At 41.2% G+C, this 144,179-nt stretch overlaps 1 protein-coding gene across 1 annotated transcript; it reads right to left on the bottom strand.

Moving 5' to 3' along the window:
* Positions 1-44,168: 44,168 nt before the first annotated feature.
* On the bottom strand, positions 44,169-138,355 carry LOC124722468 (feline leukemia virus subgroup C receptor-related protein 1-like). Its single transcript, XM_047247624.1, has 7 exons — positions 138,053-138,355; positions 122,709-122,939; positions 119,080-119,221; positions 103,462-103,664; positions 101,242-101,345; positions 73,043-73,153; positions 44,169-44,457 (listed from the first exon to the last, which is right to left on the bottom strand). Exons 1-7 carry the CDS (start codon positions 138,353-138,355, stop codon positions 44,169-44,171), a joined length of 1,383 nt encoding a protein of 460 aa, XP_047103580.1.
* Positions 138,356-144,179: the final 5,824 nt, after the last annotated feature.

Genomic DNA, 144,179 nt, shown 5'->3' with positions numbered 1-144,179 from the left:
AAAACTAGGATATTTTAACATAATCTACTTGAAAACTTAAAAATTAATGAATATTGCTCATTTATAGCCTAAAATCACACAACTACAATTGTAATAATCAATAGATTATAAACATGAGTGTTAAGCTGATGAATAAACCATCAAAAAGAGATATTTTTCATTATCTTTAAATTTTATAGCACATTTACTAACGTTTGACCCTAAAATGCAATTTAGAATGTTGTTCATAAACCAATAAATGAGAATACAATATCTGAAATATTAACAGAAATGTTGCGTATTAACATATCCTATTTAAAAACTCAAAAATTAAGAAATAATGATCATTTTAAACATAAAAATAGCATGAGTGCAATATTATAAATCATAATCTTATCATCAAAATTAGTGTTACATTAAAGAATAAATTATCAAATGTAGATGTTTGTCATTTTCTTTAGATTTCATCATGCATCAGCTAATGTTCAAAATAAAAATGATAATTACAATGAGATTTTTACATTAGTAGCATAAGTGAAGATATCTAATTAACCAAAATGGTTAAATTCGTGTATATAAGCCTGAAGATACCTTTCAAAATTATCTTCGAAAATTCTCACAATTTTGTTTATTTTTGACACCAAAATGCCAATTACGATGATACTAAAAATTATTAAATCAGTTTAAATATTACATTCTCAAAAATTAACAATTAATGTTCATTTATTATCTAAAATCAGATAGCAACAATTTTAATAATCAGTAAGAGAATGTAGTAACATGCATTTTATCTCCATTTTCTTAGTTATGTTAACCCTTTATGTGTTTCATCATATGGTGTATGTCTATCATTACTGAATAATTCTTCTCTATTTTTAACATATCTATCAGTAAGTGAATTTTACACTTATCATCCAAAATGCGCTTTCTTGCTACCACAGTTGTTGTCAACTAATTTGAAGTGAGTATCATTATATATTCTATTTTTCTCTTGCTCTGAGATTAAAATTGAATATCATTTTCAAATTGAATGAAACTAATTTTCAATTTCTGTTGCTTTTATTAGACTTAAGGAATTCAAAATCAAATATAAACATGAAGAAAACATATCAAGTGTTTCCTTTACAATTTTTATTTATTTAAAGAATTTCCTTCACAATTATATGTGCAGCCAATATGCAACATTATTTTAACATATATAATTATGTACACAAACGTTTTTGAGGCATTTCATCATTAAAGTTGGCACACACTTTCATACTATTTTGTATAGCTGTTACATTTCTTCTATAATATGTACTGACACCACAATTAGGACAATTATGTATAGTATTATATGGATTAACATAAACATTTACATTTTTATTGCATGACTATTGTGGATATATCTTCTTAAGATAGGTATTATATAGTTTTGCACAATAAAATAGTGATATCTGTATATGTTACTGGCCTTGTAACAAAATTTTCAATTACTTTAAGATTATTTTACCTTCATTTGCTATAAAATTTGTTCAGTCTGTTTGCGCAACAAAAATTTCATTTATAATTGAGCATGACTGAGATGAACCCACCCACCATGACCTTAATATTAATTCCTGCATCATTGTTAGGAATATTTAAATCGTTCTTGGTCCTCTCATTGAAACAGAGTGAATGAAATTCGTAACTTTCAATTGTGTTCATTTCTACATAAATTTAAAAAAAGGAAAATTCTGTCATGTCTAAAATTACTGTTCAATAGCACCATTAAAAGCAAACAATTTATCATTAAAATGAGTTATGGTTGTTCCTATATACTGAATTTTATCACAAACTGGAGGAAATAAAGGATTATTAATCTCATAAATGGTCGAATATCCAAATTACAATTCAGCATAGAGGGTGCAATATTGTTAGATGTAGCTTTTATATTTGGTTCTGCATTTCGATTATTAAAGCCTAAAAACTATCTATACTATTATCTTCATCGATGTAGACTTTTATATGAGTTTGTTAGTATTCCACATAACAGTTTATCTTCTCTGTCATTTATACCTGTATTCTTTGTGCTTGTATATTTCTTTTCTTTATTTTTTCACAAATATTACCCCTCTGGTGTAAGGTATCTTCTGTTTTACAATACAATTTGATACTTTTGAATTTTACATTAGGTGTGAAATCCATTAATGCTGTATGGTTTCTGACTGCCATATTTAATTTCCTTTTCTAGAACTGATGAATGTACAACTAACTGAAATACACTGAAGAGCCAAAGAAAGTGGCACATCTGCCTAATACTGTGCAGGGTCCCCATGAAACCACAGAAGTGCTGCAACACAATATTGCATGGACTCAACTAATGTCTGAAGTAGTTCTGGAGGGAATTAACACCATGAATCCTTCAGGGATGTCCTTATATCCATAAGAGTATGACAAGGTGGAGATCTCTTCCATATGGCGCATTGCAAGGCATCCCAGATATGCTCAATAATGTTCATGTCTGGGGAGTCCGGATGCCAGCAGAAGTGTTTAAACTCAGAAGTGTGTTCCTGGAGCCACTCAGCAGCAATTTTGGATGGGTGGTGTCACACTGTCCTACAGGAATTGCCCAAGTCCGTCGGAATGCACAATGGACATGAATGGATGGAGGTGATCAGGCAGGATGCTTCCATATGTGTCACCTGTCAGAGTCATATCTAGACATACACTATGTTATCAGAAGTATCTGGAGTCATGGCTGAAAATAACTTACAAGTTCGTGGCGCCCTCGCCTTGATGACAGCTTATACTTTCGCAGGCATATGTTCATTCAGATGCTGGAAGGTTTCTAGAGGAATGGCAGCCAATTCTTCACGGTATGCTGCACTCAGGAGAGATATCGATGTCGGTCAGTGAGGCCTGGCACGAAGTCGGTGTTCCAAAGCATCCCATAGGTGTTCTATAGGATTTAGGTCAGGACTCTGTGCAGGCCAGTCCATTACAGGGATGTTATTGTCGTGTAACCACTCCACCACAGGCCATGCATTATGAACAAGTGCTCGATTGTGTTGAAAGATGCAATCGCCGTCCTCGAATTGCTCTTCAACAGTGTGAAGCAATAAGGTGCTTAAAACATCAATGTAGGCCTGTGCTGTGATAGTGCCACACAAAACAACAAAGGATGCAAAACACGACCACACCATAACAGCATCTATTGGCACTACACACACTGGCAGATGACGTCCACCAAGCATTCGCAATACCCACACAATGCAATCGGATCACCACATTGTGTACCTTGATTCTTCACTCCACATAATGTTTTTTCACTGTTCAATCGTCCAATGTATACACTCCTTTCACCGAGTAAGGCGGCGTTTGGCGCTTAATGGTGTGATGTGTGGCAGTTTTCTCACGTCCCACCTAACTTTCATAGTACTTGCAGTGGATCCTCATGATGTTTGGAATTCCTGTGTGATGGTCTGGATAGATGACTACCTATTACACGTTATGACCCTCTTGAATTGTCGGCAGTCTCTGTCAGTCAACAGATGAGGTCAGCCTGTACGGTTTTGTGCTATAAGTGTCCCTTCATGTTTCCACTTCACTATCACATCGGAAACTGTGGACATAGGGATCTTTAGGAGTGTGGAATCTCGAGTACAGACGAATGACACAAGTGACACCCAATCACCTGAACATGTTCAAAGTGTGTGGGTTCTGCAGGGTGCCCCATTCTGCTCTCTCACGATGTCTAATTACTACCGAGGTTGCTGATATGGGGTACCTGGCAGTAGGTGGCAGCACAATGCACCTAATATAAAAAACGTATGCTTACGGGGTTGTCCGGATACTTTTGATCACATAGTGTATCAGGGGTCCCATATCACTCCAACTGCAGAGCCTCCACCAGCTTGAAAAGTCTGGTGTTGACATGTGGGTTCCCTGGATACATGAGGTTGTTTCCATACCTGCACACGTCCATCTGCTCAATACAATTTGAAAAAAAGATTTGTCTGACCAGGTAACAAGTTTTCAGTCATGAACAGTCCAATACCAATGTGATGGGCCCAGTCAAGTCAAGGGTACACGAGTGGGCCTTTGGCTCTGAAAACCCATATCGATTGAATGGTTCACAAGCTGACACTTTTTGATTGCACAGCATGGAACTGCGCAGGAATTTGCAGAAATGTTGCACTTCTGTCACATAGAACGATTCTCTGCAGTCAATGTTGGTCCCGTTCCTGCAGGATATTTTTCCAGTTGCACTGCTGTTGGAGAGTTGGTTGTATACTGGAATTATGATATTCACAGTACACTTGTGAAATGCTCATAGGGTAAAATCCCCACATTATCGCTTACCTTGGAGATGCTGTGTCTCATCACTCATGTGCCAATATAGGACTACTTTTAAACTCACTTAAATCTTGATAACCTGCCATTGTAGCAGTAGTAACTCATCTGACAACTGCGATAGATGCTTGTTGTCTTACAAAGGCATCGCCAACCATAGCACCGTATTCTGACTGTTCACATACTGCTGTATTTGAATACACCTGCCTATACCAGTTTCTTTCATTCTTCAGTGTAATATACAAAATCTAATATAAATCAATAGATAATGTTGACTGGGAACTGAATATAACAATGAGAGATGAACATGTACATAATAAACATTCAGATAATAAACATTGTAATTATTGCATGATTCTGTTTCATCAGCTATTTTTGGATTTAGTAGATGTGTTGGAATAACAGTAATGATAGACGATTTTTCATCAACAACAGGATGGATAAACTGGGATAAAATTAGTTATTTATATGTACATTCTAAAAGTTTAGGTCGTTATAAATACTTACAAAATACAAATACATCAATATGACAAACACCCAGAGCTGAAAAATAGCTCTTTTTATTATTTGGTGACAGTTTTAGGTTTTTCATTCACAACCTCAACCTCAAACCATCAATCGAATCAGAATAAATATTACTCCTCATAGGAAAAAGAATCATGACAATCCTAATGCAAAAGAGTATAACACAATTGAAAACAAATCCGTTTATATCCAGTTTCATAATCACTTCCGTTATATACCTTTGCAGAAGGTCTGTCATGATTATTTTGCTATGAGGAGTAATGCATATTCTGATTGGACGGATGATTTGAAAATGGATTATGAATAAAAGTTCGAACTAATCATTGCCAGGCAATAAAAAGAGCTATTTTGCAACTCTGGCTTGGCTGTAAGTTATATTGGAACAGTATCAGAAGTTGCTAGCCCTTCAACATCCCATCATGCCAGAAATCCATTAAAAATAAATTTTCAAAATTGAAGATAAATTTGCTGTCAGGAAAGTTACATTCGTTGAAAATAATGGATATATTATTCCAGTACATGAAATCAAAGTTTAAGTAAGAATAGTATTTTATGATTTTATATTGAAATATGAAAACATTGTTATAGAACATTTTACTGGACATAAGCATAATAATATTGATTGCTTTTGCTTAATTCAGAAGGATACAATATTATCCAAACAATTATTAAGTAATAATTTAAAGTTTTAAACCATTTTTAGACAAGATAAGCTAAATTTAAATCACATTTACCTGGAATATTTTGGTGATGATTTGAAATATGAATAACAAAAATACGATCAACAAAATCTCATGAATTTAGTATCAGTAATGGAAAAGGTATGCATTATTTCATTAGATTTTTTATCTTTTAATACATACTTGTTCTAAGATTGAGATACAAGAAAGAATGGTTTTTTAACATATTATTTAGTAAACCGCCATTTATATCCATTCATTTGGTTATGATGACTGTGGGCCACACAGTAATTTACAAGACAGGTTACCTTGTGGTGGTAATGGAATAAATACCTTGTATAAAGGATGTAAGCAACATGATATTGCATAACAGAGATCATAAAGATACACAGAATAGACATATGACTGATAAACAATTACAAAACATAGCAAATTAGGAAATGAATAGCCTAGGTGTATCACATGGTGAAAAGTTTGCCTGCTATACCAATTACAGATAAAATATAGAGTAAAAGAAAATTAAAATTAGGAGCGAGATAAAATATAGATAATAATACTTAAGGATTATAAATTTGTAATTAATTTCTTTCATTACTTTGTTTAAGTTTCTTGTGTACTTTTACATAATTTAAATCTATACTTTTACTATTGAAAGTAATACCACACTGTGTGGTAAAACTAAACCAAAATCTGTAAAGGCTATTATTTCTGAAAATGATTTAAAATTGCATTAATTTATTGATACATATGTAACTCAAACACAAGGAAAACGAAGCAATCATTTGAAATTAATAGGTGGTGATGTTACTTTAATATTTTCTGTTCTATTAAGAAAAGTATTTATGAATATCTAAATACTAACAAGGCACAATCGGGATGAAATAAACATGAGGGTGGATTTGTGTTATTAACATGAGTAGTATTAAGTGCAACAACACTGCATTTAGATGATGTTGGTGCAGTTGATTCACTGGATGTTGCACATATAGCAGTTGCAAAGACAGTTATTAACATAAACAAAATTGAAAGAAAATTAACTAATTTAATGAGAAAACAGTAAAAAATGAAACATGAAGTTTCAGCAGTTAAAAAATGATGTACATTATCCAACAAATGGTACTGAAATATAACAAAGTATTAAGTAACAGTCTGTAAAAAAATTGTTAATTTATGTAAACTTCAATTTTTGAGATTTGAATAAAATTAACGAATTACCTAATATTACAAGAACACTGATTATGAAAAAGTAAATTTAAACACATTTAACCACCCTTGTACTTCCTGGATTTGTTGTTACAAAAATAATAACCATACATATAACTTTTATTTATTTCATGACAATATAACATATTGGTGATTCTAATAATTTATTCTAGAATGAGGGGAAATTTTAAAGTAATAGAAAATACACTGATGTTCATTATGATTATTTGTCTTAAAATTGTTTGCAGAGTGATATACATTTCGAAATTTCAAAACTTTTATGTAGATAAGTTTCAGAACCAACATCTTAATAAACATATGGTATCCCAGCTACAGAAAAATTAAATCAAGCTTGGACTCAAAAGTTTAATATAAAATAGATACTATAATAACTGACACAGACTCTAAATGTAATTAAGAAATATACAATAAAAATAAATATTAATTAGTTCCAAATCAAGAAAACAAATTAAATTACTGCATAGTTACTGAAGTAATTTATTCAAAAACACTAAACTGATATGAACAGCAACAAATTAACAGTTGTAAATCATCTACCTGATAAACTAAATGGAAGTAACAAAAATTTTAGCAAATAAATTAAATAAACGTGTTACAAAACTCCATATAACAAACATCGAACACAGTTCATAACTACATTAGTATATCACAATTTAATGAAGAGGAGAAAATCTAAATCTATCATATGGTAATGCTAGTAATTAATCAGAATGAATAATGCATGACACACAAGTAATTTAATTTACATTTATGATAGGAAATGAACAATGAGTGTACAATTTTGAGTATGAATTTGTACTGAGAAAAGCATTTTTATTAGTTAAAATATAAACAAATATTAAACATTTAATTATTTTAATTTTGGACTAAGTATATGTGATAAACTATATTTAACAGACAATTAAAAATAAATCACTAACTGTACATTTATGTGATTTTCTAATTGTAAAAATAAAAAGTATCACTACTGTTGTAATAGTTGATGTAAATTAATAACATTTAAACTATAATTGTCAGGTAAAGATAATTTTATGGTAAAAGTAGAGACTTAGAACTGTATAATGTGAGATACTTTTTATGTCAGTAAATGGATAACTGTGGTTGATGCACAAAATATAAAAAACTGTGTTGATTTACACAAAAATATTAAAAGGAATTTTGTAAAAAGGAAGCCAATTCTGTGTTCATAAATTATTATAAATTATATAATGCAATGGTTCATCATTTCACTGTTGATACATACTGATACATACCGAAACATAGATTAACAATTAATGTTTTTTGTATGAATGCATTTGCTGATACAATTAACAATTAATGAGTTTAAAGTGAGACACAAGCATTAGATAATATGTTTCAAAGTAGATCAGCAAAAAATTTAGAAGGTGATAAGGAAAAAGATTTTTGAGATAATAATTGTAAACAACTGATGAAAAATGTAGTAATTATCAATATTCAACATACACTACAATAAAAGCACATGTTTATTAAAAACAATTAGTTGATAAATGTTGCACACTGAGGGAGACACTACGAGAGTAGAACGTAGAGAACATTGAAACACTGGTATTGATTAATGTGTAGAACACACACATTTATTGATCAGTACTCACCTTGGTACAAATAGGCTCAGGCAACAGATCCTGAAGTTCAGCCCCTATTCCAGAAGCTAAGGCTCAACAGTTCTTGTCTCACTAGAATGTTCACTGAAGATGGGCTGGTGTGTACTCGCTAAATGCAGACAATGCACTGGTACACAAGTAGAACATGGTCCTCTTGGTAGCTGAGCTAATTTGGAACAGCAAACTCCGCTGTGATTGGAGTGCATATCACTTCTCTGGCAGCACGTCCACTGCGACTTCTTAGTGCAGCAATTACTGGGTTACACACCATCTCTGGAGTGGATAGCCGACCTATCGACGCCTTTTGTGCTGCCTGGTGGTGCTTGCTGTGCTTACAACACCACACTCCTCCCTCCCAAATCTCCTGGCTTTGGTTGCATATGTTTGCGGTGTGAACTGATGACAAGGGCGAGGTCTAGGTGCAGGTAGAGCAGGTGGGATGGGAACTACGACTGAAGTCGGCGACTCCGCTCGGAAAGGAAGGCCGCAGGGCACAGAGAAATTGCCCAAGGTGACACGGGCAGCTGTGATGATGGCATTGTGGATGAGGGTGCGTCCACCTCCATGGGCAGCTCCTTGGGCTAAGAAGCCATCTGGTTTGTGCTGGGTGTCCGTGACTCTGGATCCTGGCTACATCATGAATCTGTAAGATAGAATGCAGCAGCAAGGACATGGAGTCTCTGAGTGTAAATCTGGTCCTGGGGTCTATCGAGCAACGACCCTGCAGGATGCATTGGATGATAGCCTAGCCCTAGCCATTCTCAATGTGTAAAAGTAAAACACCATACTGCACTGACAGGCTTGATGGTGAGTGAAGTATCGACGTTCTTCTGGACAAACAAGGTTTTATATATTCTTATAAAATTAATAATGAGAAACATTGATAGAAATCTAATTAAATTGGTGTAATGTCATAAGATATGTCAAATATTCTACATAACATTTGTAATTAAGGGACATACTGTTTGTAGTAAATACAAAATTGTATTTCAATTACATTTCAGTTCTCTGATATAAATTGATAGATTTTGTAGTAGTCCTTATGATCAACTGTTCACGGTAAGCATTTGATACAGCATTTTTGCAGTTAAGGAATATAAAATCATAATCATCATCAAATTTTTCCACTACTTTTAGAAACGAAATACTGATGTTAGATTCTTTTTTTGAAAGTGTAGCATAATTAATCATTTTTCCATTAAAATATTATCTGTAATACTAAGCATCATCTAAAATTGTAACATCTCTCTGATTTCACTTACATCTTACAAATGGTTATTTTCTATTTTTCATGGGCCTAATTTGTTTTATATTATTTTATCCATTACGTCTAACTGACTGTATTACATCTTCAGAATTTTTATCACTAACTTAATTTCATTTTATGATTAAATTACACAAATAATATATACATGTAATAATTTGTAAATTTGTTTTACATATAATTTAACAGAATTTTTGATTACAGTTACCAAAGAAATTACAGGTTCTTTTTTATATAAATTAGAATAAATATGAGTGTACTACTATAAGACTGTTTGTTATTAATATTACCTATCACTGAGACCTTAAAAAGAAATTATCTTTATATGAATAATCGATGCCAAATCAAATAATGAGTACATTATTTTAGTTCTAATATAATCACAAAGTCAATAAAATAACAATGAATGATTAGAATATGTGTTAACCTCTAATTATATTAATAAAAAGATTAATACACACAGTACAGAGTACATGTATTCATTTAAATATTTCATAAATACATAAAATAATTTTTGTCAGTCAAATAAGTGATGGACAATGTACACAATATATTTTTGATTTGTGTATTGCAACATTTTAAAAATATGATTTGATCTGTAATTAAATAAATAATCAATGTTTGTACAAAGAGTAATTATTTTTAATTCAGTGAAAAGAGTTACCGCAATACGCAGTATGATATATTTTCTACATCAACTTCATAACACAATTTTAAATCTTTGTGTTATCAACCATTTATAATGTGAATATGGTGTTGTATTAGTTTTGTGATTTAATGTCACTCTACTGTTCTCATGTGGGCATAACGAGTTTTTACTAGCTTCAACAATATGAACTTCATTGTAGATACTTTTAGTTATGTATATAGTGCCATATTGGGATTTATTATTAAATAAACAATATTTTATTTAGCTTCTGTTATATTATTTTAAACACCACTTTTTAATTTCATTTTATTTTTAATTTATTTGTTTCTTCTCTGTGTATATAAATCTTTGATCATAATCTGATCATATATCTATCATTATTATTATAATCTGATCATTTCAGACACTACTGTGTCAGTACATCTGTCAATCGATTTATCTAATATTTTTTATTTAATTATGGTTTATTACATACATTGGTGGAGTAAATATAATTATGTGTCATATATATATATATATATATATATATATATATATATATATATATCAGCAATTTTGAAATAATATTATATTATATATTAAAGTCGACAGTCTAATAATTTAGGCATTCACAGTTACTTTATGGTGAATGCATCAAATAGTCCATCCATGTAAATAATTTGATTCAACATACACTATATATTTTCATTCAGCATTTATATCATAATCCTTTGTATATATGTTATTTGCTTTAATGTCTCTCTTACTACTCTGTGATACCTCACAACTAACACCAGTTTCAGTTATTGTAATGCATTACAGTCATTTACTAAGTCTACTGATTAATTAGTAAACATAATATCGCAGCCAATGACAATTTTTACAAAGTATTTCTAATTTTATGAATTTACACACATATCTCTAAAATGTTCGAACACATTTGCTAGGATTATTACTTCTGATTGTGATCAGCACAAAGTTCTTTTAGATAGAATTTTTTGTTATTAAACTCCACGTTGATACATTTCAACACTTATATGTTATCAAATTTGTTATAAATGTCATTTTAATGTGAAAATTTATTTTAATGTTATCCATTGAAAAATCTAAGTAATAGTACTGGTAAATGCGTATTCTGTAACTAAATCTTTGTTTTCATCTCAGTAATGTATTGTAGCATTAGGCCTTTGACAGTTCTTATAGATCTGATACTAAACTGTCTAAGGAAGATGACATGCAATGAATGTGTCAAACAATCTAATATGCAATTTATTAGCTACTTTACAAAAGCTACATATTTGGTATTAAATTAACACCCCTTATCTCACCATAAGTCTTTTACAGAGAAATCTTAACCACATAAATCATGGGAAAATATGGGTATAAAGCTGGGTTACTGATGAGTGACTACAATGGCTCTTGGCAATATCTCCCAATTATCCAGTTAAATGAGCATGGTCTCACACTTTTATGGTGATTTCTTTTTCACTGTTATTTAGGCTTTCTAATTTCGTAAAATAATTTTTTTGTAATTTTTAGAGTTTCCATTTCCTTTTTATTTTATTTATACTTGCTTGTTCCTACACACACTCTTATTTCCTTTTGTATTTAATTTTTTGTTCTAAATTACATTCTACACTCATCATATACATGGCATGTGGCACATTTAATTTCCTCAATGATTAGAAAACGCTCAGTTTTCCTCTATTTTTTACCTAAAATATCTACCTCATTCAGAATTAATTCTTTAAATTATTTGTGTCTGTGACCATCTATATAGATAATTAGTGGTTTATTGTTTCATTATATATTTTATATAATACGAAAATCCAAATATCTTATGTTTCTGACACTTCATATTGTGAAACACATAATTTAATTTTAACTTAATAAGATTTGTTAGTTCATTGTTTGGTTTATATTTATCTTTTAATACATCCTTGTGTAAAACATTAATGAAACCATCCTCAGTCATTATTGGATACATTTCAATAAATTTAGCAATTTATTCACTGTTGGATCAGGTTCATCTACGTCCACATCTACATCTGCATGGGTATTTTGCAAATGACTCTTAACTGCATGGCAGAGGATCCATCAAACCACCTTCACAATAATTCTGTATTATCCCACTCTCAAATAGAGCATGGAAAAAGTAAACACCTTTATGTTGCCTTGCATGCTCTGATTTATCTTATTTTATTAAGATGATCAAATTTCCCTATGGAGGATGGTGACAACAAAATATTTTCGCACTTGGAGGAGAAAGTTGGTGACTGAAGTTTTGTAGGAATATCCCTCCACAATAAGAAACGCCTTTGTTTTAATGATGTCCACCACAAACCTATATCATGTCTGTGACACTCTCTCCCTTATTGCTTGATAATATAAAATGTGCTGCCCTCCTTTGAACTTTCTCAGTGTATTCTGTTAATACTATCTGCTAAGGATTCCACACCATACAATACTACTCCAAAAGAGGATGGATAACGAAGGTGTAGGCACTCTTTTTAGTAAATCTGCTGCATCTTCTAAGTGTTCTACAAATAAATCCCAGTCTTTGGTTCCCATTCCTCACAACATTTTCTATGTCTTTTTTACAATTAAAACTGTTCATAATTATAATTCCTAGGTGTTAGGTTGAATTTACAGCCTTTACATTCGATTGATTTATTACATAGCCAAAGTTTAAAGGATTTCTCTTAGTCCTCAAGTGTATGACCTCACACGTTTCCTTTTTTAATTTGGCTGTATCTTTTTAAGAACTTTTCCAAAATCACCATAACTCTCAAATTCTGCGATTTAGAAAATAAATGAGATTTCATTTTGTGGGTAAAGAAATTGTAACTGGTCCATTTTTGTACAATTTTTTCGTGAATAATTAGTTTTGTTCTAAGTTGAAATGTATTAAACATCTCTCTCAAATTTTTTTCCATCTATTGGTTCAGTTAAAAGTATATCCAATAGCAAAGTGCACAATAATGTGGTTAGCTTGTTTATTTTCTGTTAAGTCTATTGCATATAAGACATAATGATAGTAATATGAATAGATGTTAGTAGATACATCTTTTTATTGTTCTGTCTTATAACTATGTTAAATTTAATGGGATATGAAAAACATTTTTGATTATTATTTTTACAATGATACAAGATGTTTTTTAATATTTTCTAGTAAATTAATGAATTATGAATGCCTTTATTGACTGCATTAATGCAGTGCCAAGTAATCCAGTTATCTTGTCCAATGAGCGCTTCTATCCTTTCTTTTGACAATTTATCTAACATATTTATTTGCGTTTTTACATTTTTATGTGTATTAATAGCTTCATTAATAGTTACAACACAATTATTTCATTGTAAGTAAGTAATTGAATTTGATTATTAGATTGTAGGTTAGCGTTATAGTATAAATTAAATTAAGTTATAATCCAAGCTGAGCTCTCAGATTTTGCATTATTATGCTAGTTACTACATTTTAGATGAGTTTCTTAAAAGTTATAGATATATTACATTATTATTGTATTCTGTATTAATTGTATGTAATATAATTTGTAATTCCTTTTAAATAAATCCTCTCCTGTGAGGTCCTTTGAGACCACATATTGCTTATACTTTTTAACATCGTTACTAACTAATCCTGCAATGCTCATGGTCTCTGACAAGTTCCTCGTGGTTATGATCTAAAGGACTACTATAAAAAAATACCAATAATTATCTGTTTCTTTTATTTATGGTGACTTAGTTAAGGAATCAACAAAACTGGGCGCTTGAGGTCTTCAAATACTGCAGCCTGACTCACTGTTGTCAGCAAATGGCTGACGTTGGCAGAACTCAATTAAAATGTGTCTTACTCACTTGATGAGCTTCAGGCAGCGTTGTTAGTGTGAAGGAAACATATGATGGCTGGCTTTGTTAGGCGAGTTTAGTGTTTGTTTCAAATCTTTCAGTTTGTGTTTGCATGATACTACTCATAAAAAGGAAGATATGTCTGCTTATTATGACAAAAGTGACTCATGAATTATGAAAATTGTGAGAATTGTTAGGAAAAGTAGTGTCTGATAACTTAAGATAGAATATAAATATATAATTAATTTTTTATTCAGGGTTGATGGAAAACTTGTTCAGGCTTTTCCTCTTCAGATGTGAGATTATGCTGATGTTGATGAATGTGATGAATATTTGTTATTAGATAGTGAAAAGCAGGAAGACAGTAACATAAAGGAAAAGGAACAGAATGAAGATGATGTAAGTCATTGTGATGATGATGCAATAATAAGTAATGATAACCCTATGAAAGATTGTTTCACTGGAAAAAATAGAATGATTTGGTACGGAGGACCTCCACCTAAGTGCCAAACTTCATCTCATAATATAATCCAGAATAAACCTAGCTCTAAACTGACATCTTCCAATTGAACAAAAGGAGCCCTAAAGCTCCTAATTACACCAAAAATAATCTATTGTGGTAAAGGAAGCTAACAGAGGGGCTAGGCGTGAAACCATCTAGTAGAATGAAGATTAATAGTTTACCTAATTATTTGAAGGAACTAGATAGGGAACAATTAGGAGCCTACATTGGTTTGGCTACATCTTCTGGATCCAAGAGATCAGGGAGGGAAGATCATAGTGAACACTGGAATGAAGAATACAGTAGGCCCATTTTCAGGGCAATAATGCACCTGAAAAGATTTCAAGACATCACACATTTTCTCCGACTTTACAGTACAGAAACAAGTGCAGATCGTAGGATCCGTGATAAATTAGCTGCATTTAGAGATATTTGAGAAATGTTCATTTCATAGCTTTCTTCCATATACAGTCAAGGGTTTGACAAGACTGTTGATGAACAGCTTGTTGCGTTTAGAGGGAAATGTCCATTTCGATAATACGTTAAAAGTAAGCCTACTAAACATGGTATAAACATATGGCGCGATTGTGATTCTAGAAATGCATTTTCTGTGAATGGACAGCTTTACTTGGGAAAACAGTCCAGCCATTGTCATAAAAGTCCTATTTCAAAACGGTTCCAATAAAGGCTGCAGTGTTTCACTTGACAATTTTTTCAATATCATACCATTAGCAAGGGAATTTAAATTCCTATGGAGATGCAGCCACATCGCTCAAGGGATATAAATTCGTTAATTTTTTTAATTTTCTGAATCCATCTCACTAGTATTATGTGTAAAAAAGAAATCAGCAGCAACTATATTTGTCTCCTCCCTTCACCTATTAAGAACTGTAGTGCGAGATGAAAAAAAGGAGTAATAGAGAATTGCAACAAACTCAAGGGAGGTGTTAACACTGTGGATCAACTTGTGGGCACCTATAATGTGAAATGCAACAACAGGCATTGGTTTCTTGTACTATTCTACAATATGATAGACATTTCTGGAATCGCTGTAATGATTATATGCTTGTTTCTCACCCACCAAACCTGTCTTCAGAACAGAACAAGTGGCAGTTTATGTTGCAGTTAGGATGACAGCTTCTGCTTCCTTACATCAAAAGAAGACTACTTCATAAGAGGTACCTTCAAAAGGGAGCAAAATATGGTCTCCTTGTCCTTAGATGTGCCTATGAGCCTGAAGAACACAGTGTGCCTGTGAATCGCCAACGCAGTAACAAATGACAAATATGTTCTCAGTGTCCAAGAAACATAGACAAAAAAATGAAAGTAATTTCTGACATCTGTGGAAAATGTGTATGCAGTTCCCACTCCAGCCTGATTGTCATGTGCTTAGAAGTTGAAAAAAGTGAGTAAGTGTTTTTTGTTACCATGACCGTTTCTAAACATAGTAAAACTAGACAAGTATTTCATTGTATTGAAAATTTAAATTTTACCATTTTTGTTGTGGTCACTATAGATATAACAAAAACTGAGAAATAGAAAAAAGTTCAGTTACCTTCAAAAATGTAAAATGAAACAGTGTGTCCTGAAAATAGTTAATATGTAAGAATAACAATAGTATGTAAATTGTACGAAAGTAAACAAAGTTATTGTAACAAAAGGTTACATAAAACAAAATGTTGCCAAACATATAAGTAGAATTTTCTTCCACACAACATAAAAAACAAATTTTCATTGCCATATACGATCCACTAATCATAAAAACTATGTGAAATACAATAATTTGATGTTGCAATGAGGAAATGATAACCAAATACAACAATAAACAAACTGCTCCAGTAAAATGAACTTTTTCAGTGTGCCCATGGGAGGGCAAATCTTACCAATTATCTGATTTTTTTCTAGACAATTTACATACACTATCAGTGAAAGAAAATATATTTTGTTGCTCAGCTGTTTCTAACTGAGATAGTTCTGATCCCAAGGTTTCATTTAAGTAAGCATTATTAATTGGCAGTTCTGTAACTGTTAGCTTTTCGTTATATAAATATCTGTTTATATTATTAACTAACTTCATTTGTAATAACCTTTTGAGTTAGGTGATTTAATTAAAGTTCTTAATTCATTACCTTTAATAGCATTTGTGTTAGTCATTTGTGATGCTATTTATAAGGAATAATTATATTCAGAAACTGAACTTCATCTGCTGAATGTATAATGAAAAATTTATTATGTTATTAATTGTAAACTTTTTTATTTTCACAAAAAAATTTTTCTTATAAAATTTTATTTAAGATTTTTAAGTAATATTTGCTCTATACAAATTTTACACCATGGTCAATTGTTATATATTATTTGCTTTTGCTTATTAAATTCATCAATGTTTTTTTCTTTGTTCTACTTTGTATGTATCTTATATATTTTACAATAATGTCTATTTAGCTATAAAAGTTTTTACATCTAAATAGATTCTTAGTATTAAATATCTCACATGTGTTTAAGAAATAATGTGAATTGGAAATTAATAAACAGTACAATGCTACACACTTGAAATTAGTCAGCACCATATTTGATAAAAAATTTAACTGCACATAGGTAGTTAATATAATATTAACTTATCTGACATATATGTTCAAAAACATTTAAAAGCAATTTCAAAGTTATGAATATTTAACCTATTTACATAACATATATAGGATTAAGAGAAATGAACAATGGAAATAAAATGCTTGATTTGTCCTTCACTTAATTATATCACTCATATCATTAGTATAATTATTATTCTCACACTTATGTACATGAAGTTAAATATGAATATGCATGATTTGTTCATTTTTTAATACAAGTAGGTATCTTAAAACATTATATTATTCACTTGTAAAGATATTCACGTGTAAAGATATTTTCCACTGATATCACTGATCTATGAATATCATTTGAATTGGTATTTTATTGTTGAAAATGAGCAAGTGCATGATGAAATCCTGAGAAAATGAGAAAAGTCTGTTTTTGAGGGTTTATGCATTAACTTAAAATTTATTTTTATTATAATTTATTGATTACTAAAATTGTATTTATTTGATTTTAGGCTATAAGTGAGCATTTTCCGATAATTTTTTGTATGAAGTAAGTTGTGTTATAAATGTTACATTTTAGCTAGTATTATATATATTCGCTACTAATTTAATGAGTTATGAATAGCATTCTGTCATTTTTGCATCAAAAATAAGCAAATGTGTGACGAAATTTAAAGAAAATGCGAAATGTCTATTTTTGATGATTTATACATTGTTATTTTCTTTATTTTTGTGATACCTTCCTAGTTATTAAAATTATCCCAGAACGCTCATATACCACTAGTCAACATCAGATATTATACCCTACAGCTCCACTCAGTATTCATGGTGAAGGGTCAGATCCTAGGTGTGGAGGTGGTGCTACTGAAAGCTATTGTGTGCAGCTGGCTATAAATTGTTCCCCACTTCCTTAACACAGCAGACAAACACAAGATGCAGCAACAGCTATCAATGTAGCAGAATAGGTGTGGCAACCACCTTTAGGTTTTTATGGATAGGTGACACCCTCCACAGTTCCAATAAATATGTATGTACTGATTTAGTAGAGGGAGATTATCAGCCTCATCCATCACAGAAGGTAGCATTTGTATTTGCAGACCAGGAAAGAAAATTTTACTACAGGTTTAGTCAACTGCAGGTGCATCCATGGAAATGTCCCTTTTTTTCTGGAGGACTAATTAGTCGTCGTAACTGCCGTCTGCTTCACGTCTGCTGTGCAGCGAGCTACCTTAATTTAAGTATTAACTGTATTTTTCTTACTTGTCACTTCTTCCGTGTGTTTTTGCTTTTAGGAAGCTTTAATTGTCGAGTGCTAGTAATAGTGTTCCATAGATTTCGTGTTTGTTTTGAACATAGTCAGAGAGAGTCCCTTTAGTCAACTATAGTGCCAGTAGTGCTAGTGTTTGTTTTCAGTACAGTCCAGAGACAGGTAGTGCTATTTTCATTGTTTTTTTACAAGAAGTGGCTAGCAACCACAGTTTAGTCAACAATCAGCCGCCTTTAGTGAATTAGCAGTCTAGTTAAAAGTTGATTAACTCTCTACAGTAAATTGATGTCTTATGATGGATAGGATGTGTGACTGCTGTGTATGGACGCAGGAGAAGCTGGCCACTGTTCGCGAACAGCTGAACGTGTTGATGGCTGCGGTCAGCCGTCTTCATGCTGCTGCCTCGGAGTGTAGCGGCAGTAGGGAGTCTGGTGCGTCGCATGGTACACCCCAGGTGTTACATGCTTCACCCACTGTCCCTGCTGTTGAGACATCTTCGCGGGTACCGGGTGCGGTTGGGCCACCCTCTCCCCAAGGGGAGTGGCGGGTTCAGCGGCGTTCACGGCGCACGAGGCGGAGGGTCAATGTGGAGGCTGGCCGTGTGGCATCGCCCGCTCTGCCTGTGAGAGGACATGTGGCCGCTCCTTCAGCAAAGTCCGAGCAGGCACACGGGGGGAGGGGTTAATTAGTTATTGGGAACTCCAACGTTAGGCGGGTGATGGAGCCCCTTAGGGAAATAGCGGAAAGGTCGGGGAAGAAGGCCAGTTTTCACTCTGTCTGCTTGCCGGGGGGTCTCATCCGAGATGTGGAGGAGGCCCTGCCGGCGGCGATAGAGAGCACTGGGTGCACCCGACTGCAAATTGTTGCTCATGTCGGCACCAATGACTCCTGCCGTCTGGGTTCAGAGGTCATCCTCAGTTCGTACGGGCGGTTGGCGGAATGGTGAAGGCGGAAAGCCTCGCTCGCGGGGTGGAATCAGAGCTAACTATTTGTAGTATCGTTCCCAGAACCGATCGCGGTCCTCTGGTTTGGAGCCGAGTGGAAGGCTTAAACCAGAGGCTCAGACGATTCTGCGGAGATCTGGGGTGCAAATTTCTCGACCTCCGCTATCGGGTGGAGAAATGTAGGGTCCCCCTGAATAGGTCAGGCATGCACTACACACCGGAAGCGGCTACAAGGGTAGCGGAGTACGTGTGGAGTGCACATGTGGGTTTTTTAGGTTAGAGAATTCCCTCCCTAGGCCCGACAAGACGCCTCCTGAGACGCGGCAAGGTAGGTTTAGGCAAAATGCAACAGGGAATAACAATATTAATGTGCTAATAGCAAACTGCAGGAGCGTCTATAGAAAGGTCCCAGAACTGCTCTCATTAATAAACGGTCACAATGCCCATATAATACTAGGGACAGAAAGTTGGCTGAAAACAGACGTAAACAGTAATGAAATCCTAAACTCAGATTGGAATGTATACCGCAGAGACAGGCTGGACAGTGAAGGGGGAGACGTGTTTATAGCGATAAGAAGTGCAATAGTATCGAAGGAAATTGACGGAGATCCGAAATGTGAAACAATTTGGGTGAAGGTCACGGTTAAAGCAGGCTCAGACATGGTAATTGGATGTCTCTATAGGCCCCCTGGCTCAGCAGCTGTTGTGGCTGAGCATCTGAAGGATAATTTGGATAATATTTCGAGTAGATTTCCCCACCATGTTATAGTTCTGGGGGGAGATTTTAATTTGCCGGATATAGACTGGGAGACTCAAACGTTCATAACGGGTGGCAGGGACAAAGAATCTAGTGAAATTTTTTAAAGTGCTTTATCTGAAAACTACCTTGAGCAGTTAAACAGAGAACCGACTCGTGGCGATAACATATTAGACCTTCTAGTGACAAACAGACCCGAACTATTTGAAACAGTTAACGCAGAACAGGGAATCAGCGATCATAATGCGGTTACTGCATCGATGATTTCAGCCGTAAATATAAATATTAAAAAAGGTAGGAAGATTTTTCTGTTTAGCAAAAGTGACAAAAAGCAGATTACAGAGTACCTGACGGCTCAACACAAAAGTTTTGTCTCAAGTACAGATAGTGTTGAGGATCAGTGGACAAAGTTCAAAACCATCGTACAATATGCGTTAGATGAGTGTGTGCCAAGCAAGATCGTAAGAGATGGAAAAGAGCCACCGTGGTACAACAATCGAGTTAGGAATGGTTCAAATGGCTCTGAGCACTGTGCGACTTAATTTCTGAGGTCATCAGTCGCCTAGAACTTAGAACTAATTAAACCTAACTAACCTAAGGACATCACACACATCCATGCCCGAGGCAGGATTCGAACCTGCGACCGTAGCAGTCCCGCGGTTCCGGACTGAGCGCCTAGAACCGCTAGACCACCGCGGCCGGCCGAGTTAGGAAACTGCTGCGGAAGCAAAGGGAACTTCACAGCAAACATAAACATAGTCAAAGCCTTTCAAACAAACAAAAATTAAGCGAAGCGAAATGTAGTGTGAGGAGGGCTATGCGAGAGGCGTTCAATGAATTCGAAAGTAAAGTTCTAGGTACTGACTTGGCAGAAAATCCTAAGAAATTTTGGTCTTATGTCAAAGCGGTAGGTGGATCAAAACAAAATGTCCAGACACTCTGTGACCAAAATGGTACTGGAACAGAGGATGACAGGCTAAAGGCCGAAATACTAAATGTCTTTTTCCAAAACTGTTTCACAGAGGAAGACTGCACTGCAGTTCCTTCTCTAGATTGTCACACAGATGACAAAATGGTAGATATCGAAATAGACGACAGAGGGATAGAGAAACAATTAAAATCGCTCAAAAGAGGAAAGGCCGCTGGACCTGATAGGATACCAGTTCGATTTTACACAGAGTACGCGAAGGAACTTGCCCCCCCCATCTTGCAGAGGTGTACCGTAGGTCTCTAGAAGAGCGTAGCGTTCCAAAGGATTGGAAAAGGCCGCAGGTCATCCCCGTTTTCAAGAAGGGACGTCAAACAGATGTGCGAACTATAGACCTATATCTCTAACGTCGATCAGTTGTAGAATTTTGGAACACGTATTATGTTCGAGTATAATGACTTTTCTGGAGACTAGAAATCTACTCTGTAGGAATCAGCATGGGTTTCGAAAAAGACGGTCGTGTGAAACCCAGCTCGCGCTATTCGTCCACGAGACTCAGACAGCCATAGACACGGGTTCCCAGGTAGATGCCGTGTTTCTTGACTTCCGCAAGGCGTTCGATACAGTTCCCTAGAGTCGCTTAATGAACAAAGTAAGAGCATATGGACTATCAGACCAATTTTGTGATTGGATTGAAGAGTTCCTAGGTAACAGAACGCAGCATGTCATTCTCAATGGAGAGAAGTCTTCCGAAGTAAGAGTGATTTCAAGTGTGCCGCAGGGGAGTGTCATCGGACCGTTGCTACTCACAATATACATAAATGACCTTGTGGATGACATCGGAAGTTCACTGAGGCTTTTTGCAGATGATGCTGTGGTGTATCGAGAGGTTGTAACAATGGAAAATTGTACTGAAATGCAGGAGGATCTGCAGCGAATTGACGCATGGTGCAGGGAATGGCAATTGAATCTCAATGTAAACAAATGTAATGTGCTGTGAATACATAGAAAGATAGTTCCCTTATCATTTAGCTACAAAATAGCAGGTCAACAGCTGGAAACAGTTAATTCCATAAATTATCTGGGAGTACGCATTAGGAGTGATTTAAAATGGAATGATCATATAAAGTTGATCGTCGGTAAAGCAGATGCCAGACTGAGATTCATTGGAAGAATTCTGAGGAAATGCAATCCGAAAACAAAGGAAGTGGGTTACAGTACGCTTGTTCGCCCACTGCTTAAATACTGCTCAACAGTGTGGGATCCGTACCAGATAGGGTTGATAGAAGAGATAGAGAAGATCCAACGGAGAGCAGCGCGCTTCGTTACAGGATCATTTATTAATCGCGAAAGCGTTACGGAGATGATAGAGAAACTCCAGTGGAAGACTCTGCAGGAGAGACGCTCAGTAGCTCGGTACGAGCTTTTGTTAAAGTTTCGAGAACATACCTTCACCGAAGAGTCAAGGAGTATATTGCTCCCTCCTACATATATCTCGCGAAGAGACCATGAGGATAAAATTAGAGAAATTAGAGCCCACACAAAAGCATACCGACAATCCTTCTTTCCACGAACAATACGAGAGTGGAATAGAAGGGAGAACCGATAGAGGTGCTCGGGGTACCCTCCGCCACACACCGTCAGGTGGCTTGCGGAGTGTGGATGTAGATGTAGATGTAGATGATAGTGGTGACATGTAGTGGCAAGGAGCAGTGTACCATGTGCCATTCCATCCAGTACCATTGTTTTGTCATGACTTGAGCAAGCACTTTGTGGTATGTGTAGAACATTTAGCATTAATTTTCGTGTTAGTTTAGATGTGGTGAGGTTATTTAAATACTAGAATGTTCATTATGCATGCCATAAAGCAAACACGACGAGTACTGCCATGATAAGCAACAGAGGTAGTTTTCTGAGCTAAGAAGAGTCCAAAGCAGAAACAGTGGCCCAAAATAGCATTTATACAACTGATGCCAGTTACCAGGTTAGGCTGTGGCCTGAGCATGTGGTGTGGGACAAAGAGAATTTACTAGGAACAAGACAAAGGTTTCTTCTCGTCTCTCCACCCTCTTATTTTCACACAACTATGGTCTTTACTTATAACCAATAACAAAGCCCACACATCACTACAAACAAAATGCTGGCTGAAACCAGAGGTGAACAGCTAAGAAACTTTAAATTCCGCTTGAAATGTGTGTTTATCACAAAGACTGTCTACACATCTGTGGCGGATGCCCTTTTCTAGCTATACATAATATGATGATATTTGGTGAAGTTGGTATAGATTCTAAATGCGAAATCATTTTTGTGAAATAAAGTGTTCAAAGTCAAATGTTCTGCCTCAAAAGTTGTAGCGGTGGAATATTTCAAGGAAAACTTGAAGAATGTCATTTGTGAATTTTCTGATCATATTAGAGTACTGCGGGAGATTTCAGTGTAATAGCTATAGATTCGAAGACTCAGCTGAATAGGGCAAGTTGTAGAGATAAGAATTCGTGGTATATCGTCATAGATTTACAAAATTTTCTTTCAGATCAAGGGGTTAACTATTCACCAGCTTTCAAATAAGTACTCCTTGGCAATTGTCAAATAGTGACTGTCATGTGATTGCTGTCTCCATCTTGCCATAGCTGTGGTATTACCTGAGGCGTTGCTGGTGCACAGTCGAGCATTAGTAAAGCTGCTGTTGTCATTATGTGCCCACTGTGCCCACTCCAGCCTTCCAATGGGTGACTCCCAAGCTGTGCTTACTAACAAACCACCTGTAGCATTTTCCTTCTTAAAATGAGAGTTTCTCCCATGACACATTGCTGTCTCAGACAAACTTACTGCGCAAGTTGTAGTTTTAGGTTACATATGGGTGCCCTATGAGGAAATTCTAGCAATCTGCACTGATTCTTTCCTAGCTAATCAAGTACAGCCTAGCTTACCTCATCTCTCCTAAAGCTGTCTTGATATCCTCACCGAATTTCTTCTCCTTAGGCCATGGCTCCTAAAATGCGATAAAAGATAATGAATTTTGGAGTGGCTTTAATGGATACTATTAGAACACTACAAGGAAGTCTTGATACATGGGTTGTCATCTTATCTATTAATTTAAACCAAAATGAGTAAATACATTTTCACAGTTAACCCTAAATGTGAGCCAGATTCAACCCATTAACCACAGAAGCGATTGTGTAATCTTATTACAAGCCTTCGAGCACATTAATATTCGACTGTCACAATTTCATCAGTAAACTGTCGAAGTACTTGTAATAAAGTTCCCGAATTTTCGGCCTTCCAGGAGAGTTCTCGCGTTCAAATTATTCTTGGGACCGAGAGCTGACTGAAACCCGAAGTGCAAAGCTCTGAGATATCTAGCGAGTCTTGGGATGTATATTGGAAACACAGATTAGAGGCCATAAGAGGGGGAGTTTTCATTGCAGTTGACAAAAATATTGTGTCTATTGAGGTCATAGTTGACTGTGACAGTGAAATCATCTGGTCGCTTATAACAGGTGTAGGTGAAAACAAGTTAAGTTTTTACTGGCCACCCGATTCTGCTGTGACAGTTCTGGAGTCATTCAAAGAAAGTCTACAGATCATGCGATGCTCGTTGGAGGCGACTTTAACCTGTCGAGTATAGACTGGTATGTCTATGGATTCATTGCGGGGATAGAGACAGACAGTCATGCGAAATACTTTGAGAGATTGCAGGGCACTCTCACTACAGATTCGGTGTTATGCCACTTCATGTTCCTAGGGAAGATGATCTTTATTACTCTTTGACTTCATATATCATGATGAAATGGTGGGCAGTAGTTAATGTTCTTGCTTGTGTGCTCTATGGAAGGAATAACAGTAAGCTTTACCTGTGTTCAAATGGATAGGGTGCCGATTTAAACGACTGCAGTAAAAGCATGGCGACGGTGGGGCGAGGGAATCGTGTTTCCTCTGCGGACGCTGGGTGGAAACATTTCCGGACAGCTGAGTTCCGCGGTCTCATTGTGTAGACACGTTGGTTGGCGCTGGTCGGTCAGCATCCGCCTCCAGGTAGACTGACTAGTGCCGAGAAGTCGTAGCTGCAATGGCCAGTGTATTGTAGACTGGCAGTAAAGCAGAGGATGGGCCCTTGTTGGGCAGGAAGCCGACAAGGCAACTGTGAGCGTTCTGCGAATTTCCGTGGGACAGGTCACTGGCGCCCAATCATACAGACTCTGTTACAAAACATATTTGTGAAAGCATGAGGTTTTTAGCGAGTTTCTGGCCATTCTTTGGAAACTTCGAAATGGACGCAACAGGGGAGATAACAAGCTTTTTATCGAGGGGTGTGGTTCCATCCTGGTCATGTTGTTAGCAAAAGATATGGTGTAAACGCGTGGGAAAGAGGCCGCGAAGCTGAATCTTTTTTCCTTTTCTCTCAATTAACTTTAAAGTCTCTGATTGGTCAAATCGGTGTATGCAGAGCAAGGGCGCTCTCCCAGCTTCGAATGCCATGCTCCAGCTTGTGATTGGCTTGTGCTAAAGTGGGGGAAGTCTAAGATGTAAATGGGCTTTTGCTACTGAGCTGAGGAGGAAAGTGGATAGAAAGAGAAGATCACTCTTGTACTGGTGCTTCGCTAGTAAAGAACTTCAGGTCTCTACCTACACAGTGAGACTGGTGTCCTTTGCTAGTGTGCCACTTGGAGCCTGTGCCAATCACCTCCTGAACCGTCAGAGGTACTGATTCCAGCATCACGCACACAACGAGTGATGTGTGGGTGTCCTTATTTGTCTTGATTCGGCCGTCTAAACATTTGACATATTTCGTCACGCATAATCGTGGCACGGAGTCGAATTGGTATCGAACGCGAGACCGTGTACTTGCATTTTTCGGACGCTGGCCATTATTAATAGATTGCGACCGTCCATGACTTCAATCGCCGAATGCATCGTGTTGTGCTGTCTTGACCAGTAGGAAGGTAAAGTATTCGCTGCTACGGCGTATGGCTCCAATATATGTTTCTCAGCACCCTGTTCTTACGAACCATATTTTCCTTTTTTTAATAGCAGAGTACAGATGCTTGATGGTGCCGTAGTTTTTGTGCCAAAACCTGGATTCACGTGTATGAAGTCAGATAAAGCGATCAGTGTTCTGGTTAGTGTCGTCTGTCGATCCCCAGTTAATCACTTTGTCCTCCATAGACCCCATGTTAGTGAAAGCGTTTGTCAAATGAAAATGTTTGTGTGACGTTTCTTTAGTCATTTTTTTTTTGCCTTAAAGTCCAGATTATAAAAGAAAGTAGTAAGCTTGCAACTTTTGAACACGTTTTCTGAAAATTGTCTTGAGCAGCTAGTTCGGCAGCCCACACGCAATGGAAATATCTTGGACCTTGTAGCTAGAAATAGGCCGGACCTTATCGATAGTGTCGGTATAGAAACGAGGATTCGCGATCGCGATGTCATTATACCATCTACGGTTGCAAAGGCTACTAAATCAGTCAAAGAGGCAAGGAGAGTGTTTCTGCTAGATAGAGCATATAAGCAGACATTAACATCTCACTTAGGAAGTGAACTGGCATCACCTAGTTACAGTAAGATGGATGTAGAAAAATTATGGACAAAATTTAAGCAGATTGCAATTGTGGTTACTAAGTGGATAAATGATGGAAAAGATCCACCACGGTTTAATAACGAAATTCGGCAGATGCTGAGAAAGCAGAGGCTGTTGCACTCTCGGTTCAAAAGCGAAAATTCGCGCGCCTGTGAGATCTATGTGCGAAGCATGCAGCTACCACCGTCACACCTTAGCAAAAGATCTGGCAGCGAACCTGAGAAAATTCTGGTCTATGTAAAATGGCTAAGCGGGACTAAGGCTTCCATTCACTCTCTTGTTGACCAGTCTGGCGTGGCAGTTGAAAATAGCAGAACGAAATCCGAAGTTTTCAATTTCACTTTCAACAAATCTTTCACACATGAGAACTGTACAAACATACCGTCATTTGACCATCGGACAGACTCACGTATGGACGACATAGTAATAAGCATACCTGGCGTAGAGAAACAACTGAAGGATTGGAATACAAATAAATCACCAGGTGCGGATGGAATCCCAGTTCGAATTTAAAAAGTGTGCTGTACGGTATTGACCCCTTACCTAGCTTTAATTTATCGTGAATCTCCCGACCACTCAAAGACGCAAGCTGGAAAAAAACGCAGGTGACTCCAATATATACGAAAGGTAAAAGAACAGAACCGCAAAATTACAGACCAATATCCTTAACTTCTGTTTGCTCCAGAATCCTTGAACACATTCTCAGTTCGAATATAAAAAACTTTCTTGAGACTGAGAAGCTTATGTTCACGAATCAGCATGGTTTTAGAAATCATCGCTCGTGCGAAACTCAGCTTGCCCGTTTCTCACATGATATACTGAGAACGATGGGTGACGGGCAACAGGCAGATTCCATATTTCTAGATTTCTGGAAAGCATTTGACACGGTGACCCACTGCAGGCTGTTAACGAAGGTGTGAGCATATTGTATAAGTTCACAGGTATGTAAGTGGCTCGAAGACTTCTTAAGTAATAGAAACCATTATGTTGTGCTCGACGGCGAGTGTTCATCAGAGGCAAGGGAATCGTCATGAGTATCCCAGGGAAGTGTGATAGGACGGCTGTTGTTCTCTATAAATGATTTGGAGGACATGGTGGGCAGCTATCTGCGGTTGTTTGCTGATAATGCCGTGGTGTACGGTAAGGTGTCGAAGTTGAGGGACTGTAGGAAGATATAAGACGACTTAGACAAAAGTCCAGTCGGTATGATGAATGGCAGCTAGCCCTAAATGTGGAAAAGCGGATGAGTAGGAAGATCAAACCTAAAATGTTTGGATACAGTATTACTAGTGTCCTGCTTGACACAATCTAGCCCATTAAATATCTGGGCATAACGTTGCAAAGCGATATGAGGAGGAACGAGCACTATTGAACTGTACTAGGGAAGACGAATGGTCGACTTAGGTTTATTGGGAGAATTTTAGGAAAGAATGGTTCACCTGTAAAGGAGACCGCATATAGGACGCTAGTGCGACTTATTCTTGAGTACTGCTCGAGTATTTGGGATCCGTGCAGCTCGGTCCGAAGGAAGACATCGAAGCAATACAACGGTGGGCTGCTAGATTTGTTACTGATAGGTTCAAACAACACGTGTGACGGCGGTGCTTCGGAAACTCAAATGGGAATCCCTGGAGGGAAAGCGACGTTCTTTTCGAGAAACACTACTGATAAAATTTAGAGAATCGGCATTTGAAGCTGATTGCCGGACGATTCTACTGCCGCCAACGTATGTTGTGCGTAAGGACCATGAAGATAAGGTACGAGAAATTAGGGCTCATACGATGGGATACAGATAATCGTTTTTTGCTCTCCATCTCCATGTGGAACAGGAAAGGAAATGAGAAGTAGTGGTACAGGACACCCTCCGCCGTGCACCGTGTGGTGGCTTGCGGAATATGTATGTACATGTAGATGTACGTGCTATTCTGGCATCCTGAGGATGACAAAGATAACAACAGTAATATGTCTCGAATCCTGTGGTCTGAAATCGCTACTTTACTGGAAACTACAAGTTTAGAAAAACTTAAAAAATAATTGTTATTAATTAAGCATTACCTTATAATATGAGGGAGTGCTGAAGAGTATAGCTTCTGAATTTTTTATGTAAAAACTATTAAACCTTTTTAAATAACACAAAAGTTACTAATATTCTACATCTTTATTCTCACGTCTACATATCTGCATACCGAGCGAGGTGGCTCAGTGGTTAGCACACTGGACTCGCATTCGGGAGGACGACTATTCAAACTCACGTCCGGCTATCCTGAATTAGGTTTTCCGTGATTTCCCTAAAGCGCTTCAGGCAAATGGCGAGATGGTTGCTTTGAAAGGACATGGCCGATTTCCTCCCCCACCCTTCCCTCTTCCTATGGGAGCGATGACCTCGCTGTTTGGATCCTCTCACAAAGCAACCAACCAACCTACATATTTGCAGACTTCTACCGCTAGAGGTCTCCAAATTATAGTGCGTAACATGGCACTCTGTAACATAACCATGTCGGCACGAGAGAAATAGCGTGCTGAAATCGAGTTTCAAATTCGAAGAGTTCGTCCGTACGTGGGGCACCCTTCCCTTCATCATGACAATACCAGACCACACATGTGAGCTGCGACAATTGCAACAGTATGACGCCTTGCGTTCACTGTCATCGATCATCCTCCATAAACTCCCGACTTGGCCCCATGCGATGTTCATCTTTTCCAAAACTTAAAAAATACCTTCGAAGACGTCACTTTCATAGTTTTGAAGCAGTGGAAGCAGAGGTTGTAGCTTCGTCAACAAAGTCAAACATTCTACAGCGACGGCACCAACAAACTGGTTTCTCGTTGAAAGAAATGTGTTCGTCGCCAGGGTGACTATGTTGAGAAAGAAGTATGTAGCAATGAAGAATAAAGACGTAGAATATTAATAACGTTGTTTTATTTAAAACTCTTCCAGAGTCTTCACAAAAAGAATTCGGAAGCATTACTTTTCAGCTCGCTTCGTATATTATGCATGTTCTATGACTGTCGAGATATTTCATCCCCATGTTTATATTTATTGTAGCATAGCATCTGCAGTGTAGGTAAAATCTGCATCAGAAATTTTGCGCCTACATTATATCCTGAAAATCTTGTGCGTGGCATATTTTAATTTTGATGCTTAAAGTTACTGTGTGGATCTCTTTTGGGTTGTGTTAGGTAGGTATTAGCGGTATACTATTTATTTACTAGTGTTTCTATGTCATTACAGTGGTGGTTCTGTTATAAGAGGTGATTTGCAAATGTGGCAGACGTGTTTCTCTTCAGTTTTTTAGGTGTTCAGAGTATCTTATTCTAAAATTTATGTTTGTCTTTCATTATTATGCAGACTGACAGCCATTGAAGGTTAAATGACATTTGTTTTCCTGAATTTATGTGAAGATGTGCAGATTTTTTCTAATCTTGCTTTCCCATGTCATCACGAATCATCTCCGGTACGTAATACCACTTTTCTTTCTCCATCTTATGCAGTGGTAAAACTTGTCTCGTTATTCTAATAACTGGAGAAAGAGTGTACAGTACTACCTACGTTATTTTCGAGATGGGTATAGGTTAGAATAAATTCTAACCTCCTTGATAGTGCCAAAAACTGACAAAGTAGCCGGAGCCACTGTGAGCAAACCGGCAGCCGATATTATCGGGCGACCTCTGCGACGGTGTCTGCGACTGTTGTCGATGCCACTGTGGACACAACTTTAGATGTCTAGTGGTAGCGGAACTGCGGGCATTGACATAAGGTACAGTGTTTCACAATTACAAACACTACCTTTCTGTCGTACTTCAAGCTGTTTATGACACCCACCGCTGCTTCACTGTTGTAGAAAATGTATGGCTCTGGATTCTCGCTTCATAAACTTGGCTTTCGGGAAAAAATTCTAAACGCAACAAAAAATGACCTGAGCACTATGGGACTTAACATCTATGGTCATCAGTCCCCAAGAACTTAGAACTACTTAAACCTAACTAACCTATGGACAACACACAACACCCAGTCATCACGAGGCAGAGAAAATCCCTGACCCCGCCGGGAATCTGAACCCGGGAACCCGGACGCGGGAAGCGAGAACGCTACCCCACGACCACGAGCGGCGGACTTAAACGCAACATTTTATGTATCTAGCCCATGCTGTTTTCCATAGACCAAAAAGCCAGACATGTCATCTGTTTTTGTTGTTGATGAGGCAGTCGCTTTGCGCAAGAATTAGATGCGTGCTTTCGCTGAAAGAACTTTGGTTTTGGGAAACAGAGTGTTTAAAATGTATAATTACCACCTGTCTAGAAGAAGACATTTTACTGAATGTATATTTGGAGCATTTTCCAATAAGTGCCATGCCGGCCGCGGTGGTCTCGCGGTTCTAGGCGCGCAGTCCAGAACCGTGCGACTGCTACGGTCGCAGGTTCGAATCCTGCCTCGGGCATGGCTGTGTGTGATGTCCTTAGGTTAGTTAGGTTTAAGTAGTTCTAAGTTCTAGGGGACTAATGACCACAGCAGTTGAGTCCCATAGTGCTCAGAGCCATTTGAACCATTTGAATAAGTGCCATATTTTTCAATGACCCTTCATTCTCCCTGTTGCGTTTTCATATTCCCAGTGCTTTAGTATACTTTTTTGTAACTATACTAGAGAATGCGAATAGCTGTATTCTTATATTTAATCCTTAAAAATTGTACAGATCAATAACGACAATTTGTAACTTTTGTCTTAAATTAGCATGGGAAGATCTGCAGTTGTACATGTATGAACGGTAAACATCTTTCTACAATTAATAAAATACTTTCTTATAATTTTCTACCCATGTGGTGACAATGTATGAAATTTTCTGTTTTATGTTTAACATATTTAAAACATTTTTAGTTTATTTAATTAATCAGATATGTAATTGTCCCACAGTACTGGCCTACTCGGTGTTTCTACAAAGAGCCTCACTACGTAGAATACAGTGATAATACGGGTAGCTGCTGGCAGACACTGCGTGCGAAGGACGCTAAGCAGTGACGCAACCGACTGGTGGCAAGCGACTCACTGCATTCCGTATGGAGGCTCGTATTTGAATAGATGGAAAGCGAGTAGGGGCGATTCTCTTTTCAAGCTAGACACCTACAGCTGTACTCTACAAACTACCATCAAGTGCATGGCAGAGAGCAGTTCACATTATACCAGTTATCAGGGCTAGTTGCCGTTGCATGAATGACTGTGTAAATTCCTCTGTATGAGCTGTAAGAAAAAAAATCTCGCCCTCACTATCCCTACCGGAGCGATGCGTAGGTAGCTGTTGTATATTCCTAGACTCATCTTGGTACTTGAGAAAGTTTGTAAGCAGGCTTCCACAATATAGTTTGCGTCCATCTTCAATGGTCTGGCACATCAGGTTTTTCAGCTTCCCTGTGACACTCTGCCACGGGTAAAAAAAAAACTGTTTCCATTCATGCTGCCCTTGTTTGTATAAGTTTAATATCCCTTGTCAGACTATTTGGCAACATTCTAGAATGAATCACATGAGTGTTTTGTAAGGAATCTGCTTTGTAAACTAATCGCATTTTCCTAGCATCTTACCAGAGAATCGAAGACTTCATCCCTCTTTATCATCAGAGCTTACTTGATTGTTGAATTTACAATCAGGTGTTTGTATGAGTTACTCCATCTGTGAAACACTGACTTTGTACTCAAAAGAGATTATGTCTTTTTCGTTTCGTAAGCTCACGAGTTTATATTTCCGAACAATTAAAGCAAGGGTCCCAGCAAATGTCATGAGGAATTCTGAAGATACTTCTACATTTATCTCCAGCCAAGAGAACACGCTATCTCCTCCCTACCACAAAATCATGAATCCAGTCACAATTTTCTCTTTAAACCACATATGATCACACTTTCGATAATATGTTGCTTGGCATGGTAGAAATTATGATCCAGAGGTACACGTTCGAACTAACAGTATGTTCAAAGTTTCTGCAACAGGCGGATGTCAAAGATACTGGACGGTAGTTTTGTGGATAATTTCCACAACTTCTGGTAACGTCTTTTAGATGGGTGTGACTTGTGTTTTCTTCCAACTGCTGGGCACAGTTCTTTATTCGTGGGATCTACGGTATAATTAAAATAGGAGCAAATTCTGCACAAATTATTATAGGGTTCAGACTCTGTAGCTTTGTTCAGTTTTAGCGACATCAACTGTTTCCCAACGCCATTCGAATATCTCTCTCAGTCATCCTTGAAGTGGTGCGAGAATTATAATGGGGCAGTACCCCGAAGACAGTACCCCTGGATTTTACTTCGTAGAGGAACATTTAAAATGGCGTTCAACATTTCTGATTTTGGTTTGTTATCTTCAGTTTCAATTCCTGTGTCAGTCATGAATGTCTTGACACTAATTTGGTGTCACTGACAGCCTTTATATATGATCAGAATTTCTTTGGATTTTGTAAGAGGTCTTTCAATAGGATTCAGCTAGGGCAGTCATTGAAGGCTTCGCGCATAGTGCTTTTGACAGCCAAGCGCGTTTCATGTTACGTTTCTCTATCTACAGCCAAATGCTGTATTTTACCATATTTTTCAGCAGCCACTACGTCTTTGGAAATTTCTATACAGAAACTGTATACCATGGAGAGCCTCTCCCACAATGAACTATTCTGCTAGGTACACATACACTATGTGATCAAAAGTATCCGGACACCTGGCTTAAAATGACTTACAAGTTCGTGGTGCCCTCTATCGGTAATGCTGGAATTCAATGAGGTGTCGGCCCACCCTTAGCCTTGATGACAGCTTCCACTCTCGCAAGCATACGTTCAGTCAGGTGCAGGGAGGTTTCTTGGAGAATGGCAGCTCATTTTTCACGGAATGCTGCACTCAGGAGAGATATCGGTGTCGGTCGGTGAGGCCTGGCACGAAGTCGGTCTTCCAAAACATCCCAAAGGTGTTCTATAGGATTCACGTCAGGACTCCGTGCGGGCCAGTTTATTAAAGGGATGTTATTGTCGTGTAACCACTCCACCACAAGCCGTGCATTATGAACAAGTACTCGATCGTGTTGAAAGATGCAATCGCCATCCCCGAATTGCTCTTCAACAGTGGGAAGCAAGAAGGTGCTCAAAACATCAATGTAGGCCTGCGCTGTGATAGTGCCACGCAAAACAACAAGGGGTGCAAGCCCCCTCCATGAAAAACACGACCACGCTATAACACCATCGCCTCCGAATTTTACTGTTGGCACTACACACGCTGGCAGATGACGTTCACCGGGCGTTCGCCATACCCACACCCTGCCATCGGATCGCCACACTGTTTACCTTGAGTCGTCAGTCCACACAAAGTTTTTCCACTGTTCAATCGTCCAATGTTTACGCTCCTTACACCAAGCAGGGCGTCGTTTGGCATTTACCGGTGTGATATGTGGCTTATCAACAGCCGCTCGACCATGAAATCCAAGTTTTCTCACCTCACTCCTAACTGTCATAATACTTGCAGTGGATCCTGATGCAGTTTGGAATTACTGTGTGATGATCTGGATAGATGTCTGCCTACTACACATTACGACTCTCTTCAACAGTCGGCTGTCTCTGCCAGTCAACAGACGCGGTCGGCCTTTACGCATTTGTGCTGTACGTGTCCCTTCACGTTTCCACTTCGCTATCACATCGGAAACAGTGGACCGAGGGATGCTTGGGAGTGTGAAAATCTCGCGTACAGACGTATGACACAAGTGACACCCAATCACCTGAGCACGTTCGAAGTCCGTGAGTTCCGCTGAACACCCCATTTTGCTCTCTCACGATGTCTAATGACTACTGAGATCACTGATATGGAGTACCTGGCAGTAGGTGGCAGCACAATTCACCTAATATGAAAAATGTATGTCTTGGGGGTGTCCGGATACTTTTGATTACACAGTGTAAAAACTTCGAAACAGTTCCTCTACATTCTCCTGCCCAGATCTGAACGTCAATGAATGTCACTGTAGGACCTCTTCATTTCCCATGTGACGGCCAAACGCGTTTTATGTAGCATCTCTGTATCCATAAAATCATTCTTTGTTTTACATTTATTGAGCAATAGCCACTGTTTCTTTAGCAGTTTCCTTACAGACACTGTATACCAAAGAGGGTCACTCCCATCATGAACTAGCCGGCTGGTGTGGTTGTGCGGCTTTAGGCGCTTCAGTCTGGAACCGCGTGACCGCTACGGTCGCAGGTTCGAATCCTGCCTCGGGCATGGATGTGTGTGATGTCCTTAGGTTAGTTAGGTTTAAGTAGTTCTAAGTTCTAGGGGACTGATGACCACAGATGTTAAGTCCCATAGTGCTCAGAGCCATTTGAACCATTTTTGAACCCATCATGAACTGTTCCTCTAAACTGTCATACCAGAGGTTCCTCAATGAGATATGATCCTACTGTCTCTTTATATAGTTTACTCAGTATATAAATCTTTCTGCTTGTTTTAGTTGTCCTTTGTACATTAACAATCATTGTTGCTACAACCGCCCCATGGGCACTGATACCATATTCAGCGTACATTTTGTCAAACAGGTAAGCACTATTTTTTGCGGTTGGATCCAGTATATTTCAATGATGAATCTGCTTCCGAATCATTTGTTCTAAGCGGTTTTCGGAGAAATCGTTCGCGGGATGTCTTCTCTTCCACTTACAAAACTGTAATAATCCCAATCGATTTTCAGTTGACTGAAGTCTCCTTTAAGGATGATAGCATGACTGGGAACATAGGTAGGCCCACTAGCGGTCTGAAATGTTCTCTAAAGTTGCCGTTTAGAACTTGGGGTGAGGGAGGTGGACGACAGAAATATACCATTATAAATTTATTCCCAACATCGATATTGAGTCCTGCCCACTCTTTTATGTAGCTCCTATTTCTATCTCCGTAGATCGGAGTTTCTTGTCTACTGCGACAAACACACCACCTTCATTTTCTCCTAGGCTATCCCTCCTATATAAAGTTACACAGAAAACGCACTGCTGTCAATTTCGGGTTTTAACCACTATTTGTACATCTTATTGTGTGAGCGCAGCTGTTTTTAGGAGTGCTTCAAACTCGATACTTGGCGTGTTATTCCGTATGCTATTGCAGTTGATTTTAATGATTTTAGTACTATCGTCTGTGGGAAATGATACTAATACTTTGGGGTCTCCTACAGCTATCATTATCTGTAATGGATAGAGTCGCCTAATATAAAAAATCCTAGCGTTCACCCCGCACACAGTCAACCACTTGAGTAGCAGCCTCTGATGTACAGTGCACGTCTGACCCATTTAATGGATAATCCAAACTATCATTTGCTGCCATTTCTCTAAGGGTATAATTATTTGCCTTATGGCTGGGCTTCCAATGATCAATATACTCCTACACTTTTTGCACTCGTTTCACCCTGATATGGGTCACAGCTAGCTTCGCAACAGGTGAAATGTGTGTCACTCCTCAACGTCAGTTTCAGAAAAAAGCCAACACCTCAAATTAGTTTGTTACGGGGTGGATATAATACCTTGAGTTCTGCCTTGTACCTGTTTCCCCTGCGTCCGCAGCTCGTGGTCGTGCAGGTAGCGTTCTCGCTTCCCACGCTCGGGTTCCCACGCTCGGGTTCCCGGGTTCGATTCCCGGCGGGGTCAGGGATTTTCTCTGCCTCGTGTTGACTGGGTGTTGTGTGATGCCCTTAGGTTAGTTAAGTTTAAGTAGTTCTAAGTTCTAGGGGACTGATGACCATAGATGTTAAGTCCCATAGTGCTCAGAGCCATTTGAACCATTTTTTTTTTTTGTTTCCCCTGCATACCACTGACAAGCCACACACTGTCAGATGGATGCGTGGTGATCGATTCTGTACTTCCTGTTGAGGAGGTAGTGCCTAGAGGGAAGAGAAGACCAAGCTCTGTGCCTCTCGTGTGAAATAATACAAAAAGTCAATGTAGAATGAATTCCTACAGCTCTCTGCATTAAGATTGAGGTACGCCATTACTTTTTGACGGAAGTTATTGCGGTACCCTCCTCGTATGCTCTAACAGTCACCGCTGTTATAAAACAGTGAGTCATTAGTAACACGCACTAACAGATATATATGAAGACCTGTGTCAGAGAGACGGAAATATTGCATTTATGCCTATAAAGGCAATTCCTTAACGGGACCTAAAGTGAGCGTGTTCAGTTTCCAGATTTACAAAAGTTAGGTGAGAAATGGACACCCTCGGTGCTCAGAGAAATTTTCATCCCAATGAAACAGTCCGTAGTAAGTATGAATTAATATTTTTTCTTTCTGTGGCCTAAAATTTCTACTAATGAAGCAACTGTGATAATAATATTTATTGTGTGATATTCAGAGCCACAACACAAATTGTCGCACAGTCCAGTACACATTCACGTTTAGAAATCTAATTCTGACCCTTTCGTTACGTTTGCAGGTGTATAAACTAAATTTTCCGTCACATGCTGTAGATAATTTCCATGTTTCACTTGAGCGAAACTGGAGAAGTTTACGATGCTCCCTTAGATCGTCAATGTGTAAATAAAAGTTAGTTTCTTAACGAATGAGGTGATGTGAGCTTGTGATTTGCTTGTTCAAACTGGCTCTGAGCACTATGGGACTTAACTTCTAAGGTCATCAATCCCCTAGAACATAGAACTACTTAAACCTAACTAACCTAAGGACATCACACACATCCATGCCCGAGGCAGGATTCGAACCTGCGACCGTAGCGGTCACGCGGTTCCAGACTGTAGCGCCTAGAACCGCACGGCCATCCCGGCCGGAGATTTGCTTGTGTTACGACTTCCCTATCCGCCCCCCCCCCCCGCCCCCACCCCCACCCCCCCCACCAACTCACCCTCTATCAACAGCTTTCATTCGTGGAAAGATTCGCAGTTGTATACCGAAAAAAAAAAAAAATAGCAGCCTTGGTCCTATGCCAATGCATACATCATCGACGGATATGTGGCCTGGTATCGTGTATAAAGTGCGTGAATAACGTCAAATGTTATGTGATCACTGTGAAGGTCATAGAGATGTCATGTACTTGTATGAGACAGCGTTATAAGTTCCTGACACAGTTGGAAAGGAGGCTCGTTGTGAGTGGCAGGCTGGTAGAATCGTGAAATAGAGTTGGAAAGGAGGCTCGTTGTGAGTGGCTGGCTGGTAGAATCGTGAAATATATCCAAATTTTTGAGACATTCGGATGTGACAGTGGCCCGATATTGGACTACAGACAATTGGGGGCGGGCATACCCGTCGTCAGCATTGCAGTCGACAAAGCCTGGCCACCAGGGGAGGTTTGCTATGTCGTGCACCAAGCACACAGTAACCTCTTCACATCTGCGCCTGCCATCCGAGAATAAGAAACGGACTGTCTGCAACATTCTGTATCATTCCGCACCATTGGTCGGATGCTATCAGAAACCAGTCTAGGAAATTTGCAATCGCATGCGTAGGATCCCGTTAACATCACAACAGAAACAGCTGTGTTTGGAATGGTACCGTAACCAGGAAGCAAGGACTGATAATAAATGACGTTGCATTTTCGTTAATGATATTGAATGATAACCATCCTCGGCGTGTATGGCGGCCACCTGGGACATATCCCATTCCTCCAATGTTTTGGAGAGAGACAGCGGTGTTGAGAGGCATCGGGCATGACTTCAGGTCACGGCTGGTTGTGACTGAGGAAACTCTGATGGCACCACGGGTACGTCACGAACATCCTGCGTCTTCAAGTTTCATGCTACAGTATCGTAGTGGCATTTTTCAGCACAACAATGTTCGTCCACACGTATAACGTGTCTCTATGAACTGTCTGCTTGATGTTGAGGAACTTCCGTGGCCAGCAATATCCCAAAATATGACCCCGATACAACATGTGTGGGACCAGCCCTGACGCAAATTCAGTCCCAGTGCCAGTACTAAGGTTATCAAGAAACAGTTATAACAGTTGGCCAGTTTGGCTCAGGAGACAATACAACGGCTTTACAACACCCTTCCCAACCCAGTCAATGCATGCACGCAGGCCAAATGGGATTCAATATCATTATGATAAGTAGTGATAAGTAGGTTTATACTGCCATGTTCTTTGTAAACCTGACTAAATTTTGTAATCATTGAAATAACATCAAATGTCTTCTAAACCTCATGAAGTTTCATTTCGTTTTCTCATCCACATCTGGGTGTCTAACATTCCTTGTCAGGTAGCGTAGTTTTAACGTCAGTACTTCACGAAACACGCAAAACGTTTATCTGTGTACATGGTTGTAGCACTGAAGAAAATATCTGTCTTGTGAAACGATAATGTTGTGTTTGTTGATTCATCAAGGTTCAACTGATGAAAACCGCAACAGCTGCATCAAAATGATGGGCTACTATCATGACATTATAGTCACCTTCAGGTGGCAAACTGTTGGTCTTCCAATACATAATGTTATTACGGTCCCGTAAGGGTAAGCAGTAGAAATTCGCTATCTTCCTGCACAAAATTGGCGTCATGAAGTTCGCAACTGTTGTGAATAACACAACCAGAAAAAGAAGAGCAGAACCCAACCCGGACATAGGCAGTACGTCTTCTCAGGAACAGCGATCAGCCAACTAGTGCAAGACATTCATCTAAGCCATGTGTCCGAGGCCATCACTCAGTGTTTACCTTTGTGTGGAATATATGTTACCTGTGTTTCTTTTGAAGTTAGATGATTGCGGAAACTTCCTGATAACAAAAGATGACAACTGTAGTGGATGAAATAGTTAGTAATTGTCCTCAAAATTTAACTATATTAGTGAAAGATGTTCTTGTTGTTGATGATAATGATAACGATATTGAGAGTCGGGGTCAGTGGTCGTCAAACTTTCTTGATAAAGAGCCAATACTGACATTGTAAGGAGGCACCTCGTGCCGCCTATGTACCGATTTTGTTATTAGTTGGTAGCTTAGGTAAATTAGTGTGTTACGAGCGCCCTATAGAGTAGTTATATTAAGGGCACGATAAGTCCTTCCACCTCCCCTTCCACCCCCCTCCCCCCTAGTACAGATCGTTTAAAGTCGATACTATTCGGATCGCTTCGTGTCATCTGTTCTCCATTTGAGATTGCTGCGACCCTCCGCGACCAGAGAGTTGTCACACTGTAATTACCTGTTTTGTTGTCGTTGTTGTTTTTGTTGCTGCTACTGTGCTGTCTTTGGCTGAAAGATTAATTGGTTAATAATAGTAATTGTACTTATATTTGAATGCAATGTGAGACCCAATCGCAGATTCTTCATTTGTGTGGCCATAGAATCCTTAGTTGCTTTACAATTCTTGAAGATATTTTTGTTCTGTCACTGCAATTTCAAAAAAGGGTGTTTTTTTTCACCAGACGCGTTTTGCATTATTGAGGTAAAGCATCATTAGTGGTCTGTAATTAAATTATTTACATTGTGATTTGCTTTTAGATCGAAAAACAGTTCGTTAAAAATATGTTGATTCATACTTACGGTGATTTTTGCTTGATTTTCTCGCTTATATAGGGAAATGCCGTCTGCTAGCACATCGTTGCTTTTCTGCGTTAGACGTTGATAATTTTGGTCTAATATTTAGTTGTTCTGTAGCACTCTGCATTTCTTATGTTTTTCACAACACACTTTTATGCACACCACTGCATAAAAGTGATCACAGAAACTAAATTGACAGAAAGAAACAGTGTTATACATCAAGTGATGGAGTTAATTTATGTTATCTAACTGTTGATGCTGTAGGCTATGTGTGGCTTACATTTAGGTTGTTTAGAATAAAATATTTGCACAAGCAGAAAAATTATTTCTGCGGCAAAGAATCATTTTGCTGTTGAAGAGCGTGACAAATGATTTGTTTGTGGGTCATCAGTTTATAAATAACCGTAGTATAATATTTACGCTGAAGCAGAGTATATATTGCTCTGTCAACATAATACTTAACAATTATATGAGCTGAATGAATGATGGTTTGAAAAATAAAAATGTCATGTATGTAATATATTAAAAATGTGATTTTCTGTAATATACAAACTGAAAGAAATAAAGTATCATTTGGATTACTGTTGTCAGTAACATACCATGCTTTCTGAATACCTTTCTTTCGAACAAAGGTATTCGTAGAACAAATTTTTTTATTTATAAAACAACAAACTTTCTTTCCCAGTTTGTATGTGTAATGGGTTAATGAGTGCTAATAGTTTCATGAAATAATCTTTTCTTGAAAACTCGGGCCGGCCGGAGCGGCCGTGCGGTTCTGGGGGCTACAGCCTGTAACCGAGCGACCGCTACGGTCGCAGGTTCGAATCCGGCCTCGGGCATGGATGTGTGTGATGTCCTTAGGTTAGTTAGGTTTAATTAGTTCTAAGTTCTAGGCGACTGATGACCTCAGCAGTTAAGTCGCATAGTGCTCAGAGCCATTTGAACCATTTGAAAACTCGGGTAAGTGCTACGTCACCTAGTTTGGAGTTTTCGTTTTAGCACTTAAACATTGATAGCCGAAAGTACGAGACAGAGGCTATAGATACAGTTTTTATGTGGTCAACAGCCGTTTGCAGCATGAATTCCAAAGTTTTTGTAAGTATTAATTTACAATAACAGGTGGTACGTAGCGTTAACTCTTATGTAGCTGCTATCTAGACGCCGCGCGGAGTATCCTCGCTGTCTGAGGCGTCCTGTCACGGTTCGCGCGGCTCCCCCGTCGGAGGTTCGAGTCCTCCCTCGGGCATGGTTGTGTGTGTTGTCCTTAGCGAAAGTTAGTTGAAGTGTGTAAGCTTAGGGACCGATGACCTCAGCAGTTTGGTCCCGTAAGATCTTACCACAAATTTCCAAAATTGTTATCTAGACACAACTGTATAAATAACATTATAACAGTCGGAATATTATTTTTATAGTCACGATTACGTTTTAACATTCGAAATAACGTGCTGTTTCTATGGTAGTACGAATGACGTATTGTCAGTGTTTTCATTTATAGGATCATTACCGCGAGACTGAAGTATGCATTTACACCAGCGGATGGCACGTAGTGTTAATTGATATTTTACCAGTTATACCGAGACAATCATAACTGTCTGAACAACATTATAACAGTCGAAATAAAATGTTATTTCAATGATAGAACTCTAGGTACGCATATTGATAAACAGATGACGCACAGCTTTGGCTAGTATTGAAATAATGCGTATATCGTGTTGTTAAGAAACTGTGAATTCTCAGATACTTGTTATTTACATGATATGACAAAAGTCATAGGATACCTCCTAATAACGTGTCGGACCTCCTTTTGCCCAGCGTAGTTCAGCAACTTGAGATAGCATTGACTCAACAATTGTTGGAAATCCTGTGCAGAAATATTGAGCCACGCTGTCTCTATAGCCGTCCATAATGGCGGAAGTGGTACCGGTGCAGTATTGACGTGTCCATCATATCCCATAAATGTTTGACGGGACTCAGGTCGAGCGATCTTGGTGGCCAAATCATTCGCTCGAATTGTGCAGAAAGTTCTTCAAACCAGTCGCGAGCAGCTGTGGATCGTTGACATGACATAGTTGTCTGGGAACATGATGTCCAATGAATGGCTACAAATGGTCTCCAAGTGGCCGAACGTAACCATTTCCAGTTAATGATCGGTTCATTTGGACAAGAGGACCAAGTCCATTCCATGTAAGCACAGCCCACACCATTATGGAGCCACTATCAGAGTGGTTTCGTGGATTCTACGCCACTCTCGAACCCTACCACCAGTTCTTACCAAGTGAAATTGAGACTTACCTGACCAGGCCACATTTTTCCAGTCGTCTAGGGTCCAAACGATATAGTCACGAACCCAGCAGAGACCAGACAGCGTGGTCATCGGTCTCATCGGAACTGGGAAGGAAGTCGGCCGTGCCCTTTCAGAGGAACCATCCCGGCATTTGCCTGGAATGATTTAGGGAAATCACGGAAAACCTAAATCAGGATGGCCGGACGCGGGATTCAACCGTCGTCCTCCCGAATGCGAGTCCAGTGTCTAACCACTGCGCCACCTCGCTCGGTGCCGTGATGGAACCCTACGGCCTCGTATCACTAGCAGTCGAGATGACAGGCATCTTATCCGCATGGCTGTAACGGATCGTGCAGCCACGTCTCGATCCCTGAATCAAAAAATGGTTTAAATGACTCTGAGCACTATGGGACTTAACTTCTGAGGTCATCAATCCCCTAGAACTTAGAACTACTTAAACCTAACTAACCTAAGGACATCACACACATCCATACTCGAGGCAGGATTCGAACCTGCGACCGTAGCGGTGTCGCGGATCCAGACTGTAGCCCCTACAACCGCTCGGCCACCCCGGCCGGCTCCCTGAGTCAACAGATGGGGACGTTTGCAAGACAACAACCATCTGCACAAACAGTTCGACGACGTTTGCAGCAGCATGGACTATCAGCTCGGAGACCATGGCTGCGGTTACCCTTGACGCTGCATCACAGACAGGAGCGCCTGCGATGGTGTACTCAACGACGAACCTGGGTGCACGAATGGCAAAACGTCATTTTTTCGGATGAATCCAGGTTCTGTTTACAGCGTCATGATGGTCGCATCCGTGTTTGGCGACATCGCGGTGAACGCACATTGGAACCGTGTATTCGTCATCGCCATACTAGCGTATCACCCGGCGTGATGGTATGGGGTGCCATTGGTTACACGTCTCGGTCACCTCTTGTTCGTATTGACGGCACTTTGAACAGTGGACGTTACGTTTCAGATGTGTTACGACCCGTGGCTCTACCCTTCATTCGATCCCTGCGAAACCCTATATTTCAGCAGGATAATGCACGACCGCATGGTGCAGGTCCTGTACGGGCCTTTCTGGATACAGAAAATGTTCGACTGCTGACCTTCCAGCACATTCTCCAGATCTCCCACCAATTGAAAACGTCTGGTCAATGGTGTCTGAGTAACTGGCTCGTCATAATACGGCAGTCACTACTCTTGATGAACTGTGGTATCGTGTTGAAGCTGCATGGGCATCTGTACCTGTACACGCCATCCAAGCTCTGTTTGACTCAATGCCCAGGAGTATCAAGGCCGTTATTACGGCCAGAGGTGGTTGTTCTGGATACTGATTTCTCAGGATCTATGGACCAAAATTGCGTGAAAATGTAATCACATGTCAGTTCTAGTATAATATATTTTTCCAATGAATATCCGTTTATCATCTGCATTTCTTCTTGGTGTAGCAATTTTAATGGCCAGTAGTGTGCCATTCCGCGTCCAAAGTCTGTCAGTTACCGTCTTGCGGCCATAATCACGTCAGAAACCTTTTCACATGAATCACCTGAGAACAAAAGCCCCGCCCATGCACTGCCCTTTTGTACCTCGTGTACGTGATACTACATCAATCTATACATATGTGCTCATCACTGTCCCACGATTTTTGTCACCTCTGTGCACAGCAGATAGGATATTGTTGCCAATTACTGCTCTGCATTCAGATGCACCACTGCCACGAGGGTACGAGAGGTATTTATAGCGCGAAGGAGGAGACAGTACGCTGTAGGGTGGGAGCATTTATTGAACGAGCGCGGTCGTCGGCCGGCGCTGGTAGGCGCGCGTGCGGCGCAGGTCCGGGCGGACGCAGGCGGTGAGCAGCAGCCCGGCGGCGAGCTGCGCGCAGAGGGCCGCGTGCGCCCAGCCATGGCCAGCCGCCTCCAGCAGCCAGCCGTGCAGCAGCGTGACGGGCACGCCCGCGCTCTGACCCGCCGCCGTCAGGAACGCCGCCGACACGCTCTCCGGCTCGGGGTACGTCAGCTCCGCTGCGAACTCCATCGCCACCGGGATGAACCCTCCGGACGCCAACCTGCGCACACACTCGTCTTACATCAACGAGTTTCTATACGTACAGATTCTACACCTACATCTACACTGTTACTCTGCAATTCACACTTACTCATCGAAATAAGTGTCCAAGGAATAGAGAAGTAGCTGGAATCGCTCAACAGAGGAAAGTCCACTGCACCTGACGGGATACCAATTCGATGCTACACAGACCACGGGAAAGAACTTGCCCCCCTTCTAACAGCCTTGTACCGCAAGTCTCTAGAGGAACGGAAGGTTCCAAATGATTGGAAAAGAGCGCAGGCAGTTCCAGTCTTCAAGAAGGGTCGTCGAGCAGATGCGCAAAACTATAGACCTATATCTCTGACGTCGATCTGTTGTAGAACTTTAGAACGTGTTTTTTGCTCGCGTATCATGTCGTTTCTGGAAACCCAGAATCTACAATGTAGGAATGAACATGGATTCCGGAAACAGCGATCGTGTGAGACCCAACTCGCTTTATTTGTTCGTGAGACCCAGAAAATATTAGATACAGGCTCCCAGGTAGATGCTATTTTCCTTGACTTCCGGAAGGCGTTCGATACACTTCCGCACTGTCGCCTGATAAACAAAGGAAGAGCCTATGGAATATCAGACCAGCTGTGTGGCTGGATTGAAGAGTTTTTAGCAAACAGAACACAGCATGTTGTTCTCAATGGAGAGACGTCTACAGACGTTAAAGTAACCTCTGGCGTGCGACAGGGGAGTGTTATGGGACCATTGCTTTTCACAATATATATATAAATGACCTAGTAGATAGTGTTGAAGTTCCATGTGGCTTTTCGCGGATGATGCTGTAGTATACAGAGAAGTTGCAGCATTAGAAAATTGTAGCGAAATGCAGGAAGATCTGCAACGTATAGGCACTTGGTGCAGGGAGTGGCAACTGACCTTTAACATAGACAAATGTAATGTATTGCGAATACATAGAAAGAAGGATCCTTTATTGTATGATTATATGATAGTGGCACAAACACTGGTAGCAGTTATTTCTGTAAAATATCTGGGAGTATGCGTGCGGAACGATTTGAAGTGGAATGATCAAATAAAATTAATTGTTCGTAAGGCGGGTACCAGGTTGAGATTCATTGGGAGAGTCCTTAGAAAATGTAGTCCATCAACAGAGGAGGTGGCTTACAAAACACTCGTTCGACCTATACTTGAGTATTGCTCATCAGTGTGGGATCCGTACCGGGTTGACGGAGGAGATAGAGAAGATCCAAAGAAGAGCGGCGCGTTTCGTCACAGGGTTATTTGTTAAGGGTGATAGCGTTACGGAGACGTTTAGCAAACTCAAGTGGCAGACTCTGCAAGAGAGGCGCTCTGCATCGCGGTGTAGCTTGCTGTCCAGGTTTCGAGAGGGTGCGTTTCTGGATGAGGTATCGAATATATTGCTTCCCCCTACTTATACCTCCCGAGGAGATCACGAATGTAAAATCAGAGAGATTCGAGCGCACACGGAGGCTTTCCGGCAGTCGTTCTTCCCGCGAACCATACGTGACTGGAACAGAAAAGGGAGGTAATGACAGTGGCACGTAAAGTGCCCTCCGCCATACACAGTTGGGTGGCTTGCGGAGTATAAATGTAGATGTAGATGTAGACGTGCCTGGCAAAGGGTTCATCGAACCATTTTCATACTACTCCTCTACGATTCCACTCTCGAATGGCTCGTGGGAAAAAGGAACACCTAAATCTTTCCGTTCGAGATCTGATTTCTCTTATTTTATTATGATGAACATTTCTCCCTACGTAGGTGCGTATCAACAAAATATTTAAGCATTCGGAAGAGAAAGTTGGTGATGGAAATTTCCTAAATAGATCTCACCGCAAAGAAAACTGCCTTTGTTACAGTGACTGCCACCCCAACTCCCGTATCGTGTCAGTGACACACTCACCCCTATTGCGCCATAACACGAAACTATCTGCCCTTCTTTGCACTTTTTCGACGTCCTCCTTCAATCCTACCTGGTAAGGATCCTATACCGTGCAGCAATATTCCAGCGGAGGACGGACAAGTGTAATGTAGGCTGTCTCTTTAGTGGGTTTGTCGCATCTCATAAGCGTTCTACCAAGAAAGCGCAGTCTTTGTTTCGCCTTCCCCACAATATTATCTATGTGGTCTTTCCAATTTGAGTTGCTCGTAATTGTAGTTCCTAGGTATTTAGTCGAATTGACAGACCTTAGATTTGTGCGATTTATCGTATACCCAAAATTTATCGGATTTCTTTTAGTACTCATGTAGATGACCTCGCACTTTTCTTTGTTTAGTGCCAATTGCCACTTTTCGCACCACACAGAAATTCTCTCTAGATCATTTTGTAATTGGAATTGATCGTCTGATGATTTTACTAGACGGTAAATTACAGCGGCATCTGCAAACAATCTAAGGGGGCTGCTCAGATTATCACCTAGATCATTTATATAAATCAGGAACAGCAGAGGGCCTATGACACTACCTTGCAGAACGCCAGATATCACTTCTGTTCTACTCGACGATTTATCGTCTATCATTACCAACTGTGACCTCTGTGAGAGAAAATCACAAATCCAGTCACACAACTGAGACGATACTCCATATGCACGCAATTTGATTAGTAGTCGCTTGTGAGGAATGGTATCTTCTGGAAATCTAGGAATATGGAATCGATCTGAGATCCCTTGTCGACAGCACTCATTATTTCATGGGAATAAAGAGCTATCTGTGTTGCACAAGAACGATATTTTCTGAATTCGTGTTGGTTATGTATCAGTAAGTCATTTTCTTTAAGGCGATTCATAATGTTCGAATACCGTATATTCTCCAAAATCCTACTGCAAATTGAGGTCAGTGATATGGGTCTGTAATTCAATGGGTTACTCCTATTTCCTTTCTTGAATATTGGTGTAACCTGTGCTACTTTCCAGTCTTTAGGAACAGACCTTTCGTCAAGTGCTAAGAAAGGCGCTTTTGTGTCTGCATACTCTGAGAGGAACCTGATTGGTATACCATCTGGACCGGAAGACTTGCCTTTCTTATGTGATTTGAGTTGTTTTGCAACACCTAAGATATCTACTTTTATGTCACTCATGATAACAGCTGTTCTGGTTTCGAATTCTAGAATATTTACTTCGTCTTCTTTGGCAAAGGAATTACGGAGAACTGTATTTAGTAACTCCGCTTTAGTGGCACCATCATCGGTAACATTTCCATCGCTATCGCGCAGTGACGGTATTGACTGTTTTTTGCCACTGGTGTAGTCTACTTATGACCGGAATCTCTTTGGGTTTTCTACCATATTTGAGACAATATTTCATTGTGGAAACTATTAAAAACATCTCTCATTGACGTTCGCACTAAATTTCGAGCTTCCGTAAAACTTAGCCAGTCTCAGGGATTTTGCATTCTTCTGAATTTGGCATGCTTTATTCGTTTCTTCTGCAACAATGTTCTGACGTGTTTTGTGTACCATGGTGGATCAGTCCCGTCTCTTATTGTCTTATGCGGTATGAATCTATCTATTGCTGTCTACATCTACATGGATACTCTGCAAATCACATTCAAGTGCCTGGCAGAGGGTTCATCGAACCACCTTCACAATTCTCTATTATTCCAATCTCGTATAGCGCGCGGAATTGATTCAGAAAGAACATAAACAATAAGTTTACTATTATCAATCACAATTTATTTATAACGATAAACCGTTTCGAAGGTTTAAACCTCCATCATCAGGTGAACTTACATATGTTAGTATGACATATGTATGTGTTGTGTTACGATTTTGCAATAACTGTTTAGTATAGAAACAGGAACACTATTTCAGAACATGGTTTTGGGGAAATTTTTGACTAAAATGTAAGCTTATATCGAAAGTTGAAAATAAAACAAGCAAAATAGAGTACTTCCAGCGGTCACAGACTCTTTTCTCTGCCGTAACACATCACATGTAAACTGTCAAATTTTGTTTACAAATTATTTTGCTAACAAAATATGACACTTCACATGTGATGTGTTACGTCAGAGAAACGAGTCTGTGACCACTGGAGGTATTCTATTTTCGTCTTTAGATATAAGCTTAGAGTTTAGTCAAAAACCTCTCCAAAACCATGTTGTGAAATACTGATTCTGTTTCTTCACTAGACAGTGCCACAAGTTACCCCAAAATCGTAACAACACACTCAGATATCATATTAACACAGGAAAATCCACCTAATGATGGAGGTTTAAACCTTCGAAACGCGTTGCGGATATAAATAAACAGTGACTGGTAATGGTGAAATAGTTGTTTCATTCGATGTCAGTAACAGTCACGGTAAAGCCTAACCTAAAATGTTCCCATTTAAAGAAAGAACAGATTTCAATTGTTTATTGCAGACAAACTGTGAAAGATAGAAACACATTGCGCATGTCGCTGGATACTGGAAGGTTCAAAGTTTTATGTTCTTGCAGACACTATACCATACACTCAACGTGATCGCCGTGAGTTGCTCGAGAAACATCGAAACGGCAGTCCATTTCATTCCACACCCAAATCAACAGGTCCTGTTAATTGAATCGACAGCTTCAACAATTCGATTTCTCAGATCTTGAAGAGTAGCTGCCATAGAAGGGACAAAGACTCTGTCTTTTATGTAGCCCTGCAGAAAAAAATTGCAAGGTGTGAGGACTGGTGAAGCGGGAGGCCAAAAACATTGAACAAGATCTTGTTGTACACCTCTTCCAATACAACGTTGTGGGAAGGTGTTGTTAAGATAACACTGCACCTCAAGTTGAAAGTAAGGTGGGGCGCCCTCGTGCATAATAATGAAGTCACTGGAATATTCGTGAATTTGAGGAATCAATCAATTTTGTAGCATATGCAGTATGACATCCCTGTCATTGTTTCCTCCACAGAAAAGAAAGGCCCAAAAACTTTGTGAACAGAAACGACACAAGACACATTCAGTTTCGGTGGGTCATGTTTGACGACGATTTTGTGACCGTCAAATTCTTACGTTGTTACGCAGAAGTGTCAAGAGATAGATGGTGATCATTTTCAACATCTGCTGTTGTCAGGTTACTACCGTACTTCCTTTCCTCTGCCGTGTTTCTTTGTGCCCTGGAACTCTGTTCTCCGGGCCACTTCTATTGGCCCCACCTTCTGGTTTGTCTGTGGTAAACAACAGAAATCTGTGCTTTCTTTTTGAATTACTCTGTAATAACTATAACCGAACAGTGGCCATGTAGGAACATCATAAATGAAGTGAGGCAGCTAAAGCCACCCCAAATAAGCACACTAGACAAAAAACCATTCCTCTCCTTCCTCCCCCCCCCCCCGCCCCTCAACCGCACGCACCCCCAGGAGACATCATGCCAATACTGTGTTACTGTATAATACCTAAAGTCTAGACACTGACCTCAATTTGAGGAGGAAAACAGTCCACAAGGTTCTTACAGTATGCCATAACTAGTTGAAGCTACTCACTGATGACTAGATCCCGTGTAGCTACCGTATTTCTGGATTGTTGATTGCAACGTTTCACCCACTGTTTCTAATAATCCGAGGCATTTTCTATGAGATTCAGATCGAGTTATTTAGAGGGCCCATGGTGGTGTGATAAGGTGCCTGAATGTTCATCAAACAACGAAAGTATGCATGCAGTAGTGTGAACATTGCTGTTGTCATCATGGAAGATGGGAGTGTCCTCAACATACTCTTCATGAAGCTGTAGAACAATACTTAGTAATCAAAAATGTTGAAATAAATACCCAGGTTAATCTTTACGGTGATCTGAATGAGAACTCATGATATGATGAACACACAAAACCATCACAGAACCGTCTCCTGCCTAAACTACACCCTCTGCATCACGTTCTTTCAAATCTGTCCCGTTAGACGGGACCCTGTGTGTGCTAGCCTGAGAGCTTCGCGGGCATGCACAGGTTGTATAGGCTGCCCACTAGAGGAAAAAATTCGTGTAGTTGCGAATTGTTGTACAGTAGTAGGGGAAGTGCACTGAACAACACACTAAAAATCCTCACCGGTGAGGTGAGAGTGGGGGGGGGGGGGGAGGGGCTCTTGTAAAGATCACTTCTTTATGTTTTTCCTGAATATCTCTAAAGCGGCGGTTTCTACCGAAAATGTTTCCCATTACTGCTCTGTAACAGGAGCAGGTTGCCGTGGTGTTATGGAACTTCAGATATTTCAACATGAGTCCATCATTAGTGCAACTGCCATTCTAGATTTTAACATGATCAGTCCTATTCCATCAAACATACTAATACCCATCTTGCAAGATATTCTGTGGAAATGTGGCAAGTGACTCCACTCAGAGTAAGTGCCATCAATTCGTGAACTGATGAGATTGTTATAGTCTACTAGTAACACAGTTAATGGTGAGAGAAGTGTAGTAACTTTGTGGTCATCCATTAATTCACCAGCAAGTGACTACAACACAAGTACATGGCTTTGCAATATGCTGTCAACAACAGACAGCAGAAAGATGCCAAATTTACCAGTCCAATCGCTTTCCCACCAATACTACACAAGTCACTCACAAAATTACAGTTAAAATTAAACATTTCTCAGACAATGTTCATAGGAACGTATTTTATATAAATGTTCATTTAACAACTAAAATAATTACTTATTTAATAAACTGAAAACATCTTACTGTATAAAGATAAGCTCAGTGACGTTTTTTTGTCTATTCACATAAGAGAACTGGACAGTCTGTCTGTAAACTGAAAAGTGAACGGCACTTGTTGAAGGGGAAGTTGCCTTTCCTGAAAGGACACTATAGTTGCCGTACAGGATGACTAAGAATCAATTCTCCCTCAAGCAGTCTAGAACAGTGTGCATAGATTTACGTAGAAACTGTCCATTAGCTTCTCTTTTGTTAGTAATCTAATTCCACTTCGCAATTCATATCTGTATTCAATATAGTGTTAACACATTCGTGCAAATACACCCCACCAACCCTCCCCCCCCTCCCCCCCCCCCCTCGCCATCCGACACCGGAAGTGTCTGCACACTGCATCTCCAGTCTCCAGTGATTCATAATGCGAACTGCGGAAGGGTTGATATAACTTTGTGAAATACCCTATAGTTGTTTTTTGTGATTTAGTAACTAGAGAGAGTGGGGACTCACATGCTCGCTCTGCGGTTCACAGACCTATAAAGGAACTGCATGGCCGCAAAATCACGACCTGCCTTCCCTCGCATATCGACTCTCCACAGTCTCCGTCACCCTCTCCACCCAGTAACTACCCAATAACACAACTTTTCTCTTAATATGCTCTTGCACTTATATGTCCTAAACACGCTTAATATTTGTTCTTCACTCACTTCATTTAACAATAAACGTTAATGTTATACCATTAAAACACTATTTTTAATAAATTGAGATTTATCCAGCCCCTGCAAAGCGGGAACTGTCAGTCCTACAGGAAAAACGAAGAGGTCCTTTTTTGTAGGATATTTAAGGCAGTTTAATTTAGTTGTGGGAAATATTTTCACTAAAAGCCAAAGGTTTCGAGATATTCTAGAAAAACATAAAAAACTAAACTTGTAGCGCCATCTCCCCCTCAGCATCATGCTCACACCCCACTGTTCAGGATTTTTGGTATACTGTTCATGACACAAATGTTTTATTGAAGATGATTCTTGTAGTAGTAAGATAGATGATAGTGGAAACTAGCCGCATGGGAAGTTGCTCCCCAAACCGACATTCCGTTCTGTGGATTGTACAGGAGCATGTCTATGAAGGCATTACCCTCTGTCAGGGGTACAATATTGTTCTACGTCTAGAGCTTATGTTCGCTCGAATTGCACTGCGCTTGCTGTTTCGAAGCACTTATACAGCGGTTGCAAAGAAGTATGGAAACACCAAAAGCGCAAAACGTTTCCATGACTGTTAAGGTCTAGGAAACCTGTTGGCATTGAAAACAACTTCTAGTTGTCTCGGAATGAATGTATACAGATTCTGTATGGTTTTCAAATGTATCATATACTATTCCTCCTGCAAAATAGTGGCAAGATCAGGTAATAATGATGGAAGTGGATACCTGTCACGTCGCCTTTTCTCCAAAGTAAACTAAGAAGGTTCAAGATATTGGGATCTGTGACTGTCATGGTCGGAGGAGATGCGACAGTTCATCCTCACGCTCACAAAACCAGTCCTTGACTATGCCAGCTGTGTGACCAGGAGCCCCGTCGTCTTGGAAAATAGCATCATCAATAGTGAACAAACATTTTACCTTGGAATGGACATGATCAGTCAAAATGGTCACGTGATGCTTGGTTGCAAAGCGACTGCGAAGAGTGCCGTTGGAAAACCACTGTATAGCTACTCAAATCATCACCGAATCCCCTTCACGTTTCACTTTTGGGATGTAAACTCGGCCAGAAGTTGGAAACAGTGTGAAGTAAGAGTCATTCGACCAAACTGCTTTCTTCCATTGCTCCACAGACCACGTGTTATGTCTTTATCATCATATTTTCCTGTTGCGGACATTTTCATCACTACTGAGTGCTTTTGGAATTCGGTTCTCCCTTTAAATACCGTGGTTATGGAGCTCCCTTCGTATTGTTTTGGTAATCACAAGGTTCGCGAGTGCGACATTCGTCCTACAGTGACTTTTGAAATTGTCGTCCTCTTATTTTTGGTCACAATCCTCTTGAATAACCGGTCGTCACGATCATACACTTTCATCCGCGATGTGACTTACGGTGCCTCTTGAAACCCCAAACACTTCTGCTCTCTTGTTTACGGAAGGACCCATCATGCGAACATCAAGACGTAGCCCATTTTCTAATTCACGTAGCTCCGACATAATGCACTCACAACTACGGAGAAAATTATGCTGACCACGACTGCCACTTGGAAGGTTCTGAGACACGGCACAGGTGCTGCATTTATGTTCAAGCATGGACGTCTCGCGGTTTTCCCATATTTTTGTCTAACCGTGTAGTTCCACAGAAATACAGCAGATACCCTCGTTGTGGTAAAGGAACGTAAGTCACCTAATATAAGCAAGTCTCCATGCTAAGACTGTATACCAATTATGTATCTTTCACAGTATGGTGATGAAATCGATCGCTCTTTACCAGTCATGAACAACTGTTTGTTCGACAAAAGATCTGTACCTAAAGACTGGAACGTTGCGTCGGCCACACCGCGTTAGCACATTGTTCAAATGGCTCCAAGCACTATGGGACTTATCATCTGAGGTCATCAGACCCCTACACTTAAAACTACTTAAACCTAACTAACCTAAGGACATCTCACACATCCATTCCCCAGACAGGATTCGAACTTGCGACCGTAGCAGCAGCGCGGTTCCGGACTCAAGCGCCTAGAACCGCTCAGCCACAGTGGCCGGCTAGAACACTGTGAAATGCCTCGAAGAAAATTACCTAGTGATACATAACCAGCATGGATTCAGAAATTATCGTTCTTTTGAAATACAAATGGCTGTGTTTTCACACTATGTAATGGAAATGAGCGTTTGGCGTCATTGGCCTGGAGGCCCCTTGCGGGGCAGGTCCGACCGCCTTAGTGCAGGTCTTATTACATTCGACACCACATTGTGCGACCTGTGAGCCGGATGGGGATGAAATGATGATGAAGACAACACAACACCCAGTCCCTGAGCGGAGAAAATCTCTTACCCAGCCGGGAATCGAACCCGGGCCCGTAGGACGGCAATCCATCGTGCTGACCACTCAGCTATCGGGGCGGACATGCTAGGTAATAAGTGCTATCGGCAAAGGATTTCAACTTGATTCCGCATTGTGAGGGTATATACCTATAAGAATGACTGAAAACTTAAAAAGACAGACACGGCATCTTTTTGCGATGTGAGGAACAGGCGTCTGGGCTATAGTATGTTTTGACAATCACGGAGGCGTGCAGACCTTCTTGGGCTGAGATCTTAGAGGCCGCGCAAGAATCGCGTAGGAATGGGAAAAACGACCGGTTAAAACCGATACCGGTATTTTAGTTCTGAATAATCGGTATTTTTCGATATTTGTTTCGTCTCTGTTATAACAGGACTTCACATTTTTTACTAAAATCCGAGTAAAAAAACCAGCATATCAATTTATCATACCAGCAGTGTGAAAATTTTTGGTTTTAAAATAAAACCCTTATAAAAGCCACTAACACTTATTTGTAAAACTTCAATTTCTTTAAAATATTGGGTCATTCCAGAAATTGGAAAAGCCATGAACTCTATTTTAATAACAATGCCTGCAGTTAAAAACGAGCAACAGACACATAGCTTAAGAAGCGGTACAGCATTACAGAGACAATAACGTACCTGTTGCCGTGTGGCGTGATCTGTTTAGCTTGTACGCACGTACGTGCAATGTGGAAGACTTGCCTCCCACTTGGTCTATGCGGTAGTTTCTCGCTATCGTCGTCGGCTCAGACATTAGTTGTATTGTAGAACGATACCATTTTACGAAGTGCGGTAGCAATAGAAAAATCCACAGTCTTCCTAAGAAGTGAAGGTAAATTTGATCGATATATCTATAACTTCGTTGAAGTGCTTTAAACTTGGAGTAATAATTGATCCCTTAATTTTTTGGTTATTTCAGGGTGAAAAACTGATACCATACAAAAGTGACGCTGTAGGGAGGCAGTCATCTAGCGAGTTTTCGCTGTCGGTGTCACTAGGCTCGTCTCCTTCAGCTTCGCAATCTTTGCTGCAGATCATGAAATCTATTTCTGCTGCCCCTCAAGCTCATATCGATCGTGAGCTCCTACACCTTCACCTTCATTATAATTTTTCAATGTTTGTTTGAAAGTTATGTTTATTACTGCAAGTGACAATAAGACCGAAGATCTATTATTTCGGAAACCAGTAATTTTTAGTGGTTTTAAGGGTCATGTTAAACTTCTACATCTACATCCACATCTACATGGATACTCTGCAAATCACATTTAAGTGCCTGGCAGAGGTTTCATCAATCCACCTTCACAATTCTCTATTATTACAATCTCATACTGCATGCGGAAAGAACGAACACCTATATCTTTCTGTACGAGCTCTGATTTCCCTTATTTTGTCATGGTGATCGTTTCTTTCTATGTAGGTCGGTGTCAACAAAATATTTTCGCATTCGGAGGAGAAAGTTAGTTGGAATTTTGTGAGATGATTCCGCTGCCACGAAAAAAGCCTTTAATGATGTCAGTAGCAGGGCAAGGATGGGGTCACACTACTCTGCATTGTTGTCAAATTCATTAAAGATGGTGGACCCAATATGGCAGCGATAGATGTGGCAATGTCGCAGTGACGTAATGGCAGGAAGTACAAATTTTGGTGGGGAAATAGGTCAATTAGGCTACCTCCACTAACCTAACCCCTCTCCTGGCCTTCCCCCTCCCCTCTCTTCCACCTCCGCAAAAAATGGCGGGAAGTTCAATTTTGGTAGGAAACAAATGTCAGTTGGGCCACATCCACTAAACTAAGAAAATTGTGGAAAAAATGTCACTTGGGCTACCTCCAATAACCTAAGTCATCCGACCACCATCTCTTCCTTGGAACTGGAGGAAAAACGACACAGCCTGTGCTGGATAGGATGGACATAATTCTTTATTTTGCATGCACTGTTTATTTAAACAATTTTAGTTGTCACAGGCAGTAGCTCCATCCAGTATGTTTACCATGAGGCCCAGAGACTAACTGAGCTAGTACCCAGTACTGCCACAAGAGGACACTGTCCTCCCATGGCGGTCTGGGGAAAAATGGCAGGAAAAGGAATGAGTCGGTGACCAGATGATGGAGACAGGAAGAAATATACCTTATTTATTTTGGAACAATTTATTTATGGATTGACTTCACTTAGTTCATTTATTACATATATACTAAATACTCGCTCTGACATGCTTGAGGTCATACTGCATAGCATACAGACCTACAAACTACTCATGTATCAGCGAAATAATGCAGTACACTGATGAACAGGCACGAAAACAACTCGTAAATTGTCAAAATAATGCTTGTAAACCACTATACAAAAACGCTTACTACTTGAAAATTGTCGAAATAATGCAGTGCACAAACACTCATTGCATGTAAAAACGCTTTTAGTGTTCTGCACTTAACCTGTTGTTCTGCTCCATGTCACCAACCCACCCACCCCATCCCCTTAACTATTGCACCAATAACACCACGTTGATACAACAAATGTATGCAAATTAATTATGCATATTAATAAAAAAGCTATCCTTCACAAGTGGGGAAGCTTCTTTATTTCCCAGCACCCTATTGGTAGGGGAAATCTATCGAATATATTTTACACGAAAGATAACTAATAAAACACATCCCGCCACCCAACACCCGACGCAGATGCTGCCAACTCCGCACACGTGCTTTGCAGGGCCAGTCAGATCCGAGTCACTGCCGTAGAGATGAACGACGAGGCATGAGCCACTGCTCTCAATCTGCTACCTCCTGCAGCCATGTCTGTTTACAGGTCTACCGTTAGAGTTCTTCGAGTTTTACATTGATGTCTCATGTCTATGTAAATAACAGTCAAGTTCCCCTCTGGACACACTATATAAATATTTTGCAATGCTTCCCACAGTAATACTCGGTGGATTATCCATGGTGAACCGGATGGGACTCACAGTCCCACGTGAAGAATATGTTGGACTGTGCGTTCATATTTAACGTTGCTCCAGCGATGATGCATAGCCTTTGTACCTGCAGTCCAGCGAAGACCTAATTGCCGAGCGACTCACCATCTCAAGCACAGCTAAAAGGTTGTCAGTGTTATACTGACGTCACAGGCCTATGTAAATAAGAGCCAAGTCTCCCTCTGGATGCGCTATAGAAATCTTTTGCAGTGCTTTCAGGAACTGTTAACGAAAATAGTCCAGAATAACACCGAATGCATTCTTTCTGATGCTGCTAACGGCAGAGCCCGTTGATCACATATCGGCCTTCCATGAAAATCGTAAAGTGTCGCAGAAATAGTTATTGGTCGCTTTTGTTGCTGTTGTTGTTGTTGTTGTTGTTGTTGTAAGAGCTTTAGTGATGTCTCAGCTTGTCTGCATGGAAATTTTTGCCCTAATAGGAGCTGTTTACAAAGTAGCTCAGAATAACACCGAATGCATTCTTTCTGATGGTGCTAACGAGACATCCCGTGCTAACCTTCCTGGAAATCGTGATGTCCTGCTTTCAACAAACGCATCTGAAATGGTAAACGTTCTCACCGCTATGTAGAGGCTCCTATGTGCCAGCACAAAGAATGTCTTGTGAATGAATCGAGCATTCTGATTGGCTCTTGCTGAATTTACCACGCCAAATTACTGCTACTGCCAGTATGGGAGCACTGTCTCCCATTTTTTTCTGCAGACGAGACTTTTAGCAGCAAAAATATTTTTTACATATCGCCATATTGAACTGACAGTTAAATCTTGCAAAAGTGGTCTACACATCGTCAAATACGGGAAAACACTTCGACAATTACACTGATTTGCCACTGAGGACAGAAGCTTGAATATTTCAGAGTGAAACCGATATCCATGTACCATACCGATGTAATTAACACACAATTCGTATCCTGCGCCATACAAAATCACCACACCCGCATCCTGCATATAGCTATCTCCCACCAGACCACTAGTACATATACCACAAAGACTGTTGTACAAAGGCTGAGTCAGTAACCCTCGGCACAAAGACGTCACTGTTTCTGGACCCGACTTGCTTGGTTTCTACACAAATCCCCAGACTCTGGGATTACAAGAACAAATTTATTTTCACATGGATTACCACAATATCATACCATTTTCGCGATACTTCCCGATATCAAGCTCATAGTAATATCGCTTGCATATCAGTATCGCTTACACAACATAATTCCGAAGATATAGACTGGAAATTACTTCTCTAGAAACCCAAACCTTTAGCGATGTGCGGCGTACTGTAAACTGCTAACTAACTAGAAACGTATGCCGTCTGCAAAGATCTTTACGTGAAAACTCGAAAAACTAGAGGAATCAGGTATTTCCACTTGTGGATACTGATGTCGGTGATATAACAGATTCCAAATCATCCTTATAATTTGCAAAGTCAACTGAGGTGTTTGCTACGTCTAGAGAACTAGAAAACGTGTTCTCCACCTGTCTTTCACCTGCTAGATGTGCACACTACAATCGATGTTCTCTCAACCAAATGGAGGTGATAAATGTGCAGACGCAGTCGATCGGACAATTTACATGGGAGGGAATAATGGTCCAGCGCAAACACATGTCCATATTGAATCTTCTCAGATTTCCATGTAGAACATACATGATCACAAAGGCTGTCCAACACATACTGAGTATTAGTTCGCTATTCAACCGTGTAGAGGGCGACAGAGTTAGGTGAGCTACATTCCTGTATCCCAACTGAGCCTTCCATTTGGACGACTAATGCCATTAGCGGGAAACATGAGTCATTCCCACCACAGGCCACCGACGTCGCGCGCCATGCACCCATAGACAGAATCGTGCTAGGAAACCGGCTACATATGTATTCGATAACTGCATTTACAATTAAATATTACCATTGCAGTCTCAATTGGAAGACATTCGATGATGAGCGAAATACTCGAAAAATGCCCTGCTGACAGCAGCGGCTCTGGAAATAGAGATATCTGTACCATTCTTATGACTTGACATGCTTTTGCCTTTGCTACCACAGTATTGGACGTCAAATCCATGCCTTCCTTACGATTGTGCACAGTCGGTTTCTTTGCATATGTAAGAACACACACACACACACGTATATATATATATATATATATATATATATATATATATATATATATATATATTATAAGCCTGATGCTCAAGGTGAACCTACTACGCATTCCACACTACTAAGTATAATACTTCGCCAATAACTCATTGCTGGCGATACGAAACAATACTGAGCGAAAATCAGCGGTTCAAACGGTTCAAATGGCTCTGAGCAATATGGGACTTAACATCTGAGGTCATCAGTCCCCTAGAACTTAGAACTACTTAAACCTAACTAACCTATGGACATAACACACATCGATGCCCACGGCAGGATTCGAACCGTAGCAAAAAATGTTTCAAATGGCTCTGAGCACTGTGGGACTCAACTGCTGTGGTCATAAGTCCCCTAGAACATAGAACTACTTAAACCTAGCTAATCTAAGGACAGCACACAACACCGAGCCATCACGAGGCAGAGAAAATCCCTGACCCCGCCGGGAATCGAACCCGGGAACCCGGGCGTGGGAAGCGAGAACGCTACCGCACGACCACGAGATGCGGGCGAACCGTAGCAGTCGCGCGGTTCCGGACTTAAGCGCGTAGAATCGCTCGGCCACCGTGGCCGGCGAAAATCAGCGATTAGTGGACATGTTTCATTATTTTTTCTTGCGAGTGGTACCACAGTGTCTTGGAAAGAGAGACATAACAGTCTTACAGGGCGTCAGGTGTTAATAACAAGATTGCGACAACTATTTTACTGTCACATGCGATCTTGGTTTTATAGGTGCTTACAAGTATCGCTAACGATATCCGTGTTAAACTCTATACAAGCCTTATAAATCGAGGTATGGCATTGCCTCTGAATGAAGTTTTTACAGAGAAATACCGCGGCACTTAATACAGACGGTAACTGCCTGCGTGTATATTATCAGATCAACAGTTCGGTTACATATCGCCAATGGGTTTAAGCACGAAATAAAATCACCGAATTTAGAAAGTGATTCGGCTAAGGCACGTGGTATGAAGCTATCATTTGCAACTCCCTCATACCGCCACTAGATATTTCTCCAATATTTTTAACGCATTCTGTTTCAGTGCCACGTCTGAGGTTCTGTGATATTTCCACTGGGTTATAGGCGATGGTTGATTAAGAAGGATCACAAACAGTAGATGGTATGCTGATTGAGGTCATAAGAAATGTACAGTAGCTTTTCAGATCCCTAGTGCTACGCTTTCCAGTAGAAATGATGTCTGTAATTTGGAACACAAGTCTTTCCATTCAACCACATACCTGCGTTGGATCCTATGAAGAAGTCCTTTAATGATCACAAGCACTAGTGAATCATATTCACGGTACTCTCATATCTCGAAACGAGTCACCTTTTTCAAACCTGTCAGTTACAGTAAAATTCCAACGTGGCTTTCTAGGCAGCCACTATGCCTCTTGCAACTGCTGCCATTCCTGCAGATTTGCACATGTGATCATTCCAATTTAAGTCGGAAGTGAGCAGAAGTCAGAGAGAGCTATATCTACCACCTTCTCCATCCCATGTAGAAACAGGCTACGCTGAGTTAGTTCGATAGGACCGTGTTTTGACCATTCGATGGAAATGGGAAAATGTCGTAGCTCCACCAACATTGTATGATGTGTTAGGTCAGCGGCAAAGGAAACCTGCTCCTCCAACAAGGGGTAGTATAAAGACAGTATGAACAGTTACAGTGGTGTTTCTTATCGGAAAAATTAGGAAGACTCAACATCATACAGGTACTGCAGTCCGGAGCAGATCTGTGTGCCTCAGGGTCCATTCATGTCTATCATCCCAACAGTCTGTCATTGTTATACCGTCCCATCAGCCGGCCGGCGTGGCCGTGCGGTTGTAGGCGCTTCAGTCTGGAACCGCGTGACCGCTACGGTCGCAGGTTCGAATCCTGCCTCGGGGATGGATGTGTGTGGTGTCTTTAGGTTAGTTAGGTTTTAGTAGTTCTAAGTTCTAGGGGACTGATGACCACAGGTGTTAAGTCCCACAGAAAATTAGACGTCGCACAGTGTAAATAATATTGCTGCTGCTACTACCATAATACACACACACGCACTGGATGATTTTAAATAAAAGACAGTTACAACATAAGGAAACTGGAATAGTTTTGTGGTGTTGAGGAGCGTTCCCAAACTGCTGTCCAAAGGTGATTAAGGCCTCTACATTTAAACTCATCTGTCACAGTGACAGGACAGCTGATGATTCTGTGTTCCGTTTCGATTGATTCCTCATACTGAAATCACGTATGTGTTCACTGTTTCAGTGCTAGCCGCCTCCAGAAAGTGTCGCCCCTCCACCAGGATTCTTTCTGCATCTCAAACAATCGATGTCAGTCAATAATTATGTGGCAATCAACAGTGTACCAGTGGATGGAACAGATGGAAAAGACACCATCGATATATTGTAATAGTAAGCATCACAGTTGATAGTGCGAACAATTTTAGAAATTTGAAAGTAATTTCAACAGTGACCAATAATGTAACAGCATGCTTCCCAAGGCCGGCCGGGGTGGCCGTGCAGTTCTAGGCGCTACAGTCTGGAACTGCGTGACCGCTGCGGCCGCAGGTTCGAATCCTGCCTCTGGCATGGATGTGTGTGATGTCCTTAGGTTAGTTAGGTTTAAGTAGTTCTAAGTTCTAGGGGACTGATAACCTTAGAAGTTAAGTCGCATAGTCCTCGCAACCATTGAACAATTTGCTTCCCAATTTCAGTATCATCGCTAAATTGCCACTCCTCTACTTTGCGAGTACCATTGCAAATGTAGATAGATGACTGTGCAGTACGTCCATTCATTGTTAAATCTCCAACATACACATCATCAAAGTATACCAGACAGCAACCTACATATTTGTAACACCATGAGTATAGTGCATAATTTACGACCTGTTTCTATGTGGATGGGAATCAAAGGGCATTCTCGCAGTCTTAGGTTAAAGATAGAGGCTGAAAGAACCCCTCGCACTATCTTTGACAACCTGTCCTGCAGCACCGTTACCGATTTAATCTGCAGCTAACCATTAGTAGACCGCTACATTCTGCATCTCGTGAATGAATGGAGCTTGCAGAGTCCGCACCCATCCAAGTGCACAAGATTTCTCCAGATGCGCCCATGTCGAGAAGGTCAGCAGCCCTTGTCGATGTCTAGTAGTAGATTTGAAAGTATTGTGATGTAATAGCAGACGGTTAAGAAGAACAAGAAACGGGTGGTTTTTATGCATGCTGGAGCTGCAGATGGATGCAGTTCGAAGCATTTTACGTAAATCAACTACACAATCAATTCTAAAGTATTGTTCTAGTATTTGGGATCAGTGCCAGGAATGTATTGGTAAGAGAGAATATAAACCCACACACTCCTAAGGCAACACGCCTCTGCACTTAAAACTGGCTAAAATGTTAGATCACTTCAGTTTACAACCTATTAATTGTGTAGAATGCAGCGCTATTAATGTCCCACTGTAAGAAATATATTTCCAACGCATGAAATACATCCTTCTTGGAGGTTTCTCCACGATAAACTATGGTAACAAGCTGAAAAATGAAAAAAAACTTCCTTAAAACGTGAACTCTGTGTGATACATGCACAATATAGCTTTCCAGAGATGTACAGCGTCCACTGTTCACATCCGATCACGGTTCAGAAATTATACTATGCCCACATCAGTCCTATATAAAATGATCGTTAGTATGGAGAATACCTCTTACACAGACATCTGACGTGTCAAATTACACATCATGACGCCACTAACTCTGTAAAAGATCCTCTGTCAAGCAGATGTATACACGGGGATAGCAGTGCCTCAGAAACACCTATCGCTAACTTAGAGAATCATCTTAGTAATGAAACTGAAGTTTCGATTTTATAGCCAATACGCGAATGAGGAATAGAGCACATAGTAAGGAAGGTATGGATTTGACGTGGAATACTTTGATAGCAAAGGGAAAAGTATGTCAATTCATAAGAATGGTACAGATATCTCTATTTCCAGAGCCACTGCCATCAACTGGGCGTTTTTTCGGTATTTCGCTCATTATCGAATGTCTTCCAATTGAGACCGCAATGGTAATATTTAATTGTAAGTGCAGTGATCGAATATATATGTAGCCGGTTTCTTCGGACGATTCTGTCTATGGGTGCATGGCGCGCGACGTCGGTGGCCTGTGGTGGGAATGACTCATGTTTCCCGCTAATGGCATTAGTCGTCCAAATGGAAGGCTCAGTTGGGATACAGGAATGTAGCTCACCTAACTCTGTCGCCCTCTACACGGTTGAATAGCGAACTAATACTCAGTATGTGTTGGACAGCCTTTGTGATCATGTATGTTCTACATGGAAATCTGAGAAGATTCAATATGGACATGTGTTTGCGCTGGACCATTATTCCCTCCCATGTAAATTGTCCGATCGACGGCGTCTGCACATTTCTCACCTCTATTTGTTTGAGAGAACATCGATTGTGGTGTGCACATCTAGCAGGTGAAAGACAGGTGGGAGACACGTTTTCTAGTTCTCTAGACGTGACAAACACCTCAGTTGACTTTGCAAATTATAAGGATGAATTGAAATCTGTTATATCACCGACATCAGTATCCACAAGTGGAAATACCTGATTCCTCTAGTTTTTCTAGTTTTCACGTAAAGATCTCTGCAGGCGGGATACGTTTCTAGTTAGTTAGCAGTTTACAGTACGCCGCACATCGCTAAAGGTTTGGGTTTCTAGAGAAGTAATTTCCAGTCTATATCTTCGGAATTATACTGTGTAAGCGGTACTAGTATGCAAGCGATATTACTATGCGCCTGATGTCGAGAAGTATCGCGAAAATGGTATGATAATCTGGAAATCCATGTGAAAATAAATTTGTTCTTGTAATCCCAGAGTCTGGGGATTTGTGTAGAAACCAAACAGGTTGGGGCCAGAAACAGTGACGTCTTTGTGCCGACGGGTACTGACCCAGCCTTTGTACAACAGTCTTTGTGGTATATGTACTAGTGTCTGGTGGTAGATAGCTATATGCAGGATGCGGGTGTGGTGATTTTGTATGGCGCAGGATATGAACTGTGTGGTAATTACATCGTGGAGATCGGTTTCACGCTGAAATATTCAAGCTTCCATCCTCAGTGGCAAAGCAGTGTAATTGACGAATTGTTTCCCCCTATTTGACGATATGTAGACCACTTTTGCAAGGTTTAACTGTCGGTGCAATATGGCGATATGTAAAAAATATTTTTGCTGCTGAAAGTCTCGTCTGCAGAAAAAAAAATGTGAGACAGTGCTCCCATACTGGCAGTAGCAGTGATTTGGCGTGGTAAATTCAGCAAGAGCCAATCAGAATGCTCGATTCATTCACAAGACATTCTTTGTGCTGGCACATAGGAGCCTCTACATAGCGGTGAGAACGTTTACCATTTCAGATGCGTTTGTTGAAAGCAGGACATCACGATTTCCAGGAAGGTTAGCACGGGATGTCTCGTTAGAACCATCAGGAAGAATGGATTCGGTGTTATTCTGGACTATTATCTTTAACAGTTTCTGAAAGCACTGCAAAAGATTTCTATAGCGCATCCAGAGGGAGACTTGGCTCTTATTTACATAGACCTGTAACGCCAGTACAACACTGACAACCTTTTAGCTGCGCTTGAGGTGGCAATTAGGTCTTCGCTGGACTGCAGGTACAAAGGCTATGCATCATTGCAGCAGCAACGTTAAACATGAACGCACAGTCCGACACGTCTTGCACGTGGGACTGGGTAATATCCACCCGGTATTAGTCTGGGAAGCATTGCAAATTATTTATATAGCGTCTCCAGAGGGAAACTCGGCTGTTATTTACATAGACATGAGACATCAGTGTAACACCCGAAGAACTCTAACTGTAGACCTGTACGTAGACATGCCCTTTTATGTGCTGGCTGCAGGCGGTAGCGGCGTGAGTGTGGTGGCTTGTGCTCCAACGATCGTCTCTCCTACTGTGTCTCGCATCTGGCTGGATCTGCAAGGCGAGTGTGTGAATTCGGGAACATTGGCATGGGTAGCGGGATGTGTTTATTATTAGTTATCTTTTGTGTAAACTATATTCCATCGATTTCCCCCACCAATATGATGCTAGGAAATTTAAAAGCTACGCCACACTTGTGAAGGATATCGATTTAGTTAATTTCCATAATTAATTTGCGTACATTTTTAGTTAATGGAAGTAGTGTGTGGCATGGAGCAGGACAGCATGTTACGAGGGTTTTTCGGAAAGTAAAATGGCTCAAATGGCTCCGAGCACTGTGGGACTTAACTTCTAAGGTCATCAGTCCCCTAGAACTTAGAACTACTTAAACCTAACTAACCTAAGGACATCACACACATCCATGCCCGAGGCAGGATTCGAACCTGCCACCGTAGCGGTCGCACGGTTCCAGACTGTAGCACCTAGAGGCCGGCCGTGGTGGCCGTGCGGTTCTAAGCGCTACACTCTGGAATCGCGTGACCGCTACGGTCGCAGGTTCGAATCCTGCCTCGGGCATGGATGTATGTGATGTCCTTAGGCTAGTTAGGTTTAAGTAGTTCTAAGTTCTAGGGGACTGATGACCTCAGATGTTAAGTCCCATAGTGCTCAGAGCCATTTGAACCATTTTTTTTGTAGCACCTAGAACCGCTCGGCCACCCCGGCCGACTCGGAAAGTAAGGAACGGTCATTCGCGAAATGGAAAATACAGTGAAAATCTGATGAAGCTTTGCACAGATGCGTTGGGCACCGTGTCTAGTAACCCTGTCGATCGCATCATGTCGTTCTTTTCAGTTCTGAGCTCACAGTGAGAACGTAAAGATGGCTAGAAATCAGCATCTCCCGCTAAGAATGAGGGCATGACGAAAGATTTCGCCTGAAGCTATGCAATCCACATAACGTAACTGTCATGTGGTTCGTTCTACACGACAATTGTCAGCCGCACTCTGCATGGGCAATGAAAATGCTCCTGCAGCGTTTTCGATTGGCAGTGTTTGATCACCCACAATACAGCCCATAATTGGTATCTCTGAGGAGCCTCTGGCTGTGATGACAATAATTTTTCACAGACAACGAGCTGCAGTCCAGAGTAGAAAATGATCGAAAAGCACTGGCGGCTTGCCTCTATAAAGACGGAAATGAAAAGTTGGTACAACGCTACGATAAATGTCTAAGTCTGAGCGGCGATTGGGTAGAGAAGGACCTGGAACTTGCAGCTAACCATAGCAAATAAAACAGTTTTGATTTTCACGGTGGTTTCCATTTCGTGAGCTATCTTTCCTTACTTTCCGAATAGCCCTCGCGCACGCAATGAGTGATTGTGCACTGCATTACTTCGACAGTTCACAATTAGTAACCGTGCTTGCATAGGGTTTTAGAAGCAGTATTTTGACAATTTTATGAGTAGTTCGCAGTACCACAACAGCAAGGCCGTTTTGGTTAATGTTACAAGGCCATATCAGTCAATCATCCAGACTGTTGCCCCTGCAACTACTGAAAAGGCTGCTGCCCCTCTTCAGGAACCACACGTTTGTCTGGCCTCTCAACAGATACCCCTCCGTTGTGGTTGCACCTACGGTACGGCTGAAAGCAAGGGGAAACTACAGCTGTAATTTTTCCCGAGGGCATGCAGCTTTACTGTATGGTTAAATGATGATGGCGTCCTCTTGGGTAAAATATTCCGGAGGTAAAATAGTCCCCCATTCGGATCTCCGGGCGGGGACTACTCAAGAGGATGTCGTTATCAGGAGAAAGAAAACTGGCGTTCTATGGATCGGAGCGTGGAATGTCAGATCCCTTAATCGGGCAGGTAAGTTAGAAAATTTAAAAAGGGAAATGGATAGGTTAAAGTTAGATATAGTGGGAATTAGTGAAGTTCGGTGGCAGGGGGAACAAGACTTCTGTTCGGGTGAATACAGGGTTATAAATACAAAAATCAAATAGGGATAGTGCAAGAGTAGGTTTAACAATGATTAAAAAAATAGGAGTGCAGGTAAGCTACTACAAACAGCATAGTGAACGTATTATAGTGGCCAAGATAGACACGAAGCCCATGCCTGCTACAGTAGTACAAGATTATATGCCAACTAGTTCTGCAGATGACGAAGAAATTGAAGAAATGTATGATGAGATAAAAGAAATTATTCAGGTAGTGAAGGGAGACGAAAATTTAATAGTCATGTGTGACTGGAATTCGAGAGTAGGAAAAGGGAGAGAAGGAAACATAGTAGGTGAACATGGATTGGGGCTAAGAAATGAAAAAGGAAGCCGTCTGTTAGAATTTTGCACTGAGCATAACATAATCATAGCTAACACCTGGTTCAAGAATCATAAAAGAAGGTTGTATACATGGAAGAATCCTGGAGATACTAGAAGGTATCAGATAGATTATATAATGGTAAGACAGAGATTTAGGAACCATGTTTTAAATTGTAGGACATTTCCAGGGGAAATTGTTTAAATAGGCACTGCATGCAAAATAGTGACTTACGTCCATCCTGTCCAGCACAGGCCGAGTCGTTTCCCCACCAATTCCAAGGAAGAGGTGGTGGCTGGATGACATAGGATAGTGGAGGTAGCCCAAGCGACGTTTCTTCCCGCCCTATTCTGAGGTTAGTGGAGGTGGACCAATTGACCTTTTCTCCCACCAAAATTTGAACTTCCCACCATTTTCTTGGGTGGGGGTGGAGAGGGGGGGAGGGGACAGGGTTAAGTTAGTGGAGATAGCCTAATTCACTTACTTTCCCGCCAAAATTTGAACTTCCCACCATGACCTTATTTCAACGTTCTCACTTCTATCGTCGCCATCTTGGATCCACCATCTTGAATAAATTTGGCAGCATTGCTCAGTGGGGCGACGCCGCCCTTATCCTGCTACTGATGTCCACCCCAAATGCTGTATCATTTCAATGACACTCTGCCCTGTTTTGCGATAATACAAAATGTTCTGCCCTTCTTTGAACATTTTCGATGTGCTCCGTCAATCCAATCTGGTAAGGGTCTGGTATTCTAAAAGAGGACGACAAGCGTATTGTAGGCAGTCTCTTCAATTGACTTGAGACGGAAAGTACCGGTGTAGCCAAAAACCGGTTGTTTCAGCCATATCCGCCATCTCTAGTAATGCAGTGTCATCGATGGTTGGCGGGACTTACGAGTTTCAGTGACTGGTGGACACTGTGCGTCTGAGAAATATCGTGTCTTCAGAACAGCGTGCAGGTGAACTCATGTTCGGCGCATGATCGGAAAAAGCCCACGCGTTTCAGCCGTTGGCGAAAAACGTGGAGGGGGAAACCGCGATGGCTGAGTTGAGTGACAAACATAAATATTAAATCAGACCAAATTCAATAAAACTGAATCCCACTAGTTATTGAGAAGCTAGTAACATAGTTATAAAGTCAGAAATAAGACGAGTGCGTGGGCGAAAACGTGCCTACGATCTGAAAAGTAATCCTTAAGTTATTTAATGTCAAAGCTTTTGTTACTGAAATGATCTTTGAAAATTAATATCTTGACAATGCCTTGTGAGACTTTCAAAAGCTGTCTACGTATGGGGTTCATCGAACACTATCAGAATATCAGAATAGGTTCCTTATAAACATTACATGTTTTAAATTACAGACTTTACATGTACATACCGTGCGTAATAACACGGATTTTTATCACAATTATTAATAAAATATTGAAAAAAGCGGCAGAATTGTGAAGTATAAATGTATTTAGTTTTATTTGCTTTTGTTAGCAAAAACACAGCGTAAAGTAGCCTCTACCATGGCAAAATCACTATTATTGAACAAAATATTTGACGTACGAAAAAACTATAAAAGAGCAGTGGGAAGCTGAGAAATTTGCATGTATAACAGAATGTGTAAAAATTAATAGTTTCTAAGAATGCTCTGAAAGTGGACATGTATGGTCTTATATGATCTTGACTCACGACAGATCGAAAGCTTAAATACTCGGCAGCTAATTTATTTGCGGACAGTTGAGATCAGTCGACCTTGGGATTTAAAGGAAGCAACACGTACATATTAGCGACGTTTGGGTCGCGTCTCGATAGTGTCCGAAACTCCCTAAGTGTTGAAACAGAGATTTAGTGGTATTCACGTGTGTCGGTAGCGAATACTTTGAAATATTGCGATTTGTGAAATTAGGATAGTTCAGGTTACAGGAACTAGCCTGAACTTCAAAAACTTACTGTGATTATGTGCGGGTGGTCGGAACGTGCGATTTTCGACTGTTTTGGTGATATGGACTTTAATTTAAAACTTAAACTGAATGAACTTCGATTCATGACAAATGATAAATACGTTTGGTAGTCTCCCAGACATTAGCGTAGCCGAAGCTTAAAAAGCCAACTATGTATTCAGAGATCCTACGAACGAAAACTTCCATCTAACTTTCAATCTATAATTCGTTCAGTTGCAGCTGGGGGTTAGCGAGGTAAATTCTACAGGACAGTTTCTTAGCAGAAACTATTTGTTTCCAAGCAACACGTTTGTAGTAAGGGCACCTACCCGAAAGATATTCATATGGTAGCAGTATTTCAAAATTTCTCGAAAGCTTTTGACACCGCCCCTCAGAATCGGCTTCCAATAAAACTGCATGCCTATGGAGTATCGTCTGAAGTGTGCGACTGGATTCATGATTTCTTGTCAGAAAGTTCATAGTTCCTAATAATTAATGGAAAGTCGTTTATGAAACTTTTGTCAAATCGAGGGTTTCCGAGGGTAGGGTTTAGAGTCCCCTACTGTTTGCAGTCTATCCAAGCGATTTTGGAGAAAATGTGAAAAGCGCTGTTTGATTGTTTGCAGAAGATGTTGTCATTTACTGTCTAGTTAATATATATGATGACGAAAACGAATTTCAAATTGATTTATGCAAAATATCTGAATTGTGCAGAAAGTGGCAGTTGACCCTAAAAAATACGGAAGTGTAAAGTCCTCTTCATGAGCACTCAAAAGAATCGTTAAATTAAGTCACACTATAAATCACTCAAATTTAAAGGTTTTCGATTCAACTAAACACATGGCGATTGCAATTATGAGCAATATATGTTGCATTCGATCTTAGGGAGCAATCTTTCATTGATGAAGAGGGAAATCTTCTGCAGCCAAGATCGTTTGGTATTTTATTTCCAATGAGTGGAAACTGTTCTCGTTGTTTTGGTGCCATGAATGTATGTTAATAAGAATTTTCCAAAGATCCGATGATGACGGCAAGATCCTGTCGAAACAGGTCATTGTGGAATAAAATAAAAATACCGAACGATCTTGGCTGCAATTACGAACAACTTAAGTTGGAACCATCAAATAGAAAATATTGTGGGGGAGACCACGTTTGTTGGCATAATACTTAAACAATGAAAAAGATTTACTAAAGCGATTGCCTACACTACACTTGTCCTTCCTCTTCTGGACTGTTGCAGAATGGGATTGTTACTATATACGATTGACGAAGGACATCGAAAAACTTTAGAGAATGGCAGCTGGTTTTGTATAATCGCGAAATAGGGGAGGAGTGTCACGGGTATGACACAAGAGTTGGAGTGGCAATCATTAAATACAGGCCTTTTCCGTTGCGGCAAGATTTTTTCAAGAAAACTCAATCACCGACTTTCTCCTTCGACCAAGACAATATTTTGTTGACTTCCACCTACGTAAGGAGGAATAATCAACGTACTAGAATAAGAGAAGTGAGATCTTGCATCGAAAGGTTTAGGTGTTCATTTTTTCTATATGCTACTCAAAAGCGAGACGGTCGAGAAATAGTCTGAAAGTGGTTCTATGAACCCTCTGCAAAGCACATGAGTGTGAATTGCAGCCGGCCGGAGTGGCCGAGCGGTTCTAGGCGCTACTGTCTAGAACCGCGCGACCGCTACGGTCACAGGTTCGAATCCTGCCTCGGACATGGATGTGTGTGATGTCCTTTGGTTAGTTAGGTTTAAGTAGTTCTAAGTTCTAGGGGACTGAAGACCTCAGATGTTAAGTCCCATAGTGCTCAGAGCCATTTGAACCATTTTCGTCAGTTGCAGAATAGTCATGAAGCTGCAGATGTCGGTGCAGTCGCTTGAACAGCTTACCCGATGGTTCGATTGTCTGCCGTAGGATCATGATGGGCGATTGTGAGCCCAAAAGAAGTGCGAAAGCTAGACTACATTCCTAAGAATGTATTCTCATTGTGAAAGACGGTACTTGTAGTACTGTTTGCGAAACATTTTCAGTTGTGACAAAATAGGATGGAAATTCTGATAGTTACGTGTACTGTGACAGATGCTCTGCAGTTCTCTCATTCAGTGCCATTGCGATACAATTCGAGGCATATATCTGCAGAGTTCGCCGAAGTGTATGTTCTAAAGCATTACGGGTTTCTGTGAAAAAAATATAAATAGAAGACGTATCGAAATGTCAGCCAAAGATTTCCGTTTGTTTCCATAAGTATCACGTGGAGAATATCGGACCCGAAATGAGTAGCTAGGACGGGTGGACGTCTCCAACAATCTGCCTCATCTCACAGTAGTGTCAGGCAACATGAAATGACAGGTCGATGAAATATTACTGGAAACGATGGTTAGCGTTGTTCAAGCCATAGGAGTCATTGCAGTTCGTGTGCGGCAGATATGCACATCGATTCATTTCGAAAATGGTCATCATCATCTATGTGTCACGAAGCCTTTTAAATGATATTTTAAAAAATTCACGATTTCTTGTTTTCCACACATGTTCGCGATCGAAGAAAATCAAATTAAACTCTTCGTATTCTTCAGTCGTTGCGTATGAGGGGATTCGCTTGATATACTCGACAAAAATACAGCTACATTCATTACGACTTCCTTTTCTTTATATTTATACTTTTACTTGTTATATTGCAGTTAATTTTGTAACTAGTTGAACTGAGGGAGTAGGTCTACGGAGTGAATTAATTTCTTAATGACACGAACAGATAGAATTTAACGTACAGTTGACAACGAGATTTTTGAGAAAACGGACGACAATTCTTGTAGGTACCATTGAGGCATTCACCAGAAGTGATTTTAAGAAACCATTGGAACTGGGCTCAAGATGTCTGCACTGGAACATGAACTCTTCTCTTCCAGAATGTTTACTATGGAATGACTGAAATGGTCAAAATAGCAAATATCCCTCAGTTCGACTGCCATTGTCGATATATAATTAAGTAAAATGCATGGAGCAACACAGTAGCTGCGCTCTTTCAAAGCAGCCCTACCGGAATTTACCTCGAGCCATTTAGGAAAACCAAAAAATGCTTCAAATGGCTCTGAGCTCTATGGGACTTAACATCTGAGGTCATCAGTCCCCTAGAACTTAGAACTACTTAAACCTAACTAACCTAAGGACATCACACACATCCATGCCCGAGGCAGGATTCGAACCTTCGACAGTAGCGGTCGCGCGGTTCCAGACTGAAGCACCTAGAAGCGCTCGGCCACTCCGGCCGGCTTAGGAAAAGCGCGGAAAACCTAATTCTGCTTCTCCGGATGCACAGATGTCGTCCTCCAGAAGTCACCTCACTCGGTTTTAGTACAACGATATTTTAATTGAGAATTTGCGTTGGATCTGACACAAGTCATCTGTAGTGGAACAAATTAGGAGAGAGTGATAGTGATTTGCCAGAAGACGTGGACAACTCTGCGAGTACCCCACTGAAACAAAAACTCTTAGAGTTAAATTCCAATGGTTATGAGTGCAGGGAGAATGGAGAAAGGCATGGGCCGAATGGTAAGAAATGGTAGAAGTACTTGAGGTTGGAGGATACAGTTGTGCTCTGTTTTTAATGGTTTTGCAATGAGAAAATTGAAAACACGGATTGTTTTTAAGTTCTTACCCCATTACGGAGATGACTGCGTAGACCAAGGCGCGGTTCCCGAGGTGCACGACCACCGCGAAAGCGGCCAGCGATGCCAGGAACAGAGTGTATACCACCAGAACCGTTTCCCTGTACACAAAACACGTTCACGTCTCAAATTTAATTTATACTATTTACGACATGGATTTTTACCTATGTGAGCGGAAAGGTATGATCCAGTTATCAGAACTACGCACGGCCGCTACCGGAGGTAAAACTGTGTATTACAAGTACTAAGGACTGATGTTTTCATAGCATGACTACAACCTGCGACACTAGATCAGTGGTGGCTTGCATGAGCACACGTAGATAACTAATCAACAAAATTTTACAACTAAGGGATAAAAATTAAAAATAATAAACAAACAAACAAGAAGCTAGCGTAACACTCAGAACATGAGATTATAAACGAATGTGAGCCAAACGCTGAACAAATTCGCACGCCAATTTGAAGACCGTCGGGCTGTGGCAACGCTCAGTTTAGTTGTTTTTATTCCGTTCGCCGCAGTCGAGGATGTAAATGACGGGGTGACTCCCAGCTTAATATTACACACATAGTGAAGAGGATAAAACACGAAAATACACGGCACAGAAAATACACTACATACCGATTGGTGGAGCATGTGAGACGTTTTCCTCCACGGGTAATGATGGCAGATTGAGAAGGCCCAAGTCTGGAAACTGCCGCAGGGTAGTGAGACGGTTGACAGTACGATGATTGGCTACTCTTTTTTTTTCATGTTGGGTGCTGTCAAACAACCAGTTTGGATGGAGAAATCTCCAACATCCTTGGCGCTGTCGTAATTGTGCCTGTCACTCTCTGGGGAAAGGGCAGCTCATTTTGAAACTCAAAGCTGATCAGGCCGTAACGCAGGCTAAATTAGATGAGCTGAGAGCTGCAGTTGGCAGCAGTAAAGTTAGGAATAGAACAGATTATTTGGCCGTGATGAAATCGGCCTGATCAGGCAACAGCTTTAGTGCTTTGGAGACTGTAGGCAAAAGTGCTATGACAACCCAAGGAGTCAAGAACACTCTGACGAAATAGGGGAAAAATTGTAAGCCAAGGTTAGTAGCAGTCAGAGGACTAAAAATGTCGTTATGATCCTTCTGCAAGGGAGTAGCCATGGGAAGGGAACGTCCAAAATCATAGGTAATTGCCTGGGCATGGAATACGAGGTACTTAGTGTTTTCAACTAAGTGCAGGGCTCAGCAATTTCAGCTATGATTGAGGTTCTCTGAGGAAATATCTCGGTAAAGAAGATCGTATAAGGGTTATTCAGGGCGCCAGAGAAACTTTGGGTCATAAACTGAACTACGCAATTGAAGAAGACATCAGGCGCATCGCTGGGAATGCTCCTCACACCAATGCGAAGATTTTGTCACCCTCTGAGCGATATGACGAGCCCTGAATAGATGAAGCGCTCCGTCGAATGTGTAAATGCAGAGCTTCATCGGTCACTCACTAGACTACGGCAGTCGCACGTGGGTGCGATCAAAAAATCGCCCCTCATACAGACACACCAAACAGGGATTTTTTCTGCCTCATGATGTCTGGGTGTTGTGTGCTGTCCTTAGGTTAGCTAGGCTTAAGTAGTTCTAAGTCTACATCTGAAGTTTCTGGAAAGAGATTACTAGCACGACTAATTTCCAGAAGCATTCAATATAACCAGATCTGTTCAATCCGTATGATTTCCAGCTTTTTTATTATACCTTTTTTAAGCTAAATGTTTCCAAAGACAGAGCTAACGAATAACTAGATACACATTTGTAACACTAAAGGAAGAAACAAAATACTGCAGCTTGGACAGAACAATGGCTAACAATCATAATACATTTGCACTTTTCCATCAAACATAAGAAGCATGATCAATAAGAACAATGAACTTGTCGTATCACTACAGGATATTGGAAAATACGTCCGCAGCTCGTGGTGGTGCGGTAGCGTTCTCGCTTCCCGGGTTCGATTCCCGGCGGGGTCAGGGATTTTCTCTGCCTCGTGACGACTGGGTGTTGTGTGCTGTCCTTAGGTTAGCTGGGTTTAAGTAGCTCTAAGTTCTAGGGGACTGTTGACCATAGATGTTAAGTCCTATAGTGCTCAGAGCCATTTGAACCATTTTTTATTGAAAAGTGTAAAAGTGTTTCTATAGGTGTGCTATGCATAAAAGAACATCCTATGGAAGTTAAAGAAATATAACAGGTGCTTCTGGATGAATACAAGTTAGTATCACATTAGAGCGGGTGTAAAATAAGGATACATATAAAATGAAATAAAATCCCAGGGAATAGATCTCAGTGAATATTACACAGAACAACTACTTGAGTGCTGTACATAAGTAATAGACTGATTAACATACAAGACAATAGTTCTGAATGTATGTAGGTCCCCAACAGGAAATGTTTTAAACTTCATTAAGCAATTAGATGGAGTACGAATAAGACTTAGTATAAGTAATTGGAAAGTGACTGCACGTGGCGTGTACAATGTACATTTCACCTCTGATAATCCTGACCGAGGGTACCTAGAGTTACTGATGTCCATCTTCGATTTGACTCCCACAATAACATTCCCAACAAGAATAGACGGACACAGTGCAACATGAATTGATAGTTTGAGCTAAATCCAATCATTTTTAATAAAATAGGTGTGAGAACCATAATAAATGGTTTATGTGACTCTAATTACAGCAATAAAGGAAAGGAAAATTTCATATAATTGTAAGTGCTGTCTAAGTTACAGTATTCAGAGAAAATTTATAGTATGAAAAAGGGATATATTTACCACGGACACACAGTAGATGAGAAATTTAAACGTTTCCTAAAAATCTTATTAAAGTTTTCCTTTGCAACGGGTCAATGATATTTACAATGAAAGCTGAAAGAAGGAACAGAGAGTTTTACATAATGCAAAGGATTAACTCTATTCAAGGCTTAAGAATACATTACAAATAATGTAAATTCTTCAACGTATGTTCAATAAGGCAAATATAGGTACATTTCCAGAATCTGCAGCGGAGTGTGCGCTGATATGAAACTTCCTGGCAGATTAAAACTGTGTGCCCGACCGAGACTCGAACTAGGGACCTTTGCCTTGCGCGGGCAAGTGCTCTACCATCTGAGCTACCGAAGCACGACTCACGGCCGGTTTCATATCAGCGCACACTCCGCTGCAGAGTGAAAATCTCATTCTGGAAACATCTCCCAGGCTGTGGCTAAGCCATGTCTCCGCAGTATCCTTTCTGAGCTTCCGTAAAGTTTGGAAGGTAGGAGACGAGATACTGGCAGAAGTAAAGCTGTGGGGACCGGGCGTGAGTCGTCCTTCGGTAGCTCAGATGGTAGAGCACTTGCCCGCGAAAGGCAAAGGTCCCGAGTTCGAGTCTCGGTCGGGCACACAGTTTTAATCTGCCCGGAAGTTTCACAGGTACATTTCCCAAAAAATCAAAACTTCAAGGACAAGGCGAAGACAATTTGGAATATTATCAGGCACGAAACGAATAACTCGGCAACGAGAATGACCTTAAATTCCCAGATGACAGTAGCAGCGAGACACGTGGTATGACACTCAGATCATTAGCTACCGAATTCTCAGAGTTCATTCTAACTACAGCCGATAACATGAGGACGAAAAATGGTCCATCGAAACCAAATCCAATAAACTTACTTAGACAGGCAGCGCATACTCCACCAGCAGACACCGTTACAGCCGAATCGTCTACCAGATAGAACACAAAAATCATTAAGTCACTAAAAAGTAGTAAATATTCTAGCTATGATGGTATCGAATCAAAATTACTAAAATTTTGCTCTGTCTTCACAGCAAGGGAAGTCAAACGGCGTTCAGAATAAAGACACTTCGACTGTCACAATTTTATTAATAAACTGTCGAAGTATTCGTAATGAAGTTCTCAAATTTACTGCGATCCAGGAAATTTCTCGCGCTGAAATTATTCTTGGTACTGGGAGCTGGCTGAAACACGACTTGGAAAGCTCTAAGATATTTAGTGGATCGTGGAGCATATATCGTAAAGGCATATTAAAGGCTATAGGAGGGGGAGTTTTCATTGCAGTTGACAAAAATATTTTCTCCATTGAGGTCGAAGTTGAGTGTGACAGTGAACTCGTCTGGTGGCATACAACAGACGTAGGTGAAACTAAGTTAATTGTTGGATGTTTTTACCGGCCACGTGAATCCTCTATGGCAGTTCTAGAGTCATTCAGAGAGTCTATGGCAGATAGCGCGTAAATCCCCAGATTATGCAGTACTAGTTGGAGGCGACTTTAACCTGCCGCTTATACACTGGGATGCCCATGGATTCATTGCGGGGAGGGGACAGACAGATGGTCGTGCGAAATACTTTTGAACACGTTTTCTGGAAATTGTCCTCAGTAGCTAGCTCGGCAGACCACACGCAATGGAGATATCTTAGACCTTGTAGCTACAAATAGGCCGGACCTTATTGACAATGTCACTATAGGAACGGGGATTAGTGATCATGATGTCATTATAGCAACTATGATTACGAAAATTAATAGTTCAGTCAAGAAGGTCAGAAGAGTATTTCTGCTAGGTAGAGCAAATAACCAGTTATTAACATCTTACTTAGACAGTGAAATGGCGTTATTTAGTTCCAGTAAGATGAATGTAGAGGAAGTATGGGCAAAGTTCAAGCAGATTGTAAATCGTGGACTGGTGACTTATGTTTCTAGTAAGTGGATAAAGGATGAAAAAGACCCACCATGGTTTAATAAGGAAATTCGGCGGATGCTGAGGAAGAGAGACTGCTGCACTCTATGTTCAAAAAGTGACACACAAATGACGGCAAGCGAAGGTTAGTGGAGGCTCGTGCGTCTGCGAAAAGATCTATACACGAAGCATACAAAAACTACCATTGTCGTACCTTAGCAATACATGTGGCAGAAAACCCGAAAAAATTCTGATCGTATGTAAAATCACAAAGAGAGTCTAGGGAATCTGTTCAGTCCCTTGTTGCTCAGTCTGGTGCGGCATTTGAAGATAGTAAACCGAAAGCCGAAGTGTTCAATTTCTCGTTCAAGAAATCGTTCACACGGGAGAACCGTACAAACATACTGTCATTTGACCATCGGACAGACTCCCGCACGGACGACATAGAAATAAGCATAAATGGCGTAGAGAAGCAACTTAAAGAATTGACAATAAATAAATCAATAGGTCCGGATCGATTCCAGTTCGATTTTACAAAGAGTGCTTTACAGCATTTGGCCCTTACCTTGCTTGCATTTATCATGAGTCTCTCGCCCAGCGCACTGTCCCAAGCGACTGGAAAAAGCGCAGGTGACTAGTGTATAAGAAAGGTAAAAGAACGGTCCAACAAAATTACAGACCAATATCCCTAACTTTTGTTTGCTGCAGAATCTTCGAACACATTCTCAGATCGAATATAATAAACTTTGTTGAGGCTAAGAAACTTATGCTCACAAATCAGCATGGTTTTAGAAAGCATCGCTCGGGAGAAACTCAGCTTGCCCTTTTCTCATATGATATACTGAGAACTACGGATGAAGGACAATAGGCAGATTCCACATTTCTAGGTTTCTGGATAGCATTTGACACGGTGCCCCATTGCAGGCTGCTAACGATGGTACGACCATATGGAATAAGTTCACAGATATGTGAGTGGCTCGAACATTTTTAAATAATAGAACACAGTATGTTGTCCTCGACGGTGAGTGTTCATCAGAGACAAGGGTTTTGTCAGGAGTGCCCAATGGAAGTGTGATAGGACCGCTGTTCTCTACATACATAAATGATTTGGCGGACCGGGTGGGCAGCAATCTGTGGTTGTTTGCTGATGATGCCGTGGTATACGGAAAGGTGGCGAAGATGAGTGACTGCAGGGAGATACAAGACGACTTAGACAAAGATTCCAATTGGTATGATGAATTGCAGCAAACCCTAAATGTGGAAGAGCGTAAGTTAATGCGGATGAGCAAGAAGAACAAACCTGTAATGTTCGGATACAGTATTACTAGTGTCCAGCCTGACAGAGTCAAGTCGTTTAAATATCTGGACGTAACGTTGCAAAGCGATATGATGTCGAACGAGCATGTGAAAACTGTGGTACGGAAGGCAATTGGTCGACTTCGGTTTACTGGATAATTTTAGGAAAGAGTGGTTCACCTGCAAAGGAGACCGCATATAGGACGCTGCTGTGACCTATTCTCGAGTACTGCTCGAGTGTTTGGGATCCGTGCCATGTCGGATTGAAGGAAGACATCGAAGCAATTCAGAGGGCTGCCAGATTTGTTACCGGTGGGTTCGAACAAAACCTAAGTATTACGGCGGTGCTTCGAGGACTCAAGAGGGAATCCCCACAGGGGAGACGGCGTTCTTTTCGGAAAAAAACTATTGAGAAAATTTAAAGAACCGGCATTTGAAGCTGACTGCCGAACGATTCTGATACTGCCAACAAATATCGCGCGTAAGGAACGAGACGGTAAGACACGAGAAATTAGGGCTTATAAGGAAGTGTACAGACAATCATTTTTCCCTCTCTCTATTTGCAAGTGGAACAGGAGGGGAAATGAGAAGCATGGTACAAGGTACTCTGTGCCATGCATCCAAAGGTGGCTTGCGGAGTGTCTGTGAAGATGTAGATGCAGACTTGGTAGCTCCATCCTTGAGTTAATTTTGTAACCAGTCGACGAATCCAGGTATATTTCCTGGAAGACTTAAGTATGAGATAGTAATAACAATACGCAAAACTTTGGATAAGCAACTGACCTCAAATCATCTATTGATATCCCTTCTTCCCGTATTCTCGAAAAAGACTGCTACAGAATACTGAATCGCCATTTTCAGAAGAACATCTTAACAACAGTTCAGTTTGGCTTTCGTGAAGGCTTCTCTACTGAGAAGGCAATATATGAAATTTATGATTTCATGAACTAAATTGTAGTGGAACCAAGCAAGAAATAATACCACTTTGGATTTTTTTGTGACCTGGCCAAAGCCTTTGATGATGTGGATGATTAAATTCTGTTAAGTAATCTAAAATGATATGGTATGAAAGAGCTTCCCCTTTCATGGCAGTAACCCCATCTTAACAATAGGAAATACGATGTGCCACAGGGTTCAGTGCTTCACCCACACCCGTTCTTGGTCTACATAGCTGATTTACCTGGAACATTCGAGGACTCTTCAAAACTTTAATGTTTACTGATGATGCATGTACATTGATAAAAGGCGCAATTCACATTCTTAACACACACAGCAAGAAGAACAATACACACATCAAAAAAAGTTTTGCATCACCCCAGTTCCTAGAACTCCTGAAGAAAGACGTTTACTGTGGATGTTGTATCACAGACACAGTCCCTTTCACTGTTCAGATATGTCACTAAACCCGCCCAAAGATGTAAACAACCATGCATGAGCAGCGTCTATTAGATGGAGGGGGTCCGACAGCCGATCAGTTCCAGTCATTCCTCCATGAAGGAGGTACATGGTTCGTGTTGTCTGTAGTTCAACCATTCCTGGACGGTCAATACCGCGGTTCGATGGCGTCCGCGTAATTACTTTGTGCCAGGAAGGGCTCTCAGCAACGGAAGTGTCCAGGTGTCTAGGAGTGAACCAAAGCAACGTTGTTCTGACATGGAGGAGATACAGTGAGACAGGAACTGTCGATAACATGCCTTGCTCAGGCCGCCCTAGGGCTACTACTGCAGCGGGTGACCGCTACTAATGGATTATGGCTCGGTGGAACCCTGACAGCAACTCCACCATGTTGAATAGTGCGTTTCGTATAGCCACAGGCCGTCTCGTTACGACTCTCACTGTGCGCAATAGGCTGCATGATGGGCAACTTCACTCCTGACGTCCATGTCAAGGTCCATCTTTGCTACTTCGACACCATGCAGCGTGGTACAGATGGGCACAACAACATGCCGAATGGACCACTCAGGATTCACATCACGTTCTCTTCGCCGATAAGTGTCGCATATTCCTTCAACGAAACAATCGTCGGAGGCGTGTTTGGAGGCAACCCGGTCAGACTGAATGCCACAGACACACCGTCCAGCGAGTGCAGCAAGATGGGCATTATGTGGGACCGACATACGCCGCTGGTGGTGGTGTAACGGCTGTACAGTACGTGAATGCCATCCTCCGACCGATAGTGCAATCATATCGGCAGCATATTGGCGCGGCAGTCGTCTTCATGGACGACAGTTGGCGCCCTCATCGTTCAGGATAACGACATCGCTCGACTAGAGTTTCCAGCATGTTCTCCACACATGAACCCTATCGAACATGCCTGGGATAGATTGAAAAGGGCTGTTTATGGACGACGTTACCCACCAGCCACTCTGAGGAATCTACTCCGAATCGCCGTTGAGGTGTGGGACAATCTGGACCAACAGTACCATGATGAACTTGTGGTTAGCATGCCATGACGAATACAGGCATGCATCAATGCACGAGGACGTGCTACTGGGTATTAGAGGTACCGGTGTGTACAGCAATCTGGACCACCACCTGTGAAGGTCTCGCTGTACGGTAGTACAACATGTTATGTGTGGTTTTCATGAGCAATAAAAATGATGGAAATGAGGGTATGTTGATCTCTATTCCAACATTCTGTACAGGTTCCGAAACTCTCGGAACAGAGGTGATGCAAAACTTTTTTTGATGTGTGTATTACAGAAACTCGTATTACGCAATTCCAGAAAAAAGAAAATGGCTTACAGGTACTAGAAGTAGAGGTCAATGCGCATATGTACACTGGATGAGACTCCATTTTTGAATTCCTGACACAAACTCACATAAACTGAGGTGATACCAGCATGTGCGTAAAATAATAAAAAGTTCAATTATGCCTGCTTTGCACTCAGAAATCTATCTCATTGTGTTGACCTGCCGACAAGATTGGCTGCACACAGTTCTATAGTATGACAGAATGTTCAGGGACATTGCAGCTAAGGTGAAAACAATAGTTATTCCACAAAAGCTTGCTATAAGAATATTCTGCAAAGTTGCTGAGCGGACATATTGCTGAGGCCTCTTCAGGAACCTGGGGAATCTTACACTTACATGCCAATTCATACACTCCCATATGTTATTTTTTGTTAAAAACAACCGTGTATTTAGGATGAACTCAGTAATTCACAATCACAATACTAGGAACAGAAATAATTTCCATATAAATTAAGCATTCTTCTCTGGGATTCAGAAAGGGCTTTTGTATTCTATTGCAAAATGTTTTCATAGGATGCCAGAGGACATTAGGGAGAAAATTTAAAAACACAAATATTTAAAAACAATGTAAAAATATTTTTCATTAGCCACTCCTTCTACAATTTATCAGAACACTTGGACTCAAGAATATTATTCCACACCTAATTCTAATAGTTATATTAAAGATAGCCTAAGTTTTCCAGTATAGTGAAAGCTGAAACTGGTCTGTGTGAAGTTACATAAATGCTTTGTCTGAAGTATTAGCAGCTGAGTAGTATAGGAGGAAGAGCAGTGGCAGTTTTCAAAATATCTGTTCTGCTCTTAATATAAACATATAAAGTCATCATCAGTTTGTGCAGATTAGCGCTCGTCATAATTTATGTACAGTAATAAATAACGTTGACAACAACCATTGTAATATTAATGTAAGAAAAAAGCAGAAAATTGAAAATAAGAATTGATTTTAAAAAATAAAAGGAATTAACTCAAGTTCCAAGTGAACAACTTCCAACTTATATTACTATACATGTTACTGGCAGCCCCAGAATAACTCGACGTTTGCCGACTAACTACAACAATACCTACTTCTAAACCTACTGCTGCTACACTATTCTAAATTGCCCACACTGGTATGTGCGTATCATATATGCGTTGTGTCAACAATCTATAAATACAAATTCGCCGTCCAGAGGTTGCAACCATGGAAAGCACTGGACTACGTAGTGCGCCAATGAGTGATACTTGCTACTATGCATTCGAGAGCTTATCAGGACACTATAACAACTACGATCTGCCCTTTCTGCAGGAATGAGAAAGGTAACATGATTGAGTACTATGCTCAGATGATTCGTTAAGAGAGTACAGAGGACAGTGAAGGAGAAATAATGTCCATAAAGGGAAAATTATATTATAAATGTAGGTGATAATAATATCATCCAACAAAGCAATCTACTCGAATGATTCTTCTGAAAGAATGGAAGAGCAAACTTGTCTTTGTCTTTTGATGACAACATTATGCCATCTGAAACTTCTGAGTACTCATCACTACCAACATTAAACGTTATTTGCTAGTATTGTTTTCTTACTTTTATCAAACTTCACGTATAACCCCTGAAAAAGTTTACAGTCTAAATGCTTTTAAACTAGTTTCTCGTAAAATTTACATGGCTTCAGCGATATATGAATTCTCTCTCTCCGAGAGATAAGTGATCATTGCCTTGACATGGAAATAAACGTTGTATGTCAAAGTGATGACTGCACATATGTCACGACAATTACACAATAAGTGTACATGATTAACAGACGAATTGTATATATGCAGATGTCTTGAATAAGCAGTACTGGAGCTTCAGCTTTAAGGTAAAAGAAGATTACGTCGTCCTAAATCTGTAGGTTCTTTTGAAAACCAGTCCTAGACTAGGTATAAATCTCTTGAAGATGCCGTCGTCTTTCTTCGACTACTGTACTGACTTACCCAGCCTGTTGTAGTGAGGCTACAGCTAAACGCGGACTTTAAACAAGGGGCAATATTTCACATACAGGGTGTTTCGCGACTCATGTTACACACCTCTAGAGGTTGTAGAGGAACTTTAAACAAGGGGCAATATTTCACATACAGCGTGTTTCGCGACTCATGTTACACACCTCTAGAGATTGTAGAGGGGTCTAGTAGATCAAGTTTTACATAGGAACCCATGTACGGAAACTGTTCGTTTCTATGTTACCACGAAATCAAGAACTGCTTAATGGCACACTATATGTTTCTTACGCAGTTCGCCTGTCGTGGTAGGCTACCCACATTCAAGTGGATGGTACAGTGACACGATGTCACGTGATTTGTTCGTTTCCATCTGCCTTGTTTTCGTGCTTCCTGGTGATGCGTCTGTTGACATTACGGTGACTAGTACTGTAGTAAAAGGATGCCTGAGTACACTTTCGCAGAGCACACTAACATTTTGTTAATTTACGATGAAGCTCTCCGTAATGAAAGGAAACCTCAGTTTCTGTAGTATGAGTACTTTCCAAATCCTGTGATTCCGTCTCATCCCACGTTTACTAGCGTAGAACAACGGCTGCGGAAGGCGGGAAATTCATAAGCGATAGAGCAAACTGTGATGCTCCAAGAAGGCGCCGATTGGACGAGGAACTGCTTCATCAAACTGAAGATAACCCATCGACCAGTAATCAAGCCGTTGCACATTACTTGCATGTGTCTCACGCGCCTCTCTGGTGTGCTTGGCAAGGACAGCAACTCCACTTATATCACCCTCAGAAGGTGCACGCTATGCTCCTGGCGGATTTTGTACCACATGTCAATTTCTGTACTTGGTTTTGGTTTTCACACCGTTTTACGGGTGTACCTCAGATGCCAAAGCAAAGTTTGTTCGTCGTCGAAGGGCATTTCAACAGGGAAGGTGTTTTAAATCCCCGAAATAGCCACATTTGGGACCAAGGAAACTCCAAAGCCACATGTACACGAAGATTTCAGCACACCTTCGGCACAATCTACGATGGTCGTGTGATTGGGCCCTCCATCCATCCGACCCCGCTAATAGGTGCCAAGTACTTGATATTCCTGCAACAAGTGACGGTGGAGTTTTTGGAAGATGTGTCACTGGACACTCGGCACGCATTGTGGTTCCAGCATGATGGAGCGGCAATCCATTCTGCAGTTCAAGTCCGAAAAAATCTGAACGTAGTCTCTGGGGACAGGTGGATCACTCGAAGTGGACCACATGCTTGGCCACCAAGATCCCCAGATTTAATCCCTTTGGACTTTTTCTTGTGAGGCTACATGAAGAGTCCTGTTTACGAGATCCCTGTTCAGTGGAGGAAAATCTCGTTGCACAGATCACTGCTGTGGCAGAAGTGATTAACCATGCACCGTACACGTTTGACAGAGTTTATGGGAACTCGTGATGACTGGGTGTTGTGTGATGTCCTTAGGTTGGTTGGGTTTAAGTAGTTCTAAGTTCTAGGGGACTGATTACCATAGATGTTAAGTCCCATAGTGCTCAGAGCCATTCGAACCATTTATGGGAACTTACTGCGTGGAGGTAGTCATATCGAAAACAGTAAATAGGAGTAAAATTTGTGCGTCTTGTTTTCCCTGTAAAATGCAAACAAACCGTTCCCGTACATGGGTTCCTAAGTAAAACTTGATCTACTAAGTCCCTCTACAACCTCTAGAAGTGTGTAACATGAATTGTGAAACACTCTGCATACAAATCATTACCAAAGGTGAAACACAGGAAAAATTCAACGAACTGACGAACCGTTGAACCCAAGACCTTCGAGTTTGTAGCCTGACATAGATGCAACAAGCCAGGTAGAATCGCTGATCATGGTAGAACCCAACGAACCGACGAACGGTTGAACCCGTTTTAAATAAACAAAACTAAAAGGACATAAGGTAGCTTAGATATCATTTGCTCTTCACCAAATAACATTACTTTTCTACGGCTCTTGCAACAAATATCGCTCAAAGTCTCATCAACTAACGTAATGGATCATTGTGCACAGAGAATCAGCAGATATCATACAAGTTTACCGAAATACACACAAGTGCGCTCACAGTGGAGCGGGGTTTCAGGACCGATGAAGAGAGCAAGCTGATACGGGTTAGAGAAATCGTAATTTACGAGCCATCCTCTCTGCTCTTTGTGGTCAGCGTTATTCTGCTATCGCCGAGTATGTATTTGAACAGATTTTGCATGACGTGCTACGGATAAAGAGTAGGTGAACCATCCTCAAATTCATCTAAATGGATAGGGGAAACAACCTAAAGCTACATCCAATATTTCCAGTTTTCTAGACCAGTGGTCGTTCGTACTACGCTTGGATACGTACCGATGTTAACTCATCTTGCTTCACAAGCTAGTGCTCTAAGCGTTAGTGTGAGAAAACAAAGAAAAACTGCATGGCGACTCCCCGCACCGTCCAGCACAGTTAAACGTACCTGCCTGCACGTGCACACAGAGAACGCTGGATAATCCACCAGTCAAGGAGCAGCAGTATCACCAGTATACCGTTGACTTTGTAGTCTTTCTCAAATGATTTTTAAAAAGCCAATTACCTAGTTAAGAGAAAATTCAGCCATCTTACGAACGTTTTAGCTTAAGTTGAAATTTATTCTAATAATTTGGACTTGTAGATATTTTAAGTTTCCTTTATTAAAAATAAACTGTACTAGATTAAAGGATTATTTAGAAACAGTATAAGTAACAGAAAGTTGGTTGCAACCGGAAGCGGATAATAATTAAATCCTAAGTTCAGGTTGGAATATTTATCGTAGAGCTAGGTTATTCGCCAATAGTGGGTGTAAATTTATTGCAATAAAAAACTCGACAACATCTAGCGAGATCATCACGGGTTCCGAGTGCGAATTAATTTAGGTGAAGTTAAGCGTCGAACGTTGGTCAAAAATGGCAACCGGATGCTTTTATTGACTGCCTGGGTAGATTTAGTGGTAGAGTACTTCAGAGAGATCTTGCAGAAGATCGTTAATAATTTGCTAATGATGCCGTTGTAATAGGAAGTGACTTCAACTTGGCGGATATAGATTGGAGGAGTCATACTATCAAAACTGGTGCCAGAGACAGGAATTCGTCTGGCGCTCCTCTGAATGTCTTGTCCGAAAATTACTTCGAGCGGACAATTAGAGAACCAACTCGTGAAAGTCACGTCTTAGAGCTCCTGGCAACAAATGGACCTGAACTTACCGATTTAGTCAACGGAGAGGAAGACGGCAGTGATCATAAAGCTGTGGTAGCAAATATGACTATGGGTTTTATAAGGAATATTTAGAAAGGTGGGAAAATATTTTTGCTTAGCAAGAACGGCAGGATACAAATTTCAGAATTCTGAGTGGTCAGCATCAAATATTTAGTGCTGATGACCAAGTTGTGGAGTAAATATGAAAAAAACAGAAGTATCGTTCAATATGTCTTAGACAAGAATGTTTCGAGAAAGTCTTAAGGGATTGGAAAGATCCATCAAAAGTTCTACGTAAACAGACACCTTCGTCACAGATTCAAAAGAAATCAAAACCCAGCTGACAAACAAAAGCTGGGATAGGCGAATATGGTCGTAAGGAGAGCAATGAGAGGAGCGTTCAATGACTTTTAAAGTATAATTTTGGTAACCGATCCGAGTAAAAACCCTAAGAGGTTATAGTTTTACATAAAATCAGTGAGCGGTTCGAAACATTCAAACAGTGACCATGCTGGCACCGAAACGGAACATAACAGACAAAAGGCCGAAATACTGAATGCGGCCTTGCGAAATTGTTTCACCACGGAAAAACGGTCCCTCCTTTCCCTACGTCGAAATGGCAGATACTGAGATAACCGATGGGGAACAGAAAAGTAACTACAATCGTTTAGTAGTGGACCGGGTGAGATACCTACAAGATTCTACAAAAATTATGCGATAGAACTTGCTCCTCGTGTAGCAGCAGTTTATCGTAGATTGCTGCAGCAGGGAAGGGTACCTAGCGAATGGAAAAATGCGCAGATAATTCTAGTTTTCGACAAGGGTCGGGCCATATCACTGACGTCAATATGTCGTAGAGTTATGGAACAAGTTTTATGTTCAAGAATTACTGCTTTTTGGAGAACAAAAATCTCCTCTGTAAAAATCAACATGGATTTTGCAAACAGAGATTTTGCGAAACTCAGCTCGCTCTGTTTCTCTATGAGATCCATAGCGCTATAGACAACGGCGCCCATGTCGATGTCGTGTTCTTTGACTTGTGGAAGGCATTGGACACCGTCTGGCACCGCGGTTTAGTGAAAAAAAATACGAGCTTACCGAGTATCGGACCAGATTTGCGACTGGTTTCAGGTCTTCCTTGCACATAGATCTCAGTACGTTACTCTTAACGGAACAAAATCGACAGATGTAATTTCTGGATTACCCCAAGGAAGTGTGATGGGACCGTTACTGTATATGTATATAGATGGTCTAGTAGAAAGCGCAGGAAGCTCTTGAAAAATGTTCGAAGATATATATCTATAAGAAAGTATCAACGCCAGAAGACAGTATCGATATGCAGAATGATCCATAGAGGATGATTAATGGTGCAGGTTCTGGCAGTTGACACTGAACGTTAATAAATGTGACATACTGCGCTTACGTACGAAAAAAAATCCACTACTGTACAACTACACTGTTGATGACGAATTGCTAGAAACAAGATCTACCGTAGCGTACCTACTATCCAGAGCGACCTTAAGTGAATAACCACTTGAAACAAACAGTAGAAAGGCAGGCGCCAGACATAGATTCATAGGAAGAATCTTAAGAAAATTTAACTCATTCATGTAGGAAGTGACGTACAAGGTGCTTGTTCGAACGATTCTTAGGTATTGTTCATCAATCTGGAATTCTTATCAGACAGGACTGATAGTGCAGATACAGAATATCCAATGAAGAATGGCGCATTTCTTCGCGCGTTCGTTTAGTCAGTGCGAGAGTGTTACAGAGATGCTCAATAAACCTCAGCGGCAGACGTTACAAGGGAGAGGCCGTGCATCACGGAGAGGTTTACTCTTGAAATTTCGAGTGAGCACTTTCCGGGAAGAGTCGGACAACAGTTACATCCTACCACATACATCTCACGAAATGACCACGACGAGAAATTTTGAGAAATTAGAGCTAATACAGGGGCTTACCCACAATCATTATTCCCACTCGCCATTCGCGAATGTAACGGGGAAGGAGGGATCGGTTAACGGTACCAGAAGTACCTCCGGCCACACACCGTTAGGTGGCTAGCAGAGTATGGTGTACACGTAGATGAGCTTGCAACAGAAGTGCTGATCCTAAATCCCCAGGCTTGTTACCCTTTTTTTCGTCAGAGAAGCGTCGGTGACGAGTAACTCCTACGTTTCTCTTTTCAGGATTTTAATTGTACTTTTTTTAGCCAATCGCAGCGCCTTAATAACATGCTAATGCAATTGCAGTTGTATCGAAATCCTGACACGTAATGTATAGGGTGACAATTATTGAATTACATGAAAAAGATGCAAATTAATTACAAACTACGGCTTGCACACACTTTATTCAACATTTAAAAGTCATTACTGATATTCGGATTTAGGTCATGACATGTTCGATATGCCTGCCATCATTGGTGATGATGTAGCGTAGACGAATAGCGAAATTTTGCACGATACTCTGAAGTGTCGGAATATCGATGCTGTCAGTGACCTCCTGAATGGATATTTTCAGCTCAGCAATGATTTTGGGGTTATTTTGTACACCTTTTCTTTAATATATCCCAGAAAAAGGATCCGGATGTGTTCAGGTCCGGAGAATATGGTGGCCAATCGAAGCCCATGCCAGCGGCCTCTGGGCATCCCAGAGCCAGAACGCGATCCCCAAAGTGCCCCTCTGAGGCATTAAACACTCTCCTGCTTGCATGAACCACATCTTGTCCGAATCAGGATCACTTTGGATTATGCGAATGAAATCATGTTCCAAAACTTTCACGTACCGTTCGGTAGTCACGGTGCCATCAAGGAATATCGCACCGATTATTCCGTGACTGGACATTTCACACCACACAGTCACCGGTTGAGGATGAAGAGAATTCCCGATCACTAAATGCGGATTCTCAGCTCCCTAAATGTGAAAATATTGCTTATTGACGAACTCATCCAAATGAAAGTGAGCTTCGTCGCTAAACCAAACCATGCAGGCGCATACTAATTCCCATCATGCTCCGCTGCCAGCCATACAGTTCGAACGTCTTAACGCAAACCCTTCAGAAGTTATGACGATTTTATATCATATAGTTCAGTAACTGCCACCCTGTACAAGCAACTGACAACCCTACAGGTCAATAGCTTATGGAAAAGCTCATTGTCAGGATGAAAAAAAAGCAAACGTGAAATTTCTTCACTTATGTTCGCGAAAAAACTCATACATTCTCTTTTCACGAGCTACCAGCTGCTAGTGAAAGAATACATTATTCCATTGAAAAAAATGTAATAACTCTAAAATAGAGATAGATAAGGGAGTTTCGCATATTAGCCGAATGGAAAAACGTTCCCTTCTTTGAATGCTTTTATTTGCGAAAAACTCGTTTCGATATCTGGGGCCGCGTATGTAATACGATGGACGCTACGAACAGCTCACTCTCTCTGTATTGTGGCGAAAGTGGGCGCACTGTATACCACCCATTTCCTCTAGATTGGAAATATAAGGCTCTTCCCAAGTATTTTTTTTAATGAAATTCAGCGTGTAGCCTCCCTATCGTACACACCAGTATATAAGTTAACGTGTACAAGAAGGACTACCCACCTGGCTGACACTGTGTGCTTCAGCATTAGATGGCATATGGATAATCTTCGGCAACCGACTTACTCTGGCATACAGCATGCTTTCAATCTGCTTCCTTTGTGTGTGTACCGTACGCTATATATACGTATTAACATACGGATACCACACAGAAAAAGGAAATTCTGAGAGCTACGCAACACTATTTGGTTTATAAAAAGTAACAGACGACAGCAGGATTATCACGAGATTTACTAAAACGATGCAAACACACACACACTTACATTCAGGTGACAAAAGTCATGGGATACCTCCCAACAGCGTGTCGGACCGCCTTTTGCCCGGTACAGTGGCGCAACAAGATGTGCCATGGGGCATGGACTCAACAAGTAATTGCAATCCCCTTCAGGAATATAGAGTCATGCTGCCTCTACAGTCGTCCATAATTGCGAAAGTGTTGCCGGTATAGGATTTCTTGCACGAACTGACCTCACGATTATCTCCCATAAATGTTCGATGGGATTCGTGTCTGATGAACTTTGTGGCCAAATCATTCTCTCCAACTGTCCAGAATGTTCTTCAAACCAATCAGGATATTGTGGTCGGGTGGCATGGCGCATTGTCGTCCGTAAAACTCCCGTCGCTCTTATGAAATATGAAGTCGATAAATGGCTGCAAATGATTTTCAGGTAGTCGAACATAGCCATTTGCAGCCGATGATGTTTTCAGTTAGACCAGAGGACCTAGTTCATTCCATGTAACCACACCCCATAATATTCTGGAGCCACCACTAGCTTGTACAGTGCCTTGTTGACAATTTTGGTCCATGACTTTGTGGAATCCGCGTCACACTCGAACCGTACCATCAGCTTTTACCAACTGAAATCGGGACTCATCTCACCAGGCCACTGTTTTCCAGTCATATGGGGGGTGCAGCCGATATGGTCACGAGCACAAGGGAGGCACTGCAGGCGATGTCGTGCTGTTACCAAAGGAAGTCGCCTCGGCCACCTGCTGCCGTAGCCCATTAACGCGAAATTCTGCCATACGTTCCCAACGGGTACGTTGTTCGTACGTCCCACACTAACTTTAACGGTTATTTCGCTCCGTGTTGCTTGTCTGTTAGCACTGACAACTCTACGCAAACGCCATTGCTCTCGGTTGTTAAGTAAAAACTGTCGGCCACTGTGTTGGCCGTGGTGAGAGGTAATGCCTGAAATTTGCTATTCTCGGCGCTCTCTTGACACTGTGGAACTTGGGATACTGAATTTGTAGGGAAGCAGCCTACTCACGCCATAATAAATTCACATCAGTCTTTCCATTGTGTGCCAGCCAGTCCACTATAACTAGCTCTGACGTCATAAATGTTGCGCAATACTTTAAAAATCAAGTAAATAACCTAAATGTTTCTAGCATGTCAGGAGTAATACTAAATTAATATGTGTTGAATATCAGTTCGATAACTTTAACCATTTTCAAAATTTGGACGGTTTTCTGTAAAAATCAATGGCACAACAGAAAAGAGCTAGAGACTTAAAAATTTATATTTAGATTCCTTTTTCATAATTATTTAATAGAAACAGTCTTCTGGATCTCACGAATTAAGATTTTAGTTGAAATTCATAATTTTCTGGTTTTTGGTCTTAAAAATTAAGGAAGCAAGATAGATTAAGTAGCCTAATAAATAAGGCTAGGATGTTTATATTTAAGTAGAATGGAGATCCGCTATAACCATAAAGATGTGAGAAGTTTCATCTGAATAACTATAAAACTATAGCGACAGCGTATCTCCAAAGGGCAAGTTCAGAGCTCGTCTACTGCGTGCAGTGTAATTAAATTAATTCTCTCGCCCAAAATATTTTACTTAGCCACGTCAGACATTTATTATGATTACTTACCTGTGTGCTGAATGCACATTTAAATTGAGAGTTTCATCGGCCATCAGCAAAAGAAGCTGTGATTTATTCAATAACTTAATGTGGTGCATTACTAGCCCAGCGGCTAGTCGGGAGAGCCGATTTGATCAGGCGTTCCCTTAGCCGTCCGCACCGCGGCTTTATATATAAGAACGCGGCGCGAGGAAGCAAGGCCCCAGTTCTCTCCAGACGCTGAATAATAACACACCATCTGCGTCGGGAGTCGCGTCGCGTTGCGTCGGTATCATTGCTATAAACAGCCTCGGATGCCGTATTAAGTTACTCGGGATATGCATAACCATGAAATCATTTTCGAGTGGTGTTAATTCTGGGAAGACTTTAATTATCTATCTTCAGTTTGCGTATGTCGTATTTTCACGTGCCGCCGCGGGACAGACATTCTACCATTATTTAGCGTGGCGTTTGATGAACATTATCATCAAATTATGGCGAGCATTCACTTAAACATTTAATTTGGATAGTTATAGTTGCATCAGCGCATTAGACTCTGAACTGCTCTGTTAGTTAGATTGTGTGGATTATTTTTTTTCATCTGTGACTTTCAGAATACAGAGAACTATTTTTAGAAAATCGTTTTTGATTATGAATCCCAGACAATCTCCTAATTTCTCAGAGCTATAAGCTACAGCTATAAGTGTGTTTCTCAGATGAAGTGGGCACTAGGAATTCTAATTACAGGCTTCACGTTTTGTTAATCACTTTCTGGTTGCCAATATTGTAGTTAGAGAGCCAGTGTTGAGAACGGCAAAACAACAGAATAAATAATAGGAACATTTTAAACAACATTATTCCACCTGCCGCCCCACATATGGATAATCGGCCGGGAAGTGTTTCTACACTCAAACATTTATACAACAGTAAATTTTCTAACCGCCGCCCCACATACGGTGCATCGGCCGGGAAAAAACTGAGTAAAAGTGAAAGTGATTTTTAAATATTCGGATTCGCGAATGAAATGCGACACGCAACTGAGTAATAGAACAGTGAATGTGTTACGTGTGCATGTGGACGACGCAATTGGATTAACAACGCATCTGGATTTGCCGAGCTGGCACTGAGTCTAGCGGCGCTGCCGGCATCGCGAGAAGCCAGTTTCGCCTCACTGCAGTCGTCCGCCGGAGCAGTCGGAGCCGCGCCTGCAGTTGCGGGCCTCGCAAACACACAACAGCCGTCGGAGTGCCGTCTGCAATTCAACGCGCCGCGTCGCATCAGTAATCCTGGTACGCCGCGCCGGCAACGCCATACGTCGTGCAGAAGGAACTAAGTTAAGTGAAAAGCTGTTAAAAGTTTTACTAACCTGCACTAAAAGACTGTCAGAAATGGAACTGCCAGAAGAAACCGAGGTTAAACTTAAATTAGAACCTATGTCTGTTGAAGAAAATGTAAATCCAGACAACAGTTCAAGTGTAAATATGCATGAAAATAGTAATGTTAAAGTGAAATATGAAGTATTGTCTCCTGACAGTAGTGTGAGAAGGGGCAATGATTCAGTAATAGAGACCCCTGTAGTAAAGCAGAAATCAGAAATTGTTAATTTATTGGATTATAGTTTCTCTGATGAATTAAAAATGAAACAGCCATCAGAGGTGGTAGAGTTTAAACAGGAGAAGTTAGATATGACTGATCAATCAGATGTTTCATTTCGTTTTGATGATTCTGGTGTTTTTCGTCACCCGTGTGTGATAAAAAGCCAGCTAGTGAGCAACCCAAAAATACTGGGGCTATTGATTTAAATGTTATATTACAAGCAATAGCTGCCAGTAATGCAAAATTGTCAGCCAGTAATGCTAAAATGGCAGCTGAATTAAAGTCTGAAATAACTGAGGTCAAAAGCAATCATGCAAAAATGTCAGCCAGTAATGCTAGAATGGATGCTGAATTAAAGTATGAGATTGTGGCTAGCCAAACTAATTTTAATAAACGATTGGAGGAAATGGACAATACCTTCAAGGCTGGTTGCAATAAGTTGAAAGAGGATCTGGACAGTTTGAATTATAAAATTGATTACAACCACGAGAATATTAGGAAAAAGGTTGCTCAACAATTTTCTCAAATGTATAAAACAGTAAAATCCGAAGTTGCTGAGGTTCACAGAGACTTCCAAATGGAAGATGCGAAGCTGGAGCACAAGTTAACAGAAAAGATCGAGGTGGAATCTGAACTGTGCTCAGATAGGTTTAAAGATGTTGATATAAAGGTAAACATATGTCAAGCAGAAGTAGATGCAATCAAAACTGATACTACTCATATTGTGCAAAGAGTAGATAATGTTGAAATGAGAGTAGAAAATATTAGTACTAACACTGCTAACATTGAGAGTAAAGTAGCTTCAGTAACTTCTGGTAATGGTAGTATACAAGTTGTAGCTGCAAACGCCGCTTTTATCGGGTGTCGGCAGTTCTTGCGGTTCGATCCAGATAAAATATCCACCCGCTAGATTTCTGGAACGATTTTGAAGATGTGATTCCACCAACTTGGTCTGAACGAGAGAAAATCTCATTTATTAGAAGCCATTTAGCAGGTGACGCCATGCGTTGGTCAGCTGATGTTATGTTGAAGTGTAAAACATTAGCGGAATTCAAAACAGCTTTCATTAATGAGTATTGGTCTAATAATAAGCAAAATGAAGTGTTGAGAGAATTTTGGAGTGGAAAACGCTTCAATGCAGGCAAGAAATCTATTAAAGAGTTTGCTAGGTCATGGATCTCACGTTTGTCACATTTGGCGGAAAAGCTGAAACCTGAAATGATAATACTAGGTCTGGAAGCCAAACTGCCATGGTATTGGCAAACTAGAATTATATCTGCCCCTAGAGATAATCTTGATCGATTCATTGAATATTTGGAACGTGTAGAACGTGTTGCTGCCAATGAGGAGCAAGCACGTAATAACAGAAATGCTAATAACACTAGTAGTAATTTTAAGAACGAGCAGAATGGCAATGTAAACATCAGATAAGTAGGTGTTCGCCATCCTAAGAGAGGTAGGAATTGGAGAAATAATTATCAGAACCAACAATGGCATCCAAATGATAATAATTTTGTTCCAAACAAAATTATGCAGGTAAACAACAGTACGGAAAGCAATGCTGTGCCAGTTAACTATAATGGAGATAAAGGAAACTGCAGTAGGCCGAGGCAGGAAAACTAGTTCCCGTCTATGAGGACACTGCCGCTCACCAGGCGGTTACTTTTCCTAAGCCAGTAGTTACGGTAATTGGTAAGACAGATCAGAATACTCAAAATAAACATGTGGATGAAGGGTCGGTAGCATCTAAGAATACAGCAGAAATATTAGATCACTCACAGTATTTGATAGATACCGTGTTAGAGACGCTTTCTAAGAGGGAAGAGAAAGAGAAGGCGCAGCAGTGTAATTGTAGGGAAGAGCTACAAAATACTGAATTGTCAGGTGAAGAAGCAGAAGAAATTCATGCTTATATTTACAATGAGGATGATATGCTCTTATCCAAAGTGCCTGTGCAGGATGTTGATACTATACTAATAGATTTAGGACAGGAGGTAAGTGAGAATGTAGAGGGTGGCCTGTTGGGGGTCGATGAATCCAGTAGCTGTGACCAGTTGTCACTTGAGAAGGAACCCGACGATAATGGTGAAAGTGGTTTAGCTGTAACTAGTGTTATGCCCGGTCTGGAGGCGCAGAATCGCTCAGACTGCAGTAATTTTGGCCATGTTCAGCAAACTAAATGTAATGAAGTCGTGCGGTGTTTCGATTTGAAATTAATAGATCGACTGGAAAAGGCAGCTGAAAATGTAATTCAGGAAACCCCTACACACTTTAACCTAAATGTAATGAAGACAGATGTCGATCACTTTAGTTGGAGGCAAATCCATAAGGAACTATTGGATGAATTTGAGGAACCACCTGTACAACCTAGAATAAGCCACCCTATAATAATAGTGAATATGTTGGGTATCAAGGTACGTTGTCTCTTAGACAGTGGAGGTGAGGTGAGTGCGATATCTCAGTCCTTCTTTGATGCATTACCTGGTAAAGACAAGCTTACAGTAATGAGGGTATTAGGACTAAGAATAATTGGTGCTACTGGCAAGGTGTCAAAAACGGTAAAGCAAGAAGCTTTGCTGCCCTTTAACATTAATGGTAATTTAATTGATCATCCATGTTTAATTGTAAACAATCTCAGTATTGAGGTTTTAATTGGCATAGATTTCTTGTCGAAATATCAGAGTGTTGTTGACTTTGAAAGAACCCAGTTAAAAATGGTCTTGCCGATAACCGGAGTAATTACAGTACCTTTTAGTGATAAATATGTAGTAACTAATGATGAAACTTGGGAGCTGCCTATACGAGTTCTGAAAAATAGGGGATATTGGGACGAAGGTGTTAATTTTAGTAAAAGTAAGCTAAACACAGAAGAAGAAGAAGCAATTATTTTGGACAAAATAGAAGCTAAATTGCAAGAAATCGATAAAATTTCAGCTAATCAGAAGGAAGAACTGAGACAGGTTCTAAAAAGGCATCATAAGGTATTTTCAGATCGACGTGGCGTGGTCAAAGGTTATGAATGAATGCCGTAGGGAGGAGGTTGTTCTGTAACCTCTACACAGTGTGGCAGCTGTGCAGTCCCAGCTGTGTGAGATCTTCTTTCCATTTCAGGTCTCACTCTCTTCATCTTTCCTATCCACATAAAATTTCGACCTCTTCTTTCCAACACATTAAAATCTTTCGTTATGGTTATCAAGCCAATAATAAACTAATGAATGCTGTAGGGAGGAGGTTGTTCTGTAACCTCTACACAGTGTGGCAGCTGTGCAGTCCCAGCTGTGTGAGATCTTCTTTCCTTTTCAGGTCTCACTCACTCTTCATCTTTCCTATCCACAAAAATTTTGACCCCTTCTTTCCAATATGAAAATTTTCTGAAACCAATGAATGCTGTAGGGAGGAGGTTGTTCTGTAACCTCTACACAGTGTGGCAGCTGTGCAGTCCCAGCTGTGTGAGATCTTCTTTCCTTTTCAGGTGTCACTCGTTCTTCATCTGTCCTATCCACAAAAAATTTCGACCCCTTCTTTCCAATACAAAAATTTTCCGTCATGGCTATTAAGCCATGAGTTCTGTAATCATTTTATCCACCGATTAGTGAAGAAAATACCTAATGTGACAAACCTAACTATGACATAAACAACAGAGAAGTATGATGTAATTAAGATACAAATGTATTTGAGTAACAAGTATGTATAGAAACCTGGTAATATTATAAGTAGAAAGTTGTTGTTTTATTGGAAATGGTCCCACAATAATAATTTAAAAAGATATACAAATTCGTGTACAAGCAGGATCTGAAGTTGCAGTGGAACCTAGTGTATGCATTAGAGCTAACTAATTAATAGTAAAAGAGATTGCTTAATGTTATGAAAAATATGCAGATAAGTTGTAAGAATAAACTCACCATGTGTAGCAAGGAATGGCAGTATAATAGAATTGAGTAGTGTTTGTGGTTGAGACGTGAAGGACACGTACCTGAAGTATTTATAAGGTTGGAGCTGGCCGTTATTTGGTGTCGTGTGTGACAGGACACACCTACATGTATTGAGGTTAAGAGTTGAAGGCGTGAATGCGACCATAGGTACCCTTATGTTAGATGAGACAGAGCAGCTCATGGTGTCCTATAGGTTTAAGGAATTTAGCATTACGCTCGTCCATAATTACTTAATGCACTTTAGTGGTAGGTCGAGAGAGACTACCTGTGGTTTCAGCGTCCGATCGAGTGGAAATGGATTGCCACGTGAGCAAACTAATCAGCTGCAATACACTATATATATGAAATAAATGTGCTGTCCTATGCTTTAAATGGTGTTTTGAACACTCAGAACTGTACTATTACCAAAAGTTACTCACATGTACAAAGAAGCTGAGAAAATAACTACTAATCAAATATACTCATACTATCTCTAAGAATAAGGTAATCGAAGATGAGTCAGCTAAGTAAATAAAATACAAATGTATCAGGAATGTACCGAGCATTGGTTCAGTGTGCCGGCCCAGAAATAATAAATTCAGATTAAATAGGATTTATGATTGTATGTCTTGAGCATAAATTTTTCTCTAGTACGTGACTAACGGCGTTTTGAGCCATTTGTTTACCGATTTTATGACAGTTAAGTAACCGCTAGAGTAAAATTGAAAAAGTTCTGTTAACTTTGTTCCAGTAACATATTAAAGGATAAAATGTATATATCCCCATTTCATTGTGACCCACCCTTAGATATTAAGTGAACAGAGTCTGAGGCACTCTTTTTGTTTGTTCTACAGGACAAACCAGATAATGGCAGCCTGGTAGCTGCGTGAAAACGTGGAGTGACTTCGACACAACCCACAGTGACCCCTCCTCTTTCCCCATGTAATTTAGAATGAACGTGAAGGACGCACACCATAGCAACTTTCCCTCCTCTACCCTTGTGAATGGAAGTGTAGAACGCCAGCCAAAGCGGCTACAACCATGCATGTAAAAATTATTTGTGAAATTTTCTTTCAGGTTTAGAAAAGACTGTGTATGTAAAAATGTATTTAATGGATTTAAGATTTTCATAATTTTACATATTTTATGTGTTTGTTTGTCTAAGGCAATATGTATGCCAAAGTGTTTCATTGATTTTGCTTAAATTTTGAGGGATAATATTGCTTAAGAGGCAGTGAACATGCCCGCAATTTAAATAATTAAAGTAGGTAATCAGTTTTCTTTTAATATTTCTATATGTTTACAATTCAATTTTAATTTATAGGGAGTTAAGCTGTACTCTTGCTTCCCTTTTTGTAATTAAATTTTTTTCGCTCATTAACATTCAAAAACAAAAAATTTAAGTAGAAGGTGATGTAGGGAAGCAGCCTACTCATGCCATAATAAATTCACATCAGTCTTTCCATTGTGTGCCAGCCAGTCCGCTATAACTAGCTCTGACGTCATAAATGTTGCGCAATACTTTAAAAATCAAGTAAATAACCTAAATGTTTCTAGCATGTCAGGAGTAATACTAAATTAATATGTGTTGAATATCAGTTCGATAACTTTAACCATTTTCAAAATTTGGACGGTTTTCTGTAAAAATCAATGGCACAACAGAAAAGAGCTAGAGACTTAAAAATTTATATTTAGATTCCTTTTTCATAATTATTTAATAGAAACAGTCTTCTGGATCTCACGAATTAAGATTTTAGTTGAAATTCATAATTTTCTGGTTTTTGGTCTTAAAAATTAAGGAAGCAAGATAGATTAAGTAGCCTAATAAATAAGGCTAGGATGTTTATATTTAAGTAGAATGGAGATCCGCTATAACCATAAAGATGTGAGAAGTTTCATCTGAATAACTATAAAACTATAGCGACAGCGTATCTCCAAAGGGCAAGTTCAGAGCTCGTCTACTGCGTGCAGTGTAATTAAATTAATTCTCTCGCCCAAAATATTTTACTTAGCCACGTCAGACATTTATTATGATTACTTACCTGTGTGCTGAATGCACATTTAAATTGAGAGTTTCATCGGCCATCAGCAAAAGAAGCTGTGATTTATTCAATAACTTAATGTGGTGCATTACTAGCCCAGCGGCTAGTCGGGAGAGCCGATTTGATCAGGCGTTCCCTTAGCCGTCCGCACCGCGGCTTTATATATAAGAACGCGGCGCGAGGAAGCAAGGCCCCAGTTCTCTCCAGACGCTGAATAATAACACACCATCTGCGTCGGGAGTCGCGTCGCGTCGCGTCGGTATCATTGCTATAAACAGCCTCGGATGCCGTATTAAGTTACTCGGGATATGCATAACCATGAAATCATTTTCGAGTGGTGTTAATTCTGGGAAGACTTTAATTATCTATCTTCAGTTTGCGTATGTCGTATTTTCACGTGCCGCCGCGGGACAGACATTCTACCATTATTTAGCGTGGCGTTTGATGAACATTATCATCAAATTATGGCGAGCATTCACTTAAACATTTAATTTGGACAGTTATGGTTGCATCAGCGCATTAGACTCTGAACTGCTCTGTTAGTCAGATTATGTGGATTATTTTTTTTCATCTGTGACTTTCAGAATACAGAGAACTATTTTTAGAAAATCGTTTTTGATTATGAATCCCAGACAATCTCCTAATTTCTCAGAGCTATAAGCTACAGCTATAAGTGTGTTTCTCAGATGAAGTGGGCACTAGGAATTCTAATTACAGGCTTCACGTTTTGTTAATCACTTTCTGGTTGCCAATATTGTAGTTAGAGAGCCAGTGTTGAGAACGGCAAAACAACAGAATAAATAATAGGAACATTTTAAACAACATTATTCCACCTGCCGCCCCACATATGGATAATCGGCCGGCAAGAGTTTCTACATTCAAACATTTATACAACAGTAAATTTTCTATCCGCCGCCCCATAAATTCCCAAACGATTTCCGAAATGGAGTATCCCATGCTCTAGCTCCAACTACCATTCCGTGTTCAGAGTCTGTTAATTCCTGTCGTGCGGTCATAATGAAGTCGGAAACCTTTTCATATGTATCACCCGAGTGCAAATGACAGCTCCGCCGATGCACTACCCTTTTATACCTTGTGTACGCGATACTACCGCACCTGTATACGTGCATATCGCTATTCGATGACCTTTGTCACCTCACTGTAATCGAAACACGTTCTGTACATGCACACATGGACACAAAAGTACTGAAAATGGGGTTAAGAAACGCTTCTGAATTATGTAATGGCTGTTGCTGATGTGAGCCACCTGAATCTGCGGGTTCTGTCCAAGATGAATCCACAGATGACGGCTCCCACTGTTCCTCCGATGATGAGCACAAGCCCCACGGTACCAGCGAACTCTTCACCATTCTGAAACGAAATGGGATGAACAACATAAAAAGGATATGTGCTGAGTGCGAGAATTTCTATTGAACTGAAAATTCACACAAACGCCAACCTCTGTTACTCACTCATTTCACATTGTGGAAGATTATATTAGTGCCGAGAGCTGCGAGGAATTTTGGCGTAGAAGTTACAAGGTAGTAGGACTTGAAATCTGAAAGATTCCCGGAGAAGAGGAACCAGTAATGCAGGGACATTGTCCATGAGGCGGAAGAAGTTTTAAACAGCCATTGTTGAAGCAACGGGTCTATCTTTAATTCCATGCCCATCTTTGAGCTTTATTTACCGTAATTTCCTAATACGTCATTATTAACTCCCTCACTTGGAATAACTTTGTAGTTGACCAGAAGAAATTAGTCAAACAGAAAACGAATGCACAGCGCTGGAGACGATAGGGAAAAGATTCAATACTTATTTGTGAATTTCAAAAAGCTATGCATGAAATTCGAAGTGACAAATGCCCAGACAATGATGAAATAATAGCGAACGTCTCAAGGCGTAAGCGTACCACTCACCGTAGCTAAGGGCAGTGTACCTTACTTTCCATCGTTAGTTTCTTGAACTGCAGCACGGCTTGTGCGGCCGATAGGCCGATAGAAGTCTGTCGAGTCTTGGGCCGGAGTATGGACTCCAAGCGTGTAGTCGGGGTAAAGATATTAAAATGGATGTACATCAGTTACCAACAGGAGAGAGACGAAATGATATAGCGAGTGATTTACGCAGACTGTATCTTACGTAAATTATTTCATACAACTGGAAGAATTTATTGCTGGTAATTGACTTCCGTGTGTGAAAGTTTTAAACGTGATTTCAACAGTATGGATGAAAGAGCTAGGAACCATAGTGAATGGTATTTGATAATAATCTCCAAAAGCGTTATGTAACTTGAACTGTTACTATCCAGTACTTTCCCAGACAGTAAGAGTATACATACCCATAATAATGACGTTAACCGCTGTCGAATTCGTTAGGACACACGGTCATTGTTAGGAGCGAATACGACCAAAGGATGTGAGCTCTGCTACTAATTTAACAGTCTGATGGCCGAAAATTAATTAACTTGGGATAAAAATTGACCAGTAAGTCAAAGGGTGGTACAAGAACTATACAAGCTCTCGAGTTAAATTTATGAAACTAGGGAAGTTCCAATAGATTTTCAAAAGAATGTGGTGATTATGCTTCCAAAGACAGAAAAAGTGGACAGATGTGAAAATTACCTCACAATCAACTTAGGGTCACATTGTTAAAGCGAAGGAGTTTTGTTTAATTCCCTGACTATCTGTTGCCCTTACGTACGATATTTTTCTAATATGGCAGTATTACACCCCAACGTTGAATAAATACTCACAACAGTAATTTATCATAGAAATGAACAAAAAACTGAGAGCAGAGTAGGAGAGGGCCATTTTGGTTTTAGGAGACCTAATATTAACACCAAATTTAATACTGCAGTTACGAAACAAAAAGGGTTCTAACTGAAGATAATAAACATCTGGAACCCCTGATATACGTTACCTCCACGCATACCACCTTCTATTCTGACACTGACATGGACTTGTTGTTCCTTTGATTATGTAAATAACGAAGCCTAGTCCCCATTTTATTTAGAATTTTTGACCACTATTCCAGTGAAATCTCATTTTCATCTTAGCAATACACAGGATATTGTTTGTTATACACGGCTTATAGGAAGGTTTTTGTATTCGAGAAGGAAGCGATTCCATAATTTATTTCGCAAAGCAGTTTTCTACCTTTAGCAGTGCCCGACATAAACAGATTTTAAAGTGTTTCATTCTAAGGAACGCCTAATGGAAGTGGTCTGAGTGCCATGGTTGGATGTTCTAGAAAGATGCTGTAGATGGGAAGTGCGGGTCAATGACCTATAGAGTGATAGGGTGCATCGTATGATAATATCAAATTACGTACTTGTAAGACTTCCCTTGTAATCAGTATAGAGTTACTAGATATGTTGGGAAAGGTAGAGACGTGGTTGTGATAAGGTTAGAAGGCCAGAGGTTTTACGAAGATTTTATTGAACTCTTTCCCCTATTCCCACTAAGAAAAACGCAGGAAAGTTACTGACCTCGTAATAAGTCAGAATGACAGGGTTAAGGAGCGTGGCGAAGGCGTTGAGCACAGCGTAGCTTAAGCTGAAGGCCGAAAGCAGGACGAGGAAGTTGCACATGTGTAGCAGGCGACGCACGACGGATAGCATCCTGTCCGGCGCCGCGTTGGCTCGATCAAGCGCCGCGCTGCTCGGCGGAGTTGGTGGCCTGCTCCTGAAAACTGAAAATCAGTGAAACACTACATGCTCTCTGTTCGTTATATCTAATATCGCTCTCCTTCTAGTCTTTATAGGGTCGACACGGAACTTTTTTACATGGATCTATTCTTTAATGGCTCACATTAAATGGCGAATTTTCGTCACTTACATCTGTAAGTATTTATTCGCCCCGAGTCTACTGATACGAGGTCGTCCTCAGTAATGCCGACGTTCCTTTCCTTCACTTTTCCCTTCCTTCCCTCTGCTTTACAGTTTCGACAGCTTTTACACAACGATGTGATAAACAGCATAATGGTAAAGGTTTATCTCGTAATATGCTCAGAGGAAGAAAGGTAAGTCAGAGGATAAGAGTCCATTGACATCGAGCCAACCATAAACCGAAGAATAGCTCAACGACCGTGACGTTTCTAAATGTGACAAGTCTGCAATCTTCTGAGCAGATTTAAGGAAAGCGCAGCACTCCGCGGGAAATAGGATCAAATCCCTATCTGGCCATCCTAAATTCCACTATTTCTCCTTCAGATGAATGTTGAGATTATTCCTACAGAAAGTTAGACCATCTGATTTCTCTGTTCTTGTGCAGCTTGATTAGATTCTCCCACTGACGACGCTGAAGAGATTGTACATCTACATCAATATCCATACTCTAAAAACCACTGTGCAGTGCATGGTAGAGGATACGTCCCATTTTACCAGTTATCAGGGCTTCTTTTCGTTCCATTCACCATTGGAACATGGGAAGAATGGCTGTATAATGTCCTTTTACGCGCTCTAGTTACTCTAATATTGTCCTCGTCATGGGAGCAATATGTAGGGGATTTGTAGTATATTTCTAGTCTTCATTAAAGCCAGTTCTTGAAACCTTGTAAGAAGGCTTTCTCAAGATAGCTTACGACTACCTCCAAGAGTCTGCCAGTTCCGTTCCTTCAACATCTCTGTGACACTCTCTCGCGGATCAAACAAACCTGTGACCAATCTGGTTACCTTCTTTATTTACGTTAAATCTCTCCTGTCAGTCCTATTTTGTGCGGGTCCCACACACTAGAGCAGTATTCTAGGACAGATTATGCGAGTGATTCGTAAGCAATCTGCTTTGTAAACGCATTGTATTTCCCTAGTATTCTACCAGTTAACCGAAGTCTGCTACCTGCTTTATCCGGAGTTGAATCTGTGTGATCGTTCCATATCATGTCCCTACAGAGTACTATATCCAGGTATTTGCATGAGTTAACGGATTCCAGCTGTGACTCACTGAAATTATAGTAATAGAATATTAGGTTTCTTCGTTTTGTGAAGTGCACAATTCTACATTTCTGAACATTTAAAGCATGTTGCCAATCTTTCCACCACTTCGAAATGTTTTCAAGATCTGACAGAATATTTGTGCTACTTCTTTCGTACTGTACTTCATTATAGATAACAGTACCATCTGCAAAAAGTCAGAGGTTACTATTAATATTGTCTGCAAGTTCATTAATATACAACATGAACAGCAAGGGACTTAACACACTTCCCTGGGGCACACCCGCGAAGTTATTTCTACATCTTTCGATGACTCCACATCCATGACAACTTCTTGCGTCTTTCCTACCAAAAATTCCTCAATCTGCTCATATATTTCCCTTGGTACCCCATACGATCGGTTTTTTTTTTGTGGTAAGGTCTTATGGGACCAAACCACTGAGGTCATCGGTCCCTAAACTTACGCACTATTTAATCTACCTTAAAGTAAATTACGCTAAGGACGACACACACACCCATGCCCGAGGGAGGACTCGAACCTCTGACGGGGGCAGCCGCGCGGACCGTGACAAGACACCCTAGACCACGCGGCTAGCCCTCGCGCCGATCGTTCTTTTGATTGTAGTCATGGTGGGTTTCCAGCCGGAACATATTGTCATCTGGACACAATATTTCGGTGGCCCATCTAGACGCCATCTTCAGGTGAATAGGCCCTCGCACTAACTCGCCGGAATTGAAATCAAACATGCGGCGGCTCCTTCATACACCGACCGTGGGTCCACCGCGCGTGCGCGAACATAACTGTGATCTAACACAAGGCACAACAGCGGTACCTTGGACACCACTGAGTTGGTAAAAAGAGCTTACGCCATTTCAGATGCAGATAGTTTAACACAAGAACTAGATCATCTAAAAGCTGTGTTCAAGCAGAGAGGCTATACTGACAATCAGATCCACCGTGCTCTACAGATTGGACCTTCGAAGGAACTAACAGAAGATACGAGCAAATCGGTGGCATTCCTACCTTTTGCGGGGAGCATATCTTCAAAAGTACGAAGAATTTTAAAGAAATTTGATATTAAAAGTGTATTCCGTCCGCCAGCTAAGACCAGAGCTCTACTGGGCTCAGTGAAGGATGATTTGTGTTTGAGAAAGAGCGGGGTCTACAAGATTCCCTGCCATTGCGGAAAAGCCTATATTGGACAAACGATTCGTACGGTTCAGGATCGTTGCGTGGAACATCATCGCCACACGCATTTATTTCAGTCAGAAAAAACTGCAGTGGCGGCACATTGTCTTACTGAAGGACATAAAATGTTGTACGATGAGACACAAGTGGTTGCCCCTGTGTCACGGCATTGGGGCTGTGTAGTGAAAGAAGCCATTGAAATCCGGCTTTATGACAATATTATAAACAGAGATAAGGTGTATCCTTTAAGTAAGAGTTGGAACCCTGCTCTGTTTGACATTAAAAAACAACGGTCCTTGTTTCGGTCATCAAAAGCTATCAATCGCCTTTGATATCGATTTATCGTTCCGCGAGCTTTCACCACTTTTGTGCTGTTGTGCCTTGCGCTAGAGGGCAGTTATGTTCACTCACGCGCGGTGCATAAGGGAGCCGCCACGGAGTGTTTGATTTCAGTTCCGGCGAGTTAGTACGGCGGCCTACTCAACTGAAGATGGTGGCCAGGTGGACCGTCGAAATATTGTGTCCAGATGACGATATGTTCCGGCTGGAGACCCGAAATGAATACAACCAATTATTACGCAGGAAAGTTTACGGAACCACGATTGTTCTTTTGTTAATAAGCGCAGGTGTGGTACCGAGTCAACTGCTTTTCGGAAATTAAGAAACACTGCATCTATCTGACTTCCTTGATCCATCTAAGAAAAGTGAGATTTGGGTTAAATGATCGATGTTTGCGAAATCCATGCCAATTGGCATGGAGGATGTCATTATCTTAGAGATATCTTATTCTATTTGAGCTCAGAATATGTTCTAAGTTTCTGCAACAAGTGGATGACGAGGGTATTGGACAGTAGCTTTGTGGATAACTTCTGACACCCTTCTTGTAGTTGGGTGTGACCTGTGTTTTCTTCCAACTACTAGGTACTGTTTTATAATCGTGAGATTTACGATAGATTATGGTTAACAGAGGGGCTAACTCAGCCGCAAATTCAGTACAGAAGCTGGCACGGATTCTATCTGGCCCTGGGGCTTTGTTGAAATTCAACAATTTCAGCTGATTATCAACGCCACTGACACTAATATCTATTTCGCTCATCTTGTCAGTGGTAGGAGACTGAAAGTGGGGCAATATTCTTGGGTTTTCGTTTGTTAATGAATATTTGTCAGTGGGGTTATGGTTTTTTGCTTTCGTCTTGCTGCTTTCAATTTAGTTCCTATCCGTCCTTGAATGAGTGGAGTTTTTTGTCAGATCTTCCGACAATATTGTGCTGCAGCAGTCGTTGAAGGCTTCACGCGTTGTTCTCTCTACAGCCACGCGCTTTTCATCTATAGCACTACACCTGGTTTTATTCCCATTTATTCCAACGCTAAAAATGTGCCGATTTCTTGCTATATCATAATCTCCTGCTATATCCAGTCACTCGTTGATCAGTCTGGTGTGCGTAGTCGAAGACAGCAGAAGAAAAGTTGACGTTTTAAAATTCGAGTTTAAGAAATCATTCACCCAGGAGGATCGTACAGACATAGCCCCCTTTGACCGTTGCACCAACTACTGCATGGGCAAGATAGTAATAGGCATCCCTGGCGTAGAGTAGCAACCGAAAGAGTTGAAAATATATGAGTCAACAGGACCGGGCGGAGTCCTAATTCGGTTTTACAGTGAGTTCTCTATGGCACTGGCCCCTTACGTAGCTTGCATTTATCGCGAATCTCTCTCTCACCCTCCGCAAAGTTCCATGTGGCTGGAAAAAAGAGCAGGCACTCCTTTATATAAGAAGGGTAAAAGAATGAACCCTCACAATTGTAGACCAATATCATTAACATCGGTTTGCTGCTGAATTCCTGAGCATATTCTAAGTTCTAATATAATAATTTTCCTGGAGACGGAAAAGCTTCTGTCTACAAATCAGTAAGCCGGCCGAAGTGACCGTGCGGTTAAAGGCGCTGCAGTCTGGAACCGCGAGACTGCTACGGTCGCAGGTTCGAATCCTGCCTCGGGCATGGATGTTTGTGATGTCCTTAGGTTAGTTAGGTTTAACTAGTTCTAAGTTCTAGGGGACTAATGACCTCAGCAGTTGAGTCCCATAGTGCTCAGAGCCATTTGAACCATTTTTACAAATCAGTACGGATTTAGAGAGCATCGCTCGTGCGAAATTCGGTTTGCTCTGTGAACCATGGATGAAGGGCAACATACGGATTCCATTTTGCTAGCGAAGGTACGAGCATACGGAGTGGGTTCCCAAACATGTGAGTGGCTCGAAGACTTCTTAAGTAACAGAACCCAGTATGTTGTCCACGACGGCTAGTGTTCATCAGAAACAAGGGTATCGTCAGGACTGCCCCATGAAGTGTAATGGAACCGCTGTTATTTTCTATACACATACGCAGAAGAGCCAATGAAACTGGTACACCTGCCTCATATGGTGTAAGGCACGCGAGCACGAAGAAGTGCCGCAACACGAGGTGGCACGGACTCGACTAATGGGTGAAATAATGCTGGATGGAACCGGCACCACGAATCCAGCAGGGCTGTCCGTAAATCCGTAAGAATACGAGTGGGTGGAGATCTCTTCTGAACAGCACGTTACAAGGCATCCCAGATATACTCAATAATGTTCATGTCTGCGGAGATGTGTGGCCAGCGGAAGTGTTTAAGCTCAGAAGAGTTTTCCTGGAGCCACTCTGTCAATTCTGGACGTGTAGGGTGTGGCACTGTCCTGCTGGAATTGCCCACGTCCGTCGGAATGCACAATGGACATGAATGGATGCAGGTGATCAGATAGGATGCTTACGTACCTGTCATCTGGCAGAGTTGAATCTAGACGTGTCAGGGAGCACACATCGCTACAATTACACACGCCCCACGTCATTGAAAAGCTTCCAGCAGCTTGAAGAGTCTCCTGCTGACATGCAGGGCCCATGGTATCTTGAGGTTGTCTTCATACCCTTACACGTCCATCCTTTCGATACAATTTTAAACGAGACTCGTCCGACCAGGCAACATGTTTCCAGTCATCAACAGTCCAATGTCGGTGTTGACGCACGCAGGCGAGACGTAAAGCTTTGTGTTATGCAATCATCAAGGGTACTCGAGTGGGCCTTCGGCTCCGAGAGGCCATTTCGATGATATTTCTCTGAATGGTTCGCACGTTGACACTTGTTGATAGCCCGTCATTGAAATCTGCAACAATTTGCGGAAGGGTTACAGTTCTGTCACGCTGAACGATTCTCTCCAATCGTCGTTGGCCCCGTTCTTGCAGGATCTTTTTCCGACCACAGAGATGTCAGAGATTTGATGTTTTAGCGGATTCCTGATATCCACGGTACTCTCGTGAATTGGTCGTTCGGGAAAAGCCCCACTTCATCACTACCTTGGAGACGCTGTGTCCCATCTCTCGTCCGCCGACTATAACAACATGTTCAAACTCACTTAATTCTTGATGACCTGCCATTGTCGCACCAGTAACTGGTCCAACAACTGCGCCAGACACTTGTTGTCTTATACAGGGTGTTACAAAAAGGTACGGTCAAACTTTCAGGAAACATTCCTCACACACAAATAAAGAAAAGATGTTATGTGGACATGTGTCCGGAAACGCTTAATTTCCATGTTAGAGCTCATTTTAGTTTCGTCAGTATGTACTGTACTTCCTCCATTCACCGGCAGTTGGCCCAATTGACGGAAGGTAATGTTGACTTCGGTGCTTGTGTTGACATGCGACTCATTGCTCTACAGTACTAGCATCAAGCACATCAGTACGTAGCATCAACAGGTTAGTGTTCATCACGAACGTGGTTTTGCAGTCAGTGCAATGTTTACAAATGCGGAGTTGGCAGATGCCCATTTGATGTATGGATTAGCACGGGGCAATAGCCGTGGCGCGGTACGTTTGTATTGAGACAGATTTCCAGAACGAAGGTGTCCCGACAGGAAGACCTTCGAAGCAATTGATCGGCGTCTTAGGGAGCACGGAACATTCCAGCCTATGACTCGCGACTGGGGAAGACCTTGAACAACGAGGACACCTGCAATGGACGAGGCAATTCTTCGTGCAGTTGACGATAACCCTAATGTCAGCGTCAGAAAAGTTGCTGTACAAGGTAACGTTGACCACGTCACTGTATGGAGAGTGCTACGGGAGAACCAGTTGTTTCCGTACCATGTACAGCGTGTGCAGGCACTATCAGCAGCTGATTGACCTCCACGGGTACACTTCTGCGAATTGTTCATCCAACAATGTGTCAATCCTCATTTCAGTGCAAATGTTCTCTTGACGGATGAGGCTTCATTCCAACGTGATCAAATTGTAAATTTTCACAATCAACATGTGTGGGCTGACGAGAGTCCGCACGCAATTGTGCAATCACGTCATCAACACAGATTTTCTGTGAACGTTTGGGCAGCCATTGTTGGTGATTTCTTGACTGGGCCCCATGATCTTCCACCTACGCTCAATGGAGCACGTTATCATGATTTCATACGGGATACTCTACCTGTGCTGCTAGAACATGTGCCTTTACAAGTACGACACAACATGTGGTTCATGCACGATGGAGCTCCTGCACATTTCAGTCGAAGTGTTCGTACGCTTCTCAACAACAGATTCGGTGACCGATGGATTGGTAGAGGCGGACCAGTTCCATGGCCTCCACGCTCTCCTGACCTCAACCTTCTTGACTTTCATTTACGGGGGCATTTGAAAGCTCTTGTCTACGCAACCCCGGTACCAAATGTAGAGACTCTTCGTGCTCGTATTGTGGGCGGCTGTGATACAATACGCCATTCTCCAGGGCTGCATCAGCGCATCAGGGATTCCATGCGACGGAGGGTGGATGCATGTATCCTCGCTAATGGAGGACATTTTGAACATTTCCTGTAACAAAGTGTTTGAAGTCACGCTGGTAAGTTCTGTTGCTGTGTGTTTCCATTCCATGATTAATGTGGTTTGAAGAGAAGTAATAAAATGAGCTCTAACGTGGAAAGTAAGCGTTTTCGGACACATGTCCACATAACATATTTTCTTTCTTTGTGTGTGAGGAATGTTTCCTGAAAGTTTGGCCGTACCTTTTTGTAACACCCTGTATAGGTATTGCCGACGCAGTGCCGTATTCTGCCTTTTCGCATATCTCTGCATTTGAATATTCAAGCCTATACCAGTTTCTTTGGCGCTTCAGTGTAGATATCAAGTGGCTGGGGTGGGCAGCTATCTGAGGTTGTTTGCTGATGATGCTGTGGTGTACGAGAATGTGTCGAAGTTGAGTAACTGTAGAAGGATGCAGGATAACTCCCAGAATTTCTATTTAGTCTGATGAATATCTGCTTGCCCTCAATGTAGAGAACGCTAATGAGCAGGAAAAATAATCCTGTAAAATTTGAACTCAGCATTTTTGGTGTGTTGCTTGACACGTCACATCGATCAAATATCTAGGCGTACCGTGGCAGAGCGATGCGAAAAGGAACGGGCACTTAAGTATCGTAGTAGGTAAGGTGAACGGTCGAGTTCGATTTATTTTAAGAAAGCTTAGCTCATCTATAAAAAAGAGCACATTTTGAAGATCAATGGGTCCCATTCTTGAGTACAACTCGAGCGTTTGGGACTCCCACCGGTATGGATTAAAGTAAGACATCGAAACAGTACAGAGGCGTGGTGCCAGATTTGTTACCGGTAAATTCGATCAACAAAATATAACTTCAATCGTAACATATGTTAATTTTTTCAGCTTCACGATCTCATCATACTTATTTCCTTTATTCATAACTTGAACACCGTTTTAGTCCTTTGTCGAACCAGTGTGATATTACACGTAATTCATTCAACTAGCTGGTGAGAATAGGAGCGTATGAGATGATAATCTCAGATCACCGGCAATCTCTCTCGTGTCATATTGTTTCTGTTGGATCTTTCATGTGACACTATCACTAACAACAACAATTGTGGTGTCACCGCCAGATACCACACTTGCTAGGTGGTAGCCTTTAAATCGGCCGCGGTCCGTTAGTATACGTCGGACCCGCGTGTCGCCACTATCAGTGATTGCAGACCGAGCGCCGCCACACGGCAGGTCTAGTCCAGAGAGACTCCCTAGCACTCGCCTCAGTTGTACAGCCGACTTTGCTAGCGATGGGTCACTGTCTACCTACGCTCTCACTTGCAGAGATTACAGTTTAGCATAGCCTTCAGCTACGTCATTTGCTACGATCTAGTATGGCGCCATATTCAGTTACTATGAATGTATTCTGAACAGATAATATTACCTCACGTCAGTATAGTTCTTCTCTCCTCACGCCAGCCTGCGTAAGCTAAAACGCGTGCATTTCGGCCTCCACTAGTAACACGGTGTTAGCTCTTTTGCAACACAACAACAATAATGCCCAGTTATAGAAGTCATGGCAGCTATTCCGAAATATGAAGGAAGGCTATAATTTAAAGGTTTCCGCTACTTCAAGGTAATTAGAGACGGAACACAAGCTCTGAAAGGACAAGTTTGAGGAAATAGTAGAGGCTGGCTCTTTTTAAGGAAACCAGCAACTTGAGCCTTGGGAACTACGAGAACCCTCAATCAGAGCGCCCCTGCGGTATTTCCACTTCACTCCTCCCAGGTGTGTGTCCAGAGTTTCATTACACCATTGGGTGAGCTCATTCTGTATTATTTGAAGACTAATGTAAATGGGTAGTAATAACTGAAGTACTCCTTACATTTTATAAATATGTATGTAATCTACATGAACATGAATGTATTTTTTAACATATCCTCCTAAACTGTTGGACCGATTTCAGCCAAACTTGGTACATATTTCACTTGTTATCTGGAAAGAAACACTCTGGTGGTAGAAACCACCTCCCTTCCGAAGTGATGGGAATGGGGCTGAAAAGAATCGTAGCTCACGGCACGCAACTACCCGAAGTACATTCATGTGTTTGAGAATGAGAGCACTTAGCGAACTTCAGCAAACTTAACACAGTTTCAAATCTTTATGTAACTTTTCCCTGCTGACACTCTACACAAAATGACGAAAGAAGAAAGTTTATAGCCGGCCGCGGTGGCCGTGCGGTTCTACGCGCTGCAGTCCGGAACCGCGGGTCTGCTACGGTCAAAGGTTCGAATCCTGCCTCGGGCATGGATGTGTGTGATGTCCTTAGGTTAGTTAGGTTTAAGTAGTTCTAAGTTCTAGGGGACTGATGACCTAAGATGTTAAGTCCCATAGAGCTCAGAGCCATTTGAACAAGAAAGTTTATAGCTTACTGCATTTTCGCTTTTCATGCAGTAACGCTGTCGCAACGGACTGTTTTTTAATTTATTACTTCTTTACTACTAACTTTATTCCTAACATATTTTGCAGACAGTATCCACATATAATACTAAATGTAACTGCAAAATTATACCATTTTACGACCCATAGTTCGGGAGATATGACGTCATAAACATTGAAATACATGAAGAACTGGATTTTCTTAAAACGGAGAGCGAATTATCGATACTAAACTCATCCAGTGTCTGATAATGAGAACACTTAGCTACTTGCAACTATCTTTGAACATAATTTCAAACCTTTCTTAAGCTTTTTCCCTTTTATATGTTTAACGTCAAATATTTGCCACATTAACTCATTTATAATCAGAAGTTAGAAGCTGTGTTACACAGGGAAGTTAGGCGCTTTAAAAAGTCGGGGTTTACTGGTTACTTGCTGCCTGGAAAGAAATACTGTGGGCTTAAGAACCACCTATTTCCCATAGGGATCGCAATGAAATGGGGGTAACGTTGAAGCATAACTCAGGAACACATGGAGCATTTTCAACCATATTTGTTAGGTACATGACTTAGTATTCGTATAAAAATACTGTAGGATTATGCTTCCCCACTACCGATTGGTTGGGGGTTTGTATGAGAAGAGGCGACTTAAAAATGTTCGGAAATGACCGGTTTCTATTTGTTTCCTGTATTTAGTTGACTTGAATAATTTTAAATGTATGAATTACTGTTTGTTTCTTATTTGTGCTGTTCAATGTGTCAACTAGGACCCGAGAATGAGCACGCAGCGAGCTAAAAATTTTGTCAGCGTGTTTCTGGATTTAAGGTCAAGTCACATAGCTGAATAACTCAACAAACTGACCTTCCTCCTTGGAGTCGAATGATGTAAAACAGAAGAGAATCAGAGTATACTGTATACGTGCAATCTGTGTCACGTAGAGATATGTTCAGCATCACCTCCTAGACCCATTGATCGATTTCTACTAAACTTAGTACACATGTTACTTACAATCTTGAAGTAAATACTGTGGGATAAAAAACACAGACCTCCGATTGGGATGGTGGGGGATAACGAGATGATAGACAGAGACGGGGTGTAGGAGAAGGTAGGCAGAGAGAGGGGGAAGAGGCCCAGACGAGATAGGGGGGAGGAGAAGACGGACAGGGAGGGGCTGGTGTAGGCCATAGGCGAGAGAGTTGGAAAAGGAGATGGACAAGGAAAGGGAGGGGATGATGGGCACAGCGAAGAGCATGAGGAGGTGGACAGACAGAGACAGGTGGAGGAAGAGAGGGGCAGAGAGAGAGGGGAGCAGGAGATAGACGAGACAGGGCGGAGGAGGAGATGGAGAGAGAGAGAGAGAGAGAGGAACTGGAAGGAGGTGGGCCAATAGAAGTTTGGAATAGATAAATACGTGGCCAAAGCCAAGCTAGTAATTTCAGTAAATAAGAACTGTCTCGAAGTACAAATGGCGCCTCTTTTCGGTTTTATTTATTTAGAAGTGTTTATTTGTTTAGAAATGAAGCTAAATGCTCACTGGTTACACCACAGGATGTGCATTCAAGACTTGTTTTTCCCACCAATAATATTGACTGTTTCGTGGTTTTCTAAAATCATTTCACTCACTTGCCAAAATGATTTCTTCGAAACACGACAAGCTCGTGTCAGCCTCTATGAGGTGAGCTACACTGTGCGGTCACATTAATGTGACCGCCTGTCATAAGCCTGAATACCACCTTTTGCAGCGCCAACCGCTGAGAGACGTGTAGGAAGAGTATCAGTGAGATTCTGGAAGGTACCGACAGTGATGTGGAGCCATGCCGGCTCAGTGCTGTGGCCAGCTGTTCTCGTTCGAGGATCCATGGCGCGAACTGCCCGATCGAAGTGGTCCCACAAATTCTCGATTGGGTTTAAATCCAGGGAGTCTGATGGCCAGGGAGGTACGGTACACTCATCCTGGGTTCTTCGAACCACGTACGTACACTGTAAGCTGTGTGACACGTTGCATTGTCCTGCTGATAGATGCCATCGTGCCAAAGAAAAACAAACCGCATGTAGGGGCGGAAATGAACCCCAAAGATAATCGAATACTTTTGTTGATCCATTGTGGCTTTCAAAATGACGAAATCACCGAGGGTATGCCACGAAAGCAATCCTCAAACCGTAACGCCCCTCTTTCTGCTTGGAATCCTCCAGTGATTGTTGCTGGGTGTCTGCTTTCTTCTGTCCAAGGAGCATAAAACGTGATTCATCTGAAAAGGCCACCTGTTGCCACTCAGTGGACGTCCGGTTGCCGTATTAGCACGAAAATTCCAGCCTCTGTCGCCGATGAACAGCAGTCCGCATGGGAGCATTGGCCAGGAGGCTGCTGCGGAGGCCCATACACAGAAACGTTCGCTGAATGGCCGTTAGGAGACGCTGTTGGTAGCCCTTGGTTCATCCGGGCAGGCAATTCCTCAACGGTTCATGTCCATTCGGCCGTAAACATCTCCGCTACCGTCGTTCACCCTTGTTATTTATGGCCCGTGGTACACCATAGTTAACTTCGGCACCGGTTCTGGATAACGCCATTTCGTCATACATGCTATACAGTGAGTTGACAGAAGTCATGGGATAGCGATATGCACATAATACAGATGTTGGTAACATAGCGTACACAAGCTACAGTATAAAATGCCAGTGTATTTGCGCAGCTGTCATTTGTACTCAGATGATTCATTTGGAGAGGTTCCCGACGTGATTATGACCGCCCGACGAGAATTAACAGACTTTGAACTCGGAATGGTAGTTGAAGACAGACGCATAGGACATTCTATTTCGGAAATCGTTAGAGAATTCAAGCGTGCCGAGAATACGAAATTTCAGGAATTACCTCTCACCACGCACAATGCAGTGGCCGACGGCCTTCACTTAGCAACCGAGAGCAGCGGTGTTTGCGTAGAGTTTTCATTGCTATCAGACAAGCAACACTGCGTGAAATAACGGCAGAAATCAATGTGGGACGTACGGCAATTGTATCTGTTAGGATAGTGCGGCGAAATTGGCCGTTTATGGGCTAGTAGCAGACGATCGACGCGAGTACCTTTGCTATAGCACGACATCACCTGTAGCGCCTCCCCTGGACTCGTTACCATACCGGTTGGACGACTGGTAGGTAAACCGTGGCCTGGTCAGATGAGTCCCGATTTCAGTTGGTAAGAGCTGATGGTACAGTTCGAGTGTGACGCAAACGTGACGAAGCCACGGACCCACGTTGTCAGTAAGACACTGTGCAAGCTGACTGTGGCTCCATAAAGGGATAAGCTGTGTTTATATGGATTGGACTGGGTCCTCTTGTCCAACTGAACCTATAATTGGCTGGAAATGGTTAAGTTCGGCCACTTGGAGACCATTTGCAGCCATTCATGGACCACATGTTCCCAAACGACGATGCACCCTGTCACTGGGCCACAACTGTTCACGACTGGTTTGAAGAACTTTCTGGGCAATTCGAGCGAATGATTTGCCCACCCAGATTGCCAGACATAAGGCCTGTTGAAAATTTATACAACATAATTGAGAGGTCAGTATACTTTAACCACGGCGGCACACGAACAGTTTACAGACTTAGTCGTTTTGGAAATGCTTCCACCCTTGGCCCGAAAGCCAATAATCATACCCTATTGGACAAGAGATAAATCGTTCCCTCTCCACATTATAACAACTGCGCTGTTTTCCATGTCCCATGAACAGCCTCTACCGGCTGTCACCAGTCGTCTGTGAGTGGTTATTGCACGTTGACGTCAAACACAGGCGAGGGTCACATTAATGTCACAGGACCGTGTAGTAATCCGTTTTTAGTGGCCTAGAAACTTATGACATGTCATCCTTTAAACTTTTTTACTTTTGCATCCAAGAAACCATCACGTGTACAGGGTGTCCGTGAAATCATATTCGACAGGTTGTAGAGGGTAATTACGAATAAAGTTATAAGCAGAAATATTTGTTTCAAAACGGTCTGTTTTCTTGTTACAAGAAAAATTAAATATATTCACGAATTTGAGAGCGACCGAAGCAGAAGTGGAGGAAAAATGCAACGCTGTAGAAGCATGCATACCAATGGGAAAGAAGCAACTGTATAAATACCAAGAGCTCAGATGGTAAGCCATTGCTAAGAAAAAAGGGACACAGAAAGGAAACGAACTTGTAGACAATACTTTGCAAAGGGAAGGGAAAATAGATGGAGATGATACTGTGAGCACTGAAAGACCTAAGTCGATACAAGGCACTTGGTGTAGATAACATTCTCTCATTAATTAGAGCCTTGGCTGTACGGACTATGATAAAACTGTTTCATCTTTATGGGAGAAGTAAACAACCGCCAGGCGTCAAATTGAGTATAATATTCCCCATTACAAAGAAGGCTCATGCTAACAAGTGTGAATATAGCCGAACAATTAGTTTAATAAGTAATGATTTCAAAATACTGACACCAATTAGCTACAGAAAAAACCAAAAACTGGTAGAAACCGACCTCGGAGAAGATCAGTGTGCGTCCCGGAGAAATGTAGGAACATGCGAGGTAATACTGACGCTATGACTTATCTTAGAGGACTGGAGAAAGGCAAACCTACGTTTATATCATTTTTACATAAAGGAAAAGCTTTTGACAAAGTTGGTCTTCACTTGTACGTTGAGTGAGCATTAAAGTAAATCATGGGGATATCTGGAAAGGGAATTAAGGTTCAGGGACAAGAAATAAAAACTTTGAGGATTTCTTATGATATTGTTATCTTCCAAGATCAGTGCAACGGAATGGATGGTATCGGGAAAAAGGTTATAAGATAAATATCAACTAAAGTAAAACAAATGTAATAGAACCAAGTGAAGTAAGGCAGGCGATGCTGAGAAAATTATATTAGGAAATGAAACATGAGTTTCACAATTTGGGCAGCAAAATAACTGACCATGATCCAAGTACAGAGTATAGAAAATGCAGATTAGTAATAACAAGAAATGTATTTCTAGACTAGAAAAATGTGTTTACATTTAATATAAAGTTAATTGTTAGGAATCATTTCCGGAAGGTTACTGCTGGAGTGTAGCGCTGTGCGGCAGTGAAAGTAGACGCTGAACAGTTCAGACGAGAAGAGAATAGAAGTTTTTGAAATTTGAGGCTATAGAAGCATGACGAAGATTACATGTATGCGTCTGATAACTAATGAAGAGATATTATTCGAATGGGAGGCATAACCTTAATAAAAGAAAGGGATCGGTTGACAGGACACATTCTGAGGTATCAAGGAATCGTCAATTTGGTAATGGAGAAATGTGTGTGGGGGGGGGGGGGGGGAGAGGGATGAGTGGAGAGAGCGGGCGAACGGAGGGGAGTGGCGGGACGGGTGTTAAATATTGTAGGAGAGCAAGGCTTGACTGCAGTAGGCAGATCCAGACTGATCTAGGTTGCGCGAGTTATTCAGAGATGAAAAGAATTGTACAGCACAGGCTACTGCAGCTGCTTAAAACAAGTATTCGGACCGAAGACCAAAACAACATCAATATGGAAGAGTTTCATCTCTGAACAATGTGTTTTCACGTCAATTACCAAGAACTGAAACATCAAGTAAGAAATTCCCGGAGGAAGGGCGACTGAGTTACACAGGCAAAACAAAGAGTAAATGTGCCATTAGATGAAAATGATAAAGTAATACAATAAAGAATATATGTTAGAGTGTTTACAACATGAAGTTCCACTCACAGAACAAAATGAGTAGCAGGATAGCGGTTGCTGCTGCGGCCACGCCGTAGGCAGACACGCGGATATCATGCCCTATGTCCTCAATGTTCTCGTGGTCCCGCACCAGCAGAGGATTCACCAGCAAGCTTGTAGCCACCCCTATCTGAAACATGAGGTATATTTCCAGTTTCCCGAGCTTTGGCAGGTTGCATTCATTATATGAGATAGGGTCTAAAAGTACCTATGGACTAGGTGTTACTCTAGCCACTCAGGCTGTGTGTGAACAATGTAGGTGGTAGTAAGGATGACTATAGCAGCACGGCAAGAGATACATGGCTGATGCTGTCCACTTCACTGTTCATCGAAGGCAACCTCTATACTCTACATCGACGTCTTCTCCAACAACGGTGCAGCTGCAGCCTATGCTAAAATTTGTGGTAACGCACAGTGTGACACTCACAAATAACGATCTTAAATAATCACTTAGCTGTTCGCTTACTACTAAAACAATAATCAACATCAACGTTAATAGGATACAATCTCTGTTTACAGTAGCCTACTGTTAATAATGTATTACAAGAAACTCCCCGACCACTATATACCTCACAGTAAGTTATCTATTGTGGCAAAATATACCGCTTGTAACCTCTCATGTTCATCAACAATAATTGTAAAAAAGTTACTAATCTTCAAGCAAAATCTCCGTTGGCGTGTATGTAGGCAATTTATACCTTCAGAACACTCATAAATGTCTTCTATGATTGAGCAATGTAGGTAGTGTTCGGGTATTTTTATTTTTTTAAAATATGATAGTAGAAGTGTGAAACAAGATAAATAGGTTATGAGTATGACAACTGAGTTACTCCCGGCGTATAAAACGTTGGAACAACTTACGGGAATGCAGAAGCGTGATTTCTTCGACAACAGCTAATATTTCGACAGGTGAAGACAGTGTCATTTTCAAGAAACAAATACACCGAGAGATCTCTGTGCTAGGAAATTTAAACCCTTAGCAGGTGAGGTAATACCTACCAAAAACCATTATACGGCATGTGCCGAAAGACAGAAAACACACACACACACGCACACACACACACACACACACACACACACACACACACACACAGAGAGAGAGAGAGAGAGAGAGAGAGAGAGAGAGAGAGAAGGAGTGGACGATGATACGGAAATAATACAAAAACAACACATTCCGATGCCTAGTACGGTACATGAAAACATCGTTGGCGCTCAAAACAGATTCCAGTCGTCTGCAAATGGTTAATAACACGTCCTATACGGTTTTCAAGGGAATCTTATACCGTTCTTAAGGCAAATTAATGGCAAGTTCAGCTAACGAAGATAGAGTTGGATAGCGATCACGCATCCTTCACTCCATAGCAGATGACATGGGTTTAATAATATTGAGAGCTGTGTGAACAGGGGCCCTATCATCTTGGAACATAGCGTCACCAATGGGGAACAAATATTGTACAGTGGGATGGGCCTTATCAGCCAATACGGTCACATAATCCTAAGCGGTAATGCGACGTTACAGAATAACCGTGGGGCCCATGTAATACAACGATATGTCTGCACAAATCACCCAGCCTCCGCCATGTTTCACTCTTGGGACGTAAACTGGACCAGAAGTTGGAAATAGTATGAAACAAGACTCATCTTACCAAATGACGCTCTTACACTGCCCCGTAGTCGAGGTTTTATGGCTCCCCCACCACATTTGTCGGTCACGGGCATTTTCAGCACTAGCGTGCAGTTTTGGAATTCCAGGTCGCCTCCAATTCCCCGCTTCTTGATCTCCCTTCGTGTTGTTTTGGTGCTAATAACAAGGTTCGCGAGTGCGACATTCAGTTCTGTAGTGCTTTTGCCACTGTCGTCCTCTTATTTTTCGCGTCCGCAGTTCGTGGTCTAATGGCTACCGTTGCTAACTCTGGATTACGGGGTCCCGGGTTCGATACCCGGCCGGATTGGGGATTTTATCTGCCCGGGGACTGGGTGTTTGTGTTGTCCTCATCATTTCATCATCAATATCATCATTTGTGACTGAGGCTAGATTGGGCTATGTACAAAAGTTGGACTGTGTAAAAATATTGGGACTTTGTACGGGCGCTGATGACCGCCCAGTTGAGGGCCGCGCCCCCCCCCCCCCCCTCCCCCCTCCCCAATCAGCATACGGTATAACTTTTTTTTTTTTTTTTTTTTTTGAGGTGCCTCTTCGAACACCAGACATTTCGGCTAGCTTGGTTACGGAAGCACCCACCAAACGAGCACCAACAGTTTGCTCACGTGTGAACACACTTAGCTCGGACATAATGCACTCATACTACACAGAATACTGTTCTGACCACTACTGGCACGAGTATTGTGGACACTGCACAGGAGCCGTTTGTCGTCAAATGCAACAGCGTGACCTGCAGGTTTTCCTAGCATCTGCATTTGTGTTCAAACATGAATTTCTCGCAGTGTTCCCGGTTTTTGGCCAACCCCTTGCACATACACACACCGAGAACAACAGACCCTAATACAGAACCAAGTATGAACTGCATCAGAAGTTGTCGATAGTAAATATTAATTACCAGAAGGTGAGCAAGTAGCATTACCTTTCCCCTCTGTTGTGTAGCCAGATAGAGAGCAGGTCAATCAACATGGGGATAGATTTAATTCTACTTGCTCACCCGTTGTGTGGTGGCATTACTTGTTAACGGTTTGCGTGTTGTCTTTCTACATATGCTGTATTACGGTTCTCGGTCGGCGCAGTCCCGCGTACTGACGGTTAAATTTCTTCACACAGCGCTCTCTCTTTGCATGTGTCTTGGAAAATTATGGCGTGTCCTTATGTTGAAATAGCGGCAGTTATCGAAGACGTAACCCGGTCGCATTCCCGCAAGTTCTTTTTACAAATTATTAGTAATTATGTAATTAATATTTCTTGTAATTGTACGTTTTTGGCAGGCCGGAGTGGCCGTGCGGTTCTAGGCGCTACAGTCTGGAGCCGAGCGACCGCTCCGGTCGCAGGTTCGCATCCTGCCTCGGGCATGGATGTGCGTGATGTCTTTAGGTTAGTTAGGTTTACTTAGTTCTAAGTTCTAGGCGACTGATGACCTCAGAAGTTAAGTCGCATAGTGCACAGAGTCATTTCAACCATTTTTTGTACGTTTTTGAGATCTTTTAGATCACTATATGATGTGTGCACGTACCGACCAAAGCTCTTTTAAAAAGAGAAGTAACTAATTAGAAACCCAATGAGTTAGGTGGCCTGGACAAAAAAAGTAGGTCAAGAAAAGTTAGAATACAAGCACATTCCGGATGAATGTAATATGTTAAATCTACGGTAAGTATCGCGCATTTCAAATAACGGGTCCGTACAGCGATTTGTATTTACGATTTCACCTCAGTTCCTAAGATCTCGGATTAGAAATGAAGGTAGGGAGGAGGATTAGGTTTGAATGTCGAGTCTATGTCGAGATCATTAGGGACGGAACACATTCTCACCTTTTCAAAATTACCAACGCGAAATTCGCCTTAAGCTGTGTCGGAAAGATAAGGAAAATCTGAATCCGTCTTAATCGGCGTCCTCTAGAATGCGAGTCCGGTGTCTTAGAACTGCGCCATTTCTGCTGTAAGGAGAGGTTTACCTGGTAGCCGAAGAAGCCGAGCGAACAGGCAGTGGAGACCTCCTTGGGGCCGAACCAGATGAAGGCGAGCGCGGGTGGCACGGGCAGCATGAAAGCCTGGGCGATGGCTCCCAGCGTCTGGCCGGCGAACAGCAGCCAGAAACGCGCCACCGCCCCTGCCGCCTCCACAGCCTTGAGCCACGTGCCCGCCGCGTTTAGTGCAGATCCCACCGCCAGGCACAACCACAGACCCTGCAATCCATATGCAGCTTCCAAAAGCACAACCCCTAGTATGAGAGACTAACATAGAGCTCCGTTTTTCAAGCTACAGTAACAATAGAGTTCCTACTCCTCGCACTATATGCCCAAAGGATGTCTACCGTCCGCCCGTCATCCTCCACCATGCAGCGTCTTGTAGATGCGGTATGGAGGGACCTGTGGTCAGTACACCGCTCTCCCTGTCGTTTTTCCGACATTCCAGACCTTGGAGCCGCTGCATCTCAATCATGTTATTCCTCAACTGGCATCATGAGGTTGAGCGAATCCTGTACCAATCCACCCACCAAGCGAAAAGCCTTGGCAGTCTGGGAATCGAACGCTTGCCCTCACCTTGGCAGTCACCTACGCTGGCCACTCAGCTATGGAGGCGGACTTCCGTTGCCCGGAAAAAAAGGAGAGAGAGAGAAAGAGAGAGAGAGAGAGAGAGAGAGAGAGACAGAGAGAAGCACCCACGGCCAGCCATCAATGTAAGTAACTTCGAACATGTACACGCCATCGTCGGGTAGTTAAATTATTAGAGTTGAAATTATCCTGACAGATATTGCATTACTGTTGTTCATTGTTACTGTTGTTTCCATGTCCAATGGGGGAATGCCCGCATCTCGTGGTCGTGCGGTAGCGTTCTCGCTTCCTACGCCCGGGTTCCCGGGTTCGATTCCCGGCGGGGTCAGGGATTTTCTCTGCCTCGTGATGGCTGGGTGTTGTGTGCTGTCCTTAGGTTAGTTAGGTTTAAGTAGTTCTAAGTTCTAGGGGACTTATGACCACAGCAGTTGAGTCCCATAGTGCTCAGAGCCATTTGAACCATTTGAACCAATGGGGGAATATAAGGCGCATGAATAACGTCAAATATTGATTGATCACTGTGGATAAGATGGAAATGCCGTGTACTCGTATGAGACAGCGGACAGCGTTATCAGATACTTGCAGTGTTTGAAAGGGGCCTCGTTGTTGGTCCCCATTTGGCTGGCTGGTCGAATCGTGCAATATCCAGACTTCTGGGGCGTCCGAAGGTAACAGCGGTCCGATGTTGGACTGCTTGGGAATTTGAGGGCAGGCATTCTCTTGTCAAGGTTCCAGTCGACCACGTCTGACTACCACAAGAATGAATGACCGTATTGTGCACCAAGCATATAGTAACCCTTCCACAGGTGTCCCTAGAAACCCTGGAACAAGTAATGGACTCCTTGCTACATTCTGTCTTCCCGCTCTATTGATCGGAGACTAGCAGTAGCCGGCCTAGGGAACTGCCGTCCGACGAGTAGGCTGCCATTAACACCACAACACACACGGTTGCAATTCGAATGACGCCACGACAGGGAAGTATGGACTGTTGATGAATGGCATTACACTGTGTTGATAGACGAATCGTGATCCTGTACTATCCCAAATAGCCACCGGTGGCGGGTATGGTGGCGACCTGGTCCTGTTTTTCCAATGTTTTGAAGAGGCACAGCGGTTTTACTTCTGTCATCATGGTGTGGAGAGCCACCAGCTAGCAGTAACTGAGGGATTCCGAGCGGCCTAAGGCGCTACAGTCATGGACTGTGTGGCTGGTCCCGGTGGAGGTTCGAGTCCTCCCTTGGGCATGGGTGTGTGTGTTTGTCCTTAGAATAATTTAGGTTAAGTAGTGTGTAAGCTTAGGGACTGATGACCTTAGCAGTTAAGTCCCGTAAGATTTCACACACATTTGAACATTTTTGAATTGAGGGACTATGACACCACAACGGTACGTCAAGGACATCCTGTGTGCTTATGTGTCATCTCTCATGTGACAGTATTGAGATGCGACTTTTCAACAGGACGATGTTCGTCCACATAAGAAATGTGTGGCTGTGGACGGTCTGCATGATGTTGAATTACTCTAGTGGCCAGCAAGATTCCCAGATCTGTGCCCGATACAACATGTGATGGACAAACGCGGACATCAACACCGTCCCAGTGCCACTTAAAATAGTTATGGGTCAGCTTGCCTCAGGAGAGGATACAACGGCTTTATGACAACCTTCCCAACCGAATCAGTGCATGAGACCAAGTCAGAGAAGCTACAATGTCATACTGGTAAGTGGGCTCATAATGCCAAGTTCTTGGAAAACCTGACTCGATTTTTCAATCACTGTAATAAAATCACAAACCTTCTTAACCCGTGAAGTTTCATTTCATTTCCTCCTCTTCTTCTTGGCGTATAACGTTTTTTTTTTTTCTTCTTTCTTTATTTTTTTCAGGCAGTGTACATTCAACCCTCGTTAAGAGATTCCTTCATTTGATGTGACGTTTTCACAGTAAGCTTGATCGCCCCCTTGTGCTCACCGGAGAAACCAACATCTGGTGGCTCAAGCCAAGCAGCTCACGAGCAACGTACACGTTTGGGAGAATGGTGCACGCGTGCCTCTTGTGAGCCGCTCGGCTCGCAAATGCATACGCACCTTAGGAAGGAGGTCAGGTGACGAGAGCAGTGAGTGGTGAAGAAATATATTGTGACGTGAATAAAAAGTGCAATGGGGCGAGCGTGCGAGTTCAGTCAAGAGTGTTGCTACAGTAGGCCGCCGTCAGGCGACAGCAGTCTGTTTGGGAAGTTGTATACTAGCTACAGCACTCATAAATGCAACAGAAACAAGTACCTGGCAAAGTGAACTGTAGCCCTGAATAGCAACGTCGAGTTTATGCCCTAAAAACAGGGAGAGGAGATTGTTACAGTGTACAGACCAGCAGTCTTACACCTCACACTCCACACGTCTGTAGACCTATACTCTGCATAACACGACACTGAAGCACTGACCAATACTTCTCGGATACTATCATTGTGACAAAATTTGTTCAGAGTTTAATGAATATGAAACTATATTTCGTTTGAAGAAGCCACTGAATGCTTTAACTCTAACGCTTCATTATTCGTATAAATTTAACGCAATATTTTTTAAAACTATATCGCCTCGTTAATATATGATGATTCTTTTTTTAGCATCTCTTCGAAGTAATTTTGAAAGCAGAATGACAAAAGCTGTAAAGTTTATGGACAGCTAGTATTCCTTTGTATTGTTCATGATATTGTAGAATTCGCTGTCTAATAACACATTTATCCATAACGTAAATGGGATACTTATTGTGTGCTCTTTGTTCCTTGTTCTTTGCGGTAGATACTTGAGTCCTACTCCACTTATTACCGTGTCCTTTCTGTCATAACATCGATTTATTCAGCTTTACCATAAGTACCTTTCTCGTCAGTATTGTCACTCCTTCCTCCTTATCTTCTTTAACCCATTTAACGATATTAGCAGAAAGCTGTCGCGAAGGCTCTTTCGCCATCACTTTACGTGCTTACACTACAAGTATGACGAAGCATACCACTGAACCAGAATGTGACTGTATCTAGTCAGGCGACCAAGTTAGTTCCTGTTACGGCCGGGTCTTCGGTTCGCTTTGAAATGTAATAAAAATAAAATGGGATGTACACTATCCGTCCAAAATGTTTCGATACTGATTTTATTCATGGCGCACAAGTGACGTCAGTGCAGCAGCTATAGTGGCAGCTTAGACTAACAGCAATAAACAGCAGATGTACATTCGACCAGTCAGTTGTAATTAGGCAGTGTTAATTACTGGAAGTGTGGTGGTCGTGTGTCAATGTAGTTGCTAACAAATTGCAGTGGACCAAAAATGAAGTGTTCACAACGTTCTCTAGACTATCTTCAAGAAGAGAAAAGTGTGTGCGAAGTTTGTCCCACACACCCTGACTCCCAAACAAAATCATCGACGCGTGGACTCATGCCGTGGCTAGCCTGAACTGCAAATAGCGGGCAGTTCTTTTCTGGCAAAATTCATCACGGGTACAAGACGTAAGAACCTACTGCTAAATAACGAAGTGCAGAAATTCACATGAAGGATCAAAAACTTGGACAACATGAATGACATTCAAGCCAGTGCGACTCACCAATTGAAAAACGTTCTGTGCGTTGTAATCAAAGTTGTGGGAGACTGTAGAACACTTCAGGCATTAATACCTTCTTAATTTTTCTCTTTTTTTAAAAAAAAATCCAGCCTCGAAACTTTCTGAACTGATGGGGTATTATTAAATAATTGGAATTTTGTTATTACTTCCAGGAGGATTTAGACACAACAAAATATTACGTTGTGGGATTAATGATGGCTCCTCAACAATTCGGTATAGCTGTGTCACGTAATCGAGCTCCATGTGCCTACGTAGTAGTGCATGCAGCACGGTCGCACCGCTATCAGTGTGCATCGTACAAGAACAGCGAGCTGTTATCCGCTCCTTTGTAGCCATAAGGATGCGAAAATGACTGATTTAATGCGCGTGGAACTGAAAAACAGCAGAACAAGCTCGATATAGGAAGTATCGCTGGATTTGATCGTAAGTGGAGTATTTTGAGGTAAGGAACCAATGGTAGGAAATGAATATTTCAGGTGTTCCGAGGTTTCCAGTGAGCTATACGCGTGAGGTACATGTTTGTAGCATAACACGTCTGTTGTCCAAGCCGTTGCAGGTTCAAATGGCTCTGAGCACTATGGGACTTAACATCTGAGGTCATCAGTCCCCTAGAACTTAGAACTACTTAAACCTAACTAACCTAAGGACATCACACACATCCATGCCGGAGGCAGGATTCGAAACTGAAGCGCCTAGAACCGCTCGGCCAGAACGGCCGGCTAGTCGTTATAGGAATTGCAGACATACATTCATTGTATGGTTCAGTGTGATGTAGACTCTAGAAATTCAGACGAATTTACAGGAAAAGTGAGATTACCCTTCCTGTCGGTCTCCGCTTTAGCTTAATTAATAGTCCTATCCTCAACAATTATTTCGACCGGTTGTGCTGGTGTGGCTAATTGAAATAAACAGATCGTAGACGGATGCCATATTAATGTACTCCAGAATTGTTCAGCAAGAGTAACTGCTCACGGTAACCAAAATTGTACTTACAGACGTGCTCTGGACCAAGGGCATTCCTTCGATACTATTTTCAAGGTTGGACAGTAATATTGTAACCGTGGATCGATTCCAGAGCTGCTAGCTCAGTGGCACCCAGCCTTTCTGAGATCATTACTTCTGAGTTCACTCAAGTGTTAGCTATCAACCCCCACTCCCTGACCATCATCAACGGTAGGGCCTAACTAAACTTTAGAATGAAAATGAATTTTATTTGAAACCTTTTACTTTTGAAATGGCGAAAGATAAATTACATTTGGTGTCCACACGTCTTAATTAAGCCATGAACTTCTGAGGCAAAGAGACAACTGGTGCTGGTAATGCTTATTTCTAAGAATAGTTTTTTTATTAAGTGATGAAGCAATTCTGAGCGCATCGTGAGTGCTACCTGCAACGCCTCAGAAAAGAAAGATAACTATCCTCCCTATGGTAAGCACTTGTTACAAAACATGTTTCCTCTGCATCACTCCTCTCCCTAGCGACAGTTGTTACACCCAAAGCTTGCGTCCCTATTTAAAATAAATCAAGTTGTCCGCCTCTGTAGCGTAGCGGTAGTGTTACCGCTTACCACGCAGGGGGCCCGGGTTAGATTCCTGGCAGTGGACTGGGTGTTGTGTGTCCATCATCGTTATCATCATCATTGACTCGCAAGTCGCCGATGTGGCGTCAACTAAAGAGGACTTGCAATACGGCAGCCGAACTCCCCCACATGGGGCCTCCCGGCCAACAATCTCTCTCTCATCCCGTCTCATCTCATCAATCAAGTTGAAATTGATGCTCTACATTTAGCTTTCAAATCACTTGATTCCTAGACTCCTTACTGCTGAACGGGTGGAAATTGGAAGACTTCAAATTTCCAATGCTTTGTGTATGACAGCTGCCAGCAATGATAATAATAGTAATAATAATATTACTGTGTAGACCCTAAAGAAATATAGTAGCCATTAGATAGTTACTATTGCGTTGTGCTGTTCGGTTATTTTTACCACGTTTTTTTTTTTTTTTAATTCGCATTCTTGTCTGTCTGTTCGGTAGAGGTGGGTGTGGAAGACTTTGGTAAAGCCTGACATCTAGGGTGCTCCACAAGACCAGTAGTTGTATAGGTGGTATCGAAATGTGTTTCAGTGGGCATACTTGCATACAGGCACAGCTGAGCAGAGAGCTGAGGGAGGAGGAGATGAACAGTGTGAGAGGGAAGGCTGAGATGGTCAGAGAGAGGGTTGAGGAGCAGATATTAAGAGACAGGGGTAAGGATTGATAGGGAGTGGAGGAGAAGGAGACAAATGGGAAGAGAGGGGAGGAGAAGATGGACAGAGAGAGGGGGAGGAGAAGATGAACAGAGAGAGAGGGGGGAGTGGGAGATGATCAGAGAGAGGAGGGAAGAGGTAATAGACAAAGAAAGGGAGAGGAGGTGATGGACAAAGAGAGTGGGGCAGGATATTGAGCTGAGTATTGAAATAAAAATGTTATAAAAATTTAAATTAATTTTGCTTCCTTCTTTATTTTATTTTTGGGAAAATAACAATGAAGTAGACTGATATATCATCAGCATGTAGATGCACCATTATTCTATTTCAGAAATTATCAAGTGAAAAGACACTGACACAAACCTCAGACTTAACATTTGTCTTTCTTATAATCTCATCAACACGTTTAAAATCCATTGGAAATTCACACACACGGTTCAAAGGCAGAAAGTAATTATTTAAATAAAAATAAATTTTCTATATACCACGTTTTCAAAATGGGCTGAGACGTATAAAAATTTATCCTGGTCCCATACAGATTCCTAACCCCATACAGATAGTCCTGAAAATTTACGGTTCTGTGTTTTTAATAGCTATGAAAATACTTGTAAGGTTTAAAAAGAGGAACGTTGGTCGCATGTAATACATAACTGATACATGGATAGTTCATCTCTGTAATATTACACTACTTACTAGCTGATGCATGAATAGTTCGCCTCCTTACAGTTATCTATTACACGTGTCTCACGTTGTTCATTTTAAGCCTTACACGTCTTTAAGTCTCAGAAGTTCACACTCAGAAATTTTCGAAACTACATGTATGGGATTAACAATATGTATGGGGGTAGGGGAAATTAATATGTATTTTTAGTCCAGTTTAAAAACTGGGCACATTAAAAATTTATTTTTATTTAAATAATTATTTGTTGTAAAATGAATAATGAAATAAGGTTTGATCCACTGCAAGAACCACTTACAACTCGGACAAGGCTGTTTCATGAAATATTTAAATAAGTGTGATGCACATGTCTCAGTTTTACTGTCATAAATGCATCGCACAGAGCAAGTGTGTGCAAGGTGGACTGTGTGAAGAAGGTGCTCATACATTCGTTTCATAAGCTGTAATTTCCACCTCACTGTCTCACACGTTATTGCTAATACTTTTTTAAAAAATGTAGTTATTCGTGACTAAAATAATCAGTCAATATTACAATCTTACAAAATAAGGATAATAGTAATGACAACTTAAAAATAATTTAGTTTCGTACCGAAACGTAATGGCACCCTTTTGTTTTTACCGGTCAGAAAACTTAATTTTAACTCTTAGGAGGTAATTAACCCCAGGTTAATTCACTGTGCCAGGTGCATGTGGAGAGCAACGCACAATCTACTGTTGGGCTGGTCATGGCTAAGGAACTGTGAAGAATTTTGATTAACAGGAACTGTGTACATTGTTAAAGAGTTTTACATGGAGAATATCTTATGAGAAGAAAACACAAAATTCCCTTCACACATGGGATGGTATTTGATAAGCTATCAATCTTGCTAGCTCAGTCCGATAATGAGCTAGAGTAATAATTCATCGGCACAACTGTAATCAGAAGCTGACTGCAATACCCATCGAATCATGACTGAGAAATGGCGTTTGAACACTGAATACTGAAACAATAATTGTTGAAGTGTGCTAAATTCCATTCTATTCGATGCGTTTGAGAGACGTCAGACGAAAAATCACGGCAGGGCTTTGCTGCGCACGGAGAATTTACACGCATGATACAACGTGGATTACGGAAGAGAGCAGACTCCGCTGTAGTTTGGGGGTGATGTGGATGTTCTCAGAAATTCAACAAGCGTTTGTTATCATCTAAAAACTTCTAAACGGTAATTAGTAGATGTTGGAAGTTACGATGAATTTGATCACTTTTCAAGCAGAGGCTCATCTTTCACGGAAAATGCAGTTGCGACGCATCAGCTCCCAAACAGTGGCCGTCTGGAAATGGCCTCTTCTTTGGCACCGAAAACCATTGGCCTTTTTTTCGGCGGTTGGCTTGGTTCCACCCAAGTTATAAGCCCACGCTTCTCCTCAACTCTAACAGGAGCGACAGATGAAAACTGTCTCTGTTGGCGTCTTGTAACTCAGATTTATGCACGTGACCTGCGAATGATATCATCCTTGTCTTCTTGGCGTGTTCATACGTGAAATCTGAGGCCATTTAGATGAGAATTTAATCGAAAAGTTTACGATTCAAACACATGTGTAGTCATTAGGAAATAATTTTATACTGAAGCCAGTAGTGGATCGTAAGCCCATATTCGCAAATATATCCCAAATGGATTGTCTGCGGACACATAAGTACCCGAACGTTTTAGCTACTGTCATAGTATGATTCCACCCGTATCGCTTTTCGAAATTAATTATAACGCACCCTGCTTTAGTTCAACTCTGTTATGCACAGTTTTAATCAGGAGGTAAACTCACAAAAATTCAGTTTCTATTGTTTAATAATACACTTCTCACCTTACCTGAGAAATGATTAAATTCTAGCAAAGTGTTCTGTTACTATAATCAAGCGAAACAGTATTGTGGTTTTGCTGCTACACGTAAAAGTGTACTTTGCATATTGTGAAGTACAAAGCCGAAGTCATATTTTCTTTGAACAATGTAAAAAAAGGTTCTTCTGTTTGTATTCTTGTGGATACACCACAACAACAGGCATAGCGAACGATGTAGGAAGTGCAGCGATCTCGAACTGTCAAAGTAAGTTTCATAATGTTAACTTTGCTGTGGGCTAATACAAACAGTCCAATAATATCTTTTCTGTCATACTCTACATAGTTATAACACCGCTTACGATCACTGTCACTGGCGGTGAAGCACGTAAATAAACTTCCGAACTCCAGTTTGCCTCGTCGGAGCAAGCGAATGATTGAGCGGCGGGGGGAAGAGAGGGGGAGGGATGGGGCGACATGCTACAGCTTGCAGACTGTTATTGGTTTTGTGGTAGCTGTAAGAGCAATTCCAGTTGTTGTTGCTGGAATTCTCACTCCTGTCCTGCTGTTGCTGCTGCTGCTGCAACTACTGCTGCAATTGCTGCTGCCATATATTTAGGAATTCAGGATGCATGCCTCACACTAAATGGTTTCACAGTGAGCAAGTCCTCGTCGCCACTTTTCTGCCTTGCTCTGCATAGGTAAACACGGTTTACGATCACTTGAACTGGCGGTGACGCAGAGACCGGTGGAACAAACAGGTGATTCCTGTGGTAGACGTCAGTAGAGTTCACTAAGTGAATGGGCAGCCAGAGGAAATGTCCAGAATGTGGCGGAAGTCGTCGTAAGGGAGTGAAAACAGTTCAGGGAGCGATGCGAATCAAAAAAATATAAACACAGGGCAGATGAATCACTCTACTGTCAATGGTGCATATCGACCACTTCAGAGAATAGCGAGAACTGCCGGACAAATGCGGGGCTGCGGTATTTACAGGAACTCTCGCGTCAGTAGATAGGCACACACGAGGGGCCAACTAAAAATACGTGTCACGCAACGAACCTGTGACGTCACACTAGTCGCCTTGTCCGCCATAATTCTTGAACGCTCGGGTCCGTGCAGGCCCACAGGAACTCAATACGTCAATCAAAAGGTAGCCACAAAAGGTCTTAACTTAGTCGTGTGCTATCGAGAGCTTGTATACATTTAAATGCGCAGTTAAGAATTATTAAACTCGTCTAAAATAATTGCTCGCTCCCTTCTAGAGATGACTGCTGGCACTTGTAAGACTTGCAGTGTCACATGCTGTCGTTTCTTTCTCGTGGGTCTCGCTCACACGCCATGCCCGCGGGGGCGGGGGCGTCCTCTGCTGTGATATGAACCTTGGGTATCTTACTTCTGTGTCGGTAGTTGGACTAAGCAAGAAATCCGAATCACTGTTAGATACAAAAGTATCAGATGCTAAATCTAAATACACGCACTAGGTTCTTATCAACAGACAGCCATGTTGCAGACTACAGTATTAATTTTCATGAATGGCAGGGATCTAATGTGAACAGATATTTAACTAGAGTGGCTCCGCCCATTTCGCATCACCGTTTCCAGCCTGGCACATGGAATGGGTACTGTCCATGCCAGTCGATACTTTCCTGGTATGGTCGAACCTGTCCAGTATAGGTTTCTGCGTCCTCAGAGTGCACAAGCCTCACCACCACATCAAGGTCACATACCAACAGGAGGTTTTTTGTTTTATTTACTTTAATTTTTTTCTAATTCTCCAGTTTTTATCATTTTTGTTTTACATTTTTAATTTTTTTGTGTTTAATTTCTTATTGTTTTTTAATTTTTTCGTTTTATAGTTACACGCGTTTTATTCATATACGCACAAGACTGTATACACAAACGTATGGAAAACAACCGTAAATACTTAATACAGTGCACAAAAAAAGATGCGATACTGAACGAAATATTAAATACTGTGCAGAGTTGATGATAATAATGTATGTAAATAGTTTATATCATGTAGATAAACTTACGATTCGACCGTATTGCGTAGATAAAATTACTTAAAAGCTTACTTACTCGTATATTGCACGATGAATGTTTCCCGCAACAAATAATAAACTATTGAAAAGCATACAGCTTGTAATTATTTCTTATCTTAAAATTCTTGATAATGTTTGTTTAAAGTGTCAAATTACAAAAATTGAAACTTAAGAAACCATCACCACAAAAAATTAACGTGAATTATTTTGGTGCGAAATGTTGCAACAACCAAGCCGAATTAAGTATGAGTATGATTGGCTGAAATAAGCAGAACAACTATGAAACAATGTATTCACTACAAGATACGATCAACTATTCAATCCTGTATGAAAACCGACGAACTTAAGCTTGTTTTGTCCAAAAATAAATTTTCAACGAGATAGCATACTATTTTTAGAAGAAAATGCAGTAAAACATTTTCTGTTGGTTAGAAATAAGGCGACCTTTTGTCTGATAATTACTTTGATAGTAATTTTCTGGTTAGTTTAATTTTCTGTGTGATCATCTATAAAGCTTTAAATGCTCGATCGAACAGTGTATCGTTTTGTATTGTGCTGAACATAATTTTGGTTTGGTACATGCATTGTTTTGCAAGTACAAAGATTTTTCGATATTTTAAGCGACTGGTGAATGAAATTTTTAACGCATTAGCAACGAAACAATAATCGAATACAATAACTATTTTTTAAAATTATATCCAAATGCAGCGCTTAAATTGTAACGCTTTTCTACGAAACACTGTTTCATGTTCAAAGGCGTGCTTTTTCGCATGTAAAAGCCGAACGATGAAAACTTTTTGCCACCGTTCCTTACAGTTATTGTAAGAACATATTTTTATTATTATTTGTATCACTTTAAAACATCTCAGTGCGTACGATTCGAGTCAAATCGCATTTTACATGCATTTTATGTCCAAATTTTGAAATCTGTATCGTAGGAACGGATAAAGCCTTCAGAAAACAAGATTACGACCTTTAATTATATGTGTCTTTCTGCCTTCTTAGAAAATTTGTTTCGATTCGCGGAAGTCTGAAACACAGAAGCGGCGTAAGAAAAACTCACAAAACATGTTTTTTGCACTTAAAATCCAAATGAAGCTACATTTTTGAAAGAGAGTTTTCAACTTTATCTCAAGAATTCATTTTTTTTTAAATTTATTTGATGCACGTTAAACCGTTTCCGCGCATTCAGTTCACGTGAGAATAATGTTACATGGTACACTTAGCTCGACTTCAAATCATCATATCTCGACAACGGATAAATATTATTTACTGGATAAAAAATTTTCTTTTGATTTTATCTACCTTCTTGCAAAGTTTGAACCGATTAATACAGGTTTAAGGTATAGAAATGACGTACTTCAGAAACCTTCTAGCGAAGCAAGATTTTTTTAAAATGGTTAAAACTTATCTTAGGCTAAAGTCAGATACACAGGTGGACGAAATTTGATCTATCAGTCTCGTTCCAGTCCACAGTTATTTGAAGGCGACTGTTTTTGCACATAAAATCCGAACGAGAGAGACTGTTTTTGCACCTAAAATCCGAACAGTGCACATACAAATGGTGCCATTAACTGACAAGGGAACCTCCCCATCGCACCCCCCTCAGATTTAGTTATAAGTTGGCATAGTGGATAGGCCTTGAAAAACTGAACACAGATCAACTGAGGAAGCAGGAAGAAGTTGTGTGGAACTGTGAAAAAATAAGCAAAATATACAAACTGAGTAGTTCATGGGAAGATAAGCAACATCAAGGACACTGGGAACGCAGGAGCGCCGTGATCTCGTGGTAACGTGAGCAGTTGCGGAACGCAAGGTCCTTGGTTCAAATCTTCCATCGAGTGTAAAGTTTAATTTTTTATTTTCAGTTTATGTGACAAACTCTTATGTTTTCATCACTTTTTTGGGAGTGATTATCACATCCACAAGAAAACCTAAATCGGGCAAGGTAGAAGAATCTTTTTACCCATTCGCCAAGTGTACAAGTTAGGTGGGTCGACAACATATTCCTGTCATGTAACGCACATGCCGTTACCAGTGTCGTATAGAATATATCAGATGTGTTTTCCTGTGGAGGAATCGGTTGACCTATGACCTTGCGATCAATTATTTTCGGTTCCTATTGGAGAGGCACGTACTTTCGTCTTCTAATCGCACGGTTTTGCGGTGCGGTCGCAAAACACAGACACTAAACTTATTACAGTGAACAGAGACGTCAATGAAGGAACGGACAGATAATAACTATGCAAAAATAAAGAAAGTAAAAGCTTCACTCTAGTGAAGACTTGAACCAAGGACCTCTCGTTCTGCAGCTGCGCACGCTACCACGGGACCACGGCGCTCCTCTTGTGTAAGTGTCCATGATGTTGCATATGTGACCCATGGACTACTCAGTTTGTATATTTTGCTTATTTTTTCACAGTTCCACACAACTTCTTCCTGTTTTCTCAATTGATCTGTGTTCAGTTTATCAAGGCCTATCCACTGTGCCAACTTATAACTAAATCTGAGGGGGGTGCGATGGGGAGGTTCCCTTGTGAGCATTTATTTCAACCCAATTAAAATCTTTTGTAAAAGGAATTAATCGATTCGCACAATTTGCCTGACGCCAACTCCGGTTTGTCGTTCAAACCTTGGTTAATATACTGTAACATAGATCCAGTAAGACAGATATTCGAAAGACTGTATAAATGGCAGCTGGTCCGGGCTAAACCAAAAACTTTTCACCCCATGTTCCTAGTTCAAATAGGAACCATGCACCAAGACAGCCTGCCCCCCCCCCCCCCAAAAAAAGGAACTGCGATTCTACGCAGGGCCTATGCATACATATTACTGTCAACGTTTCTGTGCTGTAAAGATTGTACAACATTTATTCCAAATGTGAACTGCAGTGTTGATGATAATGATATTTATTTGGAAGAGATGACATCAAACCATGGTTCGAAAAGAAGCTTAGCGTTGAAAGTCTCGTCAATAGTAAGTCCTTACAGACTGGGCGGTAACTCCGGTGGAGAAGGACTGGACAGGAAAAGGCCATCCTTTTATTTACCTGAAATGATTTATGTAAACCATAAAAATCTAAATCCGTATTACCGAAAAATATTTGAACTTTGCTTGTCCCGAACGCGAGTCCCTCGTCTTAGTCACTTCGAAGTCACTTGTATCGGTGAAGATTTTTCATAATTTCTCTAACTCAGTTCGTATGTGGCTGGATCTGTTGTCAGTGTCAGGAGTAACTCCACCTAATATCCTGTTACAGCGTAAAGTTAAGCTCCGGCTCGTCAGTCGGAAACGAGAGAGCAGAGAGGGCTGTGGAGAAGTCGTGGCTGTGAAGTCAACTGCACGCTGACCGACCCCTCTCCAGGACGGCAGCGGCGTCTGTGTGAAGAGGACATAAGCCCCGCGCCGACTGGTCGCGCCGGTTCTGCAGTAACATCAAGATTAGGCACTTCAAGATCAGCGACTAAGGAATTGTATATACTGAGGAACAGTGTTTGTTTTGTCTGTCGCCCTTTGCTTGCTGCGCATCTGTTTAACACAAAGTTAAGTATTGTTATCTACTTTTCGTAATAAAACTCATTAATACGATCCGAGAAGCCGGTTTCCTAGGCACCCCATATTCGAAGAGCAGGCAATGGTTAAAACGTGGGGACAGAGTGTGGGAGGAGGAGATGGACCACTAGAAGACTGGAATATATACATACCTGGGCATACCCAGCTACCTTATAACAGATTTGAACTAAGGTTACTCGTCTTGTAAAGTATGTCATTAACGTGTGGTAGTGTGGTATCTTCCGTCCCATGTAGCAGGTTCTAATACCGGTGGCAGAAGAATTTTCACCATCAGTGTAGAGATGGTAAGGGGACAAGAGTTGGTGACATCCTGATTGTCAACAACAGACTGTACGTCATTGCCCCGAGTTAGCTGCCATACCTCTCTGCAGAATCTCATCTAATGACGGAATATGACACGTCTGATGCCGATCATTCCGGCAGATTAAACTCTGCGTCCTCTATGTTACCATCCGAGAGTAGTCCATATGTTGATACCGGGTTATTCTTTCTCCTTTCTGTCTCTCAGCAAGATAAACACGGCACTACACGCTACAGGAACTCAGTGTAATCACTGACACTATACTCTTATATTTCTGACACGTCGGACACGCAAGCTGTTGAAATAGCATCGAGTTAGGTGACTTGTGCTAGAAAATGTGCCACACAGAAAGTAATTATGTACACTAAAGGAAAAATTACCTCGTTTCATTAGCACGCCCAGTTGAAATTTTTCAACCAACATTAACAAAATTAAGTCACAGCTTTTCAGTATGGCGTACTGACTAAATATAACTCCAACTACGTACCTTTTTACTGATGAAGAGAGACGCAGGGAAGATGAAAGGCACGGACGCCAGCATGTATATGACAGACGTCCAGTCGACAGCGAAATTGTCCACATTGTAATATTTTCGAACAACGTTTCCGACTATTGTGTACTGCATCCATTGCCAGTTGTTGGACATGGAGAACAGAACGTACATCAGAAGCATTAACCATCGTCGGCGGTAGACCTTAACTCTCGTCTGCTGTTCACCGTCAACCGGTTGCAGCTGTTCAGCTGCCTTGCCATGGGCATGAATCCCTGTATAGTCACCTTTCAGTGCCATCGTCCCCGCTCTCTCACGCAGAAGCCCTGTGTGGTTATGAGATAATGAATCCTTCTGCAAAGCCACAACCGCTTTTAACTACATTGTCCCAGCTGCCCCACCTTCTCAACCGAAAGAGGTAGCACGTGATGTGTGCCCAGGAATCTCCGTACAATTCCTCCCAAAGTAGGTGGCGGTCTTGAAAAGTAAACAGCCCAAGTGTCATTCATTCATATATACGACAGAAAGACAATGCTTCGGTGTTGGCATAGATTAATAAGTCACTGGGAGAGCACATGCTGGATTTTACTTCAGCAGGCAGTAGTAATCTAAGACTTAGTGAAATACTTTACTGATTTTCGTGAAGTTCTTTACTACTGAGCTACACAGCAAACCCATAAGAAGTTCCGCTTCTGTTTCTCAGCTCGAGCACACAAATACAAGGTCATTAATCCTTATCACGGAAACCAGAATCTGTTCGCTATTTAGATAGTCAGATGGCATACTGAATGTGCCACAACTCGTGCCCAGTGCGTTAGTGGCGACCACATATCTAATTTAGTAAAGTTTAGCCAGTTTTCTACTCTTATTCAAATTGCTGCTCTAATTTCCTTTACATACAATAAAGGTTAGTACTGAAGGTGGCATGACACAGGGATATGACGCAGTTCTAGAGACTTTGGGCTTGTATTCGGGAAGTTTAGGGTTGAGATCCCGTGTGGACATCCTGGTTTAGGTTTTGCGTGGTTTCCTCAAATCCCTTCAGACGACTGCTGGAAGAGTACCTTCGTTAAGACGTCTTTGTGTTCCCTCTGTGTTAATGCTTCGTCTCTAAAGACTTCGCAATCGACGAAATGCTTCGCTCTCAACTTCTTGCCGACTATTTTCTATCCTACAACCTTCCAGGACAAGGCTTGCTCTATTTTTAGACTTATTTATGGCGTCAAACAATTTTGATGCATTCAGATGGCTTACCGTTTGAGCATCTGAAGCAAAACCGTCCTAGGTCTCTGATTCTTTATTGCACCACAATTTCGAGTAATATGTTTTCAAAATTGTATCTGTAATGTCATTTATAGGGACTTCTATTTAGTTAAATACATCATAATTTTGAACTTGAAATCTTGTCGCAGATGTACTCGTACATCGTAAACTGCACCTCAAATAAATCTGTCCCATCATCCTCTACGCGCACTTATAAGGACTGTTTTCCCTCTTCTTGTTTCTTTCGAACTAGACTGTCTCTCTTGTGCTTGTTATTTTAAACAGAACCATAGAAGATTATTTGTTTTGCTGTAGCGTTAATGTAGTGTGGTCTTTCCAGGTCCTGAATCGAATCAGCTCTATCAGCCGTTTTGTTCTTCTCTTTACAGGTGAACCTGTTTAGCGTTATTCGACTCTGATTCAGTCACTAGCTGCAGTCGTTTCACATTGTGATACTCTCTAATACTTCGTCAATATTTATCTAGCAGCATTAAATGCTCCTCCTTTCACAGACGAAGTCCTTTATTGCTTTCCTATTAAATCCTGTTTCATAATAAGGAATCAGTAATCCTATCTTATTTGCATCCGACTTTGATTTAAAGATGTTTCACGTCCTATTAATATGCCGATGTTTAGTTCAATTTAATGCAATCATTTAGTGTATCTTGACCCTCGAGTTGCACATTACTTTATTAATGTATTCATAAACAAAACAAATCAGTCATTTTGAATTTAGTGTAAGCACAGAATTCCGTTAGTCAATATCCAATTAATTTTAAGTTACTCAGACAGACCTGTTATAGTGTAACGTCGAGTTGCTTGTTGAACTGGAATATAGAGGATAATACACAGCATGACAAAAAAAGTACAGTGCCCAGAAGGAGTGGAAGAAACGAAATGAGACTTCACAGGTTGAGAGGGCGTGCGACGTTATTTTGGTGATTACAAAATCGAGTCAAAATTATAAAGAACTTGTCAGTATCAGAGCACTTATCCTTATGAGGTTTCACGCCCTCTGGCACGCATGCACGCGCTGATTCACGTCATAGCCGTTGTATCCCCTCCTAAGTCAAGCTGGCCCACATATGTTGTAGCCGGTCATTGACATCCTCGATACTGCCACTGGGACGGAGTTAATGTCCGAGCTGGTTCCACAAATGATCTATTGGGGACAGATACGGAGGCCTTGCTGGCTACGAGAGTAACTCAAAATCACGCAGACAGTTGATAGAGACACATCCCATGTATAGACCATTTCTCATGTTTGTAACTGTACCCATTTCTGAATTTTACTTTACTTTATTGGATATTGATGTATCGTGTAACATTGGTATTGTGCATTCATTCCTGCTACTGGAAATTTAGTTCTTACATTTATCCTAGCTTGATCAGTGGTTACTTCTAGAATAACTTATACGATAAAATAAAGCTGTATTCCTACTCGTTATTGGTACGATACGCTGCAACCCTTCGGCAAAGTCTCTTTGTGCTTGTTGTAATGCTACGAGAATCTGCTGTGTACTTACTAATGTTGCCGCGTGGGATTAGTCGAGCGGTCTGTGGCGCTGCAGCCATGGACTGTGCGGCTGGTCCCGGCGGAGGTTCGAGTCCTCCCTGGGGCATGGGTGTATGTGTGTTTGTCCTTAGGATAATTTAGGTTAAGTAGTGTGTGAGCTTAGGAACTGACGACCTTAGCAGTTAAGTCCCATAAGATTTCACACACTTTTTTTTTTTTTTTACTAATTTTGAACTCAACTGTCCATGAGTGGAATGGTGTATTGCCTCATGTAATGTCTCTACCTCTAATCTTGCGTCGCCTTATGTGTTCGCTAGAGTGCGTAGTGATGTGGCTACTAGCATTTTATCATCTCAACTACTCAAATGAGTGTGAATCTTCTCTAAATTACTATTCAAAACATTTCTGTTTCGACGTACATACTTCTCTAATTTCGCTGTTAAATTTCTTACTGTTCTAACCACATTGAATATTCCTTGCTCCATTCCCTATTTGTGTCGTGTGCCATTTTACTTTTGTTCTCAAATGGTTCAAATGGCTCTGAGCACTATGGGAGTTAACATCTATGGTCATCAGTCCCCTAGAACTTAGAACTACTTAAACCTAACTAACCTAAGGACGGCACACAACACCCAGTCATCACGAGGCAGAGAAAATCCCTGACCCCGCCGGGAATCGAGCCCGGGAACCCGGGCGTGGGAAGCGAGGACACTACTGCAGGACCACGAGCTGCGGACTTTTGTTCTCATATCCTCTCTAATTCTTGTACACTCTGAATCTTACTGCGGATACCCTCTATATCTTCATTATCTTCTGACCCAAATACCATTTTTCAATGCCCGCATCTCGTGGTCGTGCGGTAGCGTTCTCGCTTCCCACGCCCGGGTTCCCGGGTTCGATTCCCGGCGGGGTCAGGGATTTTCTCTGCCTCGTGATGGCTGGGTGTTCTAGGGGACTGATGACCATAGATGTTAAGTCCCATAGTGCTCAGAGCCATTTGAACCATTTTTTAACCATTTTTAACAGCTTTCCTCCTGCATCTAACCAACCTCGCTTCCTTCGTACTGATGCTCACGGTACAATTTCGTTTAGCTGTTGCAACTGAGTCCTCAGTTTTTCATACGAGAGTTACAACTCCTGGTTCTCACTTTTCATATCCTCCAACAGTCCTTCTCTATTCACCTCTCTCTGTAGTGCAACAAACCTGTCTTGTAGTCTTCTTACTTCGTTGCTCACGCCCCAAACACCAAATTCAAACTCAATTATCCAATTGTGGCTTGTTAGTAGGGCATCTACTTTTCTAACGAACAGGATACCATTCTGCAGGGGTTCATTCTGCATTATATCTCCTTTGTGTCATTAGGCCTATAGCAGTGATACGCACAGAAGAATTTTTCTGGCCAGCATCTCGGCACGTAACCTGAGAGAAAGGTAAACATCATCACTCCCCTCCCTCCTTTAAAGAACTAACTAAAGACAAAACAGTATAATAGAAGAAAAAATCATACTAACGTAATAACAACTATCATGATACTTGGATTACACTGGAAAATCCTACTTTACTTACCCCTAGATGGAAGTGAATAAGGTATATCCTTCTTAGGTAGTTGCTTCTTTCGTCCTTCTGACCTTTCAGGTCCGTAGCTCGTGGTCTAGTGGCTAGCGTCGCTGCCGCTGGATCACGGGGTCCTGGCTTCGATTCCCGGCCGGGTTGGGGATATTCTCTACCCGGTACTGGGTGTCTGTATTGTCCTCATCATTTCATCATCATCGTCCGCGATGGTAGCTAGATTGGACTGTGCAAAAATAAATGGACTATGTAAAAATTGGAGTTTGTATGGGCGCTGATGGCCGCATAGTTGAACGCCCCAAAACCAAACATCATCCTCATCATCATGATTTCATCTTTCGGGATTGTTTGAAGAGATTTGCGACAAGGCGTCAACTACACCCTTAAATGGTTTGACTTGATTGACATACACTATCGAAGTTCTTGTTGGGAACTGCAATTTTACGTTGACCGGCGAAGTCATTTCAACAACTTGGTACGGTCCTTGATACTTAGTCAAAAATTTCTTAGTTTTGCCTATTAGAGTATAAGGATTAGTTAACAATACGCATTGTCCTATTCTGTACTGTGGTAGTTTACTTGCTCTTTGCCCAGTACACTCTTGTTTTCCTAACACTTTTGTATTGTTGTATTTCACCATTTTCCTAATTTCTTTTAACTTTTTTGCAAATTCTTTCACTGGTTCACATTGTGGACCCAGTTTATGTAGGAGCACATGGAAAGGTGATGGTATTTTCCTACCATATACAACTTCGTATGGCGAGAGACCCGTTCCAGAATAAACTTTTGCATTGTTAGGTTAAAGTAGTCATCCCAGTTTAAATGCTGTGAGTCAGTGCAGTGGCTCGACATTTTAGATAACGTACGGTGAACTCGTTCAGTTCACCCTCTTGAGGATGAAATGGACTGATACATAACTTCTTAATTTGTAATAACTGACATAGTTGTTTCAGCAGTTCAAATACAAAATGTTTTCCATGGACTGTAATAATAGTTTCAGGTATACCATACTTCAGTAGCCAATTGTTCACCACTGCCTGTGCTACTGTACTAGTCTTCTGATCAGGAATAGCTAACATAACCAAATAACGTGAAAATGACCCAAAATTGTTAAAACAAATTTGTTCCCAGCAGATGTTTTGTTAAAAGGTCCCAGAATGTCTAACCCTAAAAAAGAAAATGGTCTATCTTCTTCAGGCAGTCCTTGTAACTCAATCTTTTGATGACTTAAATCCAATAGTTGCACACATGGAACACATTTTTTTTACATATTGCGCTACATCATTGTGATGTGTCTTCTACCAGAATCTTTCAGCTATTCGTCGATCTGTTGTACGTTTACCTCCGTCACCTGATAATACACGGTCATGAGCCTGACAGAACACTTCCTGTCTCAGCACTGCAGGAATGACAACGCGTGGTCCGCACTTTGTAGTTCTTGTATTTCAAACTGTGGCTGTATGCAAAACAATGCACATTCTCTGTCAGCTAGTTGTGACTTTATCCTGTCAATCCGATCAAAATCTATTACGTGTACAGCTGCAACCTTTCTGCTTAGCGCGTCAGCATTTTTATTTGAAGCTTCCAATTCATGAATCACTTCATAATCGAATTCATTTACAAATTATCCTGTTGGACGAACATCCACAACTGGGCATTATACTAGAGGTTGAAAATACCCCTTCAGTTGTAAATTTCTTTTATTATCACGAGGGTTTCAGGCTCTCATAAGCCCATCATCATGTGTCGCAACTGTGCTGTGGCCCCCGAGCGCC

This window comes from Schistocerca piceifrons, chromosome X, assembly GCF_021461385.2.
Source record: "Schistocerca piceifrons isolate TAMUIC-IGC-003096 chromosome X, iqSchPice1.1, whole genome shotgun sequence".
Lineage (NCBI taxonomy): Eukaryota > Metazoa > Arthropoda > Insecta > Orthoptera > Acrididae > Schistocerca > Schistocerca piceifrons.
Note: the sequence above shows the minus strand (reverse complement) of the source record. Positions and strands in the feature narration are given on the sequence as shown.

Coding starts and splice junctions, on each gene's coding strand:
- LOC124722468 (XM_047247624.1), bottom strand. CDS start 138,355: ATGGCACTGAAAGGTGACTATACAGGGATTCATGCCCATGGCAAGGCA. Junction 73,154..101,241: donor GACAGAACCCGCAGATTCAG/GTGGCTCACATC, acceptor TTTTGTGTACAG/GGAAACGGTTCTGGTGGTAT. Junction 44,458..73,042: donor GCAGTCATCTCCGTAATGGG/GTAAGAACTTAA, acceptor GTGTGTGCGCAG/GTTGGCGTCCGGAGGGTTCA.